At 39.3% G+C, this 121,551-nt stretch overlaps 4 protein-coding genes and 2 non-coding genes across 7 annotated transcripts; 1 reads left to right on the top strand and 5 right to left on the bottom strand.

Moving 5' to 3' along the window:
• Nucleotides 1-4,498: 4,498 nt before the first annotated feature.
• On the bottom strand, nt 4,499-19,807 carry TXNDC15 (thioredoxin domain containing 15). The gene is made up of 5 exons (XM_052643718.1): nt 19,576-19,807; nt 13,561-14,048; nt 10,989-11,152; nt 6,748-6,878; nt 4,499-5,225 (listed from the first exon to the last, which is right to left on the bottom strand). The coding sequence occupies exons 1-5, from the start codon at nt 19,805-19,807 to the stop codon at nt 5,029-5,031; spliced, it is 1,212 nt and encodes a 403-aa protein (XP_052499678.1). The 3' UTR covers nt 4,499-5,028.
• Nucleotides 19,808-29,605: 9,798 nt separating this feature from the next.
• On the bottom strand, nt 29,606-29,724 carry LOC128051792 (5S ribosomal RNA). The gene has a single exon (XR_008199731.1). It is a non-coding gene; the product is annotated as a 5S ribosomal RNA (ribosomal RNA).
• An 8,313-nt stretch (nt 29,725-38,037) lies between these two features.
• LOC128051865 (U6 spliceosomal RNA) lies at nt 38,038-38,141 on the top strand. The gene has a single exon (XR_008199784.1). It is a non-coding gene; the product is annotated as a U6 spliceosomal RNA (small nuclear RNA).
• Nucleotides 38,142-41,061: 2,920 nt separating this feature from the next.
• Nucleotides 41,062-49,949, bottom strand: C7H5orf24 (chromosome 7 C5orf24 homolog). 2 transcript variants are annotated; one of them, XM_052644065.1, is made up of 3 exons: nt 49,116-49,149; nt 43,975-44,404; nt 41,062-42,259 (listed from the first exon to the last, which is right to left on the bottom strand). In XM_052644065.1, exons 2-3 carry the CDS (start codon nt 44,399-44,401, stop codon nt 42,096-42,098), a joined length of 591 nt encoding a protein of 196 aa, XP_052500025.1. In that variant the 5' UTR covers nt 44,402-44,404; nt 49,116-49,149; the 3' UTR covers nt 41,062-42,095. The 2 variants fall into 2 exon arrangements, with proteins under 2 accessions (XP_052500025.1, XP_052500026.1); XM_052644066.1 differs by lacking the exons at nt 41,062-42,259; nt 49,116-49,149 and adding an exon at nt 49,728-49,949 and having other exon boundaries at nt 43,835-44,404.
• A 7,337-nt stretch (nt 49,950-57,286) lies between these two features.
• Nucleotides 57,287-104,175, bottom strand: DDX46 (DEAD-box helicase 46). Its single transcript, XM_052643473.1, has 23 exons — nt 104,103-104,175; nt 101,630-101,818; nt 100,008-100,151; nt 96,128-96,224; nt 93,235-93,400; nt 90,632-90,783; nt 89,749-89,862; nt 88,279-88,444; nt 87,447-87,567; nt 86,696-86,871; nt 85,645-85,766; nt 84,247-84,325; nt 82,372-82,454; nt 78,311-78,475; nt 77,662-77,824; nt 72,030-72,223; nt 70,141-70,278; nt 69,664-69,813; nt 65,991-66,164; nt 63,599-63,817; nt 62,965-63,109; nt 58,701-58,774; nt 57,287-57,499 (listed from the first exon to the last, which is right to left on the bottom strand). Exons 1-23 carry the CDS (start codon nt 104,117-104,119, stop codon nt 57,452-57,454), a joined length of 3,096 nt encoding a protein of 1,031 aa, XP_052499433.1. The 5' UTR covers nt 104,120-104,175; the 3' UTR covers nt 57,287-57,451.
• An 8,242-nt stretch (nt 104,176-112,417) lies between these two features.
• CAMLG (calcium modulating ligand) lies at nt 112,418-120,026 on the bottom strand. Its single transcript, XM_052643601.1, has 4 exons — nt 119,760-120,026; nt 117,814-118,271; nt 116,389-116,454; nt 112,418-113,027 (listed from the first exon to the last, which is right to left on the bottom strand). Exons 1-4 carry the CDS (start codon nt 119,929-119,931, stop codon nt 112,836-112,838), a joined length of 888 nt encoding a protein of 295 aa, XP_052499561.1. The 5' UTR covers nt 119,932-120,026; the 3' UTR covers nt 112,418-112,835.
• Between the last annotated feature and the right edge of the window lie 1,525 nt (nt 120,027-121,551).

The following is a 121,551-nucleotide window of genomic DNA, read 5'->3' as shown; positions in this document are numbered from 1 at the left end:
GCTTTGTTATTACTTAGCTGCCAGTGTCCTGGGCAGACTAACTCATCTCTCTGTCTAGATAAATAATTTGGAAAACCTAGCTCACAGTGCTTTCTAAAAGGTAGTACACTCAATATATAGTAGGCATCCCGGATATAACGTGGACAGATTTAGATAAATTATATATATACATATATATATATATATTTGGACAAAAGGGGTAGTCTTTCTTATATATATTTGTATTAGTATTTTACTTTTTTTTTTTGAGATATAATTCACATACCATAAAATTCATCCCTTTAAAGGGTACAATTTAGTGGGTTTTAGTATATTCTTTTTTTTTTTACTAAATAGTTCAAGCAAATTAATAATGTTTTGCAGAGAACATAACAATACACTCAGGAATATACTTCTGAAACTATGAGAGTCCATTTAAGTTCAGCTTAGCAGCTGCTAGCATTTGGTTTTATTTCCCATGTGGACTTGGAAAAAAATAAAGCCTTTTCACCTAAAATAGTCTAAAATTCAGACTTATGGCCCAGCCCATCTTCACTCTTGCCCACCTGATGAAAACTCAGCAGAGGAATCTTGCTGTAGACCTTCATCAAACATCAGTGGTCTCAAGGCATTTATCTGAGACATCCTGGTTTCCTTTGCCTGATGCCATAACATGGATATATACAAGAGCTGGGACGGTAGATTGTATTTCCAAAATTTACTTTGGGCATTTGGGATCATGAAAAATGTTCTACTGTCTTGCTCATTGAAGTGAGAACAGAAATTAACTGGTAGTTGTGAAGTAACAAGTTGGAGACCACTCATCATTTTCCTTCCCTAATACCGCTGGACGAGACTGTGACACGTCAGCTCTTGTCATGAACGCACTAGCAGCAGTTAGCTGGTTATGGTCCAGGGAGAGTGATGTCCACTGACGGGCTGTGAATGCCCTGCCCTAACATAGAGCTCTCTTACTAGGATCTAAGTCCCTTAGCAAAGATTTACTGGGCACGTGCTCTGTAATGGACACTGTTGAGAAAAACAGCCTCCTGCTCACAGTCTTTCATGTCCTGCTTGGCCACATGGACTAGGCCTTGGGCCTGGAACGCTTCCTTACCAGAAAAGAGCCCACACAGCATGTGCCAGGCTGATCGGCCTGTGAGAGTACCCTTCCTTGTTTCAGACTGAATGTGTGCTCCTTTATTCTGCTGAAGTATGGGTGTCAGTGACCCTGGGGCACACACCATTTCAGAATGTCACATTCGATGGGGCAGAGGGTGGCACTGGATGGGTGCTCTTTGGCCATAGGCTGGGGGTGAGGGACACCCTTGAGCCATGAGGGGCCTATGCACACTGCTGGGACTGACCCTGCTGTCTTTCCTCATGAGAATAAAAACGCTGTTCTATCCAGTGCTTGCCCACGTTGTTTTCCTAGGTAACTCTGATATCAAGAAGCCAGGGACAAAAGAGGTGGGCTCCCATCCCTGGTGGCTGACATTGTGATGATTCTTGCTCTCCTCCATGGAGCTGCAGTCCCCTCCTGGCACGGGTTCCTGGTATACAGTGCTCTCAACAGACAAGTTTGACTGGTCTTGGACCACTTCCTTCCCCTCTAGTTCTCTTTCCCTCAACACCAGTGCTTCCCAGCTGACCCTCTACACTTGTCCTTCCAGGAACCACCTCTGTTCCATGTTTCCCTCCAGGGGAACCTCTGTAGCCTGCCTCAGCTAAGTGTCAGAGGCAAAGCCATGGATCTGCTGGTCATCCTGGGAGCCTTTCCTCACCCTCCAGACTAGTACTGGGCCCCACTATATATGAAACCATAGGAAAACTCCTGTCTCTTTGATAGGATAACTCCCACTCTGGGAATCCGCAACCAAGAGAAGATTATATCAGTTCAGTTCAGTTCAGTCGCTCAGTCGTCTCCGACTCTTTCCGACCCCATGAGTCGCAGCACACCAGGCCTCCCTGTCCGTCACCAACTCCCGGAGTTTACTCAAACTCATGTCCATCGAGTCAGCGATGCCATTCAGCCATCTCATCCTCGGTCGTCCCCTTCTCCTCCTGCCCTCAATCCCTCCCAGCATTAGAGTCCTTTCCAATGAGTCAACTCTTCACATGAGGTGGCCAAAGTATTGGAGTTACAGCCTCAGCATCAGTCCTTCCAATGAACACCCAGGACTGGTCTCCTTTAAGATGGACTGGTTGGATCTCCTTGCAGTCCAAGGGACTCTCAAGAGTCTTCTCCAACACCACACTTCAAAAGCATCAATTCTTCGGCACTCAGCTTTCTTCACAGTCCAACTCTCACATCCATACATGACCACTGCAAAAACCATAGCCTTGACTAGACGGACCTTTGTTGGCAATGTAATATCTCTGCTTTTTAATATGCTATCTAGGTTAGTCATAACTTTCCTTCCAAGGAGTAAGCATCTTTTAATTTCATGGCTGCAATCACCATCTGCAGTGATTTTGGAGCCCAAAAAAATAAAGTCTGACACTGTTTCCACTGTTTCCCATCTATTTCCCATGAAGTAATGGGACCGCATGCCATGATCTTCATTTTCTGAATGTTGAGCTTTAAGCCAACTTTTTCGCTCTCCTCTTTCACTTTCATCAAGAGGCTTTTATTTCCTCTTCACTTTCTGCCATAAGGGTGGTGTCATCTGCATATCTGAGGTTATTGATATTTCTCCCGGCAATCTTGATTCCAGCTTGTGCTTCTTCCAGCCCAGCGTTTCTCATGATGTACTCTGCATATAAGTTAAATAAGCAGGGTGACAATATACAGCCTTGACGTACTCCTTTTCCTATTTGGAACCAGTCTGTTGTCCCATGTCCAGTTCTAACTGTTGCTTCCTGACCTGCATGTAGGTTTCTCAAGAGGCAGGTTAGGTGGTCTGGTACTCCCATCTCTTGAAGAATTTTCCACAGTTTATTGTGATCCACACAGTCAAAGGCTTTGGCATAGTCAATAAAGCAAAAATAGATGTTTTTCTGGAACTCTCTTTCTTGCTTTTTCGATGATCCAGCGGATGTTGGCAATTTGATCTCTGGTTCTTCTGCCTTTCCTAAAACCAGCTTGAACATCAGGAAGTTCATGGTTCATGTATTGCTGAAGCCTGGCTTGGAGAATTTTGAGCATTACTTTACTAGCGCGTGAGATGAGTGCAATTGTGCAGTAGTTTGAGCATTCTTTGGCATTGCCTTTCTTTGGGATTGGAATGAAAACTGACCTTTTCCAGTCCTGTGGCCACTGCTGAGTTTTCCAAATTTGCTGGTATATTGAGTGCAGCACTTTCAGAGCATCACCTTTCAGGATCTGAAATAGCTCAACTAGAATTCCATCACCTCCACTAGCTTTGTTCGTAGTGATGCTTTCTAAGCCCCACTTGACTTCGCATTCCAGGAATGAAGATTATATACACAACCATAAATCCATCAAGAGGACAGGTTAGGCAAGTAATGCTGAATCTATTCAAAGGCCTATATTATAGCCATGGTTAGGGACACTATTACCAACAGTGAAATATTTATCTTTGTTAAGCAAAAGAAGGGAGAAAAAGAAGCAATATCATGGCTACAAGTATGGGAAACGTAAGAGAAAGACTGGAGTGTTATGCATATGATGGTTGCCTGGGCCACAGAATCAACGCAGGACAGGGCTCCAGCCCACATAGAGGCTCTGGAGAATGCTTAAGTTCGAAGCTGGGTTCCACCACTGGAAGTATATAACGAACAGCAAGTTATTTAGGGCCTCACTTACTCATTTTCCAGTGGAGTCAACCTCAGAGGGCCACTGTACAGGATAAAGGAAATGGTGTATGTCAAGCACTTAAAGCAATACATGGCATACATAGTAATATTCAAACATTATTATACATTATTATAAGAGATGGAATAATTAGAGGGCTTTTTTTCCTTAAATATTGTAAATACAGATACACATATGAAGGTTCAAATCCTAGATTCATCAGCATACTATGTATATAACCTAGTTAAGTTATTCAACCTCAATATGGCAGTTTAGGCTCCTGTGTGAAATGGAAATAATAATGGTACTTTTCTGAGCTACGGTCCCCTCCTGCCAGGGACTACCCCAGCCACAGCTGTCCACAGCGTGACACATACATTGTAAACCCCTATCGAATGTTACACTATGGGAAGGAGGCTCATCTAAGGTTCTATCTAAACTCTGGAAATGATTAGTATAATAGTAGTTTATTATTATGTAGTCAGCTGTCATGTCTGAATTTAAGGGATCTTTTAGAAACAGCCTTTCGAAAAGTTCATGTAAATTACATGTTGTCTCTTTTCTACATGTGTCCTAAACTAGACCATAATCAACTGTGGGCAACAACAGTACTTTGTATTTCTTTCAGCTTTCATTAAACCTAGCAGAAGGCCAAGAACATTTTAAGTCAGTTAATGCATGCTATTAACATCTGCCTTACCCAGAAACAACTTCTTAAACCACTTTTCAGATCCTTTCAGTGAAATCAGAGGTCACAAACACCACAGTATCCAACTCTTTATTTTCCCATCAGCTGCTACTTATAAGGTCACACCTACTGATCCTAGTTATTCTTCCCATAGAAGAACATTTTCCTGCTTACTGATTCTGGGAGAGAAAAGACAAATGAACAGAAAATCACCTTTCTTAGACGTATACAAGAAATCAACAGTTTTCTATATCTACAATCTGAAAGTCTTTTTTTCTGCCTAAGCAAGCATACTGTCACTCTGTTCATTACTCCACCAGAACACATCTTCACATCAAACTGGATTAGTCCCTTAAAATGTTCAAGCAGTAAAAACAAGAATGGTGAATTCTACTGAATATGTTTGCATTTGCTTATTATAGGACTAGTTAAAACATCAGTTTATAGTTTTTTTTACACATTCAACAGTTTAGCAAACACATGATTCCTTCAATCTGACTAAAGTTGTAAGCCAACACTTCACTGGAGAAAATACACAAAATTGCAGCATTAGTCTTTGAACTGAAGGACTGAAATTCTTCCCAACTCTCCTTTGAGTCTATCACTACTCCGCATGTTCCTGCTCTTGTCCCGGAATCAGCCACCGAATACTCTCAGTTCGAATGGTAGCGTACATAATAAAACTGATTAAAAAGAATAAGGAAAATACAAGCAACCAGTCCACACTTTTTATCAAAGTGCTGGGAAGAGGGCCTATTTGGTCAGCTTGAGTTACCACCACATTTTTCTTGGCTTCTATACCTGAAAGAGAAATCAGTTTTGTTTCATATGAGATAGAAAACATTCCCACTACAGATTTTTCTTAAGTATTCTGCATGGCATGCAAAATGATATGTAGTCTTAGACGGCACAGCTAGTATACCTGGGATGGGCTTCACTTGCCTGTCAGTGTAATTTGTAACTTGCCCTTCTCTCCACCACATCAAAGGAGCAGGAATCCATTCAGCGGTTCAAAGCTAAAACTCTAGACTTTCAGTGAACTCACCAGAAGGGTCTGTGTCAGTGCACTGTCGGAGGTGTCTTTTGTTCTCTTTCAAGACCAAAGTTCAACAGCTTAGTAAAGCTATTCTCAGCAGTCTACAGAATGCTGTCACAGGGTGAGTAATGCTAAATTCAAAGTGTTTTAAAATAATTTACTGAAAGAATTGTTAGAGCAACTAACCAACACTGGGAGCAGTGATTACCAAAGTGATTACATAGATTCCACTTGTGTTCTAAGTTTCGTGAGAGCCCTGAACAAATTGGCTCCCCTTCTCCATATCAATCTAAACGACAAGCAGGGATCCTTTACAAGACTTGGAATAACTCAATACCTGGTAGGTAGTGACTCCCATAAGGTAATTCAGCTCTCTGTTCTTCTGTGTTAGATCTAAGTAACTACATACAGCTAAGAATACATGGAAGGTATGTTATAATTTTTATTTACTTCCAATGAATATATTTCAGGAAAAAGTGGGTGCTCATAACTGAGGCCTTAAAGCTTTTGAGGAATGAACTTATCCAATGAAGGAAATTTTATCAGTATTCAGTACTCAGACTTGTACAGGATAAAAATAAGGGCCTGTGTTTCAGCAAATATTAAGGAATTAAAATAGCATCTACACATGAATTAATAAATAGAACTCCGCACAACAACAAAAATGAAAAAAGCACAACCATACACAATAATGCAGATGAATCCCACAGACATAATGGTGAGTAAAACCAGTCAGACACGTACGAATCCATACTGTATGTCTGCATTAATACAAAGCTCAAAAACAAGGAATGCTATACTATGATAGTAGGAGGGAAGATGGTGCTTATCCTTGGGGAGAACAGGAGTGAGAGTGCAGAAAGGGGGCTGGTAAGGTTCTCTTTCTGAATCTGAGTACTGGTTACTCAAGGCGTTCGCTTTGTGAAAATTCATCACTAGTCACAAGCACTAGTGACTGATGCATATTTCTGTGTAAATATTACACTTAAATGAATAATGTATATAAAAAGGTATCTATAGGTGTATGGCATGTGAATGTTATCTCAATGAAGCTGTTACATTTTTCAAAGCTATCTATAATCATATTAATATTACCTAATCATGTTAAGCTTGCCACTGATTGACACACATTTAACAGGACCACGACATTTCATCAGAAAAGAAGTTTTACATTCCAAAGCCAATCTTGAATCCTTCACTTAAGGGTAATAGCTGATCAAAAGTCACAGAAGACATATTCCTCCAGCAATAAAATGTTGTCTTCTACAGCATATTATTTCTACATACCTGTCTGATTAAAAATGAAGATTTTCAGCGTTTCCAATGTTCGGTCTGTATGATTAAATCTAGCCATCGGTTTAGCCCCTTGAAATAACAAAATGTTCGGAACAGCCACGGTGCCAAACCTTGTAGAAAGGCTACAAGAGAGAAAACCTGAATTAACAGTGGGCTTCCTCACACAATTATGATTTCAGAATGGATGGAAATACATCAGAAAGGATCAGTTTCCCGTGACCTGTAGAGGCTTCTGACACTGAAATAAATAGGCTGTGGTTGTCTCTGACTGCCTTCCTCGTGGGTCATGGTTGGGGGCATTCCCGTTCTGCTCTCTGACTTGCTTTCTATTACAACGTGGAGCTGCCCCTGACACAATTATTCCACTACTTTTGTTTCTAACAGCCAAAACAGATCAGACCAGGAAATTCTAAAGCATGGACAAATTACACTGTGTCAATTTACTTGACAGAAGAAACTTCAAATTCTCCAGAATGCTCATTTCCATCCCTCATAAAAGATTCAACTTATGGATAAGCAGTTAGGTTGGTGAGTCGGTGCAAAGGAATCTACAATCTAACAAACACACCAGGAAGCTCACAATTAAGGCGGGACAGTTCAGAAGTAACATGGCCTGAGCGGTACTGTTTCAACTTTTACAGAATAGCGAGCAGTGGTGTAAGTCAAAATGCTCTGGGATCAAGCCTCAGTTCCGCCACTGAATCAGCTGTGTGACCTTTGGGCAAATTATTTAACATTTCTAAGCCTCAGTTACCCCCACTAATAAAATGGTAATACTGGATAATCAGGAATTTTTTCTTTTGCAAACATGCTGTAACATAAATATTAACTGTAAGGTCGGACCCCGCGGGTCATGATGGGCCGCCCCTCCTCTCCCTCCGGCTGGCGAGAAGGTCCCTAACGGAAGGATCCTCCCAGATCCCGGGGACCAATGACAGCACACTTCGCCGGTTGCCATGACGAGCCGCCGCTCCTCTGCCCCGCCGCGGAAGTCCCTAACGGAGAGATCCCGGGGACCAATGACAGCACACTTCACCGCTAAAGCCACCCCGCCCCAGCCGCATAGAAAGACCTATCAGCCCGCGACGAACCGGCAACCTTTCCAAACCCCCATCCACTAAACCCTGGCATCCCTCGCAGGGTGCATATATAAACAAACTTCCAACACGGCCCGCGCGCGGACTGCCTCGACCTGCCCCGTTCGGGTCCGGGAACCCCACCAGGGAGCGCTTCGCTATTAAAGCCTGCTAGATATTCTTTTGGTGTACCTGGTCGTCTTTTACCTAACATTAACGTATGCGGCAAATACATGTCCCACAATACAATAAGACAGAGTATCCCCTATTCTCCATAACTGAGGCTCCATACCAGGCACTGAGAAGGATGCACAGAGATGCTGCTGCTGCTAAGTCGCTTCAGTCGTGTCCGACTCTGTGCGACCCCATAGACGGCAGCCCACCAGGCTCCCCTGTCCCTGGGATTCTCCAGGCAAGAACACTGGAGTGGGCTGCGATTTCCTTCTCCAATGCATGAAGGTGAAAAGAGAAAGTGAAGTCGCTCAGTAGTGTCTGACTCTTAGCGACCCCATGGACTGCAGCCCACCAGGCTCCTCCATCCATGGGATTTTCCAGGCGAGAGTACTGGAGTGGGATGCCATTGCCTTCTGATGAAAAAGCAACAAAAGGGATGATAAAAGCCTGCAGGGAATTGAGAATAGCGTGGAGGCTGGTGTCAGATCCATAAGCAAAGAGTGCTGAGCATGTGCTGGGAGCTAGCCCTGCTGATTAGGGGGCCAGTGCAGGGCCCGGTCAAAGCTGGACAGTGACTTCAAATGTTCAATCAGTCTGTAACCTTGGGCCAGGCCACTGAGATCTTTCCCTGAAGCCTTTGTGGGAAATACTAATTTGTGGGGCAGTTTCTTTCTTCATAAACAATTTCAGGTAAATATTATACACACTGGAAATCAGGGCCTCATTTTCATCACCAACTTGACTATGTTCCAAACTTCACAAATTTATTCATACACAACCGCTATGTGACCTAAGAAGTAGCAACTGACTTACAGCAGGAGAGGAGGACATGGTTTATTACCTCAGACAGAGTCACAGGGAAAATATTTAACATCTGCACTAAGTTATTTGTAACTTATCTTACTGAACATTCAGAAAAAACAAAACCCCACTGAACACTGTGAAAGACTACAAAACAAAGGTAAATGTATATCAAAGTCCTAAAATAATTCATCAAATTTATTGAATGTCTACCAAGAACATGCATTTAAGAATACATATAAGCAAGAAGAATGAGGGCAAGAAGGAAAGAAAAGAATTTTTTTTTAAAAAAGGACTTCTCTGGTGGTACAGAGGATTAGAATCTGTCTGCCAATGCAGGGACACAGGTTCAATCCCTGGTCCAGGAGGATATCACAGCCAGTCAAATTGCCAACATCCGCTGGATCGTGGAAAAAGCAAGAGAGTTCCAGAAAAACATCTATTTCTGCTTTATTGACTATGCCAAAGCCTTTGACTGTGTGGATCACAATAAACTGTGGAAAATTCTGAAAGAGATGGGAATACCAGACCACCTGACCTGCCTCTTGAGAAATCTGTATGCAGGTCAGGAAGCAACAGTTAGAACTGGACATGGGACAACAGACTGGTTCCAAATAGGAAAAGGAGTACGTCAAGGCTGTATATTGTCACCTTGCTTATTTAACTTACATGCAGAGTACATCATGAGAAACGCTGGACTGGAAGAAACACAAGCTGGAATCAAGATTGCCGGGAGAAATATCAATAACCTCAGATATGCAGATGACACCACCCTTATGGCAGAAAGTGAAGAGGAACTCAAAAGCCTCTTGATGAGAGTGAAAGAGGAGAGTGAAAAAGTTGGCTTAAAGCTCAACGTTCAGAAAACGAAGAGCATGGCATCCGGTCCCATTACTTCATGGGATATAGATGGGGAAACAGTGTCAGACTTTATTTTTTTGGGCTCCAATATCACTGCAGATGGTGATTGCAGCCATGAAATTAAAAGACGCTTACTCCTTGGAAGAAAAGTTATGACCAACCTAGATAGTATATTCAAAAGCAGAGACATTACTTTGCCGACTAAGGTCCGTCTAGTCGAGGCTATGGTTTTTGCAGTGGTCATGTATGGATGTAAGAGTTGGACTGTGAGGAAGGCTGAGCGCCGAAGAATTGATGCTTTTGAAGTGTGGTGTTGGAGAAGACTCTTGAGAGTCCCTTGGACTGCAAGGAGATCCAACCAGTCCATTCTGAAGGAGATCGGCCCTGGGATTTCTTTGGAAGGAATGATGCTAAAGCTGAAACTCCAGTACTTGGGCCACCTCATGTGAAGAGTTGACTCATTGGAAAAGACTCTGGTGCTGGGAGGGATTGGGGGCAGGAGGAGAAGGGGACGACCGAGGATGAGATGGCTGGATGGCATCACGGACTCGATGGACGTGAGTCTGAGTGAACTCCGGGAGATGGTGATGAACAGGGAGACCTGGCCTGCTGCGATTCATGGGGTCGCAAAGAGTCGGACATGACTGAGCGATTGAACTGAACTGAACTGAAGCAATAAAGCCCATGCGCCACAACTACTAAGCCAAGTACCGCAACTACTAAAGCCCAGGCGCCTTGAGGCAATGCTCTGAAATAAGGGAAACCACTGCAATGAGAAGCCCACACATGGCAACGAAAAGTAGTCCAGGCTCACCACAACTAGAGAAGGCTCACCACAGCTAGAGAAAGCCCATGCATAGCAACAAAGACTCAGTGCAACCAAAACAAATAAAAAGAATAAAAAAGAAAGAAATCCTTAGCAGACATAAAACAGGGGTGCCAAGAGTTAGGCTGTTGCGTTGGGGACCTACGCTGCAGGTGAAAGTCACACAGGAAGAACGTACTTAGGATGCTAATTTTGCTAATTCAATCTGGCCAGGACCCTAACATATCCTCTGCCCTCTCCCTTGCCATCAGGCAGAGCCATCTTTAAATTCCACCAGAGGAAGAACTGTCTTTGTTCTTACAGAGCCTCCAGAAAGTCTCCCTCAGGAATGTGCCAATCCTCACTGCTCACACTGTCTCTCCTTCCCTCAATTCCATCTCAAAGCTCAGGCTCAAGACGGCCTCCTCTGCTCCTAACTTAACTGATTACGACACCCAAATAACTGTAACCATCGTCCAATGGGATGAGACATAAACCCCACTGAGGGAAGATACCTGCTGTGCTGAGATGCATCCAGTGCCAAAAAGTGAAGAGCTGGAAACGCGCGGGGCAGAGAATTAAAATGAGGGGCCAGACTGGCAGAAAATCGGCACCAAGGGGTGTAAAACAGGACTAGAGTGCAGTCACTACCGTTTGGGTTGAGAAAATCCATAAGGTCCTGTGGCAAAAGAAACAGAAAGTGTTACAGTCAGCAGTAAAGGATGGGTACTTCTGCTGGAAGGATACTCAAGGGCAGGAAGCACCACTGACGCCAGGGTGAGGAGGTGGGGGCGGGGACAGCAGTGTAGCACCCGGAGAACCTTCTGGGGTGGACCCATATGGATCCACGGACCAGCAGAAAAGCAGCATCAAATGCCACATCACCAGCTTTCCTCCAAGGTTTTCCTTTTTTAATATACATATTAATAAAGGATAGTTCATCTACAATGTTGTGTTAATTTCTGCTGTACAGCAAAGTGATTCAGTTATACATACATATATTCTTTTTCATATTCTTTTCCATTATGGTTTATCATAGGATATTGAATATAACTCCCCATGTTATACAGTAGGACCTTGTCGTTTATGCATCCTATATGTAATGGCTTGTCCATCCTATATCCGTTAATCCCACACTCCCAATCCACTCCCTCCCCACTGCCTCCCCTTGGCAACCACAGGTGTGTTCTCTGTCTGTGTGTCTGTTTCTGTTTTGTATATAGGGTCATTTGTGTTGCATTTTAGAGTCCATTTTTAAGTGATATCATATGGTATTTGTCTTTGTCCTTCACTTAGTATGATAATCTCTAGTCCCATCCACGTTGCTGCGAATGACATTATTTTTCTCCTTTTTACGACTGATTGATATGTGTGTGCGCCTGCGCACATGCGCGCACGCCACATCTTCATCCGCTCCTCTGTCAATGGACATTTAGGTTGTTTCCACATCTTGGCTATTGTAAACAGTGCTGCTATAAACACAAAGGTGCGTGTCCCTTTTGTTTGTTTTTGGTCACGCAGTGTGGCAAGTGGGACCTTAGTTCCCCAACCAGGGATCAAATACCCACCCCCTGCTGTGGAAGCACAGTCTTAACCAGTGGACCGCCAGGGAAGCCCCAGCATATGTCTATTTGAGTTGTGGTTCTGTCTGAATATATGCCCAGGAGTGGGGTTGCTGGATCATATGGCAACTCTAATTTTAATCTGATGAGGAACCTCCATACTGTTTTCTAGAGTGGCTGCACCAACTTACATTCCCACTAACAGTGGGGGAGGGTTCTTCCTCTAAGCTTTCCTAATATTACTATAGAGCAATTTTAATATTTTTCATAGTTCTTCAATTCATACACTAAGTACTCACAGGGTACAAGCTAATATCCCAACCTTAGAACTGTGCATCTCACACAATCAAACAGAATCATTAAAGTACTGTGGTCTCAGGCCCAAGCTATAATCTCAGCAGATCCAAGTCTATACTAAGCAGTCAGCTCCATGTATTTGGCCAAAGGTTACTTCAGTTTGAGGGTGGATCATCCCTGCCACCACGCCAACTCTGACCACTCAAAGTGCTTTCTCCTGTGTACGCATGGAACAGCCACACGACAGTTCACACAGCTGAGGCCCAGCATTCACCAGGCACCGAGGGCAGGGTGTGACACCTGCCTTGGAAGGGAGCTCAACGTACTGTATGTACCCTAATTTAAAATCAGCAATCACATGGAACTTCCCTGGTGGTCCAGGGGCTAAGACCCTGAAGTCCCAGTGCAGGGGGCACAGGTTCGGTCCCAGGTCAGGGAACTAGATCCCACACACCACAACTAAGAGTTCACATGCTGCAACGAACAACCCTACAGCCAAGACTGAAGGCCCCTCGTGCCGCAGCCAATGCCCAGCGCAGCCAAATAAGCAATTATTTCTTAAATAATGATAAAATAAGCAACCACAGTTCTCACAGTTAGGATTCTTTTCTTATATAAGCAGCCTGAATTCAGTCTGCTCTCTGGCTTTAACAATCTGACAGAAAACATTAGTCAGAATCCTGGTATTCTCTTTAGAATCACCATTTATCCAACTAGGTGGAAAGCACGGCTGGCCTGGACAAGTGTGTCGGCTCTCAGTCCAGAGTAAACACTAGGTTCATACTCTCTGGAGTGAAAAAAAAAACTTTCCATCAATATAACAAACTTCTCAGGGACATGACTGGTCCAAGCAATGGTACATTACAATTTTAGTAATTCAGATATCTCATTTTTATGTCTCCATAACAAATACCTCACTGAGAAGAAAAGTGCTATGATTCTGATACCAAGCACCTCCCTGTCCACTGGGATTTTTATCATGAGTCTTGGTGGTGAGATTACCCCAAGGATGACTAGGTTTAGGCCACCTAAAAAGCATAGTCAACACTAGTTATATCTCCTCCTTTCCCTACATATATCAAGTGAATTTTCACCCATGCAGCCACTAAATGCTACCCCACTTACAATATGATGAAGATTATGATTCTGCATGTGAAAGATGACAGAGTATTAAATCATAAAAGCAATGTGCAGAAAAGGAGGAACGTACTAAATAATTTTTTCTTACCTGTGACATATTCAAAATTTTCAGAGTGAAATTTTCTAATCCTGTCACATTTCTCTCCTCACAGTTGACCTTCGGGGATTTCAGACTTTCGGTGGCGTTGGCGTCCTCAGTTGGGGCGGGGTTGGATTCCGCCACGTCGGGCTCAGTGTAGTACTCCTCTTCTCTCTCCGAGAAACTTGCTCCAGCTCTGTCCAGGGAGAAGAGGCTCTCCCGGAGGTTGCACCTCGAGTCCTCCTCCCCTCTGGCCCCGCAGGTGCCACTGCTGGACTCTGGGCTCAACTTGTCCTCGGCTTCCCCAGGAATCACCGACAACATCACCATGTGGTTGCCGTCAGCATCCAGCCCCAGCACTGCCTCCGTCTCTTCTGCAGACAGGTCCTGGCCCACTGGGTCAGGGGAAGGCACCTCCTCACTCATGTACACAGCCCCCACCTGGAATGGATAAGCAGGCTGCTCCTCTGACCATAAGTGACTTCTTTTCTCTGCAACTAAAACATGCCAGCATGTTCACAGTCATATTTGACTTCAAAATAAGTGAATTCCAAAGAATCACAGTCCTCAAATATGAAAAATTTCCCCTCCAGAGTAAAAAGTTACATTCCCGTTAAACTATCAGAGAGCCACCCATCATTCTCCAGGTCATGAAGACGATCACAAGGGGGTACCAGATCAATGAATGCCCAGAAGTGGACAAACGCACAGCTTCCCATGAAACCTGCAGCCTGCCATGTGGATCACAAGCAAAAACATTCCGCTTCAGACATCCAATTAGGAAAGTACAGTACAAACGCTTTAACAATTTAATTGGTTTGATGAGACTATCCCAGAAAATAATGATGGCTTTATGGGAAGATTCTCCAGTGGTCATGTACAGGTGTGAGAGTTGGACCGTAAGAAGGCAGAATGCCAAGAATCGATGCCTTTGAATTGTGGTGCTGGAGAAGACTCCTGAAAGTCCCTTGGACAGGAAGGAGATCAAACCAGTCAGTCTAAAGAGAGATCAACCCTGAATATTCACTGGAAGGACTGATGCTAAAGCTGAAGCTCCAGTATTCTGGTCATCTGATGCACACAGATGACTCATTGGAAAAGTCCCTGATGCTGGGCAAGATTGAGGGCATAAGGAGAAGAGGGTGTCAGAGGATGAGATGGCTGGACAGCATCACAGATGCAGTGGACGTGAACTTCAGCAAACTCCAGGAGGTAGTGAGGGACAGGGAGGCCTCATGTGCTGCAGTCCATGGGGTCGCCAAGAGTCAGACACAGCTGGGCAATGAATACAGAAGATTCTACTGTGGCAAAGCATCTTTGCACCCATTACATCAGCTCTGAGACACGGATGGGATGAAGGTTACCAAGTCAGCTTAATAGATGACTGACCTGCAGTACAAGAGGTTCAGCGTGATGCGCAATGGCACAAAGCAGTAAGCAACAGGAGCGAAGTCTTACGGCTACTGCTCCAGAGCGGGCCTTACCTCCCTGCAAGATACCTCAGAGGGCTGCCGGGCCACACTACCTGAGGAACACCGCTGCCTCTAGCAGCAGCTCCTCCTGGGGGGCCTCCACCACTGGCCTCTGCTTTCCTGTCTGCTGCCCTTGGGCTACAGCCCACAGGAGTGCTTAAAGAGGTGCCCAGCAGAGCTGGCACGGCAGCCAGAAGAGGAGGCTTTCCTCTCACTCTGGAGCCACCAGATGGGGCTTGAGCCAAAGGTTTGGGTAAGGGAGGAGTCCGAGGCAGTCTCACACATCCATACAGGGGGCTCCACTCACTTCTGTAATAATAGCTCCTGCCCTCCACCTCTCATGACCTCAACAACAGCCGCCAGACTCTGGGTAAGGAATGAGTGCAGCTGCACCCGGACGAGTCCACCATATGGCTGGGGAGCCAGCAGCTGTGGAAGGAGTCCTGCATGCAAAAGAGCGTGTCTACCACAGTGTGAGTGACCAACTGGCTTCAAAGCTGGGGAGGGGTCTGGGAGCTTCCTAAGGCATGCACGCTTGTATAATGTCTCAAAGAACATTTCCACAGATGTCTGCAGACTCATTCGGCAATTCAAAAACACTCTCCGGGAATTCGTTTCAGGCTAAGTGGAAAAACAGAAACCAGATTTACTCTCCCTCCCGAAACAACCCCCAAAACAGCCAAATATGTTCAACAACAGCTTCAGGAGACTGAGACAGGGAAGGACAGTGATCACTGAAAACACAGCAAACAGACGAGAAGAGCCCTACAACAGCAGCAGCTTACTGCCTGAGGGAGTTCCTGCCTTGACTCAGTTGAGATGGAGGGTCCAGAAAGACTAAGAAAGCCAGAGTCTGCACAACAGAACCCTGGAGATGGGAGAGCTGCAGAAAGAGCACTCCGGTCATCTGTGGAGGGGCCTCCAGAGTGTACTGGTCAGCATATGCATGTAAGTAAACTACCCAAAACCAGGGAAAGAACCACTCAAAAGGATTAGAGATAACAATTATCCAATATCCACAGAGAGCTGGGAATAGGACCTGTCCCCACCACTACACTGGAAAACCTCATAAGCCACAGAGCCCTGGGAAGAGTGCACAAAGGGGACTTGCTTTGGTGCGTGCATGTTGAGTTGTCAAGTTGTGGCCAACTCTTTTCGACTTCATGGACTGCAGTCCACCAGGTTCCTCTATCCATGGAATTTTCCAGGCAAGCATACCGGAGTGGTTGCCATTTCCTCCTTCAGGGGATCTTCCTGACCCAGGGATCGAACCCACATCTCCTGCATTGGCAGGCGGATTAGCAGGGTCCAATTAACCCTAAAGTAAAGACAGCTCTGCTCTCATCTAGCAAACCTGAAAAGTAAGAATCAAACTGTGTTCAAATAACTGGATATCTGAACAAAGCTCAAGAGTATTTATAAGAATACTAAAATACCTAGCACTCAACAAACTAAAAATTTACATCTGGCATCCAGTCGAAAATTACCAGGCGTGCAAAGAAGCAGGGAAATTCTCCTCATTATCCATAATGAGAATAATCAAACCTGACCCAGAACTTGCACGGTTGTCAGAATTATTAGACAAGGCTATTAAAACAGCAACAACTGCATTACATGTTTAAAAAGTAGATGCAGAGAACACAAGGTATAAAAAAAAAAAAGAGAGATCAAAATGTAAGTCAAAACCACAATGAAATATCACCTCATACATATTAGACTGGCTATTATCAAAAAGACAAGAAATGACAAATGTTGACAAAGGTGTGGGCAAAGGGGAGCCCTTATGCACTATCAATAGGAATGTAAATTGGTGCAGCCTCTATGGAAAACAGTACGGAGGTTCCTCAAAAAATAAAACATAGAGCTACCATGTGATTCAGCAATTCCACTTCTGGGTATTGATCCAAAGAAAATAGAAACACTCAAGAAGATACATGCACCCCCATGTTCACTGCAGTGTTATTTACAAAAGCCAAGACAGGAAAGCAATCAATGGACCAATGGATAAAGAAAATGTGATATATACATCATACATACTAACATGAATATGTTAATATCACATCAATAATATATTAATGTGATATTGTATGTGTGTATATATATCACATTGTTCAGCCATTAAAAAAAAGGAAATCTTGCCATTTGCAATAACATGGATGGACCTCCTTGAGGGCATTATGCTAAGTAAAATAAATCAGAGAAAAACAAATACTGTATGATCTTTCTTATATGTGGAATCTATCAATGTATAAACATACACAGTTCTTTCTGAAAATCTAGCTCTGAAAAGGAAAAGAAAGAGCAGGTAGTTGTTACGGGCAGGTAGGGGGCTAAGGGACAGGATTTGGTTGTTAGGACATAAGGTAAAGTGTCTGTCTGCAATGCAGGAGACCCGGGTTCGATCCCTGGATTGGGAAGATCCCCTGGAGAAGGAAATGGCAGCCCACTCCAGTATTCTTGCCTGGAAAATCCCATGAACGGCAGAGCCTGGTAGCCTACTGTCCATGGGGTTGCAAAGAGTTGGACACGACTGTGCAACTTCACAAGGACATAAAACTGATGGGAAAACAGGTAAGCAGGGAGAGATGACAGGTTAGATACAGCAGAGTACAGGGTTTGGGAAGCAAGGCAGGTCCTGACAAAAGTGGGTCAAGCACTATTTTGACTATGACCTAGTGAAGCAGTTGGGTGCCTGGATAGGGAGTTCTGCCAAGATGGTGGGGATGGCAGTCTTTCTGTAGCCCTGGGTTGATAAATGTGTACTACATGTATAATCAGAAGTCAAACTCAACGTGATTACTGGATTGTTCTTAAGATGAGAGCAGGAGATGAAGCCAGAGAGGCTAAAAGTCTGGAGAAGAACAAAAGGTGGCAGACTGGGGAGCCAACCCCACTCTCAAATGCACCAGCTCTGTAGAGATCTGCTCTCTGAACCTAACCAACATTCCAGGTCCCCTAAAGCAAATGGAGAATGCCAACATCCTGAAAGAATCTCCAGAGAAAAAAATCAGGCACAAAATAGAATCTGGTGCTCCTGATCGCCTTCATGTACAACTAGATAGATTTCCCTTACAGAAAATCAAAAGGAAGTCTGAGTGACGCAAAGAGTTAGAATTTTGAGTCAGAATAAGAGAAGACAGAAACTGTCATGCGATGTCTCTCCCCAAAGTCATCATGGGCTTTGGATTTGTTTTGAGTACTTTTTCTTTTCCTTTTTTTCTCCTTTATGACCTTCAGGACACTGGAAATACCCAGTGAACTCTCCACCATCGATGTAACTGTACAGACTCTGCTGCTGCTGGCGGTATGGTTATACAATTTTTGTGATAAGAAAACAAGTTCTTTTGAATAAAAATAACCAATGATGCTCAAAAAAGCGCTAAGGATACTGCCTGGCATTTAATGAGTGTTTTCATTACTTGTCATAACTCAGCAAGCCGGCTGCCTTGCCTCTTTCCAGGACATTGTTGCAAAAGGAAAGACCTGCACACTTCTGATCCATGAGCGCTCAGTCGCTTCAGTTGTGGCCTACTCTTTGCGACCCCATGGACTGCAGCCCGCCAGGCTCCTCTGTCCATGGGATTCTCCAGGCAAGAATACTGGGGTAGATTGCCATGCCCTCCTCCAGGGGATCTTCCCCACCCAGGGATCAAACCTGCATCTCTTCTGTCTCCTGCATTGGCAGGCGGGTTCTTTAGCACTAGCATTACCTGGGAAGCCCGCGTATTCCTGGTTAAGCTCTGAATAACAAGCAAGGTCAAAGGGTCTGGACTTTAACAGAGCTGTGAGGAGTGGGCAGAAAGAACAATGAGAGTAAGTCCCAGCCATGCCTCCAGGTGGCTGCCTTCCTCCACAGAGGAGGGCCTAAGAGCATGGTCTGGCAAGCAGCGGGTTACCCGGGGTGTCTGCTGTGTTGTTCCCGTCTATCCTTCACACAGGCACCTGAGCAAGAATGACCTTCTTAAGAAAGTGGTCCAGCAGGGTGCAAAGTGAATCGTGGGCTTTGCAGTGAGAGATACAGGCTCTGCCAATTACCAGAAGCACAAATGTAGGCAGATTAGTTAGCCTCTCTGAGCTCAGCATCTTCACCAGTAAAACAGGGATACTCAGAACATATCTCGGTGGGAAGACAAAAGGAGAAAATGATAGAAGGTACTATGCACAGTTCCTGGCTCCTACTAAGGGCACGGTTGTTGATCAGTCTCTCTAAGTCGTGTCCGACTCTTCGCGACACGGTACAGGTCGGCTACTCGTTATGATTATCATTAATAATAAAGTGCTCAGCACATGCGGGTACGCCTCAGTAAGCGCTAATACACGGCCGGGGCATCCCGCCCCAGCGCCTCCCACCCCGGACCGCGAGCCGGGACCACCGGAGGAAAGAGGTCGGGACAACGCGGAGAGGGGCGCTCTAGAGGGCGCCAGGGAGAGGCGAGGCGCGCAGATCCGGGCCTTCGCGCAGATAAAAGAGCGTCGCCCAGGTAGACCGCCTTGCCGGTCATTTCACGCACAGCCTCCCGCGCCGCCGCTCACGGCCCCAGCCTGTACTCACTCTCCTCGGCGCGGGCAGGAGACCCCAGCACCCACAGCAGAACCTGCCACCAGCCTAGGAGCCGCATGGTGCGGGGCGGACCCCGGCCCGTACACCCAGGCCGAAGGGCAACAGGCGCACAGCCGCGCGAGTCGCGCTCCCCGGCGGAGGAAGGCTGGGGGAGGAGAGGCCGGGAGCGCGGGCGCGGTCCCGCGCCGCCGTCTTGGCAGCTGGCAGCCACCGAGGGCGCCATCTTGGAGTCGGGCGGCCGGCTCTGGCTCCTGGGCTCTTGCTTGCGCCGTGGGGCTCCGGGCTGTTTTCCAAATTGCCTGACCCTGGTGCGGCCTGGCGGCTGGCGGCACACCCTGCGCCCCTGCCCAGCACTTCCTTCTCGGGCCAGAAAGGCCCAGAAGCCTGTTGGAGCGTTCATGGAGGTTCAGATCTCCAGCTATCCTTCCCAGGTTGCCAGATAAAACACAGGATGTCTATTTAAAAATTTCACATAAACAACGAATGATTTTTCTCACTGTAAGAGACCGACCAATGCTAGGCTGCCCTAGTTTTGCTATAGTACATTTTCTAGTGGGACCAGAAGAATCTGGGACAATGGACAACATGGGTGGAAGAGCCCACATTTGTAAACTAGATCACTACAGTCATCATTTGTAATAACAACCTTACCCCCAACAGTGTAGTAGCAAAGATTTTCTTTAATTTCTTGTCTCCCGTAACCGTGGGCTTCCCTGGTGGCTCAGGGGTAAAGAATCCACCTGCCAATGCAGGAGACTCCAGTTCCATCCCCACTTCAGGGAGATCCGCTGGAGAAGGGCATGGCAACCCACTCCGGTATTCTTGACTGCGGATGCCTATGAAACAGAGGAGCCAGGAGGGCTATAGTCAAGGGGTGGCAAAGAGTAGGATAGACTTAGCAACTAACAACAACATACCGTCCTTACTAGATCTGAAGGGGCGTGACAAGCCACTGGGACAGAGGATTAAAAGAATTTAGGATTAATGAAAAGGAGGCTGATTTGGCTCATCCACACACTCTTTCCTCTTTATTATGTCCTATTCCCCTCTCTGTGTTTGTGTTTTGGCTGTTTGTTTGGACACATGCACTTCCAGATGTTAGACTTGTTTTACAGTAAATGCTATCTCTAATGACAACTCAATATATACAGCCAACAGAACAGAATGTATATCTGACTGTCTCTCCACCAGGTGGCACATGCACTTAGTGAGAGTTTAAAACATTCAGGTTTAAAACAGGTTTTACTTTCATTTCCTATGAGGTAAAAAAGTTGACATCATCCTCTTTTGCTGAACTCTATGCACCAACACCATACATCCTGGGGATTGTTTACACAAGAGGCTGATAATATTTGGAATTGTTGGGACTTCCCTTGTGGTCCACCGGCTAAAACTCCAGGCTCCTGATGCAGGGAGCCCAGGTGGGAACTACATCCTACATGCCACAACTAAGACCCAATGCAGCCAAATAAATATTTTTTAAAGAAAGGAGAAATTGTTACTCACAGCTACACACCTGCACTCACAGTGTTTTGTGTAGGGTAAGGGAGTTAGAGAAGGCGAGGTTCGGAAAAAACGAGACCGGCACTTTACAGGAACAGATCAGATCACCTTTAATAAGGGGAGAAGGGGCAGTAGTCAGATTAGTGAGCTGCTGCACTAACCCAAGAAAAGAGTAAGTATATATAGGCATATATGTGGAAATCTACTGTCTTAAGGGGGCCTGTTTGTCTCCAAGGTTGTTCAGAGTAGTTATCTCTTAAACAGCTAGGGCAAGGAATTCTGGAGATGGCCAGAGGCTGGACGGGCTGGGAGCTGGGTATAATCTACCTTAATGTCCATTTTTTTTCTTTGGGTGAGAGAGTTCTTTGTTTTCATAGAATGGTGGGGAGGACCCAGAAGGGAGTTTTAACTCCAGGCTATTTTGAGCCATGTAACTTTCCTTCACTTTGTACCCCTTTATATGTGCTTAGTCACTCAGTCATTTCCAACTCATTGTGACCCCATGGATGATAGCCCACCAGGCTCCTCTGTCCATGGGGGTACTCCGGGCAAGAATACGGGAGTGGGTTGCCATGCCCACCTCCAGGGGATCTTCACAACTCAGGGATTGAACCCAGGTCTCCCACATTGCAGGCAGATTCTTTACCATCTGAGTCACCAGGGAAGCCCGTCCTCCTTGATGAGTTTGTCTAACTTATTTTAGTCTGGTGAGTCATGAGGACCTCTTTCTCTCTTCGCCCCCACCCCCTCTTTCATCAGCAGACAAGTATTTGCTTTCATTTAGATTACCAGGAAGAAGACTGAGCCCCAAAGAATTGATGCTTTCGAACTGTGGTGCTGGAGAAGACTCTTGAGAATCCCTTGTACTGCAAGATCAAACCAGTCAATCATAAAGGAAAGGACTGATGCTTAAGTTGAAGCTCCAGTATTTTGGCCATCTGATGTGAAGAGCCAACTTACTGGAAAAGACCCTGATGCTGGGAATGATTGAGGGCAGAAGGAGAAGGGGCGACAGACAGTTGGAAGGCATCATCAGTTCAATGGACTTGAGTTTGAGCAAACTCCAGCAGATAGTGAAGGACAGGAAAGCCTGGTGTGCTGCAGTCCATGGGGTCACAAAGAGTTGGACACGAGTTAGCAACTGAACAAGATCACTGTGGCAAAATGAATTTTCTAAAGATTGCCACAAAAATATTCCCCATCCCACATGCTGTTGTCAAAGCAATTTTGTCACTGCCCATCAATTTTTGCTGTTGTTTAGTTGCTAAGTCATGTCTGACTCTTTTGCAACCTCACAGACTGAAGCCCACCAGGATCCTCTGTCCATGGGATTTCCCAGACAAGAATACTGGAGTGGGTTGCCATTTCCTTCTGCAGGGGATCTTCCTGATCCAGAGATTGGACCCACATCTCCTATATTGGCAGGTAGGTTCTTTACCACTGAGCCACCAGGGAAACCCACCTCATCAACAGGTAGAACCTAATTCCCCTCCCCTTGAATCTGTGTGGGCTTGTGATTCACATATAACCAAGAGAATGTGGCAGTTTATGAAATGATCCTGTATGACTTCTGAGGCTACACAACTTTATCCTTTTTAGCTGGAAGGTTTCACAGGCAAACCTGAGCCACTGAGTAAGTAGACGGACTGTCCTGAGGCTGCTGTGCTCTGAGGAAGTTCAAGGTAGCTTGCGTACAGAAGCCGTGACACTTCATGAAGAGAGATGCCCACCACCACCAGATGATCCCAGCCCTACTCTGTTCCAGCTTTGGCCAAAGTGACTAAGTTTTGGTGGTTTTTTTTTTTTTTTTTGGCCGCACTGTGCAGCATACAGGATCTTAGTTCCCTAACTGGGCATGGAATCTGCACCCCCTGCAATGGAAGCAGGTAACCCTAATCATGGAACCACCAGGGAATTTCCTGGGTGATTTTTTAAAATAGGATAGATAATTGGATGTTATTTTATAATGTAATACCTTTCATCTGATGAGAATATTTAATTAATAAATCAGTACTTTGGGCATGTATTCACATAGTTATTCTTCCAAGCTCCTTTCCTGCTTTATCATTTTGATGTTGTATTTTGATGGACTTAAGATGACCCAATGTACTCATTATTATTTCATCAATATTGGATATTCTTTGCAGTTATAACAAAAGGAGATTAAACTGAGCTCCTTCAATAATTAAGTAGCCTCCCAAGATATACAAGAGAGTTATGTCCTGAAGCACAGGTTAGATTATGCAATGTATATTAGTTAAGGAAACTCTTTTTAAAAAGAGGGGGAAAAAAAGGACTTGCCTGGTGCTCCAGTGGCTAACACTCCCCAGTCCCAAGGCAGAAGACCCAGGTTCCATCCCTGGTCAGGAAAATAGATCCTACATGCTGCAACTAAGAGTTCAAAACTAAAGATCTCTCATACAGTGACTGAAAGATTCCTCTTGCAGCAACAAAGACCCAACATAGCCAAATATATATTTATTTAATATATATTTATATATATACATATATATGTATATGTGTGTGTATGTATGTATCTGTGTGTGTGTGTATATAATATATATATATATATATATATATATATATATATATATACATATATATTTGTTTTAATCACAGTTTCTTTTTCCCCATTTATCTACTCAGGGCACATACCCTAAGTTTCATTCCTAATCAAAATCATGCTTTACTCTGTTATACATGAAATGCTGCCTGGCAGGATCACAAGTATAAACTCAACTATAAAACTAGAAGACCTCACATTTCTGACCTGGCTACTAAGCCCTTGGCATTTATGATTTTACTCAGAAGGCTTTCTCCCAGAGATCATTCTTATTTGACTCATTAGGAAACTAAAGCACAGAGAAAGCTGCTCAGTGTCACATAGGGAGTTTCTCACAGAGTTGAGGCCAGAATATTAATCGGAATTCAAAACTTTTTACATTGCTATATAATCAGGAACCCATTTCAAATGTTATTACACTGTTAACCAATACTTCATAAGAGCTCATATACATAAATATTAGATTAACTAAATTGACTGTTTCAAAGCTAACAAGAAGGGTCCTACTGAGAGAGGTTTAAGGTATAGGAGGGTAATTTTTGAGAAGACAGTAAGGTGGGATCCAAAGGATAAACTAGAGACAGTAAGAGGAATACCTCCTTTATTGTAATTGGAGGAGAGGATGAATGCAGATGAGCTATTTTCTCAGTAAGAAGAAAGGTGATCTGCTGACAGAGAGCGAGCCTGTGGTAATACCTAAGTACCTAAGAGAATGGAGAGTGGAAATCTGAAATAACCTAGATAAAATGCCATGACAGCTGACTGAGGATACTACTAGGACAGTGTTGGGGATCCAGCTGCGGTTGCAAAGCAGGAATTTATAATGGCAACTGGCACAGTTGCGCATTTTTTCCCAATAACATTTAGCAGCCCTGAGGTAAAAGGGAGCCAAAGTTAGGTCGGAGTTAGTGTTTTGCCAGGCTTGTGTGATGGAAAGATGGGGGTGGGGGAGAGTTAGTTGAAGATGATGATAGTTGCTAATGTCCTTATCAGTAAGCTGCTGCTGCTAAGTCACTTCAGTCGTGTCCAACTCTGTGCGACCCCATAGACGGCAGCCCACCAGGCTCCTCTGTCCCTGGGATTCTCCAGGCAAGAACACTGGAGTGGGTTGCCATTTCCTTCTCCAAGGCATGAAAGTGAAAAGTGAAAGTGAAGTCCCTCAGTCGTGTCCGACCCTCAGCGACCCCATGGACTGCAGCCTTCCAGGCTCCTCCGTCCATGGGATTTTCCAGGCAAGAGTACTGGAGTGGGGTGCCATTGCCTTCTCCACCTTATCAGTATAGTTGAGTCCTAATATTAATTGGAAAGGGAAATCTTGAGTTGGCTATTCCTTATGTACATGATCACTTAGTATAACCTAACAATCATTTATAATCAGTGTATTGATTATCTAATGTTGCATAACAAATTCCCTAAAACTTTGTCTTCACATAGTAATAACCATTTATCATATCATACCATTTATGTGGGTCGGGAATTGAGAAGGGGCTTAGCTGGGCCGTTCTGGTTCAGGATCTGTCATACAGTTGCAGTCAGGATGATGACTTGGGCTACGGTTATTTGTGGGCTTGACTGGGGCTGGAAGATCTGCTTCCAAGATGGCAACTTGACAATGACTGTTGGGAGGAAGGCTCAGTTCTTAATCATGTGGATCTCTCCATAGGACAGTTTCTATGTTCTAATGACATGACAGATGGCTTCCCCCAGACCAAGTGATCCAAAAGAACAATTATAAAGCTGCAGTCCTTTATGTCCTAGATTCTGAAATCACACATCATTTCTGTAATTCCTGTTGGCTATACATCTTACCATGTACGTGTAGGATGGGACTACACAAGGACATAAATGCCAGAAGGTAAGGATCACTAGGAGCCATTTTGGAAGCTTGCTTATCACAACTAATAAGGTGTGAATTCCTATAATATTAATACTTGATGATGTTATAAATAATAAGAAAATAACATACAAAATACCTATCTAAGCCATTACCTAATGGTCAATTACCTACTTACCTAATATGTTCTTCATTCCCCTTTCAACTCATTGAATCTGATTTTTTTCAGATGTACTTGAGCTTACAACACATTTGAGAAGTTCTGTTTAGGAAATGCCAAATCATCAAGCAAAAAAGAAATCCATAAATTATGATTCAACTTACTGCGTTTGATACTATACCCGATGTACCATTTGGAGATACTGATTCACTAATACTATCTTCAAAATATTAAAACTGACATCAAAATGGTGACTATAAAAAAGGACAGGGAGTTTCCTGGCAGTCCAAGGGTTAAGACTCAGGGTTTTTAGTACCGTGGCCTTGGTTCAATCCCTGGTCAAGGAACTAAGATCCTACAAGCCACATGGCACAACTAAAAAAAAAAAAAAAGCAACAGGTTATATATCTTTCGTTTTAAAAATTAAGTGAAGTCGCTCAGGCATGTCCAGCTCTTTGTGACCCCATGGACTGTAGCCTACCACGCTCCTCCATCCGTGGGATTTTCCAGGCAAGAGTACTGGAGTGGATTGCCATTTCCTTCTCCAGAGGACCTTCCTGACCCAGGGATCGAACCCAGGTATTCTGCATTGTAGGCAGATGCTTTACCGTCTGAGTCACAAGGGAAGTCCTAAGTTTTAAAAACAGCACATGCCAAAAAACTCTGTGACATAAGTCATACCAATTTTTTTTGGATCTGTCTCTTAAAGAAAAAAAAAAATAAACAAATGGGACCTAATTAGACTTAAAAGCTTTTGCACAGTAAAGGAAACATCAGAATCTACTGAATGGGAGAAAATATTTGCTTATAATACTCCTGGTAAGAGATTAATATCCCAAATATAAAAACAGTTCATAGAACTCAACATCAAGAAACAACCCAATTAAAAAATGGACAGAAGACCTGAACAGACATTTCTCCAAAGACATACTGATGACCAACAGGCACATGAAAAGATATTCAACATCTTTAATCATCAGAGAAATGCAAATTGAAATCACAATGAGATATCACCTCACACCTGACAGGATGGCTATCGTCAAAGGCCACAGATGTTAGCAAGGATGTGGAGAAAAGAGAATGCTCATACACTACCGATGGGAATGTAAAGTGGAGCAGCCACTGTGGAAAACAGCGTGAAAGTTCTTCAAAAAACAGAAATAGAACTACCATAGGACACTGCAGTTCCACTCCTGGATATATATCTGAAAAAAACAAACACTGATTTGAAAAGATACATGCCCCTCAAAGTTCCTAGCAGTATTATTTATAGTTGCCAAGATAAAGAAGCAACCTGTGTCCATCAGTATACAAATGGATAAAGAAGATGCAGTGTATATGTATACAATGGAATACTAAAAAAAAAAAGCCACAAAAAGAATGAAATTCTGCCATGTGCAACAAGATAGATGGATTTGAAGGGTATTGTGCTAAGTGAAATATGTCAGACAAAGAAAAACAAATATATGCTGTCACTTATATGTGGAATCTAAAAAATAAACCCGGTGAATATAACAAAATGGAAAGAGAGTCACAAATAGTACAAACTACTGGTTATCAGTGGGGAGGGGAGGAGAGAAGGGCACAAAGGGGTAGGGGCTTAAGAGGTACAAACTAGTATAAAATAAGCTACGGGACCTACTGTACAAAACAGGGAAGATAGCCAATATTTTATAATAACTATAAATGGAGTATAACCTTTAAAAATTGTGAATTACTATGTTGTACACTTGAACCTTATGTAGCATTGTACATCAATTACTATGTTTCAATCTTTTTAAAAGAAAACAAAAAAAACAAAACAGTACATGCAATTCTTGAGAAGGAAGGTAAAATCATTCAAGCTTTGAAAGTATCCTTGACTATCCAGACAAGTCTCCAAGCAAGAATACTGTGCAGGGAATTCCCTGGTGGTCCAGTGGTTAGGACTCCGTGCTTTCATGGCTGAGGTTGCAGGTTTGATCCCTGGTAGGGAAAATAAGATCCCTAAAGCTGTGTGGCAAAACAAACAAACAACAACAACAACAAAAAAAAACCCAACTGTGCATCAATTGATGTTCTTTTTCTTTCTCTGATCCATTCACCACTCCAGATAACCTTCAGATAACGTGGAAGTTAAAGGACTATCTTAGGATATTGCCTGATGTTCTGCTGATTCAAATAATAAAATACCCAAATCAATGGGCATGTTTTAAAAATTAAAATATCCAGCATCTTCTCTCATTTTATTAAGATACTTTCATGTTAAAAGGCCTTTCAGAATGTGTAACAAAAGTTAAAATTCTCATACTAAAATGTGTCAGGTGGTGGGTTAAATATTTTAGTTTGGTCATATATCCCATATTATTCTTGCAATATCCCTGACATAGACATGATACACATTTTTTAAATGAAAATAAAAGAGTAAGTAAATAGCCTAAGTTCCCAGAGTAAATGACGGAGCTTGAATTTGAACCCCAAATTAAACTGTTGGTATGCCAATTACACAAATGCATTATTCTCATTTAATTCTCACTATAAACCCATTTCTGAGGCTTAGAAAGAATAAGCAACAACTTGGGAAAGGTCATAAACTAATGAGTGGCTGTTCAGGGACTCAAACCCAGGTCTATCTCTAAATCCAATGTGTTTTACTACAAACATAGCAAGGAAGAGAAAAGTAACATATTACAAATCCCAAACTAGGAAGATGAAATAAAGAAGTTACTGAAATAGGCAGTGAGGGCCTCGGAACAACACTTGACTAGTTGTCAGTATATCTATTCCAAATCAAGGTTCAAACTTTTCACAAAGGCTAGATCAACAATATCTAGCTTCATATAAGCAAACTGCAACTAAAAATATTACTTTGTCAAATGCCATGAAGAGAACAAATCTGCATCCAAATACTTCTCACTAAGAAGCTGATGTGGGGTGCTGTGGCAGAGGTGAAGCGGAGAGAGAAAAACATTTAGAGGATGCTTTGGAAGAACAGGAAACTGGCAATCGTACGGTAAGACATCTGTGTGCAGAGGACTATAATTTGAAAACAAGAGTAATATGCTTAGCCATATTTCATTCACACTTCTGAAGTCTGCTCAAAGGGATACCCTAGAATCTAAAATTTGCTGGGAACAGATCTCAAGCCAGATGTTGTACTTCAAGCTAATGTCCTGTTTTGTTTTCCTTGCTCATCCCACCTAGCTTTCTTTAAATATCCTTTGTTTATAAAAAAATTTTTTAAGTAATAGTATCATTGTAAGGATTCTTCCAGTTTAAATATTTTGTAAAATAGCAATTCTGGAAAATGAAGAAAAAATTTTCCAAACCCATACCTCGTAAAATTCAAGGTACAACACACCACTTCCCTAAATTGCCTTGCTAAGTCAAAAGATCTCTTTTTGTGAGTCTGGGACATCTTGTCACATCAAAATGCAAGAAAATAGATGAAGAATACTATGGTTATGCCAAAATGATTGAGGAGTCAAACTAGCTCCTACCAGTCAAAGATGGAACAATTTGAGCATAAAAATGAGTAATTTCAATAGAAGGAGATGCATGATACACGTTAGAATCCATGAATTCATACTGATTTTTTAAAAAGCTTTTTAAACTTTTAATGGATCAAAATTATGACAACGATTCTGTTTCTATTTGGAAGTAGAGAAATCATGACTGACTAGTTTCCCTATCATTTCATGAACTAGGTGTTCTTACTATGCTATCAACCAGGTTAGGTCCTGCTGTCTCTACAGTGAGGCTCATTTAGGTCAAAGCAGCCAACCAATACTGAGAAGGCAGGGCTTGGAAGTCTCCAGAATCCTCAGCAAGTGACCACGAAGAGTGCGTGCCCACCCTCTGTTGCTAAAATGGAATAAAAGGACTTTTAGGAACTTTTAATAGACTCCTTTAAAGAGTTCACACTTCAATACTGATCTGCAAATAAGTATGGTTTCTTTGCTTCCTTTTTTTTCTTTTTATTAGTCTACAGTATCTGGTATTCCCAAGCGGTCTCCCATCCAAGTACTAACCAGGCCCGACCCTACTTAGCTTCCGAGATCAGATGAGATCTGGCACATTCAGGGTGGTATGACCATAGACTGCTTGTTTTTAATTGAAGTGTAGTTGATTTATAACATTATCTTAGTTTCAGGTGCACAACATAGTGATTCAATATTTCACAGATTTTACTCCATTTAAAGTTATTCCAGGACTTGCCTGGAGGTCCAGTGGTTAGGACTCTGGGCTTCCACTGCAGGGGGCACATGTTTCATTCCTGGTGAGGGAACTAAGATCCCACATGCTGCATGGCACAACCAAAAAATTTAAATAACATTAAGTTAAATTAAAAACAAAGTTATTACAAACAAAAGCAGAACACTCTTTGATATAAACCACAGCAGTATCTTGCTCCACCTCCTAGAGTAATGAAAATAAAACCAAAAGTAAACAAATGAGACCTAATTAAACTGAAAAGGTTTTGCACAGCAAAGGAAATCATAAACAAAACAGAAAGACAACCTACAGAAAAGGAGAAAATACCTGCAAAGTGACCAAAAATGGATTAATCTCCAAAATATACAAACAGCTCATGCAGTTCAATATCAAAAAACAAACAACCCAATTAAAAACTGGGCAGAAGATCTAAAGAGACATTTCTCCAAAGAAGATAGATAGCCAAGAAGCACCTGAAAAGATGCTCAACATTACTAATTATATTAGAGCAATGCAAATCAAAACTGTGAGGTACTGCACCACACAGGTTAGAATAGCCCTCATCCAAAAAATCTACACATAATAAATGCTGGAGAGGGTGCGGAGAAAAGGGAACCCTCCTACACTATTGATGGGAATGTACATTGGTATAGCCACCATGGAGAACAGTATAGAAGTCCCTATAAAAACTAAAAATAGAGCTACTATATTACCCTGCAAGCCCACTCCTGGGCATATATCCAGAGAAAAACATGGTCTGAAAGGATACATGCGTCCCAATGTACACTGAAGCACTGTTTACAACACCCAAGACATGGAAGCAACCTAAATGTCCATGAACAGAGGAATGGATGAAGATGTACTTATACACAGTAGAATATTACTCAGCCATTAAAAAGAACAAAATAATGCCATCTGCAGCAACATGGAGGGACTTAGAGATTGTCATACTGAATAAAGTCAGTCAGAGAGAGAAGGAAAAATATCATGACATCCCTTATATGCAGAATCTAAAAAAAATTGTACAAATCAATTTCTTTACAGAATAGAAACAGATTCACAGACTTAGATAATGAACTTATGGTTGCCAGTGGGGGAAGGATCAGGGGAAGAGATAGGGAGTTTGGGATTGACATGTACACACTGCTATATTTAAAATGGATAACCAACAAGGTCTTCTGTATAACACAGGGAACTCTGCTCAATGTCATGTGGCAGCCTGGATGGGAGAATGGATACATGTATATGTACAGCTGAGTCTCTTTGCTGTCCACCTGAAACTATTAACAGTATTGTTAATTGGCTACACTCCAATATAAGATAAAAACTTAAAAAAAATCCAGTGCAAAACTTCAAAGATAGCATCAAAATCACTCTTTATTTCTCTATAAGTATACTTAAAATGGGTGAACTGTATACTTAAAATGGGTGAAATGTTTTGATATGTAAATTATACTTCAATAAAGAGAGCAATTAAATAATTTTTAAAATAGTTATTGGGAAATTAGGACAAATTTTTTTTGTTAGGCTGTGCTATGCAGCTTGCTGGATCTTAGTTCCCCAACCAGGAACTGAACCTGGGCCCTAGGCAGTGGAAGCAGAGTCCCACCCACTGAACCAACAGAAAATTCCCAAATTAGTACAGTTTTAACACTGGATATTTAGTGATATCTAGGAATTATTAAAGTATAATAATGCTATCATGTGTATGTGTTTTATATCAGTTTTAGATAAATGTATTGAAATATTTCAGGAAGACATGATTTGGAGAACTTGCTTCAATATAATTGAGGGGGAAAGAGAGTGGTAGGGATACAGATTTTTTAAAAAATAGGTCTCGAATTTTTAATTACTAAAGCTTGTTGACAGCCACATGGACAGTGATTATACTCTTATATTTACTAAATTTTGTCTAAGTTTGTAATAAAAAATTTTTAAATTATGTATTTATGGCTGCGTTAGGTCTTGGGTGTGGCACATAGGCTACTTCACTGCAGCGAGGACTTCTCTCTAACCGTGGTGTGTAGGCTTGCCAGGTGTGATTCTCAGGCTCAGTAGTTGCGGCGGGTGCACTTAGCTGCCCTGTGGCATATGGGATCTTATTTCTCCAACCAAGAATCAAGCCCGCAGCCTCTTCATTGGAAGCTGGATTCTTAACCACTGAACCACTAGGCAAGTCCCAACAAACTTTAAAAAATAAATAAATGAACAGAATTTTTACAAACTCTTCTTGTGTGTGTACTGTTTTTGTTATAGGTCCACAGCTACTCCAAAAGAAAAACAACCATCAGTTTCAGCTATCAGCCATTCTGCACCTGGCATACTGAAGATGCATAACACTTGGTAGTTATCATTTGTTTATTGTGACACAGGGAGCACAACCGCCATATAAGCAGCCCTGAACATGACTTAAAAACCAGTCATCACAACTTATGAATGACCTCTTATCTGATACTTTTTATTAATTTACTTTCTATTGAAGTATAGTTGATTAACAACGTTGTGCTGATAGCTGGTGTACAACGAAGTGATTTAGTTATACCTACCTACTTTTTCATATGTTTTTTCCACTATGGCTTATTACAGGATTATCTGATACTTCTGAGCTTATAGAGAATAAGCACAATAACCAGTTTTTCTGTCGAAATTCCTCTAAAAACAAGCCTAAAGAGCTTAGGACTAAGCAGATGGGTTGGAGTTTCACTGGCTCTGTGCTAAAATTAAGTAGCTAATTTGAGAGATAAAGCATGTTAAAATATCAATTCAGAACAAAAAAAATCACATTACATGGTTTATGTTCTACATATTAAAGCATCTGTTTTCTAGTATGGGTTCCTAGAGGAAAGGGACTTGTGTCTTGTTCAGTATGTGAGCTGCTCTTAATACACTGTAGGGGAGATGCTCAAGTTACTAAGGTTGTTGAATTTACTAGGCCAGTCGAAAGCTGGGGAAAGGACTAATTAAAATGGCTTATTTTAACCTAAAATATAATAAATTCTTTATGTTCAAAAGTGGTCCTCACACCTGTTAGAATGGCTATTATCAAAAAGACAAGAAATAACAAGCATTGGAGAGGATGTGGAGAAAAGGGAACTTTTGGGTACTGTCAGCAGGAATGTAAATTGGTGCAGCCACTATGGAAAATAGTGCAGAGGTTCCTCAAAAAAATTAAAAATAGAAACTACCATGTGATCTCACAAATCCATGCTGGGTATTTATCCAAGAAAATGAAAACACTAGCACTCCCATGTTCTTTGCAGCATTATTTACAGTGGCCAAGATATGGAAACAAGCTAAGAGTTCATCAGCAGAACAGATACAGAAAACACGATATACTGAAATAGATATCTATATGTTTATCTATATACAGAAATATTCAATCATAAAAAAGAATTTCTTTCCATCTGCAACAACATGGATGGATCCCTGGGGTATTATGCTAAGTGAAATACATCAGACAAATACTGTATGATCTCAGCTTTAAGTGGAATCTATAACACCAAAACCAAGCTTACAGAGAATAGATTGGTATGCAGCAGATTGGTGGGGGGTAGGGTGTCCGCTAAATAGATAAGTGCAGTCAAAAGGTACAAACTTCAGGTTATAAAATAAGTGATTCATGGAGATGCAATGTGCAACATGGCAACTATAGCTATTATTACTGTACTGGCGGCTCAATGGTAAAGAATATGCCTGCCAACGCAGGAGACACAGGTTCAATCCCTGGGTCAGGAAGATGCCCTGCCGAAGGAAATGGCAACCCACTCCAGTATTCTTGTCTGGAAAATCCCACAGACAGAGGAGCCAGGTGGGCAGAGTGGGACACAACATAGTGACTGAACAACAATTGCGTATTTGAAAGCTGCTAGATCTTTAAAGTTCTCATCACAAGAGAATTCTGCATCAAAAAAGAATTCTGCAGCTATGTTTGGTGATAGATGTTAGCTAGACTTAGTATAATGACCATTTCACAATATACACAAATATCAAATCATTATGTTGTATACCTGAAACTAATATATCAACTATCCTTTAATTTAAAAAAAGAGCAGTTCCTTTGGGCCCCACACCTTCCACCAACAATAAAAACAGTATTTTCTATCATCTACAGAGGGATAGATCTTGAGCTATATAACAGCTCGACATAGGCAGAGGCCATCTTAATTTGTCATATGTACTTGGCTTGGCTATAGTCTAACTACTGTACTGGTGGCTCAGTGGTAAAGAACCCACCTGCCAATGAATGAGATGCGGGTTTGATCCCTGGGTCAGGAAGATCCCCCAGAGAAGGAAATGGCAACCCACTCCAATATTCTTGCTTGGGAAATCCCACGGACAGAGAAGCCTGGCGGGCTATAGTCCATGAGGTCACAAAAGACTCGCATACAACTTAGTGGCTAAACCACCATACTCCACCCAACCACGTCTCCTACGTGTGCATGTGTATGCACACACTCTCACGCTCCACAGCCTACTTAATCCTATGTCACCACTTATCTTCAGCTCCTCTCTTTCCCTCATTACTGATACCAAGTTTTATTAACTGCCTGTCCATTTCTCTTTCCCACTGCCTGATCTTAATCAGCGTATCTCACCCAAATGAAATTTTACCACTGTGGCTGCCTCTGATTTCTCCTCCACCAAGCCAACCTAAACTACAAGTGTCATTTCCTTATTTAAAACTTTCTAATGGCTCACCATTGTCTTAAAAAAAGAAAAGAAGAAACTGTTTAATTGATTCTGATCTCCTCTCAGCCCTTGTTCACCACTCCCACTTACCATACACAATAAATTGTTTAAAGAGTATCATGCTTTCCAGGCTTACATATGTGTGCATATGTTGTTTTTCCTGTCTCTAATACTCTCCTCCTCTCACATCAATCTGTACTCAACTTTCAGCTCTCAGCTTAAACATCATTTTGAGTATTCTCATAGCCCCCTTCATTTGTCTTAGAAATACTATTCATATTTTATAATTTTCTACTTATCCAAATCTTTCATTAGACATAAAGCATATAGTCTAGTGTACTCAGAAGTGTTTGGCTCAATGACGGCATGCTGATCTTCAGTAAATTAAGTTTTTAAAAAAGGACAGCTAATGATTTAAACTAGCTTCACAACCCTCAATTCGGCTTCCTGTAATCTGTAGGATTTTTGCTTAATTCTACTACAACCTCAGCCCACAACATTTACTCACCTATAGGGATGTTGTTGTTGAAGGAAACGGCAACCCACTCCAGTGTTCTTGCCTGGAGAATCCTAGGGACGGGGGAGCCTGGTGGGCTGCCGTCTATGGGGTCGCACGGGGTCGGACACGACTGAGGCTATTTAGCAGCAGCAGCAGGGATGTTGCACTAAAATCCGTTCTCTTCTTGAATATCTAGACCTGGCTGCTCAAGTAGAGAGTACATTTCCCCAATGCCTAAGGCTATATGTATTCCTGTGATCAACCTACAGTCAAAAGAACATGAGAAGTTACACAGCTTATGGCTTAGATTTCCAAAGGCCATTCCTTCAGGGGCTAAAGTGAAAGCAACTGAGTTATCTCAGAAGCCATGTTTTGAAAATGGCAAAATGAGAACCCAGGTCTTTGAAAGGCTAGATGGAGGACAGCACAGGACACTGAAGTGGTGAGAAATATGCTTTATCAGAGCCATTGCATTTTGGGGTCTGTTACTACTTTCACTACCCTAAGGCCTAATACACAGAATACAGAGAGGCAGAAGAAATGGGAAACCAGATTTTCAGAAAAATGACATAGACCTAATAAAGATTAAAAATTCCAACATAAAAAATTTACAATGAACCCAGGGTCATATAAATACAGAAAATAGAAAATTTTGAAACTAGTTAAAAATATCTTAATGAGAAAGAACGGACATCTATTTGAGACAAATTAATAAAATCAACAAGTAAGAACAAAACAAAAGGCAAGGAACAGGAACTTCTATGTCTGTGGTGCCCGTAGGTAATGTGCAGCTAGGGTAGCAACTAAGGTGACTGCCATTGTACATGCAACTCATCCCAAAAGTTAGGCCAAGGATAATGGGGTAAATGATAGACAACAGACCACAATCCAGTTTCAGAGGTCACAAACCAACACCAGGCAAGTCAAAGACAAAATGGGCAGATTCTTATAAAAACACACCACACTCATATGAAAATAAAATGCCTAAAAGAATGAAGATCTTAAAAAGATTTCTGAAGATTTAAAAACTTTATAAAGATTTTAAAAGAGTCATGAGAAAAATGACAGAGAAAACTTAAACAACAAAAAGGCCCTGTCACTCTCTGTGTAAAGAAGCTGCTTTAAGAGCCCTTAGGTTCTCAGAAAAGAATTTTAGCTACTGGCAAGGCAATAAAACGAATGTATTAGAATTCCATAGTCACATTTATCTATTTCAGGGCCAGCACAAGAACACCTACTACTAAAACCAGAACACCAGCTTTAAACTTATCCGTGGTGAGTAGAATTTTAAGGGCTCCAGTTCTACACAGGTTCAGATGCTGACTCTTATCACTTACTGGGTGTTGTGACTCGGTCAATTACTTAACCTCTCTGGGATTCAAGTTTTCTTACCATAAAGGGATATTCCAACTCATTTAGCACCTTTGGTAGAACTGCAATGGTTTAATAGATCATGTAAAGTATTTTTTATGGCAAGCATGTACTAAGAAGCCATTATTACTGTACCCACTATACTTTCACTCTAGTAGGCTATTGTATTTTGTTTTTTAGCAAAGATTTTTACTTGGCACTGACTTCGAAACAGCTTCAAGTTTAAGTGTGTAACCTCTTCCCGTGGCATCATCAGAAAGGCCACACTACAGTGTACCTACATTTTTTAACAGCTTACCAAAGAATTTAAGTCACTTCACCTCTGCCACTCTGATAATCTTAGAGAAATCAGGTATTGAAAGTACCTTTTACTTCACATATCTGTGATGCATATCTTAAAACACAAATGATATTCTGATGATGAAATCCTTATCAACCCAGAGCAATGAAACCTGGGTGCTTAAAAAAGGAAATTGTATGGTGCCAACAGCTCTCCATTCTCATATGCCTAGCAACAACTGTAACACTGTAAATATCTGTACCACTATCTAAGATTCTTTTGTTATAAAGCTATCAAATGTCAATCGCTTTGTATTTTCTAAGGGTTGTTCATGATTCTCACTCTGGCAACTGTTGGAATAAAAACCACAAGTATATTACTAATATTCGTGGCATAAACTCTAGGTCTAGGTATGAATGCAGACTGTCTTGTCTTCAAATTTTCAATTAGATGACTTTTTCAACTGAATAGGATACCGATTTGCTGACAACTTGCCAGGGAATGAGAATTTTGGCAAATACAAACACAATGGACAAATGAATTTTTTATTATAAAACTATACAAAGAGCTGTACAAAAAGTGGTAAAACTATAATTGTTGGTAAACAGTAAATAAGTGATCCTTTGAGCCACAGTAAATGGTCCACACTATGATGGTGTGGGAATCTTTTCCTAGATGAGGAACAGTATACCTAGTAAACAACACCTTACAAGCAAAAGGACTTCAACGACTTGAGCGAAGTATACATAAAATCACTTCTAAATGTAATTTGAAGAATTTTTTTTTAAAAGCCATCACTGGATTTCCCTGGTGGCCAGCGGTTGATTCTGTGCGTTTACTGCAGGGGGTGCAGGTTTGACTGGTCAGCTAAGTTCCACAGGCCACTCAGCGTGGCCAGAAAAAAAAAAAAAGCCATCACTTGCTTGGGTTTTGAAATTCAGTTTCAAATTTTATCTGTTGTTTCCTACTCCAATTTATCCTTCTTAGATAAGGGGGTGAGCAAACATTTTCATAACAGAGGGAAATAATCAGTAAATAATTTAGACTTTGCAGGACTTATGTCACAACAATTCAACTATGCTACTGTAATCAAAAGCACCCGGAGACAACTTGTAAACAAATGGGCATGGCTAGTCCAAAAACAGGCAGGGGGTCTTTGTTTGCCAATCTCTATTCGAGATGATCTGTACGATTTGGAGAAAGCGGAAAAGGTAATTATATATTCCAATAATTAGGATTTTTTTTAATATCTCCAATATTTGACAGTTATAAAATACGTACATGCTGCTATCCCTAAGGATAACACTAAAAAATTAGCCATGTTTAATATCTAAACTTTTTAAATTAAAAGGATCAAGCAGTGCTCGCTTCGGCAGCACATATACTAAAATTGGAACGATACAGAGATTAGCATGGACACTGCGCAAGCATGACACGCAAATTTGTGAAGCACTCCATATTTTTCAAGATCCCACAAAACTCGGGCACACACACTACTGCTGATCCAGCAGGCATTTTGGAATATTTTTGTCAAAACACACTGACAGTATAGAGCTTCTTTATAAACTTAGGTTTTTTCTTAAAGTTTCAGAACTGTTTGATAAGACAAGAAAAATAGAAGCACAAATGTCAGCTGATGAGGACCTCAAACTTCCTGACCTTTTAAAATATTACTTAAGAGAATCCCAAGCTGCTAAGGATCTCCTCTATCGAAGATCTAGGTCATTAGTGGATTACGAAAATGCCAATAAAGCACTGGATAAAGCAAGAGCGAAAAATAAAGATGTTCTGCAGGCTGAAACATCCCAACAGTTATGTTGTCAGAAATTTGAAAAAATATCTGAATCTGCAAAACAAGAACTTATAGATTTTAAGACAAGAGTTGCTGCATTCAGAAAAAATTTAGTGGAACTGGCAGAGTTACAACTAAAGCATGCAAAGGGTAATCTACAGTTGCTGCAGAACTGCCTGGCAGTGCTCAATGGAGACACATAAGCCACACTCTTGCCTTCCAGTTAAAAAGGGCTGCCTTCCTTCAGATTTTATTTTTTCTTAATGATGTTAGGCATTTACTGCTCACTGGAAACAAAAGAAACAGCTGACAGAGTGCGTATCCTCTCCTTTTTCTGAAATATAATGGATCAGTGCCACCCACGGGTCTGCGGGCTGCGTGGTGGCACCTGCACCCTGGACAATTGCCCATCATCGCGCCCTCCTCCTCTTCAGAAGTCCAAAGTTCTGTCTTTTTTAAGTAGCCTCTATAACTGTGTTTATTTTATGAATAGTATTCCTTTTGGCTGCCAATCTTACTTACCTTTAAATAATTTCTGAAGTTTAACCCTTTCAAAAATACATGGTTTAAACAAAGATAAGGATTGCCATTACCTTTTTTTCCTTTTTTTTTTAAATTTTGTTAAAAAAAAAAATTATACACGACCATAGTTCACTCTTGTATCCTGGTAAAGCATCTTAATCAGACTTATTTTAATTAATGAACATTTCTTAGAAGTTTTGGGACAGGCTTTATGTACTCTTTATAAGTATGATTTCTGAAGAAAAGCAAATGCATTAGTATGTTTGCCTTAAACTTGCAGACTAAACCAACTATTGTCAAATAAGCAGTGATAACAGTGAAAAATAAATAAATAAATAAAAGGATCAAGCACATTTAAATTTAAGCCTTTAGGGACTTCTTGGCAGCCTAGTGGTTAAGACTCTAAGTTCCCAGAGTAGGGGGCATAGGTTCAATCCCTGGTCAGGGAACTAAGATCCTACACACTATATGGTGCAAACAAAAAAGAAAAAATTAAGCCTTTATTAGACCCATTAGTCTGAAGTATCTTGATAATTAGAAGGAGACTCACTTATAGGTTAGAAGTTTAAATTACAATTATATAAATAATTACTATTTTGAAAAAAACAAAAACAAAAACAAAAAATACAGAAAGGCAGATTTTAGGAATCACAACCCAACGAAAATACAAAATTACCAATTATAAAAGAGTAATTAGCATTTACTTATTTTTTTATTTTTACTTTTTCAGCTGCGCTGCACAGCATGTGACATCTTAGTTCCCTAACCAGGGATCGAACCCACACCCACTTGAACTAACCCACTCCCGCTCACAGTGGAAGCACAGAGTCTTAACCACTGGACTGCCCGGGTTTTACCATTTATAATTACCCTACTTGGAAGAAATACTCTAAGAAACAGAGTAGTAAACACAGTTGGTTTTGAAGTAATGACTTTATTAATAAATATACATCCATATGATGATGTAGATACAAATCATGAACACTACTCCATTCCCATACACATAATTGCACACGAGTAGCTCAAGTTCATGGACATAAAAACATACACAGTATCTATTCAGACTTTTTACAGCAGAGGACAGCGTGCTTATATGTTAATCGGTAATTATTTTCTCCATAATTATCTGTGGAAAAATGAAACTGAAACTAAAAGAATCAAAGTGGTCTGATTACTATAAATCACATACTTGATTTACTGTAGCATTAAATTTTCCAAAATTAAATACATTATATGTGAGAGAACAGATTTATCTACTTGGGGAGAGTAAGGGGAGAAAGCAAAGGAAAGATTTAGATACATCCTAGAGTTTAACAGCATATAGTTAAGATATAATAAAGAGAAAAACATATTAAGTCAAAGGGAAAAAACGTTTCAAGCAACTGTTGTGAATTCTTATGTTTTACTATATACGGATCATAAAATTTTACTGCATATATAGACCATGACTGACAGAGTAGCAGTTATTGTTAACATCCCCTGAATTGTTCTTTTAAAGCTTCTTAGAATATAAAAGTTTGTTGTTATTTTTTTTTTTCATTTAGCTCATACATTGGCTTTTCCTACATTGTATGAGTCACCTTTAACCTAATAAATGGATCCAGATCATTCCTTTTGCTCCTTAATTTTAAAAAAAGTTACTTATTTCATGAAAAAATACATGTAAATTCACACAAACATCAGTTTGAAATTAATATTACCTTTACTACCTTAACAGATGCTTCTTTTAAAAAGTAAATAAAAAATATAAAGAAGTTTTTAGTATAACTGAAAACACTGATTTTTAAAACATCTCCAAATATTTAAAATTAATCAGATACCTATTTTTTTCCAATACAATGTGCTAATTTTTTTTAATATCCAGTGCAAAACTCCAAAGATAGTATCAAAATCATCCCACACTAAAGATTAGTTATGCAAAGTTATATCTGTCAAAAAATGAAAATTTCATCTGTATTAGCTCCTAATATATTGATGTAAGAATAAATAAGGCATGTTAAAATATTTTTTGAAGAAAAAAGTAAAGCAAACTTACTTGAATAGCAGATCATTTTCTGACCAACAGTTTAAATATAGAATAGTGAAACCTATTTTGTGAATAACAGAATTACACAATATAAAATTAGCAATTTACCTTTCAAGGAACAAGTACACAGTGGGGGGGAAAAGCCAGTTTTCCCCAGCTGATTATATTAAAGTATAAGGAATTGTTTAACATGCTATTTCAGTGTTTATCATGACAAGAGACAGTGTTACAAAAGATGCACAACATAGTCTTTGTAGAGAAGTAAAAATATTTTCTATGTTAAGACTTCATTCATGTTATCACTTGGATGTCTTTCTCTTCAACATGGCACCAATAAACTGTTCACAAGGATAAAAGGAAATAGAATAAGAAGATGCTCCTCAGCATACAGATCTAATACTCCAGATAACTTCTCATAAAACAGAAAATTCAGCTTTCTAAATGGGGTTATCCAATCACTTTTTTTTCCTGGAACATAGATCCTGATATTAATAAAACACTGTTATGGACATAACTTCCTTTAGTTGATCTCACCATTCATTAACTTGTATATGAGATTCTTCATACAATTCATCTGCTTTATCTTCTGACACACAGCACAGCACCACTGAGTAGATGTGCTGGAGGATGGAGACCCCGGAGGGGAACAAATGTAGGAAAATGCAGGGAGAGAGGGCATGTTCAACAAAATCAGGAAAGAAAATAAAACTGAAAGGAAAACATCAAGTGGGCACACTCTGAAACACAATACACAATCACACCCTTGATTATGATACATGTAATTCTATGGGAGAACATTAAAGTTAACAACTGCTTTCAGGAATTCAAAGGAGGACTTCTAAGCAGCCAACTGCTAAAACTTCATCTTTGGAAACAACTGAACGACAAATACATGATAAAAGTGGATGGATGAACATATGAATAGAGATGTAAGCATCTGTGTGTGTCAGAAGTTATACTGTTCTAAGTAGATTCATATTAAAAGTTTTGTATTTTAAGCTTCTGCAAGAAGAAACTGTTATAGCAATTTAGCTGCCAGAATGTTACAACTAATTATGTAGTCATCCAACATTGCTCTCTATGGTTTGTGCAAAGCTAAAATTGTTGAGGTCACTGTCTTAGAAGCCAGTGCGCACACGGTCCCCACATAAAATGCAACACCTCTTACTGTAAAGAGCAGCATAAAGTCCAGCTCTTTGTGTCTGGCATGGCTGGAACACCTGAAGGCTTGCTGCTTTTTTCCTGATAAAACAGTTATGAAACATGACATCCATTTGCAACCAGTTTGCATTAACTGAGAGCAAACCCAAGCAACATAACATGCGCCCTTTGAAAATTAAAATTTTCAAAGATTAAAAATCTGGGGATCCTGCAAACCTACATTATAATTTCAAAGGCATTTAAGCTCACAAATACATACACAGTAACTTTAAAATTCAGTGGAATTTTTTTCCCAAATCCAAAGTTTATAATAATCTATTTTATTTAGATCAAACTCAGAATAAATAAAAATGTATATTAACGAAGACTGCTTTCAAAAAGAGGAACGAGAGATATCCCTCTGTCCCTTCTATACATGTCTGCCCAGTGTTTTTTTTTCTTTCCTATCTTGCTTCTAAAGGAAAATCTGTTGGAAAAAAATTTATTTTGGATGACGTGGTCTTATTAGAGCCACGATGAGATTTTTAATTAAACTAATCAACATATTTCTTACATGTTTCATGCATAGATTGATTCCTATTTCTTAATATTTGGGTTCTGACAGTCAGAAAACTGCATCTTGTTTGTACCAGTTTTACAGTCTACCATTCAATTTTTGTCCTTTGGTAGATATAGACCTGAAACCACAGTAAGTGCTAATGCAATGGGACAATTTATCAGAAAAAATTTAAAAATATTTTTAAATAAATGAACATTATTAAACAGTGTTTTAAGCATAATGCTTTATAACTAAGTATATAAAAGGTAAAATGTATTAACTATAGCAACATGCAGACCTTAAGAATATTTCTTTTTCTATTATATTAAATATGCTATTCTCAGAATGCATTGTATTTCACCAAAAATGTAATGTGCAGTTTTTATTAAAAAGTTTAATTTTTTTGTAAATATGAATTGTTTGTAGTGTTTGGTATACATGCTGTTAGGCAATTAAAAAATACACAACCTAAACATGGCTGAAAGGCAAATGCTAAAGAACTGTTAAAGGAATAATGGTTAAATCAATTAATGCCATGTAGATCAATAAATAAGAAACTGTTTAAACCTAGAACATCAAAAATAAGATTTTTAACATATGAAGTCTATGTAAATGCCAAAGCATATATCTGTGTCCTGTCTCATGAACATAAATGTTACCAAAAAATACCCTCCAGCCACTACCTCAAGTAATCCTGAATCATTAGTTTGCTTTGTTCCATCAGTTAAAAATACCTTTGATACTATCTTTATTATATTGTAAGCTAACTTCACAAACTAATAGGTATAATGGTTTCAAATATGTAACACATAAAGCATTTAGAATGACAAAAAAATAGTAATGAAATGAGATACAACCATAACTCTCAAGGAAAAGCAAAAACGATTTAGATAGGTGTTACACTTGAACCTATGTACAAATACAAAGCCACTGCTTATGCCTTGAGTGCGTCTGTCAGCATATGACAGTTTGTGAGCAAAAGCAGAAAAAAAAAAAAATCAAATGGGAAAACAAATTTGGAAAGCCCAGGCCATATCATGTACGTCGAAATAAAACCAAGAAGCTTTGGGATTATCCACAATCTTCCTTCTAAACCTGGCCCTCCTTTCCTGCCTCATTCATTCATTGGGTGGCTTGATTTCGCTGCTGGTTTCCTCCACCCCATGAACAGCTCTACCATGTATCATAGGGTAAGGAAAAGCAGCAGTCCCACAGCCATAGCCAAGATCGGCAAGACGGGATAGAGCTTTAATGCTACCTGGAGGTCTCCCTGGGCTGACTTTGTATCCTGCAGCTTTAGTTGTACCCAAAGGTCTGCCTGGGCTTGTTTTAAATCCAGCCGCTTTGGTGGTTCCCAGGGGTCTGCCTGTGCTGGTCCGGTATCCTGCTGATTTGGTGGTTCCTGAAGGCCGGCCACGCTTACCAGATCGGTTGAGATTTTTCTTTTTCTTTAGTTCATCTTTTATCTCTATGCTTCTGCCACCTGCAGTCTGCAAGTGTGTTTCATTTAATGGGTCTTGCCTCTGACAAACCATTGGTTTGTGGCTGACTGTGTGGCTGTATTTGTTTTGCTGGGAGGAATATATGTCAAACTGATCAGCAGCTCTCATGGCATCTTCATTGAGGCAGGAAGGTTTGCCAGGTCCACAAAAAGCTGGATTACTGCTGGCAACAGGATGCATCATTTTCTACCAAAAATAAAGGACAAATATGCATAAACACACATATAAAAATACATATCTGAATGACAGCATTTAGTGGGAAAACAGTCAGTCTCCCAACAACTATGCTGGCTCTCTAAAATTAGCTGACAGGCAGAACTCCAGACCACTTATAAACACACACACACACATCAGCAGATTCAAAGATACTTCTTTTTTCTCAATTTAATCACCGGTAGGCATAAAAGCCATGCAAGATAACTAACACCAGTACTGATTTAGTAGTCATAATGTTTTCTGCATAGGAATTAGAAAAGTGTGTATGTAAAATCTGTTATATTTTGTAGGTTTTTCTTTTCTAGATTAAGTCTGAAAAAAGATAATAAAGATAAGAACTGTTATTAACATGCTTTTTTTTCTTTAGTTTCCTTAACATTCTTTGAATGTCTCCCTTTGGCCTTTCATTGTATATCCCACATGTATACTTCTGATCCAGCCAGTTTTCAAAGGTGGAGGCTTCTTCAGCATTATCATAATTTATTATTTATACAAAATCCTGAGTGTATGTTACACTATATAAAGACAGAATGTGCCAAACAAAGAACACAATCTGTTGGCTGCAGGCACTGACTCCCTTCAAACTGTTCTATCCAAACAGGAGGCAGCACCAACATAAAGGGTAAACAAAGGTTTCCATTAGCTAAAATAAGTGAACATTTATAAAACAACTGAAGCTTATACTAAAAAATATGTGTAACAATCATAATAAAATACTTTTTAAAGTGTAGTTATCAAGACAAAATGCTGAATTGTCCCTTGGCCATAAATATGACATGAATCTTTTCCCCTTATAAGAGCTCTGTAACTAACAGTCCAATGACTCTGTTTTGTCTGTGAAACATCCCTGTGAACTGTTTCTTATCTAAAGGCTATGTAATATGACCACCACAATGACAAGTCAGCTCTCAATAGCCACATCATTTAGAAACACAGAAAAAGAGAATCTATACAGACTACAATATTATATTTCAATGAGGTTAAAAAAAAAAAGACATGGGTTCTAATTCATATTTAGAAAGAGTCACAAATGTCTATGAAGGTTCAGCCACAAGTTGTTAGATATTTGCCTGTACCTTTCATAAATGTAAAACTGCACCAAAACCCCAGTTATGAAAATAGTTACTCCAAGAGGCTAAGAACATATAATTAATGTGAGCCAAAACCACTGCAAATTTACTTTAATCATAAACCTAAAAGGAAATGGGAATCAAGTCAAAGAACTGAATTCAGTTACATTACTAAATATTTGCTAAAAATCAACAGATATAGAGCCATTTTCCATCTAGCTTAAAAATCTTAACTATGAAGGAAAAACACCCTACAATGAGAAGCTACTTGTTTATGGCAGAAGCCTTATAGATCTGAGAACATAAATCAAGACTGGAGCTAAACACAAATATCAAAAGGAGTAATTCCTCACTCATTCCCCAAGCATATAATGAGAATGAGGTTGTTAATTATCATTTCATTTGCTCAAATTCTAATTTCAAATGAGAAATAAGAGATCATCAAGATATGTTCCAAATGTAATACTAGTAACTGAAAGTTACCAGTTCTTGAGATTTTCTATGTGGCAGGTAATAAGCTTGGTACTACATCTCAACTCTATCATCACGACAACTCAGCTTTATGAGGAACATACTATTAGCTCTATTTTAACTTCAATCAACTTGCCAGGGTCACACATTAGGAAACAGTAAAGCCAAATACAAATTCAGATAAATTTTGAATCAACAGGGTTTCTTCACAAGCACAATTATTATTTGAGTCAGATAATTCTTTAGCTAGGGTGAAGGTGGGGGGTTGTCCTGTGCATTTTAAGATGCTTAGCAGCATCCCTGCCCTCTACCCACCGCACTCCCTAGATGTCAGTTTCTATACCCTCCTCTTTTCCCTTTCAATTTGTAACAACCAAAATATCCTCCAGACGTTGCCAAATATTCTCGGGGTGTGTGTGGGGTGGTGTGCAGGGGACAAAATCTACCACCCATCATGAGAATCACTCAGCTATACTAAAATGAAAACACAAAAGTCAATTCAAAATACTTCTGCTGAGGACTTTCCTAGTGGTCCAGTGATAAAGAATCTGCCTGCCAATGCAGGGGAGAAGGGTTTGATCACTGGTCCAGGAAGATTCCAATGCCATGGGCATCACAGGTACTGAGCCTGTGCTCAATGAGAAGTCTGGGCACTGCAACTAGAGAGTAGCCCCCTCTCTCGCCACAGCTAGAAAAAGCAACAAAGAACCAACGCAGCCAAAAATAAATAAATAAGGAAATACTCCTGTCAAAATTTTTATTCAACTCTTAAGCTACTACCTCTTTAAATATCCACAAAACCTTTCTATTGATAACATCTACAACACCTAAATCAAATAGATTTGTTTTCCAAACTGAAGAAAAGCCATCGTTGGAATTTGTGAAGAGACCAACCACATTCCTCTCCCCCACAAGTTATAAACTAAGAGAGAAATATACACAGGACTTAGATAGGAATCAAAATACTATTTTATTGCCAATAAAATTGGACTAGAGACCACATGCAAATACAAAGAGAAACACACTAGACCTCTGAGCAGACTGTAAGAGAAAAAGTGATCCCTTTCTTTTTTTCTGGTCATGCCTTGTGGCTTGGGCCACACAGCGAAAGCACAGAGTCTTAACCACTAGACTGCCAGGGAATTCCCAAGGTGACTTCTTTTTCAATTTTATTATTCAGAAATCACCCTGCTGAAAAGCTCTAGTATAAACAGCCAGAAAGGTACCAGTCCTCTTCCACAGAAAGTACTGCCAGTAAAAGGAGAAAACGGTTTTTTTCCTACAATCTGTTGCAATGTTTTATAGCTCATGCCTTTTAAGTTCCTATCACTAACCAAAACCTTCCCTCTGGACCTACTTCCCTTAGCTTCATTTTCTCTTAATATATCAGAACATTCATCATCTATTATCACTATCAGGATATATAGTCTCAGTTTACATTATGTTTAGGTTTTCAGAAGCAAGATTCTGCCATATATCCTCTACTCAGACACCAACACCGTTCAACTAACATTGAAGAAAAACACAACATTTAAACAGTAGGCAGACAAAAAAAAAATTTTCACCCATCTTCAACTCCTTTAATCTTCTCAGGAATGTATGCATTTGGTTTGTATTATGCTTTTTTAATATTTTATTTATTTATTTATCTGGCTGCTCCTGGTCTTAGTTGTGGCATGTGAAGTCATAGTTGCTGCGCCATGTGGGATCTAGTCCCCAACCAGAGATGGAAGTTAGGTCCTCTGCTTTGGGAGCACAGAGTTCCAGCCACTGGACCACCAGGGAAGTCCCGGTGTGTATTATGTTAATTTACTTCTGATATAGCTCATTTATAATAGAGGGCCAACTCCATGCAAAACACTATTCTAAGAACCAGGACACAAAACAGACAGGAGTAAAGTTGTTTATCCCAGAAAAGACATGATACTTACTTAAAAGATTTCTAAAGGCTAGTTTAGAAGGGCTCTATATTTTCCTTCCCCGCTAACACCAAAAAATCAGTACAATTCTCTCCTTACTCAATAATTAACAATCTGGAAAAGAAATTTACTATGACTGTTACCCATGTAAACAGTTACCTAAAAAAAAGAAATAAGAGTTAAAACCAATCTTTCTCTACTTTCAGGAGTCAACTTTTTAAGATGGGAGTCAGCATCATTAGATCCTTCTGTGCACAACCGTCATACACATAAGCATACACAGTGGTAGGTGCATGTTGAATTGATATGTTTGTACATAGTATGTACACATTCAAGCTTTAATTGTACACTTAACAATGCCTCCCTGGTCCCAGCTCAGGGCTCACCAGATAACTGTTCTTTCTTGACTCTTCGGATACCAGAGAGTTCACTGAAAGCAATGCAGGCCTCATTTCTTAAGAGAGTTAGTATAACTACTACTATAACTAATACATTTCTAGAAAGTTTGAACTGAATGAAATCCAAGAATACAAAACCAGACTGTGAAGACTAGCAAAGGTTAATAATTTTTTTTAAATAGTTCACTGACTATAAGGGAATCAACTAAGAGCTTCTATATATTTTAACACTGACTAAATCAGAATTCTCTTTTTTCAAATATTTGTTTGGCTGTTCCAGGTCTTAGTTGTGGCATACGCGAACTAATTCCCTGCCCAGGAATCGAACCGGGGTCGGTGAGTTGAGAGCATGGAGTCTTAGCCACGGGACCACCTAAATTTGAATTCCTAAAGCATATGCTAAAACTTGCCATCCCTGAAGTTGTTTTACTGTGCATTTAACCTCGGAAGTCTTTTCGTGAGCTGTTCTTTATGAAACAAGTCATTTTCCTTCTCCTGAATGTAGCAGTCATTACTGCCAACATAAAAAACTACAACTATTTTTAGTAACTTCAGAACGTATTCACTTTTAAACATGGAGAAAATCGTCCTTTCAAGAAATCCAAGTTCCGCTCTCTTCTAAAGAGCAAACGCATAATTCTCAGAGGTTTATTTCATGCCATTTGGCTTGTAACAACCATAATCATACGCGATTTCATAATTCTAAATAAAAGTACATTTGTGAGCGACTTCACTCAGAAAATCTATTCAGCAAAGGCTAAAACAAATGCCAGCAGCCATGCACTCTGCCCCACCACGGAAAGTTTTGATACTAGAACAGAACATGAATAACGGCCTTCTTTGTCTTCCTTCTCCTCCTTAATTGTGCCCCACTGCGCAGTTTCCCCGGTGCCGGAATCCTTATTTGACAAGAGGCGTGTAGAAATATATTACCTGTTGTGCCCGAAAGCGATTTATTAGTGTATCAGCAATAACAACTTTGTAAGAGATATACGCCCACACTAGAGAAAGGGCTGTGTAGCCTCCGATAATCAAAATTGATCGCCCGCCGTCGTGCACCCGGAGTTCGGCAAGCTGCACAAGTCACAGGCTACTCCATCTGGATGTCCATCTCGAAGTGGGCAGGCATTAATTTAAAGTGGCGGGTGGAGAAGTGATTCCGACCTCCCGAAGAAAAGAAAGGGCGACCCCTCCCCCCGCCACAAGAGGAATTTCCCCCCAATAATGGCTTCAAGCCCAGGGAAGAGCAGGCTACAGACCGGGGCCCCTCCTCTCGCTCCGGGCTAGGCCAGAGCCCGTTCTCAGGCGCGGGTCGGAGAGCTCTTCCCACCAGCAGGCTAGGCCCTCATTCTGGCCCTCTCCTTGCCTTCTCCACGAGCACCCGCCGCCCACTCTGCCCCTGGCCCGGCTGACAAACCCCCGCGCGCCTTCTTACCTCAGCCGCTCCTAGCCCGGCCCCTCAGCGTGCCCAGGGGCTGCCCATCGGCTGGAAACCTCACGCTGGCGCCGCTCCTTTCCCAGCCCGACGCCTCTATACTGCGCTGAGAGCCCGAGACGAAGGGAAAAGCAGGGAGGGCGTTGGCGGCGAAGCGGACGCTGGTTTCCAGCTCCCACCGCAGCCACCGCTCACAGATCTGCCCCGGACGCAGGAGGAAGAGGCCGCCACAGCCCCGTAGAGCGAGGTGCGGCGTGCGCGAGCTCGCGAGCACCGCGCACGCACACGCACGACGCGAGAGCCAATCTCCCGCCGAGGACCCGCACGCCTGCCTGGGGAAGAGTAGCCCAGGGAGCCAGGCTGCGCTTGCGCGGCAAGACGGCAGGGGGCGGGGCTTAGGCCGGAGCTACTTAGGCTCTGGTGCAGATCGCGCTCTCCAAAGGCTAAAAACTTCGTGAAGTGCGTTTTCATCGCACTTCAGTGATACGAAGGAGCCTGGTAGGCTGCAGTCCATGGGGTCGCTAAGAGTCAGACACAACTGAGCGACTTCACTTTCTCTTTTCACCTTCATGCCTTGGAGAAGGAAATGGCAACCCACTCCAGTCTTCTTGCCTGGAGAATCCCAGGGACGGGGGAGCCTGGTGGGCTGCCGTCTATGGGGTCGCAGAGTCGGACACGACTGAAGCGACTTAGCAGTAGCAGTCAGTGATACTGGATCTATTACTGACCCCATTTTTCAAATTAAGAGGACTAATAAATGGTGGAGCTAGGATTTGCACCCAGCACCCTTTGGCAAAAAGATTGCCTTATTGTTCTAGGCGCTGCCCAAAGTACATTGACACGACAAGCCTAAAAGTTACTTATGGATGGGCGGGGTGAGGTCTCCACCTGCAAATACTAATAAAATGGGGAATATTCAAATAATGAGGTGTTTGAGCTCTCAGTCCTAGGATCATGCAATAATTCTCATTTTGTGAGGCTAACCTTAAAGGTTAATAATGAAGTTCTTATGTCCATGATCTCCTCAGAATTACCATATTCTTCATTCCATCATGACACGGAGGTAGTTTGCTTACAAGACAGGACAGGACAAGCAAACAGGACAGGTAGTTTGCTTACAAGATCTCCATTTATGTAGCTACTGCAAGATTTCTAACTTACGGGTCACCCCATACAACCCAATTTAGCAAACGGTATTAGTTTCCCCAGTTCTTCCCTCGGTTAATTCAAAGATGTCAGAAAGGGGAGGATTTAGAATTAGGAACGCTGCTGTGCGGAAGATACATATTTTTAAAAGCATGGTTGTTTTATGTTTTAAAATATTTTTCCCAGCCATGCCAGGCTGCTTCCAGGTTCCTAATTCCCCGACCAGGGATCGAACCCAGACTCAGCAGTGAAAGCGTGGAGTCCTAATCACTGGACCACCAGAGGATTCCCAGGAAGGCAATTTTTCTGACTGTGGCAAAAGCCAGAGGCAGGTACTTGATCCTTTTGCCCATGCAATGAACACTTAAGGATGTAATTCTTAGCAATGACTTGTACCATGAGTCAGCATTTGGCCCAGGGGTGCTGCCAGTAGGAAATAAAGGAAGAGTAACAACTTTTCTGGGTGAACACACAAGGAGAAACATGGTAGGTTACAGTTCATCGAGTCACAAGAGCCAGACGTGACTTAGCGCCTAAACAAAACAACAGCAACAACACAAACCAGGAGGCAAACCAAATAGAGTACACAGAACAGGCAAGCTCAATCATTCTCTGGCAAGCAGGGTTCTGTAACAAGATTCTAACTCTCAATCTAATTAATCCTATAAAATACTAGAAAACAGGACTGATCATACTAGTATTGTTCACATAGAAAAATACCAACATAGAAAACAACTAAAACATATACACGGATTTTAGGGCACATGAAGTAGCCTTCCAAAGACTTTTTAAAAACAAGTTTTCTCTAAGCAAGATTTCTTTATTCTTGAAAGGGAAATATAAGAATGCACTGTAGTGCTGCCATAACATGACTTTTCCAGATCCTTAATTTTTGTAATTTTAAGTTTCAACCAAAATAGCATTTGTACATGAAACCACTTAAGAAGAAAATCTGTCAATGGCCTGGTGGTCCAGTGCTAAGGACTCTTGCATTGCTGAGGCCCTCGGTTCAATCCCTGGTAGGGGAACTAAGCTCCCCACAAGTCGTGAGGTATGGCCAAAAGGAAATTTTCATACCAGTAAGGTCAAATGATTTGCAGGCCCAATGGAGAAGCAGACAGAAGAACAGAGGAAGTCAGACATTCCCAGGTTTGGGACCTTGGACAGTGTGTGCACGTGCATGCCTGTGGGTGTATGTGCACACGTGCATACACATGCTCAGTCACAGCCCACCAGGCTCCTCGGTCCATGGGAGTTTTCAGGCAAGAATACTGGAGCAGGATGCCATTTTGTCCTTCAGGGGATCTTTCCCACCTAGACAGATTGTGTCTCCTGCACTGGCAGGCAATTCTTTACCACTGAGCTGCCTGGGAAGCCACGGTACCTTGGACAAGTCACTGCTTTTTCCAAACGCTTACATATTTGTGAAATGAAGATAATGTCAAAGTACTAAGAATATAGGACAGACACAGTCCCTAACCTCAAGAAACTTACCTTCTGGTGTAGCAGACAAAAATGCAAATAATCAAAATACAGTGTTAAAAGCAATGATCTGGTATTTTCAGATAATTATCTCAAGTTGGTCTTAATGATGTACTGTAGTACACATAACATGGTAGAATGTACAACTAGTGCTGAATATAGAGGCTTTTTCAAGGGCATTTATCCTCACTTCATTTGTAAAAAGAGCACACTTATAACTGTCACACTATTTGACTTATATCCAAACATTTCTTCTTCAAAAGTGTACACCTGTGAAATACAATTTGGACTCAATTCAACATTTTGCATTCCTTCTCCAAGAGCCTCAACCTGGCCCAGAATAGGCCAGTCATATAGGCAAACCATCATGATAAATGGTGACTGTATACATGCGAAAAGGCCAAAATAGGAATATTCAAATAGAGTGGGAACCGGCTGCTGCTTAAAGATCTTTCAATTAAAGCAACGAGTCCTCTAAAATACTATTCATTTGAACTGAAAGATATCTATAGGAAAAATGAATGTCATTTTCTAGATTTTAGTTTATCAGTAGTCACTGACTGTCTTTGCTAGTATACACCATACACCATATAGCAACACTGAAAGATACAGCAATAAAGAAAACTTCAGAAAATGCCCTCCCATACACCCATTGTAGTAAGAGTACTAATTATTCAGGCACTATTTTTATATGCTTTAATGATTTAAATGTATTATTTCATTTTATCCTCACAAAAATCCTGAAATAGGTATTACTATAATCTTTTTATGTGAAAAAAGACATTTTAAAGCATTTAAGCAACTTGCCAAAGGTTGTCCAAGTGTCCCCCATATGTGAATTTACTTATAATTATGTATATGAACCATTATACTAAACTGTAATATTGTACTTGATATGTAGTAACATAAAATCTACTCAAAAAATTCAAAGGATGAGATTTAAAAAATGAAATACAAACAAGAGGCTCCAGTATTTTCTCCTTGCTTTCCAATAGCTTACTGTGACCCACTTTGGAGACCACTGCTTTAGATAATAGCTAGTCAAAATCCAAGAACAAAGCAAAGTGAAGATTATCAGTGGCTTTCAAATCGGAGTATGTATCACAGAATCATTACCATCCCAGACACACTTACAAGAGCAACCCTAGACTTTTTTACAGTTACAGAGGAACTTGTGTTCTCTTTAAGGGCATCGCTCCCATTTTTCCATGGAGCTTTCCAAATCTGAGATTTAGGCTGAGGGCTGGCTGGGGGATGGCAAGGATTCTTCCAGAAGTGTACAGTACAACTCTGGGAATCTCAGCTCCCAGAAGACTCCCTCAGGCAAAGGCATAGAAAGAAAACATTACCTTCAATATTACTTTGACATGGCTGGACATGGGCACCTGAGAACCTCCTAGAAATTCAGGAATAAAGGCCAAGGACACTTTTAACACTCAAGGGCTGCTGGAACTGCCAGGTGTTGATAGGCTGCAAAAAATCCACCTACTACCAAATGCCAAGTTCAAATGACATGCTTTTGCTGTGGACAAAGAATATTTTTCATACTGAATCCTCACATTTTCTTTACTCCATAATAAGCGAAATTGTGAAAACAGACTAATATCCAAAATGCATTATTTCCATATATTAAAGACAATTAGATTTTCTTAAATTCGACAACTCTAAGGTTTTACAGTAATCCTGGTGATATCTGAGAGAGTAACTCTGAGTTCTAGTTTTCCAAAGGGGTTAGAACTTTTTTATTTCACATTTTTTTCCCTCCGAAAGAATTTGTCAATGCAAATTTAGAATTTCTTTCTAAAGGTTTGAGCTTCAACATCATGAACTTCTATAAGCTTATGCCATATCTGTAAGAGGACAAGGTCAAGAAAAATCATCATAATGAAATGCTTCACCTATCATGTGACTTGACAGTATGCACTTATATATCAGTTTGGCCATAAAGAACCAGAAAGGTGAGACCACTGATACTGCAGTGGGGACATGAAGAGAATTCATTTATTTACACTTTTCTTTCCATATTTCTACTTGGACTCCTGCTCAAATTAAATTATAAGTTGATACAGAAGAAAAAGGACCTTCAAATATCTGCAACTGGTAATACTGCAGATACAGTAGGGAATCTTTACCCAGTAACAGAAATGCAGAGCTGGCCTAAGAGTACGGCACGTTTCAATAAGTAATGTGTGAGATGCTGCTATATTCCAAGCCGAACGCCTCACTCCGGAGAGATTTTATTAAGGTTCCCTGGAAGTTACAACACCTAAACTGAGTACAACATTAAGACATTCCCTCTACCTCTCAACACACATTCATTTGTTCTCTTTCTCTTTATATTTACACGTATGTCTTTTTACACATATGTCTTTTTAAAAGATTAACTTCTGTTTTTCATGCCGGAGCAGAAAGCATAAAAAAATGTCAATAGATTCTGATTTTTATATAAAACTATGTACCAAAATGTGAAGAACTGGAAGCTCCAGATTCAATTCTAAGAGGAAAAGTATTCTCATGGATCACATTGGGCTAGCCACTCAGAATTTATGCCTGCTATAAGAACTCAGCATCTGTCATCTATAAATGACCAAAATGGGGCTAAATAAATAAAACAGTTGTTTACCCTGAACTTCATTTCAATTACCATTTTCCCCTCAACTTCTATCTCAAACAAGTGCTAAGTTATCTGCCACTAAAGGATGTTAGCTGGTGGTTTTATAAAGTAAAGCAAGGCATCATAGGAAAAAGAGGTCACACAAAACCAAGTTATAACTTAGAGGCTTTGCTCTCTAGGCTGTGATTTTTAAGGTGCTGGTGAATTACTTGGAAGTGGATTCCACAGCTGGCTTCATGGGATTTATAAACCCAGGCATTCAAGAGCTGGTTCTGTGCAAACAAACAAAAAACGTCTTTGCATGCAGGATCTGCCTCCTTCAAAAGAACTGCAGTCACAGGTGCACCATGACTCCCAGCTGAACACCTTGGCATACCGACAAGGCTGGTAAGATACAAAAGATATCAGATAATAAAGTGTCTAAAAGGAGCTGGAGAGAATCTAGACATTATCATTTCATTCTGTATTTCCACTGTTTAAGAATAAGCGTCACTGTGATAAAACACCAACTGGCACATGAACCCATTATTTCACCTACAGCCTATCTCATGCCAAATATAAACACCATCAAAGGTTAAGAGGCTTCCTTAGGAAGATATTTGTGGATAGAACTATGTATTTTGGGTTGTGAGAATTTTTTACTAGAGTATTACTTCTCTCACATGCCTAGCAATGTAAACAAAATTAGATATGCAGCAGAAAACATCAGCAAAGATAATTTTAGGAAAATGCAGGCTACCTTTATTTTACAAGGAATTTAAAAAACATGAGCAAATATTGATATTGCATTTTTTAAAAAACAAATTAATCTGTATGTCATTCAAATTTTAAAAATCAAAGAGTCAATGTGACACTAAACAATGTAGTAACAAAGAAGCGGGCTTCATTTTAACAGAATACTCTCAGTGGCTGATGACAACTAGATGCACAAACACAAAGGTAATGATACTAAAAGGCTGTAAACTCTGAATCTCAAAGCGATGGAGCAGGCTGAAGGGAGCACCAATTGCCATCAGTGTGGGACTGTGACATAGTCTATCAAAGGAAACAGACTATCACTAAGTAATAAAAATAAGCATATAAATAAATGCTGGGGGTACAGGAGCCCAAGATGCCTAAAATTTTAGAGAAAATGGTTTATTTGATTCTATTGTTACATGTGTTTTATCTGTTTTCTTCCTCAAGTAAAAGAGTGGATATGTGAGAGATTTAAGAATATACCTGAGATTTTCAGTAAGGATAACTTCAGATTGAGGAAATCATGATTGATGCCTCCTGTTTCTTTAACCATCTAATATACTACTGAAATGAGTTAACAGCTATAATACGCTTTGGGTTTTTTCATTTTTAAAAGCTCTAAGTCAAGACTACTTAAAGGAACTTCTGTATCTTTTAAGAAATACAAATATTTCATTCCTGAAAATTTTATTTTTCAAAGAGTGGCAACCATATCAAGTTCTAACACACCAGGAGTCTTGAACATTAGGTGATCCAATTATCACAATTTAAATTAGGATACTCAGGAAATATATATCAAGGTTCAAAAATATAATTTATGATTCTTTTAAACTAAATTTCACTGAGAAATGTTTAAATTCTAAGTCTAAAATGTGGGTGCCACGCTTTTTTTTTTTAAAGAAAATTCACAACCTACTCAATAATCCTGAAGAAAAATCAGATTGGTAGGGTGTTTATATGTACAGATGTATGAATGAACACTTTAAAGGGGAAAAAAACAATCACGTTCATATTTACAGGTGACAAATCACTTTCACTTCAGGAAGATTAGAAAAGAGCTAGTAGCTAAGCACAGAGCCACAGGTTGTGAAGGGAACCTAAAAGCAGTCAATACTAAAATTCTTAGCAGTCTAAAGGAATGCAAACACTTCTTATACTACAAAACTTTAATTTTACAAAACCAAACAGCAGTCCAACTATGACCCTCATAAGATGATAAAAATTGAAACAAAAACTCTGAACCCATTTTGTAAAACTTCTATTGTAACATTCTTATATCCAGTTCATATTGTTCTACTCGAGTCAAGTAAGATTTAAGCTCAAGGTAGAGACACAAAATTAGAGAATTTTACCTTTTCTGAGGAGATGATCACAGTTTCATTGCAAGAAGATAAAGTGAACAACCCCTTAGCAACCTTTGTACTTTATTATCTTCAATGGAAAGTTCAAATATTTTAATTGCCTTAAACTTCTAGAGTATTACCCAAATAGTTAAAATATTGATATTTAAGTTTTACATTAAAGGATACTTTAATGAAAACAGGCCTGCTTTAAATAGAGTTTGATAATTCTGGGGGTACTTACAGAAAGAAGATTTGTAACAAATACTGGTTTCTAATACTTAAAAAAAAAAATCAGCAAGACTGAATTTTAAAAATCTTAATTTAAAATACATTGTAAACTGAAGACAATAACTGCCACATTTATCACAGACCAGCACAGGCAAAAGTTTTTCTTGGATGTTTTATAAGACTTTGTATCTTCCTTTATTTGTTGGTTGGTATGAATTTTGCTACAGGAAAAAATAAAAGGTATATGATTAGTAAAAGGAAAATGAAATAAAAGGAGAAAAAAGCATGTTATTTCCTTTACAAACTTGTACAACTATCAAATATTTAAAATAAAAATATTATTTAGTGAGAAAGAAAGAACTATCTAACAATCATTTCTCTGTGTTCACTCGACTACTCCTTAACAATGGTTCTGAACCAACTTAATGGTGGCAGCATTCTTTTTTTATCACTCCTCGGTCAAAGTCACTTGATTTAAAGTTTGTTTTTATTCTTTCCTCTCGCTTTGTCTACATTCCATTCTTTAAATTATTTTTATCCATCCAAAGAAATGTTCTGTAAGGGAAATTTTAGAAAAGCCCTAAAATACACATTCTTTGTAAAGTCTCCTTTCAAAGGATCCTCATCCCAACATACACACTGTAGGGAGAATTTACAAGAAGGTGTCTGCTTCCTTTGGAAAGGTGGTCTATAAAAGGTCCATACCTACGTTTAAAGCACTGACAAACACCTAAGTTTAAAAACAGTGGCAAAAATGTAGAGAAGCGGAAATTTTCATACACTGTCAAAAGCAATGTAAACGGATATAACTACTCTGAAAAATTATTTAGCAATACCAACTTAAAGCTAAAGTATACATACCCTGTAACTAGCAATTCTACTTTAGGGCATTTACTCAAAAGAAAAATATACTGAAGTGTACTACAGAGACGTGGAAGAATGTTCAGAGAAGCGTTATTCATAAAAACTCAAAACTAAAATGACCTCAAAATCTAAACCATAAATTAACTGTGGTAAATCCACGGGCTTAACTATATAGCCACAAAAATAATAACTGCTATATGTAAAAACATGGATTGATTTCCTCAAAGTCATGTTGAGAGAAAGAACTTAAGATACAAAAGAGTCCACGGCACTTGATTCCACTTATACGGAGTTCAAAACTAGGCAAAACTAATCTATGATGTGGAAAGTCAGAAAGTCACATCTGGGGGCGATGAATAACAACAAGGAGGAACATGAGCAGAGTTTCTGGGATCCTGGTAAGGTGCTCTATTTCCTCCTCTGGGCAGTGATCACACCAGTGTGCTCAGTTTGTGAAAATTCATCAAACTATATCATCTGTCTGCTTTGCTGTATTTATACTAAATGGTTAAATAAAACATTGATTAGAACAAACAAGTCCTTGAGGTTTTTACTCACCAATCGGATCAGTTCTTCTTTTATAAGCCTGGTGATTTCTGCCTTCGCTTTCTGCACAGCCAGCTCATTGGCACCTGGTGAGTGAGTGGAGAACACTTCATATTACTGGAATTACACTGGATGTTTATCCACCTCATTGAGATCCAGTAGAAACACTGTAGGTGACTTTCAGGAACACTGTACTACTTGCCAAGAAAAGTCTTTCAATACCTGGTAGAACCTCATCTACACTGTATCACGGCTGCTTATTATTATCATTACTTTTAGAGTTTCAAATGTAACCACTGAGTTTAGTGCTTAGAGGGTTAAGGTTAGTGAGGTACTACTGTTATAAGTTCTTGGTATATTGGTATGCAAAGAAAAAACGATTTGCAATTTGTCCAAAATAGAAGAAAAAGGAAAAGGAAAATACACCTTCCCAGGTTCAGTTATTTAACAAACACTTACCGGATGTTTATTATATTCTTTAAAGTCAGCAAATGTTTCAGAAATGTGTCATCTGAACAAAGTCTTAAAGCTGAAGGAGGAGAGATGACAGGGAAAGCATTTTACAAAGGGAATCAATCATGCGTGCAATGGTACAGATTAAGAAAGGCATGTTTAAAGACCGAAGACTAAGAGAAGTATAGTATGGTTGAAAGAAAAAAGTGTGTGAAAGAACACAGCCAAACAGCCAAACAGATGAGGCAGGCTGGAGACACGAGTAGAGTTATAAATTCAAGAAGCACCCACCATGTGTGGTATACTGTATGAGATTCGTTATACAAAGTACTCATCCATGCTCCATGTGATCCTGTAGGCTACTAGAAAAACAAACTTGGAACGACATTACAGCAAGATGAGTAGATTAGGAAGTAGTCTTTTCAGAGGAACTTTTAAATATCATCTCTTCCAAGAATCTTTCCCTATCTTCTCCAGGTGGCGTTAAGTGTTTCTTCCCTCAGTGCTCTCAGAGGATTGTGTTCATACCATCGTGAAAGCACATTTTTGAGGTAGAATATACAAAATATTTTTCTTTATTAGATGTGAACAGTGAAGAAGAACAAAGTAAGATGCTACAAGTTGAGTCACAAGTAAAGAAACTAAAATGTAATAAAGGAGATACTGAACCCAAGAGGAAGAGCAGGTGTTGTTATTAGCAGTGATGGCGGTTAACTGACATCATTGTAGCAGAGGTGCTCATGGGACACACCAAGCTGGAAACGTCAGTAAGACCAATGGAAACAAGGCGCAGAAGTAGAGGAAGTGGAGATTAGAGCTCCATCAAGGACAGGTGTGGAAGGGTTTGAAGGCAGGGGATGATGCCAGGAGGCAGGCAAGTCTAGAGCGGGAACTCGGTGCACACCCATAAAAGGAAAAGCGCTAGACCAAAGAAGCAGACCAGAGATCAAGTAGGAGTGAGAGAATGTCAAAGAAAGAACTGGGGCTGTAATGTAGAGAACGATGGTTTTATTATTTTTATAAGAAAAATCAAATACGGAAAGCAATTCACAAGAAATGGGAAAATTCTCCCCCTTATTAGATATGATTAACTTTTTCAAACCCAAGGAGGACAGAGAAGGAGAAACGGAGGAGCTGAGGGGAGAGGAGGAGGAAAACAGAGGATGAGGAGAAGGAGGAGGGAGAAGAAACAGTTTAACAACAGGAAGAAAAGAGACATGCTTATGGCTATGAAGTCACAGCAACATATCTAATCTAATCTAAGCCCCACACCTCGACCAGCCATTGACCACAACATTTTAAAGCTGTGGGTGCTGGAAGGGAAGAGAGGTGGATGCATGTGAAGCCAAGGGTAGAATCAAGAGCTGAGTCAGAAATAAAATATAAAAAAAAACAAAATTGAGAAGGAAAATATGCTACTTGGCATGAGTTGGTGTGTAGCTTGACGCTCTGTGCTGTTTTAAAAAGAAGGAAAATGATACTCTCACCCAGCTCAAAGCAGAAGAGCAATTTTCCTGTGTTAGTTAGAACCTGACCATTTGGACTGGTTTAAATTTTCGACTTATACAGCTTCTTTAGGTAATGGGTTACATATGTTTATAAGCTGTCAAAAAAAGAGGCATTTCCTTTCATTGGTCCCAAAACAACTCTGGCTGCTTTTAAGGGATTCTCCACCAGTAAAAAGAGAAGGGTCACAAAACAGGCTATAAATTATACAGGCTGGCTAGGCACGTAGGTCCTTCCTGTTCTCCTTCCCACTGCCTGGTGGGAGGCCTGGAGCTGCTGAGCCACACTGAGCCTCTAAGGAGCCAGGCAGTGGGGTCCCTCCAATTACAGAACTAGAAACAGATGACACTAGGCCCCTTGCAACACCTGTTTTCATCCCATTAGTGTTCAATCGATTTGGTTGGAGTTTCAAAAACTAAAAGATCATTTAAACCTAATCATCTATGAAAATTCTCAAAGCTTTAGATCATTTTAATTACCAATCTCCAGCCCTTATTTAGCATCTTTATGTCTCTAGAATTCTCAAGATTCACTCTTAACAACGTTATCTTGTTATTGGGAGGGAAAGACCTGCTTAGATTTTAAAAATTAGATGTTACTTTCTAAGTACAAGTTCACAGTGGAAAGCACCCAGAACCATTGTAGGTAGATAGAAAAGTTGGCAGAAGCCGAGGGCTTCTCATTTCACTTCATGTGGTAGTACAGTAGATGTGTTCTGGTAAAGTTATATACAAATTAAACCTGGCATACATTAATTATACTACATTAAATAAGCATAATTACCTTTAAATTAATAAATTACACAGGAATCTTTTTCAAAGCAAAAAAACAATCTCTCTGATTTACCTCTTTAAAACAATGTAACTTAAAGTACTGATTTTGAAATCTTAGAGATACTTAAAATATTGTATGTTATTACAAAAAAATAAAATACTGGTTTTGCTTAAATGACACCTATCATATTCAAGCTGAATAAAAAAGGATGACTCCATGTTTACCAAGGTTTTATCATCACATTTCACTGAATGACATCTTGTATGGCCTAATAATACAATAGTAAGAGAGAGCTGTCTAGTTCCAAGCACAGAAAAGATGTCAATGTAATTTCTTCTCCTTGAACATCAAGATGCCAGCAATCCCCATTTTACCTTGCAATAAGGAACAGTGTCACATGATTCAAAACCACACTGAGTCACTGGCAGGGCAAAAGTCTTTCAGGATATATAAAAGGGTACTATTTAAAAACCTGACCTGAAATATCAATACATATGATCCAGTTTCTCAAAATCACAATCACAAACCAAAAAATGCAATTTGTCTAGTTCTGGACCCACTTTCTTTGTACATCAGTTGAAATATGTATGGCTCTTCTGTACAGTAACGGTAGATTATCAATAACATGGAAAACATACAGGCTGTATCTGAGTTTTATACCTTTACTGCAATTCATCATTATTAATTTTAAAAGGTATTGTCTGTGTGTATGATTCAGTGGACTAGGCCAGTGTTTGAGACTGTACAGGGCGTGGGGGTAGCGTCACTGTAGCCATCTAAGCAGGAGGTAGGCAGACTCTAGATTTATATGACACATGGAATTAAGCTACTTCACAGCTCCCATACCAGTATTCAATAAACATTTAGTTCATGAAATAAGTGAAATGAAGCTGTGGCTGGTCTATTCTTAAAAATCTATTATAAAGATGTTAAAATTAAATATAAAAGAAAGGAAATAAGTTGTCCAACTATGTTATGGATAATACATTAGGAAAAAAGTCAAAATAGAAACTGTCTTTTGAATTCATTTATGAATGTATGAAATAAGGTTAAAAAGCACACCTGATCACTCTTAGATAACACATTAGTTATAGCCTTTGAGCTGTGGTAGTAATTGTCCTGTTTTTCTAAAAATGGCATGTATGAATTTACAGGCATAAAATTAGAGGCAATATCTGCTTGGATAAACAAGCATTAAGGGGATTAATATAGTTGATTTACTTTCTAACCTTAACTTTGGCCAGAATGTTCTACTTACCGGAAGCATAAGGACTTAATGGACTATTCTCCAAAATACATGTGTTCTTTTAGTCATTTTCAAATTTGACCAAACTGTCAAAAATGAGAGTCCCCAACAAAGATCACTCACCTCTATATATACTAAACTTCTAAATAAAGACCACAAATGATAGGTGAAACTTTTTAACAGGTGTTCCTTATTTTCAGTCCTCTCTAGAACTGACCTCATATTCTCTCTGGGTCTATTACATCTATTATCAACTTTGATCAAACTCAAGATGGAAACCGAACCAACAGTACATACTTTCAATTGCCAAGTAAATTTTCCGCTCTCCTTCCTTGGGCTCTTTGCCAGGTGGGAAGTATGTTCCTCTGATTGTAATTGCAGCTTCAGAATATTCACTGATTCTCTGCAGAGCTTCCTTAGAGGTAACTTTCCACCTAGCAGTCTAGGAAAGAAAAGAGTTGGGGGAGAAGAAATCTCTTTACAACAGGATAAAAAAAACCTGAGGTCCTAAAAGAATAGGTTAGCTAAATCATGTTATTGTCAATATTAAAATTTTAATCAACACCTTCATCATAAATTCATTTAGATTCTAATGTACCTAGAATGTAATCATAAAAATGAAATTTCCAGTGTTGTCTCCCCATCTAGATAAAAAGTAAAGCAGCCATTAAAATGTTCATGGTTTTTTCTTTTTATTTATCTATTTACTTGACTGTGTCAGGTCTTAGCTGCAGCCTGAGGGCTTACATAACCCGGAGAATGTGGAATCTTAGTTCCCTGACCAGGGATCAAATCCCCATTCCCTGCATTGGAAGGCAGACTGCTAACCACTGGACCATCAGGGAAGCCCCTTCATAGGTTTTAAAAAAGGTATTTTCACTCCTAAAAATAGGGTTTCTACTCAATTAAAAAGTTTAAATCTGCTACTTGCCTGTGGGAAGTCATTGATCTCTAATTCTTCCTCATATCTCTTAAAAGATTCATTCTGTCCACCATCCTGTCTCTCCTCTTCTTGTTTCTCCAAAGGCACATAGTTGAGCTTGGCATTTATCTTTTCAGCAAGTTGCTCTGCAATGGTTTTTGCAGATACAGTGGGAGCCAGGATGGTGCCACCTCTGAGAATGGCATTGGTGGCCTGCTGCATTACATCCTGCAGTTAAAGAAGACCTACAGTCAAATCTCAAATGAGGGCAGAGACAAGACCAAAGATCCCACCACAAACTCTTCTCTGGAAAGCACTAACTAAAAGCATCTTTCTTATGTAGAGTCTGACCCACTGGGCAATTTAACAGCATATATTTATAACAGAGAGTTTAATATATCTGCCTTACTTGATGTGAAAACTAAATACCCAACTCTATATTAAAAAATTCTACTGAGCCATAGATCATTAGGTAACTCTTGATATAAACTATAGTATAATATTTCTAAAATCATTTACATACCTTGTGGCTATTATGGGTTTCCTCTGAATCAGTATGTTTGCCTACTACTACCACTGAACTCCTCTTCCCCTCATGGACAAACCCAACATTCTATAAAGTATAGTAAATGTCTTTATACAACATACTCTTTTTTTACATTTGTAATTAATTTTACTATGTACCTAATACAGAGATAATTCTGTGGGAAATACATGACTCACATCTCAAGCTCTTCCAACAACAGTGAAAAGTTACAGCCATATGATTTCACAGGAGTTACTAGTAACAATAATACAAGAGAATTTTAGGTGAAGTGCTGCATCTCTGCTTTCACAAGAGGCACAGGCTTGAGTAAACACTGTAATTCACTGGTTAAAAAGGATTCAAAGACCCAAGGCTCCGAGCCTTGACTGTGGCTGCCTCATCAGGTCAGTCCACTGGCCTCTAGTTTGGTCATTCCACTCAGCAGTGCAGACCTGAACCTGTATACAACTACTGGACACAGGGCCATGCAGGTCCTCAACCACTCAAAATCTTAAAAACACTGTCAACATTAACAAACTGTTCTTTGGGAATGCTATGAAAATTTAACCTTGATTAAAAATTAAGTTAAAATGCTGGAGGGAGTGTGGGAGAAGGGAACCCTCCTACATTGTTGGTGCGACTGTAAACTGGTGCAGCCACTATGAAGAATAGTAGGAGGTTCCTTAAAAAACTAAAAACATAGCTACCATAACCCTACAATCCAACTCCTAGGCATTATTTCCAGAGAAAAACATGATCAGAAAAGATACATGCACCCCAATGTTCACTGCAGCACACTTTACAATAGGCACGACGTGGAAGTAACCTAACTGTCCATCAACAGAGGAATGGATAAAGAACATGTGGTACATATGTACAATGGAATATTACTCAGCCATTAAAAAGAATGAAATAATGCAATCTGCAGGAACATGGATGGACCTAGAGTATCATGTTGAGTATAGTCAGTCAGACAGAGGAGAAATACCCTATGATATCCCTTAATGTGGAATCTAGAAAGAAAAGATACAAATGAATGAACTTTTACAATAGAAACAGACTCACAGACTTCTGAGGATGAACTTATAGCTGCAGGGGGGAAGGGGAGGAGGGATAGTTAGGGAGTTTGAGATGGACATGTACACACTGCTGTATTTAAAATGGATAGCCAACAAGGACATACTGTAAAGCACATGGAATTCAGCTCAATGTTATGTGGCAGCCTGGATGGAAGGGAAATTTGGGGGAGAATGGATACATGTATATATATGGCTGAATCCCTTTGCTGTTCACCTGAAACTATCATAACATTGTTTGCTAACTGGCTATATCCCAATAGAAAATAAAAATTTTTAAAAAAAGAAAATACATATGTGTGTGTGTGTGTAACTGAATCACCTGGTTGTACAAAAGAAACTAACACAACATTGTAAATCAACTACAAAAAAATGAAGTTAATCAAAAAACTCACAGAGAAAGATGGCAAGTAAAATATTAAACAGTTTCCCATTGTCTAAACTCATGTTAGTTTGAGTTATATAACTGGATGTTTGTACTACCACAACATTGTTTGTTTGCTCAATAACCCACCAGTAAACACAGAGTAAGAAAGAAAAAGAGTTCTTTCTTTAGGATTTTGGTAAGGTCACTCAGAATACTATTTTATAAAACTATCTATGGTTAACAGGCCTTCCAGAATAGGCATTAAGACCTCAGTTAACCATGCTAGAGAAATCAACCGAGGTCAATAATTAAATGCTTATTACCTCAAAATCTAAAACAACTTCTTGTTCACTTGTGCTGATATAATCTAAAAAGCATTTAAATCAAATAACTTACAAAAAGTACTAAGACTCGGAACGAATTACTTAATACCTGAGACTCAATGCCCAGATTCTTCTGAGCATTGATTCTAAGAGCCAATCTCTTTGCAATTTCCAGTTTCTCAGCATTTCCTGCAGTGGGAGCAGGAACACTGGATGTTCCAGGAGCCGCCATATCCTTCACTCTCTTCTTTGAATTAAACATGCTTTCAATTTGCTCATCAATCTAAACAAGAAAAAAAAGCATTAGTAAAAATCTAATTAAAAATACCAATTTAGAGAGGGTGAGAGGGAGGAGAGGAGTAAGAAGAAAGGGACAGGTGAGGGGAGGAGAGCGGGGGAAGAGGAGAGAGGAAGGAAAGAAAGTAACGGAGACACAGTGCTGCAAGAACCACTTCAGCAGACTCCTGAGTAGTACAGAAAATACATCCCAATTCAGTAAATGAAGAACACGGGGTGTCAAGACAGAGCAGCCAATTGGATGCAGCCAAGTTGCTCTGGGGCCCAGGCCTTGAGGCCAAATTATGTACACTGCAATCAAAGAGGCTGGAAGAAGGGAATAACTCAAGATCAGTGGACAACTAAAAATACAGCCAATGGTTAGCAGGGGAAATGATACAACATGTTCTCAAGGCAGGGCTCCTAAAATTCTTTCCAACTCCAAAAAGCAACTGGGTTTACCATAAAAAACTGGGTAAGACAATCAGGGAGAAAAACCTTTATTGTTTTATTTCTTTGAACCCAGGAAGGAAAGGCATGAAGGTGGGTTTCCCCATGAAATCAAGAGCAATACTGACAATCCTGGCTCTTCAGGAGTCACGTGAGTCCTACTGCCACCGTGTAATCCTCAGGTTAGCCACTTGTATCTCATAAGCTATTAGCATTTCCTTTTAAAAATGTCTTTTGCCCCCAAATGAATACTAACTCTACCACATAAAGAATGCAAATCCCTTCATATGCAGGAATTAGGCTAATATTTCAAATCCCAAATGCAAAGAAAAACTTTTTTAGGGTTTAAAATTAACTTGGTTAATTTAGAAAGAACTTTTACTGAAATGGAAACAGACAACTCACCTTCTTTTTAAAGCATTTGTTATCTAATAAGGTCTTTGAGCTATCAACTACTTTCAAACTAACGTTTAATTTAGTAACACTTTAAACAGCATACATGACATTAAAATCCAAAACAAATGCACAAAATTAGGCATGGGGAATGCACACAGTGTTAGGTAAGAGGGATAACTTTACTTTTGACTTTATTTATTTTAGTATTGCTCTAATCTTTTAATTAATTTTTAATTTAATAAATTATTCTAATTTATTGAGAGCCCAGATAGTTCAGTTGGTAGAACATCAGACTTTTAACCTGACAGTTCAAGGTTCCAGGGTTCAAGTCCCTGTTCAGGTAGAAGCTTATTTGGGCTTCCCTCGTGGCTCAGATGGTAAAGAATCTGCCTGCAATGTGGGAGACCTGGGATCAATCCCTGGGTTGGGAAAATCTCCCGGAGGAGGTCATGGCAACCTGTTCCAGTACTCTTGCCTGGATGGAGAATCCCCACGGACAGAGGAGCCTGGCAGGCTACAGTGCATGGGGTCTCAAAGGGTGGGACATGACTGAGTGATCAAGCACAAAGCATTTTACTACTGCTCTAATTTTTTAATGAAAGTTATAATAAGATTTTAATAAAAGGGGGAAAATTAATGTTTTATTATGAGATTTTTAAAAAATGTTTAAATAACAAAAAAATTGAAGTGGTTTTAAAAACAAAGCCAGAAATTCTTCAATACTCTTCCCTTCATGAGGTGGAGCCTCTCCTTTAATGTAGGCTGAACTTAATGACTTGCTTCTAATAGACAAAATAAAGTGGAAAAGCCAGTATATAACTTCCGAGATTAGTCATAACAGGTACTAAAGATTCTTCTTTGCTCTCTTGGATCACTCAATCTGGGAAGCCAGCTGCCATGTTGTGAGAACACAAATGCAGAGTAAAGAACAGAGGCATCCCACCAATTGAAATCAGTGAGCCATTCTGAAAGAAGATGGGCCTGCATCAGTGAAGCCTTCTGATAACTGCAGCCTGGAACATCAGCTTGACTGCAACCTCATGAGACGCAAAGTAAGACCTTAAGTAAGTCACCTAGCTACACTGTTCCTGATTTCCTAACCCTCAGGAAGAGTAGGTAATAAATGTTTATTGTAACCCACTAGGCTTTGGACTGATCTATTATACCATAACAGAGATCTAAATACATTGACTTAACTGAATTTTAAGCCAATATGGTATACTAGTAAAAAAAAGGCCTAGAATTAATAGGAGACATTGGTTCCTGACTGTGCTTAACAGCCAGTGTGGTCATTTCCTGAAAGATTAAATTCCCGAATTCTTAAATTGTGCTCTGAGCCAAGGTTTAATGCAGTATATTGAAAAAAAAAATTATATGACCAAATATCAAATATGTTGGAAGAATTCAGAATTAAAATAAATTATTTTATTAATGTCTTTTCATACCCATTGACAGGATACCATTAATAGTGGAATATACCAGCAGATTTTCCAAAAGTATTTTATAATGAAAACATCTCAAGCTCAAACTCCTGGGATTAGGGTTCCACAGCATACTCCAAGAAACCCTTAACTTGCTGAGTCCTTAAGGTCTCTTTTCACTAGGTCACAAACAATGCTGTAAGCTAAGAAAATGGGCTTTAAACAGCTATGCAAATCTGAAAAGGTTATTATTTGTTTCTAAGCCTCAGTCTCCTCAGTTATAAAAAGGGAATGCTTTGAGTATCCACTTCTCTGGCTATTGTGAGGAAGTCTATGAAATAATCCCTGTAAAGCACCTGGCACAGGACATGGAACTTAATACCATGCCATAAATGTTCACTATCAAACCCTGGGATGGGAAGATCCCCTGGTGAAGGAAATGGCAACCCACTTCAGTATTCTTGTCTGGGAAATCCCATGGACAGAGGAGCCTGGTGTGCTACAGTCCATGGGTTCACAAAAGAGTAAGACACAACTTAGCAACTAAATAACAACAACAATTATTAATAAGGATGTTCTATAATAATCAAACTGTGAAGTATTTACAAACAATATTAGTACCAATGATGTTAAAGATACAGGGAGCCAGGCACTCTTAAACACCATTAGTGTGAGCGCAAGCTGGCACTGACCTTGCAGGAGAACAATCTAACAACGTTTTAAGACCAAATTTGGATATACCCTTGGACTGAGCAACTCCATTTATACACTTAAACAGTCTTCCTTAAGACTTAATATGATGAATGTGCAAGGTTAAGTGTTCAAGGATGTGCAATTAAGTACAGTATACTCCAAATAATGACAAATATATATTCCAAGTATTTGTTTCCAAATATTCAAAAATAGGGATTTAATTGCTTATACTGTAGAACATTCACATAATGAAACATGTAGCCAAAAAAACAGCATGAGAGTGAATTTCCTAAAAGGGAAGATTTCAACATAGGACTATTGTTGTAAAGAAAATTATAAAGCATTATGACCTCATTTTTATGAAAATACAAAAATACGGGCATATGTGAATACATTTGTACACACACAAAAAAAATACTGAGAAGCACACCCACCAAAAAGTTTCCAGTAATTTGCTACCTAAACAAGCCTAAGGTAAGACTTCCAGTACAAGACGAACAATTGCTTCACCTGGTAAGAATAAGGCTTTAGGACAACGATACTTACATCAACCGCAGCATCCTCATCATCTGAATCTTGCAGACCAAGAGCAGCTTTTTGTAACTTCTTTCTCTCATTAGCCAAAGCTTGTTCTGTTTCATCGAACTTGAATCCCTTACCAGAGAACCCACTACTCTTTTTAATTATTTTCCCTTCCTTTCAAGGAAAAACAAGAAAGTTAATTTCATAATAAAAACTTTAATGTTCAGAAATTTATGGCAATTAAATAGTTTTCAAGGTGGGGTATGATAATGTAACAAAAACATTTTATTTAGCATGTGAGAAAAAAACAAGAGCTCTGTATGTACACTACAAAAATACTAAGTTGAAGAGAGGATTTTTGTTCTCACCCCTTTCCTTTTCTATCTAAAGAGAGAACTGAAAATAATTCTATCAAGATTTACTGGTATTAATACTCAGGGTTTAGAATACAGTGAATTGTATAAAAATAAGAAAAGTTATGTAAAAAAAAAAAAAACTCACAGCTTTCTGTTGATCTTTGAAATCGCTCCAGAGTTTCTCTAGATCAGGTGGCACTGCAGTCCCTGACAGTTCAAGGGCTTTAATTATGTCTCCAGCATACCGAGCCTGATCTTCTGTGATAAAAGTGTATGCATAGCCCTAGCAAACAATGAAAAGGTGGTGCTATAAAACACTAACAAGATGATGACTCCTTAGAAAACAAATAGATGAAATCTGAGTCACCTAATATACCCTCTAAGACAACTCCACTACTCCACTAAAAAGAATTTTAAAGATCACAATAGAGACTTACTAAATTCCTTAATATCTAAGTTTAATATTTATTGTAAAAATAAGTTAGAAAATTTCTAACTCCTTAATGCATAAAGAGAAATTACATACGTTGATGACTTTTACATAAATGTACAACTGCATTGTAAGTATGACTTTTAACACATCTTATTTTTCCCTTTTGCTTGCATTCCTTTCTTCTACTACCTACTGTACCCCTCTACCCCAGCTAACCTGTTATTAACTTCCTAGAATATAGCATCCCATATTCTTTAAAGACCAATTAAAAAATAAAAATATACAGACATGTATACCTGATACGTTTTCAAATAAAAAATGAAGTCAACTACATCACTTCCCTGCAATTCTCTAATGCCTAAGGATTCACATGTCCCCAACAGTGTTTTTGGTTCAGGTAAGAGAAAAGACTGGAGTCGTAAGCAGAGGAAAATCAAACTACAATTAGATTGCCATCTTCATTAAATGTTCTATCCTACCAGTGAACTGTTATAAATTTTAAAACTATCCTTAATATTTTATTTCAGGAGTACCTAGTTACCCTTCTCCAGAGGATCTTCCCAACCCACGGATCAACCCCAAGGGAAAGGCTACCCACTCCAGTATTCCGGCCTGGAGAATTCCATGGACTGTATAGTTCATGGGGTCGCAAAGACTCAGACGTGACTGAGCAACTGTCGCTTCACTTCACTTCACCTAGTCACCAGATTTGACCCCTGGCCTACTTTTATACAGCCCATGAGTTAAAGTGGTATCACAGTTTTTAGGATTGTATACACAAATACACAGAGGATGTGACAGAGACTGTATGTGACCCAAAAAGGTTATAATTTTAACTACACAGAAAATCTCCCAAATCCACAGAATAACTCAGGTTAAAAGAATAAATGCCATTACTACTTATGACCTGTGTAAATCTGGCAAATAACATCAGTGTGCCTCAACTTTTTTCATCTGTTTAAAGCAGTAATATTATTGACCTTAAAGGGAATTTTTGAGAATAAAACAAGATATACATAGAGCAGTTAAAACAGTGGTGGGCATTTAATAAATACTCCATAAATATAACCTAACCTGTTAATAATATTATTGCTTTCGTATATAGAAATGCCATGGTTATAATACCAAATATATCACCATCAGTGCTTCCAACAAAGGAATATTCTGCTGCTTTCAAAAACAATGAGTTAAAACTATACACTCAACAGAATACAGGTGTCAAAAAAAGAAATAATATACATTTGTATGGGGCTAAAGACAGGGGTGATAGGTGTGGGCTGAGTATATTTTATGATCCCATATTCTTAAAAAAGTAATGAACACTCTTGAACTATATATGTGTAATGTATATACAGAAATTTTTAGGTGGGGAAAATACCTTTCTGGGGACACAAGTGGTTAACACTATCTGCCTATATAGAACAGGTAGGTATCTGATAATGTTAACAGCACTTAAGACGTGTGTATGTATATAGATGACATCAACTAATCCCCATACTCTGAAGATTCCCTGTAACTCCTATTATCTACACTTTAAAGTCCTAAAGAAACACTCATATTTTAACATAATGGAAATCAACTTTAAAAGCAATTCTTTTTACTTTGTTGCCTGCTCTTCCAGTCCGTCCTGCTCTGTGCACATAATCCTCATAATGGTTGGGGCAGCTATAGTTTACAACAAGAATCAGATGCTTCACATCGAGGCCTCGGGCAGCAACAGATGTGGCCACAAGAAGTTTGCAGGTCCCATTCTTAAAATCATTTATGATGCTATCTCTGTCATATTGATCAATGCCTGCAAATGAATTATACAGTTGTAAAACCACATATTCAAATTAAATTTTCCATTTTCTCTGACATTCAGAGAAAGAAGCTAAACACAGGGTAAAGAACATATCCAACTTATACTGACCATATGTCAACCACTACCACATAGAAAATAAAAATTTGCAGGGTGCTGAGAGAGTTGGGGGAGTATGGATAGTTTGGGATTAAAATAAACACATTATTATATGTAAAATAGATAACCAACAAGGATCTATAGTACAGCACAGAGAACTATACTCAATATTCCGTAATAACATATAATGGAAAAGAATCTAAAAAGGAATAGGTATAATATATAACTGAATCATTTCGCTGTACACGTGAAACACAACATTGTAAAACAACTATTTCAATAAAAATTTTAAAAGACTAAGAAAATTCAATAGCAAGACCAAATCTTCCCTTCTTTTCTTCCCTTTCTTGTACATAAAGCTAACAACTGCAGAAGCCCAATCTTAGAATCCCTAACCTACAACTGTTATGGGGGCAAAGGGAAAAAAAAGGCAGGTACATCCAGCCTATAACGACAGGATTCAGATCTTCTGACTTCTCCTACAGGTTATTTAGTTTTGCTACTAACAGTTTTGTTCAAAGACAAGGAGCAGCAATCACATGAGAACTTGTTAGAAATGCAGAGTCTCAGATTCTACTGCAGATTCCACTGCCCAACTATCTGACACCTAAACGATACACTTAATCAGGTTCTGCATCTTAACCAGATAGTTGGGTGATTATCATTCACAGTGCACTGCTTAAGAAGAACCCGACTGGAATGCTCTTAAAATGTGTTACTCAAAGAGCCTCAGGATGAGTGACAAAGCAGAACATAAAATATCAAAATGTTCTATAATAAAATGTCCAGGCCACGAATATACCTTATGATGGGATACCTGGGAATCTCTAGTAATCAGAGAAGGGAATGCAATAAATTCTCAAAACTTGAAATTCATTTTTGCAACAAGAAATAATGGAACATTTCATATAAAACCTGTGTTTAGCATCTAAATATTATCAGTATTAATTTATATTACCTAAAATTTTGAATGTACTCTTCAAAGACTGAATGATAGAAAGTATTTGGATCTTATGTCAAAAAACCTAGCAGCTCAATACTACCTCTAAAATCTCACAAGAAAAATTAATGGAATGAATAATAACATAAAGTTTATAATTTAAAAATACCCAAACTTCTCCTTTAGATTAAGGTATCTCCTATGTGGAACAGAGTTAGTAGTTACTGGCAGCAACCATTAACCATCTTCCTTTTTAACATATCCCCAATTTTGTTATCCACCCAACTAACAATCACGTATGTGAAAGTGAAAGTGAAAAGTCGCTCAGTCGTGTCCAACTTCTTTCGACCCCACAGACTATACAATTCACGGAATTCTTCAGGCCAGAACACTTGAGTGGGTAGACTTTCCCTTCTCCAGGGGATCTTCCCAACCCAGGGACTGAATGCAGGTCTCCCACATTGCAGGCGGATTCTTTACCAGCTGAGCCACAAGGGAAGCCCAAGAATACTGGAGTGGGTAACATCCCTTCGCCAGTATATCTTCTCAACCCAGGAATCAAACCAGGGTCTCCTGCATCGCAGGCAGATTCTTTACCAATTGAGCTAATATCAAACCAAAGATGAGCCTAATTCAGTCTCAGGAAGTGAATAATGTTCAGTGTAAACGAGCCCTTCTCAAACTTCCTGTGCTCGGGTTGCCTGTGCACTCTTAAGGCAAGTAACTTGGTGGGCTATTATAGAAATACTGCGGACCTCATGAAGACCCTGAAAATCTCAGAGACCTCAGGGGTGGGAGGACAATATTTTCAGAGCCATTTGCAATTCCCATGCCTATGAATGACTTTCCTGGTGGCTCAGATGGTAAAACGTTTGCCTGCAATGCAGGAGACCCAGCTTCAATCCCTGGGCCGGGAAATCTCCTGGAGAAGAAAATGGCAACCCACTCCAGTATTCTTGCCTGGAAAATCCCATGGACGGAGGAGGCTGGTAAGCTACAGTCCATGGGGTAGCAGAGTCAGACATGAGCGACTTGACTTCACTTCACTTCTTCACATGCCTATGAATGAATTAGGCATAAGCCAGTGAAGTAATTCTGGCCAAAGAGACAGAAGTACAGGAAGGGTATTATAGGCAAAAAGTTTTCTTACTTCTATAAAAAATACACATTTCCACCAAGATAGGGGGAAATGTTACTAGATTAACCATCCTGCGGCAACAACTATGAGTTCTAAATATAAAGAACTAACTACCTGAAGGGACTAGAGAATGACTAAAAGCAAGCAGAAGCTGGAAGGGAGTTTACATCTGAAAGAATGCAATGGCATTGGTTAAGTTTATAGGATTTTACTTATTTTAAACTTTCTGTTTGGGAGCATGCCCTGAGCAGCCCAGGTAGTGAAGTCATAGTCTTACTGACAACAAGCAACAGAAGAAAGAAGTTAGGATAAACTCAGGACCACAAAAGAGGGGATAAATCCCAGGAAGAACAACAGCGCAGGCACACCCAACTGTGCATAAAAACACTGCCCAACTATCTGACACCGAAACTATACACACATGAAGCAGAAGTCAACCAGCCCAGCTCTGGCTGAAAGAAGTTAACCACCGCTGAAACCTCTTTTAGATTTCAGAGGTTACCCATTGCAAGAAAGCTTTAAGTATGGGTCTAGTCAAAAATTTAAAAAAAAAAAGATCATGGCATCCGGTCCCATAACTTCATGGGAAATAGATGGGGAAACAGTGGAAACAGTATAGACTTTATTTTTGGGGGCGCCAAAACCACTGCAGATGGTGATTGCAGCCATGAAATCAAAAGACGCTTACTCCTTCGAAGGAAAGTTATGACCAACCTAGATAGCATATTCAAAAGCAGAGATATTACTTTGCCAACAAAGGTCCGTCTAGTCAAGGCTATGGTTTTTCCAGTGGTCATGTACGGATGTGAGAGTTGGACTTGGAAGAAAGCTGAGCGCCAAAGAATTGATGCTTTTGAACTGTGGTGTTGGAGAAGACTCCTAAGAGTCCCTTGGACTGCAAGGAAATCCAACCAGTCCATCCTAAAGGAGTGAATCAGTCCTAGGTGTTCTTCGGAAGGACTGATGCTAAAGCTGAAACTCCAATACTCTGGTCACCTCATGCGAAGAGACGACTCACTGGAAAAGATCCTGATGCTGGGAGGGACTGGGGGAAGGAGAAGGGAACAACAGAGGATGGGATGGCTGGATGGCATCACCGACTCAATGGACATGAGTTTGAGTGAACTCCGGGAATTGGTGATGGACAGGGAGGCCTGGCGTGCTGCGATTCATGGGGTCGCAGAATCGGACACAACTGAGCGACTGAACTGAAGAAGCAGATAAAAAGATGCTTAAACTCACTGGTCATCAGGCGAATGCAAATCAAATGACATACCAGTTCACATCTACTAGCATAGCTACTACCAAAAAAACTGAAACTAACAAGTGCTAGTCAGTGGATAAACTGAGTCCCTAATATACTGTTAATGAGAATGCAAATGGTGCAGCTCCTGTAAAACACAGTTTAGTGGTTCCTCACAAAGTTAAACATACACTTATGTGACCCGTCATTTCACTCCCAGATACACACCCGAAATAAATGAAAACAGGAATTCAAGCAGACACTTGTGTATCACTGTTCAAAGTAGCATTATTCACTAAGCCAAAGGTACAAACAACCTAAATGTCCATCAGTGGATGAATAAATGAAGCAAATATCATATATATATGTACTGGAATATTTAATATTATATTTCTTCCCTTAAAAGAGAAAGAAAATTCTGATCCATGCTATAACATGGGTATATCTTAAAGACTCATATTATGCTAAGTGAAATACACCAAGCACAGAAAGATAAATATCACTTAAGTGAAGTACACAGAATAGGCAAATTTATAAATATAAAAAGTAGAATACAGGTAACTAGGAGTTGGGAGGGTGGGAAGCATGGGGAATTGAGTATTGCTTAATAGATAGAGTGTCTGCTTGAAATGATGGAAAATTTCTGGAAATAGAAATGGAAATGGTTTCACCACACTGTAAATCTACTTAATGTCAATGAATTATACACTTGAAAGTAGATAAAATGGCAAATTTTATGTAATGTGTATTTAGCCAATTAAAAAGAAAAGGAAAACAAAATGAGTCATTTTCAAACATTTAAAGTTAACCAAATACATATCCTCAGTCCTTTTAACTGCATTCCACAGGAGGCCTAGTATGGGAGCCTGTAAGCATGTCCCATCCCACATGCTCTTCTGCATACTGAATGACGTTTTCCCATGAAGACATGGAGTCTATGCCTCCATCTCCTTGAATGTGGGCCAGTCTAGTGACTATTTTGACCTACAGAACATGGTGGAAATAAAAGTTCTACCACTTCCCGGTATCCTCCTGAACTATCTTGGCAGCTTCTGATTCTTGCCCTCTGGCCAAGCAGCCTCACACAGAGGCTCACAAGTGGAAGTCAGGACTCCTTGCCAATAGGAGTGAGACGTCTGTCAAAAGACAGTACAACCTGTCAGCTGCCTAAACACGGCAAATTGGAAATGGAACCCCAACTGAGCCATCCCAGTAGACAGAGCACGGAAGACAGACTAGACATGTGTGCTAAGCCCTACACAAATTGCAGATTCATAAGCAAAGTAAATGACTGTTGCCACTCAATTCAGGGATGGTGTGTCACAAAGTCATACTACAGAACACCTGGTAAGTGGGCTTAACTCAACTGTCTCTGCTCCATGTGTTTAGTGTTCCAAGTCCCACGTATACGTAACAATGGCGACATTACACAGAAATTAAGTAAAGTGCCAATGGTAATCATAAAAGCCTCTAGGCAGCATGGTACAATGGAAAGAATATAACATGAATCAAAATTTTTAAGTTCAATTTATCCTTAGATGATTGCTGGTCATGGAATCTGGTCAAACCAATGTATTGTTGGCTTAGTTTCTTCATCACTGAGATGGAATAATAATAATGCTTACCCGCAGAGAACTGTCAGAAATGAAAACTGACAGATAGAAAATTTAGTGCTAGCCAGTTATCCACGTTAAATACAGCCCTGTGTATATGTCAATCGCAAACTCCCTAACTATCCCCAAGGGCATGGAACTCTGCTCAATGTTATGTGGCAGCCTGGATGGGAGGGGAGTTTGGGGGAGAAAAGATACATGTATATGTATAGCTGATTCCCTTCACTGTTCACATGAAACTATCACAACATTGTTAATCAGCTATACTCCAATACAAAATAAAAAGTTTAAAAAAAGAAAAAGAAAAAAAAAAATTAGTGCTAAGTTAGAGACAAAGGAAATACACAGTCCAGTGCTTGGCCAACCTAAGTCCATTACAGATATTTCAGTAAATGTTACCTCCATGAAGAGACATGCAAGGGTAAGAAGCTCTCATTAAATCTTTCAGAAGACCATCAGCATGTTCCTGTTTATCCACAAATATAATGACAGATCCTGATTCTTGATAATGACCTAGAAGTTCAAGTAGCTTCAAGAATTTCTTTTCTTCTTCAATCACAATCTGAAAACAACACATTGTATAACATCAACAGACTGAAATTCCAACTACATTTCATGAACAAAAATATTCATTTTATTTGTGGCAAATAGATGACATCTTGCTGTATCTTTAGGAAACAGTAGGAAAATGTTGACTTTAATTGGTAAATCACTAAGACCAAAAAAATAAAAATTAACTTTCAAAGACTAAGAGGCTTACAAATGTGGACAGATGATTATCTGTTCTGACTCTTAACTTCACATCCTATTAACCAAATAACACAGGTATGTGACATTTTATCTACCAGCCCACAACTTCTGGTGGAAAACTTTATGAACAGTTCCATGCAATAGAAAATTCAAATATATCTGGTAAAATGTTAAAAGCTGCAGTTGATGTATACTATTTGATTTTAGGAAGTATCTGCCTACATCACAGTGATCCCTAAAGGATGACACACTGCTTAAACATATAGGGAACTGGGGGTTTCCTAAGGATTGTACCCACCACTTGTTGCTCCACATCCGAGCAAACTACACTTCTGCCTCCAACCTGCACTTCAATGGGTTTACTCAGGATTCTCCGAGCCAAGGCTTCCATAGCTCTGGGGAAAGTAGCTGAAAACATAACTGTCTGCCTGTCAGGGCGAACATTATCCACTATGCGCATGACCTGAGAAAACATTACAAATAAATATGGTGAGAGTAGTCTTCAAAATTCACAGGATGGTGAAAACAAGTACCAAGAACTTTTGAGAACATCTATTCAGTGACTTTTAAACTTATCTTAGAATATTACCTTGATTTCACCTTAAAATTTGTTCCTCTCAGTGTTCCCTTCTGAAGAAATGGCAACTCTAGTCACTTACAGCTTTATGCCCAAAATCCAGGAGCCATCTGTAACTACTCTCTCTCTTGCTCATTCCATGCCCAATCCATCAACAAATTCAGTAGTCTTGACCTTCAAACTAAACAATACAAGTATTCCTCACTGCTATTACTGTTTTCCTTCCTTTACTCAACCCATTTTTACTGAGCAACCATTATGTGCCAGACATTGTTCTAAGTGCTTGGAATAAGCAATAAAAACTTGTCTTCATGGAGCTTACAGTCTAATGATGGTGGATAAATATTATGTAACAAATGGTAATAAGAGCTACAGGATAAAAAAAGAATAATGAAGGTGCAAATATTGTTAAGGGGTCCAAATAATTATGTCAGTGTGTAAGAGTCCCAGAGAAAACAGGGAGTTACAGGCTTCTTATGGCCTAAACAAGAAAAAAAAAAAAAAAAACAGAATGAATAAAATTATTAATGATGGTTTCAAGGTAGACAGTGGTGAGTGGTTGGAAACTGGGGAGGGTAAAGGTCTTGCCAAAAAAAAAGATCTTCACGACCCAGATAATCATGATGGTGTGATCACTAACCTAGAGCCAGACATCCTGGAATGTGAAGTTAAGTGGGCCATGGAAAGCATCGCTACAAACAAAGCTGGTGGAGGTGATGGAATTCCAGTTGAGCTGTTTCAAATTCTGAAAGATGATGCTGTGAAAGTGCTGGACTCAATATGCCAGCAAGTTTGGAAAACTCAGCAGTGGCCACAGGACTGGAAAAGGTCAGTTTTCATTCCAATCCCAAAGAATGGCAATGCCAAAGAATGCACAAACTACCGCACAATTGCACTATCACACATGCTAGTAAAGTAATGCTCAAAATTCTCCAAGCCAGGCTTCAGCAATACGTGAACCATGAACTTCCTGATGTTCAAGCTGGTTTTAGAAAAGGCAGAGGAACCAGAGATCAAATTGCCAACATCCGCTGGATCATGGAAAAAGCAAGAGAGTTCCAGAAAAACATCTATTTCTGCTTTATTGACTATGCCAAAGCCTTTGACTGTGTGGATCACAATAACTGTGGAAAATTCTTCAAGAGATACCAGACCACCTAACTTGCCTCTTGAGAAATCTGTATGCAGGTCAGGAAGCAACAGTTAGAACTGGACATGGAACAACGTGGGTCCAAATAGGAAAAGGAGTACGTCAAGGCTGTATATTGTCACCCTGCTTATTTAACTTATATGCAGAGTACATCATGAGAAACGCTGGGCTGGAAGAAGCACAAGCTGGAATCAAGATTGCCGGGAGAAATATCAATCACCTCAGATATGCAGATGACACCACCCTTATGGCAGAATGTGAAGAGGAACTAAAAAGCCTCTTGATGAAAGTGAAAGTGGAGAGTGAAAAAGTTGGCTTAAAGCTCAACATTCAGAAATTGAAGATCATGGCATCCAGTCCCATCACTTCATGGGAAATAGATGGGAGACAGTGGAAACAGTGTCAGACTTTATTTTCTGGGCTTCAAAATCACTGCAGATGGTGACTGCAGCCATGAAATTAAAAGACGCTTACTCCTTGGAAGAAAAGTTATGACCAACCTAGACAGTATATTCAAAAGCAGAGACATTACTTTGCCGACTAAGGTCCGTCTAGTCAAGGCTATGATTTTTCCTGTGGTCAGGTATGGATGTGAGAGTTGGACTGTGAAGAAGGCTGAGTGCCGAAGAATTGATGCTTTTGAACTGCGGTGTTGGAGAAGACTCTTGAGAGTCCCTTGGACTGCAAGGAGATCCAACCAGTCCATTCTGAAGGAGATCAGCCTTGGGATTTCTTTGGAAGGAATGATGCTAAAGCTGAAACTCCAGTACTTTGGCCACCTCATGCAAAGAGTTGACTCACTGGAAAAGACTCTGATGCTGGGAGGGATTGGGGGCAGGAGGAGAAGGGGACGACAGAGGATGAGATGGCTGGATGGCATCACAGACTCGATGGACGTGAGTCTGAGTGAACTCCAGGAAATGGTGATGAACAGGGAGGCCTGGCGTGCTGCGATTCATGGGGTCGCAAAGAGTCGGACACGACTGAGCGACTGAACTGAACTGAACTGAAAGGTCTTGCCAGGAATACGCAGGACCACATTTTCATTCTAATCATAGATGATGTGATATCTATGAAAGGGGCTGCTATACCCAAGGCATGTGGAAATCTTGGGCTCCTGGTCCAAATTATCTCTCAACTCTGGATTATTCCAATTGTCTCCTAACAGGTTTCCCTGCCGTTGCTCCTGTCCAATCTGAAGTCTATTCTCCACCCAACAGCCAAAATTATGGCTTTAAAACATATGCCAGTATTTTCAGTTAAAGACTGTGGTTGCCCACAGACATTTACTTTCTTCACTTGAGAAACCCATTAAAATGTAACAAGGTTTTTAAAAAATTGCTCAAACCAACAAAGAAAATAAGACAGGGGACTTCCCTGGTAGTCCAGTGGCTAAGACTCTGTGCTCCCAGTGCTGAGGGCCTGCGTGTGAACCCTGGTCAGGGAACTAGACCCCACACGCCACAACTAAAAGATTCCATGTGCTGTAACTAAGACCCACTGCAGCCAAATAGATCAATAAATAATATTTTAGAAAAAAGAAGAAGAAATAAGATAGGATGTGATGGCAACAACATTTTATTTAAGTGGTACCTGACTTAGTAGACTCAAGAAAACTATATCCTAAACTGGGAAGGAACCAGACTTTCAAGAAGCAGCGTCTCTTATCCCTAGCCTGTTCATCTTTTTCAGGAGGATTACTCTTTAGTATTTGATCTTTACATAAATTTCACAGTCAATCCATCTTTAATGTTTTCCAGTAAGTTTCACAATTTTCTTCAGATATGTCTTATAATGTCAAATTTATTTTTTCAAGCTTTGTAAACACATTTTTAAAGTCCTAGGAAAGTGAAAGTCACTCAGTTGTGTCCGACTCTTTGCAACCCCACGGGCTATACAGTCTATGAATTCTCTAGGCCAGAATACTGAAGTGGGTAGCCTTTCCCTTCTCCAGGGGATCTTCCCAACCCAGGGATCAAGCCCAGGTCTCCTACATTGCAGGTGGATTCTTTACCAGCTGAGCTATTAGAGAAGCCTACACACTGTAACTAGAGTTGCCTCCACTCACCCCAACTAGAGAAGCCAAAAATAAAATTTAAAAATATTTTTTAAAAATTATTTTGTTATCCATAGCACACTGACAACTCATTCTGCTCTTCTTAAGAAAAAATTCTACCACCTTTTACAATGAGTTTTAAGTTTTTATCACTGAAATTTTATATTTAAGGAAACTGCATGTGTTAAGAACATAAAATCTAAGCTAGACAAATGCCTTGGGCCTCAATTTTTACATTTGGAGGATACAACCAATCTGTGCTATCCAGATCATGAGGTAGTGAAAAGCCTAAGTTAAAGCCATTTGGAAGTACAGTGAAAATCATAATATATGAAAGCTTAAGCTTCTATTATGACAAATTTTACCAATGATGCCTAGGAAAGACTGCAGAAATACATCCTGAAAAGTTTAAGAATCCAAAGCATAAATATTTATTTCAATTCCCTACATCCTCAATTCCCTGTATTACCACACAAAAGAAATGTGAGAATTTCAGAAATCATACAAATATTTCAGGCTCATGGCAATTACAAGGTTTATTTTATAGACAGAAACACAAAGAAATTTAATGAATACCTGTGGTTCAAAACCCATGTCAAACATTCTGTCTGCTTCATCTAAAACAACATACGTCACTCTTCGAAGATTTGTAACCCGACCTAACATGAGGAAAAAAAATAAAGACAAAAAGAAAACTAAAAATCAGTCACAATTCATTTTATGACTACCAAAAACTTTAAAAAACTGTAAAGGGAACTAAAATGCCTGACCTAACCAGAGGGGCAAGTTAAGTATCTTTAAACAGTGGAAAGAAATTTTCGTTTACAATGTCTTAATCTAATGGTATATACTTTCTGACAATGGGTATATGAGGCCCTTTTATTTTGTCAAACTCGTCTCTTGCATACCATCATAGGGCCTGAAGAACCTGTAAAATTCAGAAAACAGCCCTCTCCAAAACACATCATAAAACTAAGACTGAGATGGAGCATCGAGCCACATCAGCCATTATCTGACAGCATCACCTAGGAAAAAACATATTAGAGATTACAGCGTATGTGTGGAAAGCAAGTTCCAGTGCTAACTACTTCAGACGCAGAAAATCTCTCTTTACTTTATGTAGTACATAACCTACTTACATGTAGTTAGGAGCTTCTAATGAGCATGTCAAAACATAGTAAGAAGCTATTCAATACCACTAGGTAATTAACATAGTACACAAAAATTTAAGAAATCAAATATATTATATTACAAAGATACACTTTACAAATTCAATTTCACTAAGTGCTCCCACTGGTTTAAATAAATCCAACTGGCTTCTTAGCCAGAGAAAACTAAACACACAGGAAACCCTTTATAAAGGATTAACACAAGCATTTCTATCAACTGTTGATTCAATCACCTGGCAAAAACATGTATGAAATAGTTATTAAATATAAACCAAAAGGACAGATAAAGGGAAAAGGTAAAATTAATCAAGATGAATTTCAGGATACTTAATGCAGCATTGAGAAAAAATGAGGAATTATTTTATCAGCATTCAGCCCAAAACATTTCATATGCTGTACAAGCACAATGACTTATCAATATCAGTATCACTTTACCAACTTTATGTAGAATTAGAATTAAATGAACACAGAAATCCAAGCAAAATGCTATTAGAAACATGCACTACTCAAAGTTTTAAATACTCTACTATATATATATATATACTGAATATACAATGGAAACCTTTGAAAGCATTTTCTTCAAAAACACAGAAATGTGCCAAAATAAATGCTTTCTAATATTTAAGTACTCCATACTAACATGTGCAGCCCCAATTAGTTTCGCACGATTGGGAACAGCTTTAAATTACCTACCTTTGATGGTTTAAGTCTCGGAAGCCCAGTTCTATAAATCTTGAAGGGCCTTTCTCCACAGAAGTTAAATAATGTCAACAGTTTAGTAACAGTTTTGATAGGGAATAATTTAACAAAGCACAATATTTGAGCTAAAAACATGCAATATTTACAAAAGATAAATGTCCTTGAAGCTGCAATATCTTAATTTATCTAGTATTGTAAGAAAATACTAGCTCCTAAGGAGAAAAAATTTAAATTGTACAATTAAAAAAACATAGTCCCCTACCCTTTCAAAAGCAAAGGTAGGCCAAAATCAGATTAAGAATCCATGTTAAGCGCTTTAAAAAAAACAATACATCAGATGGAGTGGTTGTCAAAAAAATTCTTAATTACACTGCGAAAATATTATTATAAACACTTGCAACAATAAACTTGTTACAATATAAATTTTAAGATATTACAGCTTTAAGAAGAAATGTAGAAAGAAACCCTTTGGTGGTTTCTTGTATCTGCTTTAACAGAAATGTACATAATTCAAAAAGGAGAAAAGACAACCAAAAAATAAATAAACAAATAAAAACAAAACAAAAACCTATCCCCAACTTACCACTATTAGCTGCTAACATGTCAATCATTCGACCAGGTGTACAAACAATAATTTCAGCACCTCTTTTCAGCTCAGCAATCTAATAAAAAAAGATGAAATTTTATACTCTATTTATCACTAATGCCTCTTCACAGACTTGAAAATACTGCCTGAGGTCCTTGCAGAGCTCCATAAGATAAGACAGCCAGGTCTGATTAGAAGATCTCAAAGCCTCTTACTTAATTCTTTGGAATGTGGGAGAACTACTAGAGGAATAGGCAGCAGCAACGAGAGCACACAGTGCTACAACTCTGAAATCAATGAAAATCAGAGAATTTTACCAATTTTAATTTGACACGATTCCTCAAAACCAAGAAAGGAACATGAGAGCAATAAGTAAAGAAACGTAATAGGTCAATGGTTTTCAAATTCAGAGGTATTTCCATTAATGAATTACGAAATCAGTTTAAGTCACAAACTTTTTTGAAACAAAGTAAAATAGAAAACACCAAACTATGTAAGATATCATAAAACTTTAACTTCTATATAAATATGCAGGCATGTACCAGCTTACTTAGTAACTGTATTTCTTAACTATAGTTTATAGCAAAAAAAAATTGACAAAGATAAACTCAGAAAACTAAGTGCAACGTTTAAAAATAGCACTGGGATAACAAAAGCAAATATTCCCAAAATGTATCTAAAAATCTGAGAAAAATAAGTCCTTAAGAAGGGATTTCGGGTTAAATATGCTCAGAAAATGTCATTTATCCCTTTTGCCAGCATCACAATATGCACTAGGTTTTTAACAACTATGCAGTCTTGCAGGAAAGATTTAATTTTGCAGTTTAACATTTCCAAAACTTAATCTGACCAGCTTTTTTTCCTTCTTCTAGTTAAAGCAAAATATCTGATGGCTATCATTCTTTAGAAAACACACAGAAAAACGCCAAGCTAAAGACTGGAGTGAATGAAGGTATGTTTAAATAATTCTCCCTAAAATCATTTAGGAATGCAAATGAAACTCTGATATTAGTATATCACACTCAACACCACCTTTTAAAGATGTCACTTAAAGAATAAATGCTGGTCCAGGAATCATAACACCCCGGTTCTAGGACAAAGTCTTTTTAAGTTAAAGACTTCAGTCAACTTAACCTTCTGAACATCTGTAAAATGAAAAAACTATCTGCTTCCTTGAGGAGGGAAAGGCGAAGAAGCATGGTAAAGCTAAGATATGAAAATGACTCAAAAATTCTAAAATATAACTTTAACGTAATTCATTCTTATTATCACACTTCTTTTTAAGATTTTAGAAGCAATCATTACAGAAAACACTAAAACAAATAATCACTTCTACATTATTAAATCATTCAATTCCAAAAAACCGAAAAAACTGAACGTTTCTTTTATATCTACCTGCTCACTGATTCCTGTTCCTCCATAAACACAGACCACTCGAAGGCCCAAGGTCTTCGAAAACTTCTTACATTCTTTAGTAATTTGTAAAGCCAGTTCTCGAGTTGGAGTCATGATGACAGCTGAAAAGATAAATATGTCAAAAGCCTAACCACCAAAATTCTTGAGGCTAATCTTTAAAGTGTTAAATTTAACCTCTGCAATCAAGTTCAGAGCTTAGTCTAATTTTTGTTTTAATTTGTTTTATGTACCTCTGAAAATCCTATTTCAAAAGTCTTATAATACCAGAGACTGTGGTGAAGGATAATTTTAAGTAGATTTTAAGAACATGCTATAGGAAGATAAATGAGAGTTAAATGCCTTACTCAACCATCAGGAAAATACTTGGTCGAAAAGAACGCAAATCAGTCTCAACTGCAAATCACAGAGCAAAGATAATCAAGTGACTCACTGTGCTGCAGAGCCATGCCGTGGCTTCCGGAAACAACCTGGGTCTGAGGGGCACAGACAGAGGAGAAACATACTGTGCCCTCTGTTGCCAAGAGAGGAGCTGAACAACTTTCCAAAACCCTATTCAAATTTGGAGAAGAGATCTCTGCCAAATGAATCAAGAAAACTGAATCTGAAGACCTAATCCTGAATGAACGCTGGCACTATAGCCTTTTAAGGCCAAAAAAAAAACAAAAACAAAAATACACTTCCCTACAATCTTCTATGTTGAGTTTATAGATCCACAAATATGGGCTAAGAACAAACCTCAACATAAATGAACAGATAGATGCACGAGGATTCTACCTGCCGAGTCAGAGTTTAAAAATTGAGCTGTGCCAGGAGAGGCTGTTTTTGTACTTCTGAGATGTCACTCCAGAGCTCTGAAGAGTCTCACTCCACCTGCTGGTAAGGGGAAATCAGCCCCAAAGTGCCAAATTTATAGAGGAACTGTACATAAAGACATCTTTATTGTTACACTTATTACAAAGCATCAGGTCTTTCTGATTAGCTGACAAAAGCTGTCATATCTGAAAACACAGTTTAATGAAAGCAACTGTACCTATTGGCCCCTCTCCTTCTTCTAAAGACCTCTGATCCATGATGTGCCTAAACATGGGCAACAGGAAGGCAATGGTCTTTCCACTTCCTGTCTTGGCGATACCAATCAAATCTCGTCCAGACATTATCGCAGGAATCGCCTGGGTTTGGATTGGCGTGGGCTTTTCATAACCATGCCTTAAAAAGCAAACCATAGGAAGACAACAATAAGGACTGTGGTGATCTTTGGGCTCTCAAACTGTAAGTTTTCCAAAATGTATATCCATATAATGAAATTTTTATTTGGCAAAAAGGAATGACGTCCTCAGACATTCTACATCATGGATGACGTAGAAAGATTTGAAAATACTATGTTAATTGGAAGAAGCCAGTCACAAAGGACTAGATATAAGCATGATCTAATTTATATGAATTGTGCAGAATACACAAATCTACAAAAGGTAGTAGGTAAGAGACTGCCTCGTGTAGAGAAGAGAGAAAAATGAATACTAATAGATCCAGGCCTCTTTTGGGTTTGATGAAAATGTTCTAAAATTAGATTATGGTAATGACTACACAACTTCATAAATATACTGAAAATCATAAACTAAAGGGTCAACTTTATGGAATGTAAATCATATCTAGAGAAAGCTGTTTAACAAAAAATCAGTATTTTCCATTAGAATAAAAATGTAAGCTAAGGAATTATTTGTGTAACACGTTATTTTCAGAAGCAAGATATTGAAAAATGTGGACAACCGCTCAACACTTACTTTTTTAGAGAATTCAAGATCTTCATAGAAATTCCACACTGAACCCAAGATTTAATTGGTTTGGGGCAACCTTTACCCTTGACAGTAATGCCCTCCATTTCCAACCGAAATACATTCACCTCTACAAAACAAAATCCAGATTAAAAACTCTTAAATATTGTTCTGTTAGGGCCCTCTACTTTTCAATGAGGCATGGTTGGATTAAGAATCAATTTTTTTTTTAGTGTTCCCAAAGATAATTCCATATAGAAGCTCCATGACAATGTACTGAACAGCTCTGACAAAGTGATTACTGTTGCAACCAACTAGGAACAAAAGAAACACCCCAATTTCTACAATTTGGCTCTTATTTTGGCTTAAATTCTAACAGCAATAAAAGAACAGTGATTCACAAGTAATACAACCTCTTGTTCTTTAAGCAAGAGTTGACCAGATCATGCTTTTTCTGTCAATATCATACAGATTCATACTGGTTTCTAATTCTCAAATAAGAGAAAAACATAACAATACTCTACTTGCTAACTTCACATGAAGAGTATTTTCAACCCTAAATAGCTCAACTATGTAAGCCAAACTAATTTTTGCTCATTTTTTAAAAGTGTTTCCCAAAACACACTAATTTCTAACTATTCCTAATCTTGGTGGATGTAGTAGTCTCACTCTCTAGAATGATTTCTCATGTTCTAGTTCACTCTTATTTCTCCAAGTAAGTCAGGCACATTTCTCCTACTCACCCATCAACTTACAGGCCTATCAACATGCCTCCCAGGCAAGGTGAAGTGTATTTCCCCCTACCCCCAAAATAACCGATAAATGAATAAACAAATTTTACCCTCTTGAGACATTTTTGCCAATTCTGGAACTTCAACATAGAAGTTTTTTCTGAATGGTTCATATTCAATTTTTCCATGATCCACTGGTTCTAGCAGCTTTCTCTGCTTTGTCTGGTAACCTGTAAGAGCTGTCTGAAGATCAACTTCTTCCTCCTCTGAAGAATACTGTAACAAAAAGAAAAAAATTAAGAGCTAAATCTATTACTATCTTCCTATGGGAAGAAATATTCCTAACTTTAAAAATGTTCCACTCCTAGAAAATATTCTTTTCCTCTTCTTTTATTTTCTGAACTTTCCAACTTAGCTTATTTTTTCTTTGCCATCATAGAAAGCTTTAGTAACAATATAAAGCTAAAACAAAAAACTAATTCTAACATAGCTTTAATGAAGTTCTGCTATAGTTTTCTCTATATAAATCATTACAATGAAGTTTTCTCTATATAAATCATTACAATGAATGTTAATAGTAAAAAATTTCATTCTGTCACTTCATTTCTTCTCTCCCTTTTCTACATCTGGGATGTACTGATGAGGGACAGGGATGAATCAAAATTTGGCCTACACATGTGCAGCATTACAGATGAACCCAGACAACATCATACCATGTGGAGTCAGTCAGAAAAAGACAAATACTATATGATATCACCTGAATGTGCAATCAAAAAAATACTACAAATGAATTTATTTTCAAAACAGAAACAGACTCACAGACATAGAAAACAAACTTCTGGCCACCAAAGGGGAATAGGAAGGAGGGATAAATTAGGAATGTGGGATTAATAGATACAAACTACTATACATAAAATAAGCAACAAGGATTTACTGTACGATGCTGGAGACCTGGGTTCAATCCCTGGGTCAGAAAGATCCCGTGAAGGGAATGGCTATCCACTCTAGTATTCTTGCCTGGAGAAATCCATGGACAGAGGAGCCTGGTGGGCTACAGTCCATGGGATAGCAAAGAGTCGGACATACTGAATGACTAGTATTTTCACTTTTCACACTTTCAAAGGGAATTACATGCAATATCTTGTAATAACTTATAATGAAAAAGAATCTAAAAATATGTATGTGTGTGTATAACTGAATCACGTTGCTGTACACTTGAAACTAACACTATATTGCAAATCAACTATACTTCAATTCAAAAAAAAGTAGGTATACAAGAAGTCAAAGAGGTTAAAATGTTCTACCAGTTTGGATATCTGGCTACAATACTGTTGAGAAAAGCAAGAATTTCTCCCAAGAGTACACTGTGTAACTGAAAAGCACACCTCCATCAATGCTTCCTTATAAATACTCATAGGATAGTACCACGTGCTGTGTGCTCAGTCATGTCCGACTCTCTGTGATCCCACAGACCATGGCCCACTAGGCTCCCTTGTTCATGGAATCCTCCAGGCAAAAATACTGGAGTGGGCTGCTGTTTCATTCTATGGTATCATGAACAAAGTTAAAATTAAAGTTACCTCCATGGCATCCTGGTCATTCTCCATTAGCTCACCTTTCTTCTTATCAGAATCTACAACTGCTTTTTTGGTTGTGACAACTGTGACAACTTTTGTGACCGTTGGCCCAGACTTCTAAAAAAAGAATGTGAAATATTTTGCTAAAGTTGAAACACAAAGTATAAACCAAATGAAACAATGATAACTGTAACAATTTATAATCTGAATTAACTTAGTAGTCAGTGACTACTAATGCAAAAACAAACAGTAGCCCACTTTCTCCTTACTTAAATTTAAAAATGTAATACAACAGCATTGTATTTCCTAACACATTAACACACAGGTAATTAGGTATGTAGTATGTAATTTTATATAATATTATGTAATATAATATATTTTTAAAATACTATTAAATAGTACTTTTCACTCATTCCACAAACCAAATACTATCCCGGATCTGAAGGTGAATCAATAAACAAAACAGGTAAAGATCACTGCTCTTGGGAAGATTTTAGAAGAAAGAAAGAACAAGCAAACACAACACTGAATTACACCATTTGTCAATAAATTCTATTAAGAAAAAGAAAACCTAGACTAAAGAGGATCAGGACTATAAAATACGGGAGTGTTGGAAAAGGACCTACTGAGAAAGTAACAAGCAAGCAAAAACACTAAACAAAGATGATAATAGTAATGATGACTCTAAAAGGACATTTGCAGTTAAAATTTGCTAGTATCTCTGCTCTTTAGAAAAAGCAGAGACACTTCTGAGATGCAGAAGGAAACAAAATCATTAACTTTATAAAGCCATGCAAGCCAACAGTAGGTCAATGCAACAATGAATTCAAGTTATTCAACTAGGAATATAAATCTTTAAAAATAAAATAGGAAAAAAACCCCATACCTTTTCATTTCCCCCACCACCTTTCACACTTCTCATATTAAACTTTTTTACTTCCTCTTTCACTTCTTCCATGTAAGCATCTAATGGATCTAACTCCTCACCCTCCATTTCATTTCCTTCCTTTTCAGCCTCTGCAGGATCATCTTCATCATCTAAAATATCAGACACACTTTGAATATGTGTTTCAAAAGGGATTATTTCACAGTCAGACCACGCCCCTATTAAAAAGCCTTTTCTCTCAACTACCCAAATACCTTCCTTATCAATTAACCCAGGCACAATACAGTTCAAATACTCATACTGGCAAGGTTTTAAATCAAACAAGCATTAGTGTTGAATAATACTAATAATAAAAGAAATAAATGATCAACTATTAAACTGAAAAGAGGAAGAAACACTAATACATCTGAAAAATGGATCTCTGGTATTATTTTACAACCACACTAACAGAAGCAAAACTAAAAACTTTGCTAAAAGGATATGCTTATTTCGCTTCTTTCAATCACTTTTCTTTAATCACAGGAAGAAAAAATTAATAGCATATTGCAGCCCACCAGGCTCCTCCATCCACGGGATTTTCCAGGCGAGAGTACTGGAGTGGGTTGCCGTTGCCTTCTCCGAAAGACAGTCTCATGTTTTTTACATAACTTTCATCAGGGAAGCCTGGTGTGTTGCAGTCCATGGGCTCACAGAGTCAGACACAACTTAGTGACTGAACAACATCATCACCACCATTTAAAGACATAATCCATTAATCTATTTAGAATAAAACACCCTGTTGAACTTTCACAGAAAATGAAAAATTCACAGGGATTTTCACAAAAAAATGGAGCAGAATTTCCTTTTCCTATAAAATCTCATTATTCCACTTAACTAACATCTTACACATCAAAATCAGTTGTGAAGTTGCATTTAGTTGCACTGAGCAGCTTCAGCTGCATTCAACAAATTCTGATAAATTCTCTTTCATTTTTATTCTGCTACAAATATTTTCTAATTTTCCTTATTATGATTTCTTAGATACAACCATCATTTAAAAGTGGACATTTTCTATCCAAATACATGGAGTTTTTAAAGTATCCTTGATACTAATTTCTCATTTTGATACTAATTTCTCATTTACTTGCTTTCTTCGTTGCAATCACTCTCTGTTTTTTCAGTCTCTTAACTTTACTGAGACTGTCAATGATTATGTCAAAATTCTCTCTTGGTAAATGTCACACTGCACTTGAAATATGTGTGTTATTTTCAAATATCTTTTAATATTGATTTCTAATATAATTTCACCATGATAAGAGAACAGACTGTATGACGTTAATACCTGTAGACTATGAAATTTTTGCACTTTGCTTTATGTCCCTGGATATGTTCCAGTGTCCCCTGGTTCACAGTCTATGGAAATTTGAATAGAATTTGTATCCTGCTTTGGTGTGAAAACTGTATAAATCTTAATTATGTTTATCTGGTTCATAGTGCTTTTGAGGTCTACTATATCCTTCTACTTTTCTGTCTATTCATTCCATTAACTTTTGAGAGTTTGATACTGAAACTCCAACTAAAAACCTTAATTTATCTACTTAAAAAATAACTGTAATATATAGTGGAAATATATGTAACTTTTTTCTGTATTTTCCAAGTCTGCTGTAAACGTACTATCATAGTTCCATAATTTAAAAAAGAAAAAAATAATCAAGATGTGCAGGGGAAATGTTGCTCTTCTAAGTTAGGGAAAAAAATCAGAGGGACTTGGAAACATGCCCTTAACTTACCCTCACTACTAACATCTGAAGTAAAAAAATTAAAGAGCTATTTACTGACTGCCCATAAGCATCCAACTCTCCACTCTAAAGTAAAATCAGTGATCCTTACTGCACGCTACTCTACAATTAAAACTTTAAATATGAAAAGGGGCATTGAAAAACCTCAAAAGAAATCTAGTGACTCCATTTCTAGGTATAAACCCAAAAGAACTGAAAGTTGGGATTCAATCAGATATGCACAAACCAACACTCACAGAAGCATTATTCGCAATAGTCAAAAGATGGAAACAACTTATATATGCAACAACAGGTGAATAGGTAAACAAAATGTGGTATATACATACAACGTAATACTATCAGACTTAAAAGGGAAGGAAATTATGATATAGTCTACAACATGGATGAACCTTGAAAACACTTTGCTAAATAAAATAAACCTAGTCACAAGACAAATATTACACAATTCCATTTATTAAGGTACCTAGAATAAGTAAATTCACAGAATCAGAAAGTAGATTAGATGGTATCAGAAATGAACAGCTAGGGGGAGGCAGGATAGAGAATTACTGTTGAATAAGGCAGAGGTTTTGTTTGGAATGATGAATACTGTTGAATAAGGCAGTTTTGTTTGGAATTTTGTTTGGAAAGTTCTGGAAATGGGCAGTTGTGATGGCTGCACAACACTGTGAATTTGCTTAATATCACTGAAATGTACACTTAAAAATGGTTAAAATAGTAAATATTATGTGTATTTTTTCACAATAAAAAATAGTCTATCACTTATAATCCTAGAATATTCTACATGAATTGTTATTTAGGCAATTAGCAAACAAATGAATATACCATCATCATCTTCTAAACTCCACTTTTTCCCTTGTTTCATCTCTTCGATTTCCTTTTTCAGTTCCCCTATGTTTTCCATGGCCTTTTTACGTTGCTCTTCTCGCCATTTTTCTACTCTTTCTTTTCGCTTTCTCATTTCTTCTTCTAGCTTATTCTGGTCAAAGTTCTTGGGGTGAAAATAAAAAATAGAAGAAAATAAGGATCAACAGTTTTACTCCTACTGACACTCCAAATAACTTTTTCAAAGTATAAAAAAAGAAAAGGAAAAACAGGTGTCTACACAAAACTCCTAAATTCTGACCAGATTTAGATTACACATCTTTTTAATATATTAAGGAATAAACTAACAAAATGAAATCACAATCAAAAGTATCTTCAACTAATAAACCAGAAAAGTGAAGTCACTCAGTCATGTCCGACTCTTTGCGACCCCATGGACTGTAGCCTACCAGGCTCCCCCATCCACGGGATTTTCCAGGCAAGAATACTAGAGGGGGTTGCCATTTCCTCCTCCAGGCGATCATCCCAACCCAGGGATCAAACCCAGGTCTCCCGCATTGTAGGCAAACGCTTTACCACCCAGCCACCAGGGAAGCCAAACACAAACTTCAAATACTATAACTTACTCTCCTTTTAGTTACTACCAATATGCACACATGAATTCAACTTCTCCCTCAAAGTGGAAACTAAAAGAACTGGCAAGCAAAGTTCCCTAATTATTACTCTCAACTGTAAATCCTTTAAACTTCTCCAAGACTGCCTCCATGAGAAGGATTTTTTATCACAATTTTCTATTTTAAACGAGTGAGTAAATGAAAGTTATTTATCAAAATCTTTAAGAAGTTCTGCTCTTTTATCCTTTAGGTCTAAGTTTTCTAGGAACAGCCATTCTAAAGCTTATATCATGATTATCAACTATACTCTTCAAAGGAAAGACAAATCATTTTCACAGTCATAATCAAGGACTTAAAGATTAAGCATCATAAATATCAAAATTTTATACATGCTGCTGCTGCTGCTAAGTCGCTTCAGCCGTGTCTGACTCTCTGTGACCCCATAGACGGCAGCCCACCAGGCTCCCCCGTCCCTGGGATTTTCCAGGCAAGAACACTGGAGTGGGTTGCCATTTCCTTCTCCAATGCATGAAAGTGAAAAGTGAAAGTGAAGTCGCTCAGTCGTGTCCGACTCCTAGCGACCCCATGGACTGCAGCCTACCAGGCTCCTCCATCCTTGCTACAATTATATAAATAGGTATAGAAACACACATGTAAAAAAACAGTCAAAGAAAATACTAATAAGCTGCAATATTGATGGCGTTTGGGTATCTAGAATTACAGAGAATTATTTCTGACTTTCCAGGTATTTTATAATATGGTTATATTTATATTTTTAAAATAAATTTATTTCTTAAACAAACAAAACCTGTGTCCCTTAATCTACATCCTTCATAATTCCATACTCTCTGAAGATGAGCCCCAGAAAGCTTATGTTTTTTTCTCAAGGTCACCCAGTCATTCCACAGTAGAAACTAAATCAGAAACCAGACCTCCAGACTTCTTGTGTTAATTTCGTAGATAACCTGCTCAGCAAACAGTTCCCTTAAAAAAAGAACCACTAAAAAAAAAAATTAGATCTCAAAAAAAAAGGAAATGAAGCTATAATATATTGTAAAATGGGCAAAAGATATGAATAGGCAATTCAAAGAAAAGTGCAGATAGTAGATAAACTTAAAATGCCTTATTTAATTATTGGTTTACATTATGTTCACAGCACTTAAAAATATTTACTCATGTTTAAAGACATACAACTCAAAATAACAAGAAATCAATTACCTCCTATAACATCTGCAAAAATTAAATTTCAAAATACCCACGTTGGCAGGAATGTGAGGAAACAGACATTTTCACATCTAAAATCTTAATTTGTACAATATTTGTGGAGGGCAATTTGATACTATCGATCAAAATGTTAAATTTTTAGAGCCAGCCCTCTGGATCTGAATCCTCATCCTCCAAATTCAACTAACTGGATCAAAAATACGCAGGAAAAGAAAATTCCAGAAAGTTCTCAAAATCAAAACTTGAATTTGCCCTAGGCTGGCAACCGCTCACACAGGATTTACATTGTATTTACAACGATTCACACAGCATCTACATCATATTAGGTATCATAAGTGATCTAGAGATGACAACCTATGCAGGGAGGATACCCATGGTTATACTAAGTCATTTTATATAAAGGAATTGAACATCTGAAGGTTTTGCTATCCAAAGGGGTCCTGTAACCAATCCCCCTCCGATACTGAGGGAAAGCTGTATACCCACTGACAAAGTAATTTACTTTACTGGTATTAATTTACCCTATACTATATTCACAGAACACATGTGTACTAGGATTAATCTACCATTGTTTATAATTGTGGACTACAGACAGCCTAAATACCCATTTACCTTTTCTTCAACAAAACACTATGCAGGCATTAAAAACAACAAGCACCACCTATGTAAACAGGTACATAAAGATATCCAAAATGTAACAAAAGGAAAAAAAAAGGTATTCTACTTAAGTTAGAATCTTTGTATACTGCGATTTATTATTAAGACCTTATATACTGATATATATTGATAAAGTAATTCATAATTTTAAAGCAACAAAAAAGCAAGGCACAGAATAGGGCATATAGTATGATCACATTTTATATATAAAAGTAGATAATGTGTATAGATATGTAACTTTCAGAAAAATGTTCTCATGGGGAAAACTATCATTTTATATTTATTTTACAAATTTGCTATCATTTACTTAAAAATAAAACATACAGCAGTAAAATCAAAAACTAGTCACTACAGAAACAAACTCAATACTATACTATTATTTATGTTAGTAAACATACACCAGCATCCTTTTCTTTTTCATCCTCTTTGTCATCTTTGTCTTTTTTCTTCTCTTTAGAACTTTCCCCACTATCTGTTTTCTCTTTGGATCTAGACCTGCCAAAAAAAAGAGAGAGAGGGGGACATCATCTATCTGTTTTTGGAAACATTCATTTTAAAACACTCAGACTTGTGTTTTATTTTTTAAATAAGAAATAAATTTCCAGGCTCAGCTGAATTTTTATATACCGTTAATAAGCAACTTGGAAATACAATGAAGAATTAATCCCAGAACACTAACTGCAAATATTACTCCATATATGAAAACTGACCAAAGGTAAATTGGACACAGCATGTAAAAATAATTACAAAAATTTAAACAAGAAATTTAAAACTTAACAAATGGAGAATTATACCAAAACATTAAGTCTATAAGATAATTGATATATGTAATAATATTTCAAATCCCAACAAGCTTGCATTTTGACCTTATGGCATCTAAAAATGAGTTAAATTCCTTAATTGTACTATAATCAAATTAGTTGACCTTTCCCCTCCTTTATGATTGGTGCTTTTAAGAGGACTTCCCTGGTGGCTCAGTGGTAAAGAATCCATCTGCGAATGAAGAGGACATGGGTATGGGGAAGATTCCACATGCCACAGGACAACTAGACCTGTGAGCTCTAACTACTGAAGCTACAGCATCTAGAGCCTGTGCTCCACAACAAGAGAAACCACTGCAATGAGAAGCCTGCACGCCACAACAAACAGTAGCCTCCGCTCACTGCAATTAGCGAAAGCCCACGTGCAGCCAAGACTCAGCATAGCCATAAATAATAAATCAATCAACCTTAAAGATGAGGCATCCAGAAATTGTTCCAATTTTGATGAAGATACTCAGAGGTAAAGAAGATATTCTCTAGCATGAACTTCTAAGAAGTTTATAGCTTTGCCATCTTACTTGGTTTTTAATCTGTTTGGAAATGCTTTTTGCGCACAGAATGAGGTAGCCCGTCCTATTTTATCAGAAGATAGCAAATGTCCCTGACACCATTTACTGGAAACACTTTTCCCCACTATTTATGATGCCACCATAGTCATTTATTAAATGATCTTATATGTGTAGATTTGATTCTAGGTTCTTTATACAGTTTCAGTAATCTATTTGTTTACCCCTACAATAAAGCCACACTCTTGATTTCTACTTTATAGACAAGCCTTGACACCTGGTAGTGAAAATCCTTATATCTTGTTCTTTGAAAGTGCTTCCTAATTTTATAACCAGTTTGTTAAATACTTTTCTATTCATGTTTGCCAAGCACTTTTAAACATTAATGTGTGTTGAAGTTAATAAGATGCTTTTCCTGAATCTACTTAAGTAACCATGGCTTTTCTCCTTGAATCTTGGATCACACTGATAAAGAGTTTCTAATGTTAAATCAACTTTCCATTCCTGGTATAAACCCAAATAGTTTATGATCTGTCTTATCTTTTTGATGTACTGGTAAAGCAGCATGCTAATCTTTTATGTTCAGACTGAGTACAGCCTATAATTTTCACACTGCCCTTGTCAGGTTTTCCTCATCCTTTTATTAACTGCCTTCATTTTATGAATGTTTCTTCCTTCCAAGTCTTTGATGATACTTTCCAAGTCAAAAGTATCATTACGGAGAAAGAGATAGATCAGAGTAAAATATCTGCCACTCATGTAAGAAATGACAATTATATGGAACATTTAAAAACAAAAACTTCTATAAATCAATTTTTTAAAAAGAAAAACCAATAGGAAAATGAGAAAAAGATTTAAACATGTATTTTTTTAAACATGTACTTTAGAAGAAGAAATCTGAATGACCAAAAAACATACGGAAAGGTGTTCAACTTCACCAGTAATCAAAGAAATGCAAATTAATACCATAATGATATTTTTATTACATGTCTATCAAATAAAAATTTAAAGGAATGATAATACCTAATACTGGGTATGAAGGGACACAATCCTCATATACTGCTGGAAGTGTAATTAGTATATACTCCTTGGAAAGCATTTGGGATTACTTAGTTAAAGTGAAGCTATGTTTATTCTATCACAATGTAACTTCATTCCTAGCTATACACCTAAGGGAAACACATACATGTGTATATGCTACTATGCTTAATCGCTCCGTGGTGTCCAACTCCAGAACTCGGGTCTCCTGTAACGCAGGTGGATTATTCACTGTCTGAGCCGCCACGGAAGCCCATACCCATGGATACTAGGATATATATACAAACATGGTCATAACAGCCTCAGAGGTAACACAACTCAAACATCCAGCTCAGCAGAATGGATAAATAAAGCGGTATATTTATATTACGGGGCTTCCAAGATGGCTCAGTGGGAAAGAATCCACCTGCCCATGCAGGAGACCCAAGAGATCCGGCTTCCATCCCCGGTTCAGGAAGATCCCCTGGAGGAGGAAACAGCAACCTGTTTCAGTATTCTTTCCTGGAAACTTCCATGGACAGAGGAGCCTGGCAGGCTACAATCCATGGGGTCCCACAGAGTCAGACACAACTGAGCACACATATTTACACCACAGGATAGTGGTTCAGCAATAAAATAAACTAATGTTATGAGCAGAGAAGGCAACGGCACCCCACTCCAGTACTCTTGCCTGGAAAATCCCATGGACGGAGGAGCCTGGTAGGCTGCAGTCCATCGGGTCGCGAAGTCGGACACGACTGAGCAACTTCACTTTTACTTTTCACTTTCATGCACTGGAGAAGGAAATGGCAACCCACTCCAGGGTTCTTGCCTGGAGTACTCCAGGGTTCTTGCCTGGAGAACCCCAGGGACAGGGGAGCCTGGTGGGCTGCCGTCTATGGGGTCACACAGAGTCGGACACGACCGAAGAGACTTAGCAGTAGCAGCAGCAGCAGCAATGTTATGAGCAACAGAGCAAACTCCCAAGGTTTACCAAAAACACAGAAGAAGACATGCCTCATTCACGTAAAATTAAAAAACACATAAACCTAAATTATTCTTTTTCCACTTATAAAGAAACAATTAGGACATTACTAACACCAAAGTCAGCAATGATTTTATCTAGACAAATAGAAATCTGGGTTAGCAAAGGGACATGCAGGGCTTCCAGTGGGATACAGATAATGTTCTATTTCTTAACTTTGGTGGTGGTTACATGAATCTTGCTTTATACTTATTCAATAAACTGCATGTTTGTATTTCATTCATTTCTCTGAATTTATATTTTAAATTTAAAATTATCCCAATGGGCATTATAACACTGACCTGATAAAACAAAAGTAAAATGTATAAAGTAAATAAATGAGGAAAAATCTTCATAACCAATACGAAAAAAACAAAAACAAAGCTATATATGCCAGGACACCACTTTAGAAACACTAATAGGCAAAGAACAAAGCATTAACAAGAGAAATGTAGAGTAAACATATTATGTCTAATAGATACAATTAATATCTCAAAATTGAATGGTACTAACATCTTAAGGAAACATGCAGATTTAACTTACACAAGCAAAGTTCACCCATTATGAATAGCAGTTCAGCAATGTAAAAACGTTATTTGTCAATCAACAGTAGAAACACTAAGAAAATAACTTCAAAGAAAAAAACATAGTTCCCACAAAGATGTATATAAAACGTACTTCTGATCATTAACAGTAGGTATTAAATGAAGGAATAATGTATTATGAGTGTTAAAACTAACAGAATTTAGGTATCTTCTAAAAGCACTACAAGCTTTATAACTTACTGAAATGAAATTAAGCTAACAGCTCATGGTGGCAGCCAAATTCAGTATTTACAAGGATTTTTTTTTTAAATGTAGGGAAGAGAGTTCCCAACCTGCTTGATAGATACAGCCAATGGTAACATTACCTATTCTCAGCTTTCTTGCTTTTATTGCCAGGACTGGAAGACCGGGATCTTCGGCCTCGGCTTCTGCTCCTTGAACGTCTCCTGTCCCGACTTCGAGATCTTCTTCGTTCTCGACTTCTATCTCTCTCTCTACTTCTGGAACGCCTGCAATGGGGACACGTTTCATTTATTCTATGACCAAGTAGAACTTCTATTTCAGATCATGGTTTGTGCCTCATGTTGAAAGAAGCTTCTAAATTATTACCACTGTTAAAGACAAGATTTCAATTTACTATCAAATCAGTTTAACAGGGAACAAGTTAAGCCAGTTCTTACAAGCGGTCAATGGGGAAAATGAGGATACTAATTTCGAAACGATGTTTGTTGAAAAACAGAGGAAATATGTACTAATAGCTATTCGAAATCTATGACCTAGAGCAAAAAATCTAAACTTCAAAGACAGCTAAAATCTCAGTATAAAGATGGGCAGAATGGGGCTGTGGAAAGATTACAGATACAAAAATTAGGAGATAAGAATTTCTATCCTGGTGCTGCTACTAGCTAGTGACATACACAGGGCAGATCAACTCTCTGGGTCTGTTTCCTTAATCTATATAATGCAGAGACATCACCAAATAATCTCAAAATCCTTCTTGCTCTAAAATCTTGTAATTTTATTTTCACATCAAAAAGAGACCAAAAAAAAAAAAGTAAGAGACCAAATCTTATATGATGCTTAATAAGTACTTGACTGTATTGTATGAAACTGTTCCTGAGGCCACATAATATAAAACTGAGTAAGTTAATACTATCCACATTGTTATGGGTGAATATTTTCCGTAAGAACCAGTATCTCAAAAAGATAAACTCAAAGTTCCTTCTGAGATCAGTTCACAGCACCTGTATAACCGTGTCTTCTTTCCTATTTTCAAGAGAAACTTTATTAGAAAACTTTCTTTGGCATGTGAGAGTATTTTTATTTAAAGACTGTTTTTCACCAGCAGGGAAGTTATAGATGCTTGGGTGGTACCAAGGAATATTTAATCAAGCACAAGTTTTTAAACACTAAGATGTTCTTTGGTTAAATCTAAAAAAATTCTTTAAAATCATTTCAAACAAGAAGTGGACATGGCTCCGTTCTGTCCTTCCTTCTCCAGTCAGCACTAGTGGTGGCTCTGAACACATGGATCGGCTTTCTTGGGATGGGATTAGATTAGAACCCCCTCAATGGCATACTACCTCAACTTTTACTTCTTTTTTTAAAACCTTTCCTGGGGGCTTTAAGAGTTCTTTGTGGTGTTGCACAGCAGAAACCAACACAACACTGTAAAGCAATTTTTCTCTAATTAAAAAAAAAATTTTTTTTTAAGTTCTCTTTGGATTACAAGAAATACCATCTCAAGTTTACAAACTTAAAATACTGTTTGACAGTAGAAAGGGGGAAAAAAATACTGTTTGAAAGATTTTGTTCTAGGCAAATCACTTATGTACCTAATCAAATCAGCTGGGATTAAAACAGACAGGCAGCAAACAGATCACTAAATTCTACCACCAATTAAAGGGACCACCAAAACTTTTAAAGAAGCCCAATTTAGCTGAGAAGGCCCAATTTATCAAGAGTTCTTTGGAGATTAATGTCTTACCTCAGACGCTTCCTGTCTCTTGACCGAGATCTTCTTTTATCCCTGCTACGAGACCTCTCTCTCCTCCTGTCTCTATCCCTGCTTCTAGACCGTCTATCATCTCCACGTTTACTTCTTTTGTCTGAGGGTGAACGACTTCTAGATCGACTTCCAGAGCGTCCCCGTGATGCTGATCGCTTCCGATAGTGGCTAGAATATTAAGTTAAAGATTAAGCTTAGCAAACACACTTAGCTTCTATGACATTTTTTTTTATTACTTTCCCTAAAAGTCTCAGCAGATAAACCCTGAAAGGACTTTTTACACATCAACTTTTTTAAAGTTAGAGGGAAAGAGTGAACTCTTCCGCTACAGCAGATGTAGAGAGAAGAAAAACCGTTAGAGAAGCCAGAACAGTAAGCAAAAGAGACCAAGTTCCTGCTTTTGAGGCTCAAACAGCTTTATGCTGCTAAGGGAAGACAAGACAAGTTTAAAAAAAAGTCAAGACAATGTCATTTGGAGCTATGGAGAAAAACAGCTGAGAGGAGCATGGTAGCCAAATGTGGAGAGTTTTATAGGCGGTTATCAGGATAGTCTTTTTTCTTTGAGAAGGCTATTGGAAGATTTTAAGCATTACTGTTTTTAAAACATTACTCTGGCTGCTAAGGAGAAAACAAACCAAAGAAAGGCAAGAGCAGAAGCAGGGAAAATGGGTAAATAGCAATCAAGCAAGTAAGAGACACTGGTGACTTGGATCAGAATGTCAGGTGTAGAGTTGTTGACAAGTATCAAAAGTTGGGTATTGGGTACTTCAAAAACTAATTAAATGTTAAGTACAACAGCAAACCTCCTGCACAAGTCATGCAAGGCAGAGCGGTGGGGAAGAAGGCCTCAGGGATGGAAGGGACCTTCTTGGGAAGGGCCCTGAAGGATTCATCTTGAAAGCAGGAAGAACCAATGGACATGAGAGCGTGGAAAAGACATAACCTTATGTTTATTTCAGAGGAATCATTCTGGCTGCAGCGTGGAATCAATTAGAAGAGTAAGATCAGAGGAAGCTAATCAACTTCACGGATATGCAGCAGTCTGAGCAATGTATGATTAAGGCCTGAATTAAGTCAGGGAAACCAGGAATGGCAATAGAGTGCAGAATCTAACTGGATGTAAACACTAAGAGAAGGATGACTCATATAAACATCACTTCCAGGTTTCCCGCCTGGATGACCAGACAAATGCCTCGGAGATTTCAAAGACTTTCAAATAAATTTTCCATAGTTACGGAAATACTCTTTATCCAGTTAAACGAATACACACTTTATAGATTTGTTAAATTTTATCAAGCTCTACCCTGAAGCATTGCCCATTTCCCTGAAAATTAATTATACCTCAGTAAACTACTACTTGGAGAAGGCAATGGCACCCCACTCCAGTACTCTTGCCTGGAAAATCCCATGGATGGGGGGGCCTGGCAGGCTGCAGTCCATGGGGTCACTAAGAGTCGGACACGACTGAGTGACTTCACTTTCACTTTTCACTTTCATGCACTGGAGAAGGAAATGGCAACCCACTCCTGTGTTCTTGCCTGGAGAATCCCAGGGACGGGGGAGCCTGGTGGGCTGCCGTCTATGGGGTCGCACAGAGTCGGACACGACTGAAGTGACTTAGCAGCAGCAAACTACTACTACCTTACTTATTACTTACATCCTACATATAAATTATTTTTCAGTAACCGCTAAATATTAACCAAATTTGTACATTAAAGATAAAAATTTCAAGATCCCAAACCCGGGAACAATATAAACTGTTTTTGAAAAGATTTCTAATAAGAACTCCCAATTCTCAGTATTAAAAGGATAAAAAAACACGTAACAAAGAAGTCTGAGATCTATTTACAAAGTAAATGTCCATGTTACAAGCATTTATTGTAACCCAATAAAAGCCTGCTGCTGCTGCTGCTACTGCTAAGTCGCTTCAGTAGTGTCCGACTCTGTGCGGCCCCGTAGACGGCAGCCCACCAGGCTCCTCCGTCCCTGGGATTCTCCCTAGTCATGTACAAAGTCATGGGTGTTGTAAAAACGTTTGACCACACGCTTTCAATTAACTTAAGAAAATATCCCGCGCTCACAAAGAACTAAAGAATCGATAGGGACCAAAGATATGGTCCAAACACGAAGTAGTGAGAAATTCACTTGGGATCGCCACTGAATGAGGAGATCCTGGTGAGCTCCGCGGAAATGGCGGGATCTCTTAGAAGTCCTGGAGAGGTGTTCCCGCCCCAGGGGCTCGAACCGGCCGATGGCAGAGCAGGTGAACCCTGTGCCTACTGCTCACCCAAGTGCAGCCACTCCCTTAGCAGAGGTCCCCCGGCCCCTCCAGCAGCCGCGGGCAGCGCTGGCCACACGTGGGGCCGCGCTAGCCAGGCCAGGCCCCGAGGCCACCTCGACTCCCGCCTGTTGCCCCCAAAGAAGCCGCTCGGCGGTCGGCGCTCCGCCTTACCGTGACTCCCTGCCCATACCGCCTGCTGCGGGAAACCGGCGCCCTTCGGAACCACGCGCAGGAGAACCGGACAGATTAGGAGAACGCACCGCCCTCGGCACGCCGGGAAAGGAGCACTACTAAGAGGCGGCTGCAGCCACAGCGGCAGCTGCCATCCGAACGCGGCCAACGAAAACAAGACGTGCTGGCGCCAGCGGCAGGAAGGAAAAAGCGGGCCGGAAGTGGTTGCCGCTCCACAGCGTCCCCTATAGCCTGGAGGCCGCCCAGCACCGGGTGCACGAAAACCGATTGTCTCCGCCGAGTTTTCTTGCACAGTCACTGGAGCCCGCCGGTCTCGATGCGGTAGTGGGCAGTGCTTCAACCTTGCATACCCTGGGAGGGTCTTTCTCACTAGCAACGCTGAAGCGCCATAAATATCCCCAAGCTGTCCCAGGACGTACACTGACATCTGCCTTAACCTGAGCTAAGAGATGCTACAAACATTTCAATTCACTCTCATTCATTTATATATTCATTTGTACATATTGTTACTTTGCAGCCAAAGATGGAGAAGCTCTATACAGTCAACAAAAACAAGACCAGGAGCTGACTGTGGCTCAGATCATGAACTCCTTATTACCAAATTCAGACTTAAATTGAAGAAAGTAGGGAAAACCGCTAGACCAGGTATGACCTAAATCAAATCCCTTATGATTATACAGTGGAAGTGAGAAATAGATTTAAGGGACTAGACAGAGTGCCTGATGAACTATGGAATGAGGTTCGTGACATTGTACAGGAGACAGGGATCAAGACCATCCCCATGGAAAAGAAATGCAAAAAAGCAAAATGGCTGTCTGGGGAGGCCTTACAAATAGCTGTGAAAAGAAGAGAAGTGAAAAACAAAGGAGAAAAGGAAAGATATAAGCATCTGAATGCAGAATTCCAAAGAATAGCAAGAAGAGATAAGAAAGCCTTCCTCAGTGATCAATGCAAAGAAATAGAGGAAAAGAACAGAATGGGAAAAACTAGAGATCTCTTCAAGAAAATTAGAGATACCAAGGGAACATTTCATGCAAAGATGGGCTCGATAAAGGACAGAAATGGTATCAACCTAAAAGAAGCAGAAGATATTAAGAAGAGGTGGCAAGAATACACAGAAGAACTGTACAAAAAAGATCTTCACGACCAAGATAATCACGATGGTGTGATCACTCATCTAGACCAGACATCCTGGAATGTGAAGTCAAGTGGGCCTTAGAAAGAATCACTACAAACAAAGATAGTGGAGGTGATGGAATTCCAGTTGAGCTGTTTCAAATCCTGAAAGATGATGCTGTGAAAGTGCTGGACTCAATATGCCAGCAAATTTGGAAAACTCAGCAGTGGCCACAGGACTGGAAAAGGTCAGTTTTCATTCCAATCCCAAAGAAAGGCAATGCCAAAGAATGCTCAAACTACCGCACAATTGCACTCATCTCACATGCTAGCAAAGTAATGCTCAAAATTCTCCAAGCCAGGCTTCAGCAATACGTGAACCATGAACTTCCTGATGTTCAAGCTGGTTTTAGAAAAGGCAGAGGAACCAGAGATCAAATTGCCAACATCCACTGGATCATGGAAAAAGCAAGAGAGTTCCAGAAAAACATCTATTTTTGCTTTATTGACTATGCCAAAGCCTTTGACTGTGTGGATCACAATAAACTGTGGAAAATTCTGAAAGAGATGGGAATACCAGACCACCTGACCTGCCTCTTGAGAAACCTATATGCAGGTCAGGAAGCAACAGTTAGAACTGGACATGGAACAACAGACTGGTTCCAGATAGGAAAAGGAGTACATCAAGGCTGTATATTGTCACCCTGCTTATTTAACTTCTATGCAGAGTACATCATGAGAAACGCTGGACTGGAAGAAACACAAGCTGGAATCAAGATTGCCAGGAGAAATATCAATCACCTCAGATATGCAGATGACGCCACCCTCATGGCAGAAAGTGAAGAGGAACTAAAAAGCCTCTTGATGAACAAGAGGAGAGTGAAAAAGTTGGCTTAAAGCTCAACATTCAGAAAACGAAGATCATGGCATCTGATCCCATCACTTCATGGGAAATAGATGGGGAAACAGTGGAAACAATGTCAGACTTCATTTTTTGGGGCTCCAAAATCACTGCAGATAGTGACTGCAGCCATGAAATTAAAAGACGTTTACTCCTTGGAAGAAAAGTTATGATCAACCTAGATAGCATATTCATCCGTCTAGTCAAGGCTATGGTTTTTCCTGTGGTCAGGTATGGATGTGAGAGTTGGACTGTGAAGAAAGCTGAGCGCCAAAGAATTGATGCTTTTGAACTGTGGTGTTGGAGAAGACTCTTGAGAGTCCCTTGGACTGCAAGGAGATCCAACCAGTCCATTCTGAAGGAGATCAGCCCTGGGATTTCTTTGGAAGGAGTGATGCTAAAGCTGAAACTCCAGTACTTTGGCCACCTCATGCGAAGAGTTGACTCATTGGAAAAGACTTTGATGCTGGGAGGGATTGGAGGCAGGAGGAGAAGGGGACGACAGAGGATGAGATGGCTGGATGGCATCATGGACTCGATGGACGTGAATCTGAGTGAACTCTGGGAGTTGGTGATGGACAGGGAGGCCTGGCGTGCTGCGATTCATGGGGTCGCAAAGAGTCAGATACAACTGAGCGACTGGACTGAACTGAACTGAACATGTCAGGCATGTTCTAGATTCCAGTGAGCTTTCAATGTAGTGGCAGACATGAAGTGAAAGTTGCTCAGTCGTGTCTGACTCTTTGTGACCCAAGGGACTGTAGCCCACCAGGCTCCTCTGTCTGTGGGATTTCTCAGGCAAGAATACTAGAGTGGGTTGCCATTTCCTTCTCCTGGGCATCTTCCCATCCCAGGGATGGAACCCAGGTCTCCTGCACTGCAGGCAGATTCTTTACTGCCTGAGCCACCGGGGAAGCCCAGTGGCATACATAGACATTAATACAAATACTTGCAGAAGTTTTGCAACAGGAAAGAGATTCTACCATAGGAGCAGAATTCAGAAAAAGAGTTCCCTGAGGAAGTGACCTTTGAAGTAAGATTTGAAGGCTGAGAAGGAGTTAACTCCGTGAAGAGGAGGAAGAGCTAAACATCTGTACACAAGATTATAATGGCTCTCTTGGCAGCATTCCAGTGCTTCCAATTCAGGAGTGCAGGTTGGGATCCCTGGTCAGGGAACTAAGGTCCCACATGCCACGAGGAGCCTCAAAAAAAAACCAAAGATTATCATGGTTCTTAACATCGTCTGGACTTGGGAGCTTAAATATGTGCATACGGATGCCTGTGTTCCACCCTGACAGTCTGATTTGATTGGTCTGGAGTCCCTCCTATGCATTGGGAATTTTCAAGCTTCTCAGGTACTTCTGAAGTACAATCCAATCAAGGTGGAGAATGGCTCACCTATTGGAACACAGGCTGAAAATGTTGAGTTGTTTTAGCATAAATCTATACAGGAGTTGGGGACAGGCTCTCATTTTCTTTACATGTCTCTGTACTATTTTATGTTCTTACACATAAGGATTATAGTCAAGTTCCATATCTTCACTGTGGCAATCATTGCATGGATGTATGTCAAAATTCATTGAACTGTACACTTTATGCTTTTTTTTTGGCCATGCCACAGCCCATGGGACATCTTAGTTCCCAACCAGGGATCAATCTGGATCCCCTGCAGTGGAAGCACAAAGTTCTAACCACTGGACGGCCAAGAAATTCCCTGAACTATATGCTTTGAATTGGTGTGTTTTACTGTATGTAAATCTCATCTCAATAAATTTGAAGTTTTAGAAAATGAAATCAAGACTCCAAGACAGGCTTCTGCCCTTCATCTGTGGTTTACTGACCACTTGTGGCAGCAGTGCAATCCACGCCAAGGGTAAGGAGAGCCTGAGCTAGTGTGTGACAGAACGGACATCAAGGAGTCAGGTATCAGAGCCATTGTAAATTGCTTGTGTGTAGGTTTCAGTCTAAAAGAAATAAGAAACTACTAAAGATGTAAACTGTGGAACAATGGAAAGTGGTCGGATTCTGGATGTATTCCTCAGGCAGCTTTCCAAACACTAATTGATTAAAAGGATGTGAGATGCACTGGTAAGGGGAGGAATAAAGATGACTCCTAGGTTTTAAAGAGAGCTACTGTGGATTGCGATGAATTTGTGGAGATGAAAAAGGCCTGGACACAGCAGATTTGGTGGGAAAAGGAGAGAAAAATCAGTATTTCTGCCTACTAGGTATCCAGAAGATGATAATGGCTGAAAGCGAATGTGTGAGTTTGGAGTTCAAAGGAGAATGAGATTGGAGAGATAGGGATCCTATTTTATAGACTGCATAATACAGATCTTCCTTGACTGAAGGTGGAGTTGCAGCCTGACAAACCCATAGTTAAGTTTAAAATACTGTGTTAAATACATTTAATATACCTAATCTACCCATCATCTTAGCCTAACTAGCCAACCTTAAATGTGCTCAGAACTCACACATTAGCCTACAGTTGGGCAAAATCATCTAACATAAACCCTATTTTATAATAAAGTGTTGACGATCATGTAACTTGTTGAGCACTGTACTGAAAGTTCTAGAAGGTATTGTAGGTCATCATAGAACCGTTCAACTTCAGCTTCTTTGGCATTAGAGGTTGGGGCATAGACTAGGATTACTGTGATATTGAATGATTTGCCTTGAAAAAAAGAGATCATTCTGTCATTTTTGAGATTGCACCCAAGTACTGCATTTCGGACTCTTGTTGACTAGGAGGGCTACTCCACTTATTCTAAGGGATTCTTGCTCACAGTAGTAGATACAATGGTCATCTGAATTAAATTCACATTCCAGTCCATTTTAGTTCATTGATCCCTAAAATGTCAATGTTCACTCTTGCTATCTCCTGTTTGACCACTTCCAATTTACCTTGATTCATGGAACTAACATTCCAGGTTCCTATGCAATACTGTATTTTACAGCATCAGACTTTACTTCCCTCACCAATCACAACTGGGCGCTGTTTTCACTTTGGTTGTGTCTCTTCATTCTTTCCGGAGTTATTTCTCTACTCTTCTCCCATAGCATATTTGGCACATACTGATCTGGCGAGTTCATCTTTCAGGGTCCTATCTTCTTGCCTTTTCATACTGTTCATGGGGGTATCGAGGCAAGAATACTGGTTTGCCATTCCCTTCTTCAGAGGACAACATTTTGTTAGAACCTACCATGACCTGTCCATCTCGGGTGGCCCTACACAGCATGGCTCATAGTTTCATTGAGTTAGATAAGGCTGTGGTCCATGTGATCAACCTGGTTAGTTTTCTGTGATAGTGGTTTTCATTCTGTCTGCCCTCTGATGAATAAGGATTAGTGACTTATGGAAGCTTCCTGATGGGACAGACTGACTGTGGGGAAAACTGGGTCTTGTTCTGATGGGCAGGGCCATGCTCAGTAAACCTTTAATCCAATCTCACCCTGCTTATTTAACCTATATGCAGAGTACATCATGCAAAGTGCTGGGCTGGATGAAGCACAAGGTGGAACCAAAATTGCCATGAGAAACATCAATAACCTCAGACATGCAGATGACACCACCCTTAAGGCAGAAACCGAAGAGGAACTGAAGAGCCTCTTGATGAAAAATGAGAGTGAAAAAGTTGGCTTAAAACTCAACATTCAAAAAACTATAAGATAATAGCATCTGGTCCCATCACATCATGGCAAATAGATGGGGAAACAATGGAAACAGTGTCAGACTTTATTTCCTTGGGCTCCAAAATCACTGCACGTGGTGACTGCAGCCATGAAATTAAGACGCTTGCTCCTTGGAAGAAAAGCTATGACCAACATAGTCAGCATATTAAAAAGCAGAGACATTACTTTGCCAATGAAAGTCCATCTAGTCGAAGTTATGGTTTTTCCAGTAGTCATGTATGGATGTGAGAGCTGGACCATAAAGAAAGCTGAGTACTGAAGAATTGATGCTTTTGAACTGTGGTATTGGAGAACTCTTGAGAGTCCCTTGGACTGCAAAATCAAACCAGTCAATCCTAAAGGAAATCATTCCTGAATATTCATTGGAAAGACTGATGCTGAAGCTAAAGCTCCAATATTCTGGCCACCTGGTGCGAAGAACTGACTCATTTGAAAATACCCTGATGCTGGGAAAGACTGAAGGCGGGAGAAGGGGATGACAGAGGATGAGATCATTGGATGGCATTACCGACTCAAATGGACATGAGTTTGAGCAAACTCTGGGAGCTGGTAATGGACAGGGAAGCCTAGCGTGCTGCAGACCATGGGGTTGCAAAGAGTCAGACACTACTAAGTGACTGAACTGCACTGCACTGCACTGCAAGTTAAAAGCAGAATGGCTTCTGGAATAAAACTTTTAAGTGGATCATCACGGAGTGGCAGACTGGGAGCTGCAGCTCTCTGCCACTGCCCAGCATCACCAGAGAGTAGCGATGCTGCAGATGGCTAGCCCAGGAAATCAAGATGCAAAATTTGAACTACGGTTTCTAACAAATGTGTCACTTTCACACCATCATAAAGTCAAAACATTCTAAGTCAAACCACCCGAATTCAAGATCCTTCTGTACCTGGCATCTGAAGCCAGGGAACTGGATGAGGCCATGGATAACTTAATGATAAAGTTGGAAGAGATTCTTTAAGTCACTTTCTCAAATTTCTCAAGTGAGGCCACTGAGACGTGGGAAACAAGTTCAATCCCAGATCACTAATTTTTTTGGAATCTAAACTGGAACCAGAACTCAGGTATCTAATACCCAGGCCAGAGCCCTTTCCCAGATAGTTCATTTCTAACTCCCTTTTAAGAGATTAGGACAATCCTAACTGGTTTTTTATGCATGCATGGAAAGGTTACAGAATTTCTATGTCCTTGAAGAAGTTACCTTTACCTATTAGCAGAGATGAAAGAAATAATTATAGTCCACTGTGTCTCCAATACATCACTTATTTAACAAACTGACCTGGCTTCCAAAGCAGATTTTGATTCTAATTACCCTAGGCCTGAATCTCATAACTCTCATTTTTAGTACCAACTTTGTGTCTACATGTCCATTTATACAACTAATAAGATTAAAAAGCTACTGGTCAAAGATGTCACCTCTCAACAACCATTCTTGTCAATCTAGTTTTAACTTATAAACATTTCAGATCCCTGAAATTTCTAAGTAAAAAGATTCTTAATTATCCCAAATAGTAATAAACTTCCAACTCCATTTGACACAATTCAACACACTTAAGCAAACGCATGTCTTCTCTTTGAAATACATTTGATAATGATCTACAAATACAAAAACTGTGCATATGTAAATTGACAAAATGGAAGAAATAAAACACGTAATCAAAAACCCCAAATGTCTTCCCAGGGACTGGGGAGAGAGGGACAAATTCAAGACTGCTATCTAATCCTCCAGATATTAGATTTCTATGGACTTAGGGGAAAATGTGTGCTTGTAATCTCACGCTGAGTGAGAGGAATAGACTTAAAGTGCTATACTTATTGTCCATTATTGCGGTTCAAAATAAAAAGGCTTTGAGTAATTAAAAAAAAAGGCATGTGTTTTTAATATCACAAGAATTAAACAGACTATACACAAAACTAGAGAAATGTAATACCAAATGACATTACAGTTGTGCTTTATACTCTTTCAAGACAAACCTTCCAAATATGAGTGTTGCTATTGCTGCTGCTACGTCGCTTCAGTCGTGTCCGACTCTGTGTGACCCCATAGAGGGCAGCCCACCAGGCTCCCCCGTCCCTGGGATTCTCCAGGCAAGAACACAGGGGTGGGTTGCCATTTCCTTCTCCAATGCATGAAAGTGAAAAGTGAAAGTGAAGTCACTCAGTCGTGTCCGACTCTTAGTGACCCCATGGACTGCAGCTTGCCAGGCTCCTTTGTCCATACGATTTCCAGGCAAGAGTACTGGAGTGGGGTGCCATTGCCTTCTCCAATGACAGTGTTAAGTTAGTTAAAAAAGGATATATTCCTATTGGGTTGCATTCCTCAGTCAATTTTTCAAAGCCCACTTTTATATCTAATCATTCTATTTTACTGGTTAAAAAAAATACTTCTGAAAATCGAAAACTCAATTTTGAAGTTTGCTAATAAAAATTTTCGGAAAGATTTCATAAATACCTATTAATTTCACATGTATGACTCAATCATTTCCTCCATTAAATATTTGTGCTGGAATAAAAATGAAAATGCTGACTCAACATGGTTACCTTATGCAGCCCTTATAAGTTAAAATGTGCAAACTTAACAGACACTTTGAGTTCTTCCATTTTATTTTTAAGATGGCTCCATTTCTTAGGACAAAACAATACAAATACAAGAAGCAGTTCTTGGGACCGGCTGAGACCACATTCATCTGCCCTCTTAAGCACAAGCTCAGCTCCCAAAAGATAAATCACAAATCCAAGAAGTTAGGAAAAAGTGTAGACTAGGAATTCTAATCAAACAAGAAAAATCAATTACTGACACTGGTATTCTAATCATCGCATCAGTATTAATACAAACTCAATCCTTTCTAGTCAGGTAACCAGTCACTCCATTCCTAATCAAGTGGTCTTACAAATCCAAAAAGTAAAAGAATTACATGAAGGTGTAAACCAATATTCTTCCTTTAAAGACACTGCAATATAGAAATTATTTTTTGTAAGCTTTTCTTGCTGAGTTCTGCAGGCGTCATGGTACCTCAGAGCCCCAATAATCAAGCAGTTCATGACAAAAGATAAAAGTAAAAAAGTAGACACAGAGATCTGTGAAAACTTCGCCCATTTTGCTGTAAGTATCCATTGATCGATTTATCACTTCAGCAGGAATTCCAGATAATAGAAGTGCAGCTGTTAGTACTGTTGTCTTTATCTTCTTTTCACTCTGCATAGAGAAAGACTTGAATAAATATTACAGCTTTCAGAAGACTACTTAAACTCTATAAAAAAATCAGTGCTGTTATTTCTGCCTGATTTCAACACTGTTAATGAAGTTTTAAGACATTAATCAAGAATATATTAACAAACATTTACTAAGCATATAATATGTAAAGGAACAAACTGCTTGGCAATAAGGAAAAGACACTATTCTTGCTATCAGAAGTTTAAAAAAATGTCCTATCTTCGAGGTTAGGATATAAATATAAGATATATACAAAAGTTTAAGACAAAAATAGGAAAGCATTCCCAGACAGGACATAAATACTTGCTAAATAAATGACATGGATATTGTGTGCTATAGTGGCTCAAAGGAAATAGACATTACTTCAGTATTTTATGTACAAATAAAGCATAGAGAAGGATTTCAGGAAGAAGTAGAATTAAAAAGCAGGCCTTCAAATTAAAGAAAACAAAACAGAAAAAACAGGCATTTGAGAATGAGCAAGATTTAGAGGAGCAGAAGTAAGTGGATAAATCCAATTGTAGGGTTAAGTCTCATGACAATAAAAGTCAGAAAAGTGATAGGTGTTCTGGAGGACAGTCAATCATTTGTAACAGAATCAAAGGAACATTCTGTAGAGTCAAGCTTAACTGCCATGCAAAGAATTCACGTTTGATTTCATATGTAATAGGATGTGTGTGTGTGCACACAAGCTCAGTCATATCCAACTCTGTGACCCTATGGACTGTAGCCCATCAGGGTCCTCTGTCTAGGGGACTTTCCAGGCAAGAATACTGGAGTGGGCTGCCATTTCCTTCTCCAAGGATCTTTCCAAACCAGGGATGGAACCCACATTTCCTGTGTCTCCTGCATTGCAGGCAGATTCTTTACCACTTGAGTCATCAGGAAAGTCCTATGCAATAAGATACAAACATTTATTCATTAAACATTTATTTCCTAGTATAATTTTCTAGTCTCATTCTTTAAGAGATTCAAGGCTGAATTTTCATTTAATTTAATGATTCAGTATCACCAAATCCAATCACACGGTGCAAAAAATTTTAAAATATAAAAAGCTGTAGTTATCCATGGGGGAAATCAAAACGTATGTCCACAAAAAACTCATTCAAGAAAGTTCTTAGTTGCTTTAGTCATGCCCATCAATGGAAAATTAGATAAATAAGTGGATATACTCAGTCAATGGAGTACTACTCAGAAAAACAAAAGACAATGATTCTACTGATGCACTCAACAATATGAATGAATCTCAAAAATACAATGTAGAATGAAAGAAGCCTTGCATGAAGTATGTACTGGAACAATCCCATTTATATTAAGTGCTAAAACAGCTAAAATTAATCTACGGTAGGAAAAAGAAAATCAGCCCTTCATGGTACGAGAGCTGGGACTGTCTAGAAAAGAGGATGGTGGAACTTCCTGACAGTAATGTTCTAAATCTTGAAAGGATTTGGGTTTCACAAGTTGTCAAAACTCATTAAAGGTATAATAATAAAGACTTGAGCATTTCAATGTGTGGAAATTTTACCTCAAAATAAAGAAAAAGAACTATAAAGAAACACTGAATTTTTGTTGATATGTAAGCTGAAACGTGTAGCGGAAAAATATGTTGATGTCTTCATCTACAACATACTTTACAATGCACCAAAAAAAGAAAGATGTATTTTTAAAGAGTGATGCATTGAAGAGGTATAGAAAACTGAGTAAATATATGGTACATATAATGAAATTTTCATTACAGAATCTAGGTGGTAACTAAATGGGTGTTAACTGCATAATTCTTTCGATTTTTCTTTTGAGACCTATTACAGCAAAATGTTTTGTTAAAAGAAAATTGTACAGTAATTTCCCTTTTCACTCGCCCATTTCGCTAGTAACCAATACACACTCTATCATAAATAACCACTGTTAATAATTTCATGTAATATTCTTCCACAGTTTCTTTACACATACACAAGCAAAATAAAATACATATAATTTTCCTCCTTTTACAAAAAAAGGAGTATACTACAGATGCTAGTCTATATTTTTATCTTAGTATTTCTTGACAAGCTACCATTATCAGCAGATGGAGACCTTTATCATTCTGAATGGATACACCATAATTTTTTTAAACTAGTCACTTATTAGTAGACGTTTAGGTTGCTTCCAAACTTGTGCTACTGGAAAACTAAAATCAATGTTTCAAGGGCAAACGTCTAAACAAATGTTTTAATTAAAATTACATTCTTGGAGAGGATCAATAAATATATATATATATATCACAAAAACATTTCAATTAAAAAATGAAATTACTTATCCTTCTTTACTCATACTTTGAGTATTTGACGATATGACCCCTCAAAAATATGTTTCAGATCTATTAAACACACACATGAGTCTATCAATGCATTGAGGCTCAGATGGTAAAGCATCTGCCTGCAACGCGGGAGACCTGGGTTTGATCCCTGGGTTGGGAAGATCTCCTGGAGAAGGAAACGGCAACCCACTCCAGTATTCTTGCCTGGAGAATCCCAGGGACAGAGGCATCTGGTAGGCTACAGTCCATGGGGTCGCAAAGAGTCGGACACAACTGAGCAACTTCACTTCACTTCACTTCAAGCAAACAGTCAAGTAGCCATATTTTAGCAAAAATCTCACACAAAACACAATTACTCAAATAAGCTTATCTTCTATACTGGCAAGCCAAGTGCCATAGTATAACTATAGTCAAGTGGACCAGGTCAACAATGATACTCCTCATAATTCTGCTAAGTATGGCCAAGTGTGTTTTGCAAGTTATCAGACCCTTGGCATTAGAGATAAAGTGCCCTGTTATTAAGTGCTCAGAAAGGACCACACTAACGGAAGATAACTGAAGCCATTTTTAAATTAACTTTCGCTATTAGAAACAAAATGTATTACTAAATTTACTAAGTAATTAAACACTTTCTTAGACAAGTACTATTCAAACTCTGTTATTACTGGGCTTTCCCCCCAGTCCACTGTGGACTAACATTTTTTGTAAAATACAATAAAAATGTTACGGTAACGTCAAATTGCAACAAGTACTATTCAAACTGTAATGAGGTTTCCCCCCAGTCCATCCTGGACTAACATTTTTTGTAAAATACAATAAAAATGTTACGGTAATGTCAAATTGCTATAAAAGTTACTAATTACTTTTCGAACTGAACTTAGTACAAACAGAAACAAATAGTTTGAAGATCCACAGCGGTGAGCCAAACAAATCTGAATAGCACTGATTTAAACCATAAGTATAAATACTTTTTTAAAAGTTCTTAAAATCATCTAGTCGTTAATCAATCTAAATATATCATCCAATTTAGAAAAAAAATTAATTTACCTTGGGAAAATATTTGTATAGTCCCATGTATGCAAGTTGTAAAGTAAGAAATGGAGCAAATATGGACTGTGAAGATAGAAGATAAAGTTACATATTTCCAACATAATCATTCAAATAACAATAAATCAGACTAACAGCAGTGATAAAATTCCAAGCAAAAACACTGTAATAAAAATTTAATTTTAGTGGCTGAAAGCAGTCTTGTTTCTGCAAAAGGGTGACAAATACAGAGCTGTGATGTCCTTAACATAAAGCATGTTTCTTGTGTTTTATGAGGGAGGATACTCCTTCGATATTCCCCAAAATGCCTCTCTCTCAAAAACTGACCTTTTAAGTAATTTAAAGTATTTGGTGGCCACTGATGTATAATACATTATGCAGAAACATCCCTCTCATCTAGAGGTATTTAACTGACAATTTGAAAGCACATCTATTGAGGGTGGGGGGGGGCGGTCTCAGCTCTGCTGTTCCCCACCCCAGTGCTAGCCCAGCTTCCCAGGCTGTTCTCAGGGGACAGCAGGCTTCCTGCATCCTTCCTCTAAGAAGGCAAGTCTGGGACAGCCTAGGGGGAGTGGGATCACTTCCACTTCCAGTCCCTGGCAGAGACTTGAGACGGAAGCATCACTTAATAAAGACCCCCTGAAGCCAAAAAAAAAAAAAGCACCAGGCACATAAGTAAATTAACATTAACCTTAATTATCTGAAAATTTACTTATGTGCCTGGTACTTGGTAGGTATTCTTAAAATGTCTACTGAATGGAAACACCTCAAAGAGCAAGACACTGATCTACGAGTTGCGCTTTTCTTTTCTTCACATACTGTAAAATAGTAAAACACACCCTCCCCTTCACTGAACAGCCACTGGCATCTCAGGGTACATGATGGACTGCTATTACGGTAGCAGTACAATATTATAAAATGCTGAATGCCTCTGAACCCTAAAAACATTACATCACGTTCTGGACCAAAACTGCATTCTAGTATTTCAAGTTATCTGAAAAGCGGTAATTAATATATAGGATATGTAGGTAATTTACCCTTTGGTTTCAGAATGAAACTGCCTGGGTTTAATCCCAGTTGTCACTTAGTAATGTGACCCTGTACAAATGATTTCACCTGAGTCTTCATTCCCTTCAATCTACAAAACAGATTCAAATGCTACCTGGCTCATAAGGATGAGGTTAAATGAATTAATATATGTAAAGCACTTAAAATGGTACTTAGCATATAAAAAGATTTTAGCATTATCAGCAGGCTCTGTATTTAACTGGAACACTTCATTCTGTACCTAAGGCAAACAGAAGTTTATAACACATCTCCAAACAGTCACATGGATCACAAATATTACATTAATATTAGAAATGAATCTTATGGATTAAAAGCACTCATTACTATAACCAATTTTCATTTTCCACTGTTTCTTACCAAATATTTGCAGACAAAAGCTCTAACTCCAAAGGCAAGAAGAGCACAGCCCACCAATCTAAATATTCGAAAAGAGTCAAATTCTTCTGTTGTATTTCCATCTTCTTGACTGGGCTTTTCACTAATCAGCTGTTTCCTTAGCTTCATTGCTTCTTCAAATCTGGAGAGGTACTGTTCCAGGCCGTGGTGAGAACCCCTCTGGACAGAGTCGGCTGTCAGGTCCCCTCTGTTCCGCTGCCGGAGCTCAAGGCTTATATCATTACTGCACTCAGAAGGGTTAATGAAAGAGTCCAGTTTGTCTCCCAGCTGAGTTCCCTTTACCTCAGCCACTCCACTGTGGTCAGTCGGTCCTGTACTGACTGAATCACCCAGCACTACTCGCTTTGAAACCGAAGGAATGGTGAGGGAGTTCAGTTTATCACTGTCCTGCTGTTTTGATTTTGTTTGACTTTCTTCTTCTGAGAAAAGAAATTTAGAAGCCTTAAGTATTACATACTGGCCAACATCTTTCTTTTTAATATTTAAAAATATGCCACTAGAGCTAAAATTTGGCAGCCTCTGAATTAATACTGATCCTTCATAAAGAAACAAATTCCTTCCTCTACACACAAAAAATGTCAAAGACAGTATTCTTTCAGAGGATATAACCCAAATTTGGGGGACAGAAGACAAAGCTAATAGACAAGTTGGGAACGAGTTAGGAACGGAGATATTCTAAAACCACTATTTTTAATATTACATTTCTGAATCCAGAGTCCGATCAGCATAGGGTGTGGCATATCCTCCTGCTACGGGTTTGCGTAACCCTTCTACTGTAATCTAGGAGACATTAGAAGGTACTTCAGCACTTTTAGGATGCTGTTCTAGTTTAAAACAAAACAAAGGGCGGGGAACCTTTAATGACAGATAAAATAAACATCTCAAAGCAAAAGAACAAAGAAAATGCTTTAGGAAAGAATATTCTGCTATTAACCATTAAAGGAGAAAATGTGTCTCCTAACAATTGTTCTAGAATTTGAAATACGGCTCTTACCTCTCTTGGCAGTTTTCAGTGGCAAATCTGTGAACTGTCTAAAAATTCTGAGTTATATATCTAAAGCCCCACAGAGCAAAAGTCACAAGGATCTAAGGAACTTGCAGCCAGTGACTGAAGGCCAAATATTAGAGGCAACACTAAATAGAAATGAAAGAGTGTACAGTAAATACTCACAGGGAAAAAAAATTTTTTTAAGAAACCCATTGTACATGTCATTGGGGGAGAAATGTGTTGAAGGCAGTTCCTGACATCATTCGTATCAATCTCTGCACATTACGAGATAAGGCCTCACATGGGCACGTTTCCCTTGTTGGGTCTCTAAAGAATGGTCGCTCCAATTTTTTTCGCCTGTTTAAGAAGGCCTGCAGATGAGTGTCGAGGGCACCGCACAGACACCCGGATATGGGGCCGTGATTCACGTCGGACAGACTACAGGGGCAGTTCAGTAAAGACAAGCTCATGAGGGCCGACAGAGCAAAAAGAAGGCAGACGGTAGGGAAGGCACTGGAAGGGAAAGCATTGACAAGGGAAAGAAAGACAGGCACTCTTCCTGACCGGCACGGTAGGTAGAGCAGTCTGAGAATAAAATGTGCGCCCTTCAAGAGAGGCGAGGGGATGACGAGGGCAGGGTTGGGGCCGCCTCAGGGTCAGTGCGCAGAGAGTATACCACGGCAGAGGGTCTCAGGATCGAGAGCATTGCAGTTTGCGGCGGAAAACTAAGGAGAGATACAAGAAACGTCCTGCGGTGAAGAAGTGAGAACCTGGGACCTCATCAAAGGGGCGGGGCCGGAGGAGAGGTCAGAGAGCAGGGCTTAGTCAGAAAAGTCAAGGGGTGGAGGAGGGCAAGGAAGAATGATCCCCAAGACTCAAAAGGGATGGGCAGGAAACTATGGGGAACGGAGGTTCTCACCCGCGCTGCTCCCAGGCCTGTGAAAGCCCATGATTCGGTTGATGCGCTGTTCCGAGTTCATGAGCAGCTTTCTCCGCCGCAGCTCCGCCCGACGCTGGGAAACCGACAGGCCTGAACCAGCCGGGGCCCCCGGCCGGTCCCCGCTGTCGGTAGCGACGGCGGCCGGCTCCATCTTCCCCTCCACTGTCCAGGAGTGGTGACGATGACGTGAGCGGCAGCCGCGGCGCCCCAGACTTCACACTGGGCCGCAGGCCGCGCGTGCCCCTACCGCTGTGGACCCGCCCCCCAGAGCGCAGGGCCGCACATGCAGCGTAAACGGGCGCGCCGCCTGTCGGGACCAAGCGCGAGCTTTGCGCCGCCATCTTGAGTAAGGGCATCCTTGGCCGCTCTAATTCCTCCCACCTGGGCTGGTCCTTAATGCTCCTCCCCCCTGCCATCGGGCCCTGTCGCCGTTCACTTCGGAGGTGAAGAAACCCGGGATCCGGTTTGACCCATTGGAAACGTGTGAGCAAGGAATAGACTCCGCCTACCTGATGCCAGGAAGCAAAATGGAGCTTGGAGTGGCAGGCACTGGTTTCCAGTGACCTTCTTCGGGCTCGCTTAGAGGCGTCGGGAATACGTAACTTCGAGAGCGACGCTTTATGGAGCGTTGCGGCTGGGATTTGTTCTTGGTGCTGGTTCCTCATCTTCAGCAGTGCTTCTACCAAATGCATGCCTGTTTTGATGAAGACTTTCCCAGTGAAGCCTTCCCTGTCCACTCTATATTGTCGCCCCGACTCAACACTCTCTGTTCTCCTTATCTGCCCTTTGTCCTTGACAGTTATAACTGACTCTCAAGCTGAATGTACTTTTATTATCTGCTTCCCACTTCGTAAAATATAAGCTCCATGAAGACAATCACTGTGTTCTTATCTAGGGCTGCAGCTCTTAGAACAGTGTAGGCCCTCAACAAGGGTGCCTTATCCATTACACCATGTTGACAGCATACAATAGGGGCCCAAGAAAATGTTTTAACTTGAATTTTTTATTGAAGCAAAGTTGATTTATAAGATTGTGTTAGTTTCCAGTGTACAGCAAAGTAATTGGTGTATATATGTGAAGGTGTTAGTCCTTCAGTCCTTTCCAACTCTGTGTGGCCTGCCAGGCATCTCTGTCCATGCTATGCTCCAGGCAAGAATGCTAGAGTGGGTAGCCATGTCCTTCTCCAGGGGATCCTCCCTACCCAGGGACTGAACCTAGGTCTCCCGCGTTGCGGCAGATTCGTTACCATCTGAGCCACCATATGTATGATGGGCTTCCCAGGTGGTGCGGTGGAAAAGAATCTGCATTCCATCCTCTGGAGTAAGAAATGGCAACCCTCTCCAGTTGCCTGGAAATTTTTATGGACAGAGGAGCTTGGCAGGCTACAGTCCATAGGGTCACAAAGAGTCAGACACAACTGAAGCAACTGGGCATGGCAAGGCAAAAGGGCTCTGGGACATCTCAAGAAAAATTTCCCCTGGTATCAGAATTTTACAAGGGCAAGTCCATCTCCATTTTTAAAATTTTTGTGTGTTATTTTTTGCTTTTCCTTTAAAAATCTTTAATTTTTCCACCATTAAAAAAAAATTAACCACTCTACCCCATGCCTAGCATTGAGAGCACTAGATTAAGTTTACCTGAATAGTTGCACAAATTTTTCTTTTAGAGGAAGTGTCAAAACTTGGCATTTTCAATGTTTTATAAAGATATAAAACTATTTAGGCTTATTTGGTATGTACACACATATACATATATACTTCCCTATATTCTT

This window comes from Budorcas taxicolor, chromosome 7 (assembly GCF_023091745.1).
Source record: "Budorcas taxicolor isolate Tak-1 chromosome 7, Takin1.1, whole genome shotgun sequence".
NCBI classification, from domain to species: Eukaryota; Metazoa; Chordata; class Mammalia; order Artiodactyla; family Bovidae; genus Budorcas; species Budorcas taxicolor.
The sequence above is the reverse complement of the archived record's forward strand: the minus strand, read 5'-3'. Positions and strand labels throughout refer to the sequence as shown.

Coding starts and splice junctions, on each gene's coding strand:
- TXNDC15 (XM_052643718.1), bottom strand. CDS start 19,807: ATGGCGCCCTCGGTGGCTGCCAGCTGCCAAGACGGCGGCGCGGGACCG. Junction 14,049..19,575: donor TCCTGCCCGCGCCGAGGAGA/GTGAGTACAGGC, acceptor GGCATGTTTTAG/TTGCAGAGAAAAGAAGTCAC. Junction 6,879..10,988: donor GATGCATCTCAGCACAGCAG/GTATCTTCCCTC, acceptor TCTCTCTTGTAG/CCTTTCTACAAGGTTTGGCA.
- C7H5orf24 (XM_052644065.1), bottom strand. CDS start 44,401: ATGATGCATCCTGTTGCCAGCAGTAATCCAGCTTTTTGTGGACCTGGC. Junction 42,260..43,974: donor CAGCCCAGGGAGACCTCCAG/GTAGCATTAAAG, acceptor CTGTTTTATCAG/GAAAAAAGCAGCAAGCCTTC.
- DDX46 (XM_052643473.1), bottom strand. Junction 90,784..93,234: donor GAGTTTAGAAGATGATGATG/GTATATTCATTT, acceptor CTGATATTTTAG/ATGATGAAGATGATCCTGCA. Junction 78,476..82,371: donor ACATGGGTTTTGAACCACAG/GTATTCATTAAA, acceptor ATGTTTTCTCAG/GTCATGCGCATAGTGGATAA.
- CAMLG (XM_052643601.1), bottom strand. CDS start 119,931: ATGGAGCCGGCCGCCGTCGCTACCGACAGCGGGGACCGGCCGGGGGCC. Junction 118,272..119,759: donor CAGGCCTGGGAGCAGCGCGG/GTGAGAACCTCC, acceptor TTCTTTTCTCAG/AAGAAGAAAGTCAAACAAAA. Junction 116,455..117,813: donor CTTTTGTCTGCAAATATTTG/GTAAGAAACAGT, acceptor CTATCTTCACAG/TCCATATTTGCTCCATTTCT.